The sequence below is a fragment of the Pteropus medius genome, unplaced genomic scaffold, assembly GCF_902729225.1.
Source record: "Pteropus medius unplaced genomic scaffold, Ma_sr-lr_union100, whole genome shotgun sequence".
NCBI lineage: Eukaryota > Metazoa > Chordata > Mammalia > Chiroptera > Pteropodidae > Pteropus > Pteropus medius.
In genome coordinates, this window is record NW_024353517.1 from 12,273,471 (window position 1) to 12,417,212 (window position 143,742).

At 42.9% G+C, this 143,742-nt stretch overlaps 4 protein-coding genes, 2 non-coding genes and 3 pseudogenes across 14 annotated transcripts in view; 5 read left to right on the forward strand and 4 right to left on the reverse strand.

Annotated features, from left to right (window-relative positions):
* Positions 1-10,789: 10,789 nt before the first annotated feature.
* Positions 10,790-62,362, forward strand: MUC4 (mucin 4, cell surface associated). 2 transcript variants are annotated; one of them, XM_039850798.1, is made up of 24 exons: positions 10,790-10,961; positions 38,649-38,795; positions 39,866-39,999; positions 40,887-41,051; positions 41,825-41,986; positions 43,034-43,164; positions 44,820-44,908; positions 46,702-46,881; positions 47,066-47,191; positions 48,023-48,142; positions 48,541-48,749; positions 49,253-49,343; positions 49,777-49,944; positions 50,548-50,649; positions 51,055-51,288; positions 52,407-52,544; positions 53,916-54,097; positions 55,683-55,842; positions 56,735-56,914; positions 57,348-57,421; positions 58,540-58,604; positions 58,689-58,930; positions 60,604-60,766; positions 61,860-62,362. In XM_039850798.1, the coding sequence occupies exons 1-24, from the start codon at positions 10,880-10,882 to the stop codon at positions 62,050-62,052; spliced, it is 3,537 nt and encodes a 1,178-aa protein (XP_039706732.1). In that variant the 5' UTR covers positions 10,790-10,879; the 3' UTR covers positions 62,053-62,362. The 2 variants fall into 2 exon arrangements, with proteins under 2 accessions (XP_039706732.1, XP_039706731.1); XM_039850797.1 differs by lacking the exon at positions 10,790-10,961 and adding an exon at positions 36,943-38,313.
* Positions 20,256-20,374, forward strand: LOC120593081 (5S ribosomal RNA). Its single transcript, XR_005650298.1, has one exon. It is a non-coding gene; the product is annotated as a 5S ribosomal RNA (ribosomal RNA).
* On the reverse strand, positions 27,505-27,623 carry LOC120593084 (uncharacterized; annotated as a pseudogene).
* On the forward strand, positions 30,097-34,921 carry LOC120592870 (mucin-5AC-like). Its single transcript, XM_039850561.1, has 4 exons — positions 30,097-30,172; positions 30,326-31,744; positions 33,814-34,041; positions 34,842-34,921. Exons 1-4 carry the CDS (start codon positions 30,097-30,099, stop codon positions 34,919-34,921), a joined length of 1,803 nt encoding a protein of 600 aa, XP_039706495.1.
* LOC120593095 (uncharacterized) lies at positions 60,996-61,104 on the forward strand (annotated as a pseudogene).
* Positions 62,363-72,934: 10,572 nt separating the features above from the next.
* On the reverse strand, positions 72,935-82,252 carry MUC20 (mucin 20, cell surface associated). The gene is made up of 4 exons (XM_039850832.1): positions 81,961-82,252; positions 77,301-78,635; positions 74,920-75,011; positions 72,935-73,354 (listed from the first exon to the last, which is right to left on the reverse strand). Exons 1-4 carry the CDS (start codon positions 82,211-82,213, stop codon positions 73,286-73,288), a joined length of 1,749 nt encoding a protein of 582 aa, XP_039706766.1. The 5' UTR covers positions 82,214-82,252; the 3' UTR covers positions 72,935-73,285.
* A 3,650-nt stretch (positions 82,253-85,902) lies between these two features.
* On the forward strand, positions 85,903-86,021 carry LOC120593171 (uncharacterized; annotated as a pseudogene).
* A 778-nt stretch (positions 86,022-86,799) lies between these two features.
* On the reverse strand, positions 86,800-86,918 carry LOC120593052 (5S ribosomal RNA). Its single transcript, XR_005650295.1, has one exon. It is a non-coding gene; the product is annotated as a 5S ribosomal RNA (ribosomal RNA).
* Positions 86,919-104,460: 17,542 nt separating this feature from the next.
* The window catches only part of RUBCN (rubicon autophagy regulator), a 56,720-nt gene continuing 17,438 nt past the window's right edge, over positions 104,461-143,742 (reverse strand). For 3 of the 8 annotated variants that reach the window (XM_039850815.1, XM_039850816.1, XM_039850810.1), the window contains exons 2-22: positions 142,107-142,260; positions 132,067-132,150; positions 130,430-130,589; positions 129,710-129,816; positions 128,349-128,505; positions 127,185-127,718; positions 125,767-125,811; positions 123,582-123,677; positions 122,773-122,888; positions 121,833-122,043; positions 121,228-121,329; positions 118,686-118,760; positions 112,883-112,940; positions 112,027-112,159; positions 111,245-111,390; positions 110,598-110,662; positions 109,892-110,130; positions 109,281-109,342; positions 108,681-108,834; positions 107,517-107,610; positions 104,461-107,289 (exon numbers count right to left, since the gene is read on the reverse strand). In XM_039850815.1, coding sequence (XP_039706749.1) covers positions 107,111-107,289; positions 107,517-107,610; positions 108,681-108,834; positions 109,281-109,342; positions 109,892-110,130; positions 110,598-110,662; positions 111,245-111,390; positions 112,027-112,159; positions 112,883-112,940; positions 118,686-118,760; positions 121,228-121,329; positions 121,833-122,043; positions 122,773-122,888; positions 123,582-123,677; positions 125,767-125,811; positions 127,185-127,718; positions 128,349-128,505; positions 129,710-129,816; positions 130,430-130,589; positions 132,067-132,150; positions 142,107-142,145 — 2,856 coding nt within the window. In that variant the 5' untranslated portion in view covers positions 142,146-142,260 and the 3' untranslated portion in view covers positions 104,461-107,110. The remainder of the gene's footprint in view (positions 107,290-107,516; positions 107,611-108,680; positions 108,835-109,280; positions 109,343-109,891; positions 110,131-110,597; positions 110,663-111,244; positions 111,391-112,026; positions 112,160-112,882; positions 112,941-118,685; positions 118,761-121,227; positions 121,330-121,832; positions 122,044-122,772; positions 122,889-123,581; positions 123,678-125,766; positions 125,812-127,184; positions 127,719-128,348; positions 128,506-129,709; positions 129,817-130,429; positions 130,590-132,066; positions 132,151-142,106; positions 142,261-143,742) is intronic. The other 5 variants (XM_039850811.1, XM_039850812.1, XM_039850814.1 and 2 more) reach the window with 5 other exon arrangements.

The window sequence follows — 143,742 nt, forward strand, 5'->3', positions numbered from 1 at the left end:
GATGGAGCTGGATTCAAATGTGCACCTGCCAGCCTGCTACATGGTCTTGGTCTCAACAGCTTCCTCTCCTCTTAGGAAAAGTCCTAGATCCTTTAAATGGCCAATAAGCCCTACATCGGTATTCCTTAAAGTGTCTCCTGCCAGCCACCTGCCTCAGCATCACTTGGGGAAATAGGTAAAAGTGCAATTCTCTGGCTGAGGCTTGGTGGAGGGCGGACTCCAGAGCTGACATTGAAATCAGCTCCCCCAGGAGATTCTTATGCCCATGGAGTTTGAAAACCTGAAGGATCTGACTCCTACCCAGCTCTCTAGCCTCATTTCTCTCATCCCTCCCTCTCAGCTCCAACCTCTCTGGCCTTCTTCAGATCCTTGATTAGGCAAAGTTTCTATCCACCTCAGGGCCTTAGCACATGCCATTCTTCTGCTCACAGCTGTCTTGCCCCAGCTCTACCTGGCTAACTAGTATTCCTCCTTTAGTCGGCTTAGGCAGCCTTTTGTCTACTCTCTTCCCCCAACTCAAGTAAATGCCTTGCTGTATGTTTCTAGAATGCTCTCTACTTTTCCTTCAGAACACTTAACACATTATAATTACTTGCTTGCCTTTTTGTTTAATACCTGTTTCCGGATCAAACCAATGATGTCAGAGACTGCCATTATCTCTGCTTCTAGCCCAATACCTGGCACAGATAGGTGCTCAGTAAACATTATTTGTACACCAAAACAAGCTCTGTGTTTAACTTTCTCATCTGTAAAACAGAATAACATCTACTTCAAAAATTCCAATGAAAGATTAGAGGTAATACATCAAAGTGCCAACATGGTAGGTACTTAATACTCGGTGGCTTAAAAAAACAAAAACAGCAAGTGAAACGAGATAAACAGCATAAAAGAGCCAGCATATGGCTTTACTGTTAGTAGCATATTAACTCTCCCATATGGATAGTTTGCTCTATTTTCTCACCTGCGCGTTTAGTGGCACAGATTACCAGCCTTTGGTCAGGGTGAGTAAAGGGCAGAGGTTTGTGTAGCACACTTTAACGGACCAGAGGGCTGGGGAGAGGATGACTTCAGAAGAGGCCTGGAAACCTGGAAGTGGAGGGTGGTAAAAGATCTGAGTAGAGAAGCGGGGAGGTAGTCCCGGACTTGGGAGTGCCATGGCGTCTGCCTCAAACTTCTGAAGTGCTGCCTGGGGAAAAGGATGTTGGAGGTGACTGGGCATGATGAGAGACCAGAGCTTGTTAAACAAAAGAAAAATGTCTAACAGTTCGTTCTGTCAAAAAACAGCACAAAATGTAGTGAGTTTCCCGTCACTAGAAGGACTCAACCAGGGCTAGGCAGCGCTTGGTGGGGCCACTATGGACCAGTATGTCTCGAACTTTGTTTTCTAAAACTGCAACCTGCATAAAAATACATTTCATGTTGCAGTGCTTTGTGCATGCACACACAGCTAGCCTCTCTGTCCTGGAGAGGCCTTACTACTGGGCACTCAGCACAAGCCTGGAGAAAGCATCACACTCTTTGGCCCGAAGTCCCTGTCAAGCCTGGGGTTCTGAGACTGTCATCTCACAGAATTCAAACTTCCATTAATACTCACCTGAGAAAAACTCATTTAGGAAGATAAATCTTCATTTTAAAAACTCACAAAATGTTTTCTCTTTTATTATAAAATAATATTTATTGCTAGAAATCTCAACAAGCAAAAAGAATAAAAGTCATCCACCACTCAGAGAATGCCAATGTTAGCATTTAGATAAATCTCATTCCAGGCATTTTTTTCATTGTGTATAGCTCTTTTAAAAATTCGGGATCACATTGCATAAACCATTTTATCAACATTTTACTTCACAGTGTTTTATTAACTTTCCCTTCATTGTTATATATTCTTCCACAAGATCATTTTTAATAAATGCATTATATTCCATTCCATTAATGCATTATAAGAATTTAACCAAATTCCAATAGTTCTCCATTAGGTAGTTTCCATTTTTTTTTTGAAATGTACATATGTCTTCGTCTACCTGGCTTATGATTTCTTTTGGATAAATTCCTAGAAGTGAATTTTGAAGAGTAGAAGTAAAATATTCAGACTTTTGCTATATGTTAACAAATTACTTTCCAGAAATGTATCAATTTTTAGTCTCTAAGAGCAATTATGAATGTCCATTTTTCCATTTGCTCATTAGTTCCGGGTATTATCATTTATTTCAAATTTTTACAAAATTTGTTTAAAAATGCTATCTTGTTTTAATTTGCATTTCTTTAAATACTAGTGAGATTGAAAACTTCTGTGTATTTCTTTGTTTATTCATGCCCTTTGCTGCCATTTTATTTCATTTAAAAATATTATTACTTTGTAAGAACTCTTTACATATTAAGAACCTCATTTCTTTCAAACATGTTGCAAGTATTTTTCTTTATTTAAAATTGACTTTAAAGTTAACACGCCTTTTGTTTTTACATATAGGGTCAACTTTCTTTTTTAAATGTTGCCAAAGGCATTCAAAAGCCAAAAATGATAACGTTTGAATTTTGCATATTATTCTTTGCTCTTCTTCACTGCCCCCTCTGCCTTCTCCCTCCTCATGATGCACACTCTAGAGCAGATAAGAATTTCTTGTGACTAGCCAGGCTTATTTCATTTCCAATCTCTTATTTTCTCTGCTGCTCTCTAGGTCATAGTCTGATTATGAGCATGTAGTTACACAGAAGGGTCATGAAAGAAAAGCAAACCGTGGATAGTCTATATCCTAGATTACCCAACCAGATAACCCAAAACTGCAGCAAAGCTGCTGGTTCTGGCCCCACTCTCCTCCGGGGGCCATGAAGCCTGACAGAGAGGGGTTGGCCTGTACTTCTGGTACCCCCACCCCCACCCCGGGGGCTTCTCAGGAAGATCCCATGGAGAAAGATGGAGAAAGACGTTTGAAGCTTTGCCTCTTGGGCCAGGCACAGCCATTCCTCATCTCGAATTACTCCTCTCACAAGGCCCCACCCCTACATGCCTTCCCTGCCTCGACCTCTCCACCAGCACATCCTCTTTTACTCTGTGAAGAAACTACAGGCTTTTTCAGCTTTGGGGGAAATTGAGTAGCAAGAGTGAAAAAGCTGTAGAGGGAGACGGACTTGCCTTCTAACTCTGGCTCAGGCCTCTATAGCTGCATGACCCTGGACAAGTTACTTAACCTCTGAGCTACTCGGAAACACTTCAAACATCTGGAGTGCTGCCCAGAGAGGAGGTAGTTGGGGTTGATGGGCCATGGCTGTTCCTGTAGAAAGCTCCTTTTCCCTGAAATGGTAATTTTCGCATTCTGTTTCCCACCCACCGTCTCTCTCTCACTTTCCTCTATGAATCCAAAGTCTTCTATTCCAGGTAGAAAAAACAGACACCCACTCCCGAGAAACTCCAAAACACAAGCACCCTCTGCACAGAGCCCCCTTCCCTGGCCCCCGGCACAGCAAAATAGAAGATGTTGCCCCTCACAAAGCAGGCCTGTCATTGGCCTCTTCTCTTCAGTACTTCCCTTTTCTGAGGCTCCCCAATCCTAGGCAGGCATTCTGGATTCCAACCAGGTGCCCAAAGGGTTTCACCCACATTCAAGGGAATTTGGATGAGTCGACTGCCAGTACTTTTCATATTTCTCTCGGTGCTGTGCAAGTTGGCAGCAGTAAACCACTAGCGCCCTGACGAAGGGGATCTTTTCACAGAGTCGTTGATTCAAGTTAACATTCTCTGCACCCCCACGTCTGGGCCGCATCCACGGGGGCTGGGTCCCCATTCCACTGCAGTCAAAATAGCTGTCCTCCTGCGTCCCGGAGACTCGGTCCACAGCAACACTTACCTGTCATTCAGTAGTTCAAGGTCAGGCCTGAATGCCTGAATGAACCCATAAATATGCTCAGCACTCCCTCCTGGCCTCTCCATTTTCTCCTTGCCTTCCCCACCCTCTGTATTCTTTCATCTGATAAAAGGCCATGCTTTAGGTCCTGGGATGAGGTCATTGGGGTTATTGGTTATTTTTTTTTTTAATGCATTGGTCATTTACATGGAAACACAGACTCACAGATCCAGATAAAAGCACAAGTGAATTTTAATTTTGCCTCTTATTTCTGTCCATGGCTGATGGCAAGTGAAGGAGAGGCTCTAACAAAAGGACGAGAGTTTGGCTTTCATGTTTTTAATACTTCAGTTAAAGTACAGTGACCTTTACTCTGATGGCATGGGGTGGGAATGGGGTAGGCTTCCCACAGCCAGGTCCTTGCATGTGTGGGCCTGCCTCTTGGCAGAGGGGCAAACTAACCACGGACTCATGGCCTAATTGTATCAGAGCGACCAGGGGTTTGGATGCTCAGGCATGTTAAAGGGAATCAGACATTCAGGAGTTCCCCAGGCAATAACAGTCATAAAATCTTTTAAAGCATTTTTAAAAAAACCAATCTCACATTTAAATTAGGCTAACATAATAATTATATGTAATATATACTATTACAACACGTTTCCATATATTATTTCACAATATATACTAATTATTATGATGAGATATTGAAACCTACATTTGAATGAACTCCTGACGTACAATCAGGTTCCATCTAGGGTCTGCAGGCTTTCACTACTCTGTGAGATAGTCTAAGGTTGGAATTTTTAAAAAGCCCTCCAATCAAAAATATCCTTCCACTACCCACACTGTCCTTGCCCTTGCATATTATACTTTTTAGTAGGTTGATTCAATACTATTGCTTCTGATTCTCAAAACTGTTTCCCTGTCTCCCAGCCTCTAAACCATATTTCTTGAAGAACTTACCGACTTGCATAATCATGCATAAAATGAGTTATATGCCTGATTAACATGTGACCATCTCCGAGTTTACTGGACCCTGGTGGGGACAGTAGCCTCCTGAGCCTTATAGCAGCCACCCCCTCACCATCTCTCTTCCAGAGTTATTCATTCAGCAAGACTCATACTGTAACTCTGTCTCTTCCATGAATGGGCCCCTCCACCCAAAATGACCCCAGACTCTCTTACCAAAGCACCTTTTTGACTCTCTTTCCATGTCCACTTTCTATGTGCACCTCCCCCACCCCGGGAGGGCAGCGGGGTCAGTTTGCGATGTGGGGAATTAGAGACATGCCCAGCTGTAGAATGCCAGAGAACAGTGTGGGGTTGGTTTATTTTTAAATATTCTGGCCTCTCCCTTGACCGTTCTCTGTGTCAAGAAAGAAACCAGGAAGTATGGTATTTTCACTCAGCCGTAGCAAGTCTACCCTTGAGAGAGCATGGCTGAAATCAGGGGTGCTGGTGTGGTGTTTTCCCCACTTCTCGTCAGCCCTCCCAGGCAGTGGAGGGGTGGTCTCAACACACACAGTAATGAGGTGGGGTTGGGAGCTCCAAGGTCTCCTGCCTGCCTAGTTGCCCACCCTAGGAAGTTTGATCAAGGGATTAGTCCAGTCATTTTCCTTTGTCACTCAGCTTGGCTTGAGACATAATGGTGACAAGGGCAGGAATTTGGCGATATCCAGGGTCAGCCCAGGGTGAAGTGGGTTCACCTGCTGGGCTCCCCTACAGAGGTCATTATTATAATAACCCATACACTTACCCCTCCCAAACTTTCTTCAGAAAGGTTGTACTGCATTGGATAAGAGTCCTAACACAATTCATGTCACCAAGAACTTCAAAATGTGACCTCATTAGGAGTAGAGTCTTTGCAGATGTATCAGTTATGTAAACTGAGGTTGTAATGGATTAATGTGGGTACCACTCCAATGATCTGTGTCCTCAAAAGAAGAAAAAACAGACACAGACACACAGGAGAGAAGACAGCTATGTCATGATGGAGGCAGAGACTAGAGTGATGCAGCTGTAAGCCAAGGATGCCAGCAACCACCAGATGCTGAAGAGGCAGGAAGGATTCTTCTTTAGAGGCTTCAGAGGGTACATGTTTCTAACAACATCTTGATTTTAGACTTCTGGCCTTCAGAACTGTGAGAGAGAAAATAAATTTCTGTTGTTTTAAGCCAGCGAGTTTCTGGTACTTTGTTCCAACAGCCCTGGGAAACTTCTACAGAGACCCCTCTCGGATTGCCCTCAATGAGTTTCCTCCATTGCCCAGCACACATTCAGACCCAGGGCCACAGACCACGAGGGCCTGTCATTAAATGTCTAGAGCCCCATGTCTAGAGCCCTCTACACTGTGACCCTATGAAGGCAGGGGCTGTGTCGAGCTCATCTCAGCATCTCCTGTGCCAGCCATACGTTCATGGAATAAGTTGACTATTGGAGTGCCAGGCTGACCCTTCATCTGAGTTCTGGTGCCTCCTCTGTTGCTAGGGAATTGGGGCTCACTGGGAGGCCCTGGCTCTGCTCCCCTTCCCTTCACTCCCTTCCCTCGGGCCTTCGCTTCTAGCTTCAGCTGATTTCTCTCCCTGGGGAGCAGGGGAAAGGCTGGGGCCTCACACCCCACCTAGCTTTTGCTCCAGGACTGTTTACATTTACATCTCCTGCTCTAATCTTCAGGCTAAGTGTCTCCCCCCAACCCCTATTCTCTTTCAAATTCCTTCTGGATCATTTTCTTTAGAATATTCACTTGGACTATGTTTCAAGCCTCAGGCCTGGTAGTTAGTGGTCATGGATCACAGCTGGGAGCCCACTCAGAAAGGTGTTTTTGAGGGACTCCACCTGTTTCCCAACCTACCTGCAGAGTCCTTAATCTACCCATCATTTTCATCTCACCTGAGTAATTATCTCATTTTGCTGTTGGTTTTTCCTCTACCATTAGACTGTCAGCATTAGAGATTGAATGGGCCTGATTCTAGCTTCAGGAAATAAGCCTAAATACACAAAGAGCTTCAGGCACAAAAACTCTCATCTCTGTGTTACTTGTAATAGGGACAACTGTAAATAATCCAAGTGTCTAACAAAATTAAATAAGTTATGGTTGCCAGTCCACTCGATGGAATGTTATGCAGTCTGTAAAAGTATATGAATGAAGTATTTGTAGTAACAGGTTTAAAGTTACTGATAAAGTAGGAATTCAAATTTTATTTATGATATGATAGATTAAAACTATGTATATTTGTTATTCATGGGGAAGAGACTAGAAATCTATCAATGTACTGAGAGGGGTTTTTCTTGGGTGGTGAAACACCAGCGATGTTTTTCTTATCTCTACTTTTAAGTATTTTCCATATCTGCTATAATGACTGTATTACTTTTATAATGGGAAAAACAACAACCAGTAAATTTAATTTTAAAAGACTAATTTAGGCCTGGGCTGGGCTCTCTGTCAGAACTCTGCATTGGAGATCTCCGCCGGCCACCCTGTCTGAGAGGACAGCCCATCATCGTTTAGTACCCATGACAACATTTCTGGGTGTTGCTGTAGACAGAGGTTTAGACTAGTGGCAGTGGTTCTGACTGGGGTGCTAGGAGTATGCAAAGACAACCTAACAAACATGGGTGGCAGCACGGCACAGCAGAAAAAGCACTGGAGACATGGGTTCGAGGCCACTTACCAACCGTGTAAACTTGGACACTGCACCTACTACTTACCAACTATGTGAACTTGGACACTCCCCTTTCTCTGAGCCTACACCTCTGCCTTGGTCAAATGAAGAGTGTGGGCTACATGATTGCCAAGGTCTCTTCCAGTTCTAAAATTACGTTGGTATATATATTTTTTCTTTCATAATTTAAAGAGGGAAGCCTAAACATAGAACACAGCAAATGTGGGCACACGGATTCTGGGTTTTTGACTTAGCTCTGTTGTTAACTTCCTGGCCTTAGTTTTTTCTTCTCCTTAAAGTTGACTGAATGGATAAATTTAGATTTCTGGGCCTCAAGTCAGTACTGCCTTTTAACCCCTGCCTGTGCACTCAGGATGGCCCCTCCTTCGTAGGGACCCCATGCCTAGAAGAAGTTGCTTGAGTAGGCATTATGCTCCCATCAGCCTCAGAGGCAAAATGAGAAGGGAAATGAGCTAATCAATGGGACAATGCTCAGCACTGTTAGAGAAAAAGGCTGAGAAATCCAGTCCTGAGAGGATGGAGGCCTTCGTGTAGCCCAAACTCCAGAGCCCCTGTTTCACCAAGGCCTGGGAGCCAGGGCACAGGAGTGGGTTTCCTCTTCACCACCTTCGCTTCCTCCTCTACAGTGGCGCCAACACTAACGCACGACACTCTCCTGATGAGGGGTTCGGTCGCTGGGCCCCGGCATCAATCCCATTGGTCTTTATCTTTTGCAGTGTGACAATCTTGTCTTGTCAGCAAATCACATACTTCTCGTGGACAGGGACTGCAAGTAGCAGGGTGTGAGGCCCACAAGGCCCACACGCACCTTTGCTGAACTGTTGAGTAAGAAAGAGAAGTTGGAATTGTGCAGATCTGGGTTTGAATCTCAGCTCAGAGGGGCAGTTTCTGTATCAGTAAAATGGTCATCCTTTTTAAGTGAGCGTTTCAGGTTGTGTTTTAACATTTGTAAAGCACTTTAATGTTTATGAGTTCTTTCCAGTCTCACAACCTTTTGTGTAAGTGTTATTTGACTAGGAGTCTTTGCTGACCAAACTTTAGTCAGGCTTCTGAAACTTCTAGGCCCATCCGTGCATTTCCTTGTAAAATGCAGTTATAGCAAGAATCCTGCTAAGTCAGTTTAGCAAGAGTACCCCCTCCTCAATATTGATCTCCCCCAATGTCTGATCAGGGTCCTCATCCTCCATCATTTTCCTGTTGCTGTCTGATCACCCTGGCCTGTCTTTGGCAAAAAAAAAAAAAAAAAAAAAAAAAAAAATCCTGTTAGGTTGGTTTAGCCAGAACCCTCCTTACTCTTGATGTTTTCTCTTAGTAATTTCCTATCCACTGACCCCTCACCCTGCTCCTTGGCTATAAATTCCCATTTACCCGTGCTATATTTGGAGTTGAGCCTGGTACTATACTGAGGTCCCTTTCCTCCTACTATAATAGTCTTGAATAAAATAGTCCTGAATAAAATTCCCCTATGATAATAGTCCTAAACACTTTTTACCACTTTAACCACTGTCCAGCTCTGGCTTTTTTTTTTTTTTTTTTTTTTTTTTGACATGTTATCTCTATTTTATAGATAAGGAAAGCAAGGCTCAAAGAGGCTGTGACTTGCCTTGGGTGGCAGAGCCCAAGCATCCTGATGTCCAGTTGGAGTCTTGGCCACTACAGCAGCCTCTGGAGAATGTTCTGTGCCTCTGGCCTCCCTTGCATTGAAAAAGGGAAAGTTATCTGTGTTAGGTCAACAAGATATCCAACTTTTACTTGGTCTAACCTGAAATGCTTTCCACGCCCCCTCCTCTGTAGATGGGAAACTGTAGTCCAGAGAATGTCACCAAATAAAACACACAGCAAATTAATAGGGAGAACTCATGAGCTAGAACTGACACAGAAAAATGATGAAAAAGGCCAAGTCTATGGTGTCTACGTAAGTTCTCTTCAGTGATATCCTCCTCCTATCCTGTCCAGGTGCTCTATGCCTAAAATCCCTCTTTACCTTTGTGAGTTTACTGCTCCCAGGAAAGAGTGGGATCAACTTGTACATGCAGATGTAGAGAGACCATGCTACTTCTCTGTAATATTTGAGTTATAATTGGAAGGTCAAACCTGGCTATAAGTGGACTTTTAGCTTCAGAAAGCAAGTAGCCAACAGGGTTGGTGTACCGTGGGGGGTTGGTGGGGGCGGGGCTTATGGTCCTCAGGCATCTATTCCTTGCTGGACAAGGCTGGTTCTTTCTGGGTATGTGGAAATGCTGACTTATCCTGGGCTGCGCAGTATCTGAGAGACTTAGCTCCCTGCTCTGGGAACAATCATTCCATAGACCACACTCATGTAATCAGGTCTCAAGGAACCAGAAACAGGGGTTCTCATTGCAGCAAAGGGTGGGGGAAGATCTCTATTGTTTTCCTTTTCAGAGCTACACAAACGACCTCCTCTCATCTTCAGAACTCTGGCCTGTCTGGAGTCCTATTCCTCACTGGTGCCTGTGAGTCTCAAAGGTCAAAATGAGGTGACCTGAGCTTGAAGGTCTCCAGAAGCACCTCCCTTTCCTCATGGGGGTCACAATTACTTCTCCCCGGGTTCTACCCTCAACTCCGCTACCCATTCCAGACCTCTCAAGCTACTTTCTCAGGTTGCTTCCAGCTCTCCAGACCCTGGCTCTGTGCTCCCTCTCCTGGAAAGAAGATATCCACTATCTGGTGAGAGTCTACCGTGTGCCTGGCATGCATATGTTCTAAGCCCAATATTCCTTCCCAAAAGTCCCATACAGGGTATTTCTGATTTCAACCTCTCACCCGACATTGTTCCCCCTACTCCCCATGTTTCTTAGGTCTTCTTAAATCTCACTTTTTCTCCTGTTCATACAGCCTCAAACTCATTCCCTATTGCCCCCTTTCTTCCCTATGCTCCGCTGCACTTCTGGAATGACTCAGCTACCTCCCACCATAGCAGTCCAAAGCTCCAGTAGGACAGGGACTGTCCTTGGGGAGGCAGGAGAGGGCCTACGATCCCAGGCAGGAGGGTGGCCCTCTCATTTGCAGTGCATCACAGTTTCTATTCTCTCATATTCCCTCCCATCCCTCCTCCTACTTGGCTCAGGTTGACTAGCTGCAGAACAGTGAGTGTATAAGGTTTTTATTTTTCCTGGTTGGGGAAGGAGGTGGAGATTGAAGAAAGAAAAGACGGGGCAAGGATGATTGGCATGAGGCCCCACCTTCTTTTGTCCTCCTCCCCTGGTACTCTGGCCCCTCAAGGAAAAACACCTGTTTCAGGCCAGCAGCTGGTGGGGACAGGTTCACTTCTGCTCCTCACACCTCTGCTCCTACGCTGAGGAACTTCCCAGGGGAGCCTGAGAGACTCTTTCTGGAGCCATGAGGGGGACCCGCTGGAGGAGGGTCCCCTGGGTATTCCTGATCTGCTTATGTTCCTGCCTCCTTTGGCCAGTGGTTCTGGGTAAGTGATGCACCTGGGGCAGCATTCTAGGGGCAAGATGGCTGATCCAGAGAGCCCATTAGGGGAGCTGGGGCCTATCGAGAGGATGCGGGGTGGGGAAGAGAGAGAGACAGAGAGAGAAGTGAATGAACAGAGATTAGACAAGACAGGGAAAGAGAGGGAGAAGAATGCTAGAGAGAAGGGAAAAAAGATAGAGACAGAGAGAAGCAGAGACCCATCTGGAGACAGCAGTGCCCTGGTTTGGGGAAACCCAATGGGGGAATCGGCACTTATTTTGGAGAGAGAAAAGGGCAGGTAGGCAGAACTGTAGAATGAGAGACAGAGAGTTGAGGAGAGACTGACGGAGAAAAACAGAACAGCTGGGTAACAGAACCAGAAGAAAAACTTATATAAAGATGTAGAGACAGAGGAAAAGAGAGATGAGAAGCAGATGAATCAAAGCAAAATAGATACAGAGAGAGGAGAAAAATCAGAGGAAACAGGCAGAACTGAAAGGAAGGGATAGAACGGAAAGAAAGAGGCAGACTAGCTGGGAGAAACGAGGTGGGAACGAGAGGGCAGCTGAGATGTGGGCAGTCAACTTCATGCCTCTGATCTTGGGTTGAAAAGCCTCCTTTTGGGGGTAAGGTCCACAGGGCATGGCTCTTAGCCCTGGTGCTGGCCTTGGCCTCCCACACATCCCCACTTCTCCTTCACTTCTCCTTCGCATGTGGAGCTGGGGATAGGGTGGAAGCAAAGCCTTTCGAAGTCCCCTCTGCGTCCCCCACTCCTCTCCTCGCCACCTTCCAAGCTGCCTCTCTGGCTTTAGGATGAGGTTTCATTCTGTATTTCTGAACGGCTGAGTCTTTTGAGAGGTTCTGGGGCCCAGGAGAGAGTGAGGGGTCAGAAACCCAAACCAAAGACATACTCACAGTTTCTTCCCCTGCTCAACAGGCCTAGGGGAGCTTCCACCCAAGAAATCATTTCTCGGGGAGTGGGTCAGAAGAAACAGGCTCTCTTACAGATAATAACAGACACAATGCTGGTGAAGGGGAATATTTCACCTTCTTTGAAATGTTTAAGGACTTGACTCAGAGCAAATGAAACAACCACTAACTCCTGAACTTTCCAACCACCCCCTGCCAACAACTCATCACACAGTCAGAAAACTGAGTCCAGAAGGAACCTTCAGAGCCTAGCCACTCAGAGTCTTGTCCTGGGGGTAAAATAGAGGGATGTAGAAGAAGGCATTTCCATGGGAGTCATGACCATGGGCAATGGGGAGAGAGTGGCTTGGAGTTAGGGACTCTGAGGCCTAGTCTTGGCATTGCCACTAACTGATCTGATTCCTGGAACCAGGTCCTATTATATCTCTCTCCAGGCTTTGGTTCCCCTATGTAAAAAGTGGAGAGGTGAATAGCATGACCTATGTGCTGAAGCTTTGATTTTCTGTGATTAGAAGTCAACACAAACAGTTTTGGTGCCAGCTCCGCAGAGGATCCTATGTTAGAGTTGTCAAGCTCAAGAGGAGCCAGGAAGAGGAGCTTGGCGGAGAGGAGCTCGAAGGGGCAAGAACTGGGGTAGGAGTGAGCAGGGAAAGCCGAGGTGGGAGTGATGGGGTATGAGGGAGAGGAGGAGCAAAGGAGCATGAAGGTAGAAAGGAGTCCCCAGAATGATCCTGGAGAAGTGCAGGGATGCCCTGGACCACTGAATCCTCTGCGTTTTTGAAGGGTTTAAAATGGAGCGGGGCCAGGAAAGGAGGTGGGGGAGCCCAAGCATCTGATCGAGTACCAGAGGACCTTGGAAGGAAAAGTAGTCTCCATGAGACAGGGAGTTAGTCCCCCACATCTATTCAGGAAACTTCTGGGCAAGTGCAAACTGGTCAGTCTCATTCCCTTGGATCCCTGAGGGGAGCCTATGGGTGACCTGCCTATGTTTGAATCTAGGGTCTGTTTCCACACTCGCCGCCAGCACTCTCACCCAGGCACCACTGGAGCAGGTTCAGAGCCTCTGCCCACAAAGAGGGAGAAACCCCCGTGGGAAGGGCTTCCCGGGGGGGAAAGCCCTGGCTCTCAAATGTGAAAGCTGTAAAGGAGGGTGAACACCAGCAGGCTGGATAGGGAGCCAGCGGAAACTCTGCAGCTACCAGTGGTTCCTGGCAGGAATGACTCAGAAGGAAGCCTAGAAACCCTGATTCCATGCCCTACAGTAAGGAAACTGGGTCAAAACATGCTTCAGTCTCCAATACTATCAGTGGCCCAGTAACCGAGTAACCACCGCCCTATTGGGCCACTGGGAGGTAATGAGACTGTAGCAAGTACAGGACAGGGGAGACCCACAGTCACAGAAGGCCCCGGAGGGAAGAGTCTCCTCTCTCTCTCTCAGAGAACCTCAAATCTGTCTGTCGGTCTGAGAGAGGCCTACCTAACTTGCCAGCAAGGACATCAAAACTCTCTGCAGGCTATCTGCCCCCAACCTCCCACCCCTAGGAAACCCTCGCTGTGCTTGGGGATACCCAAAAGGAGAGAATCCCTGAACAAGAGATTCTGACAAGAAAAGCAATCAAATTTAGGCCAATGGTTAAGCAAAATGTATAGTAAAGAGTGGGAATTTCATATCTGAAGATCCGTGTCAGCATTGCCATTTACCAGCCCAGGGGACATGAGAAAAGTCCCTTTAATTCAGTGTCTTCATCAGCAAGATGGTTCAAATGGGAAGAGGCTATTTCATAGGGTTGTGGAGAGGGTAAAATGAAGTAGCATCTGGTATAATGTATAAGAGCCATGAAATCTTGTTTGAGAGATGGACCACTCCATTTTAGACCTAGGAGATTGAAGGGTGATAAGGGTGATGAAGCCAGGAATGACATGGGCACCTCTGTTGTCTCAGAGGCATTTTCATTCATCCAAGATCCTCTAATCTCTAAAAAACCTCTCCGTCTTTCCTGTAGGTTTGTAATGGCCAGCTTAATTTATTCAGAATTTGGCTTATTTTACTAACCGACTAAAATAAATACCAGCTCTGCCATCAGTCAGAGGCCCTGCTTGAGCTGACACCACTGCTTCATGGTTCAGTGGCATGGTTCATGGCAATCTCCTCCACACCTTTGGTTTCTGGGCTCAGCTCCGAAGGCAGAAGCTGTCCTGGCAGTGCCTGACATGCGAGTGATTTATGTCTTCATTGCCAGGAGAGGCCAAGAAGCGGTTAGCCTTTTATGTACATGAACAAGTGGGTTTGCTACTGTGTCTGTTCTCTGGGTTCTCAAGACCACTAAAGGCTTCAGGTGGGCACATAATGTAGCTCTCAGAGCCACTTCTCCAAAGACCAAGACTGAAGATGTGATAGGCTAACTCTCTTCTTACTTCCAGCCTGTTGTCTCGATTGTTCATCTTTCTTTCTACTAAGCTGAATTTGTGGCAAGCAGATACTTAATCATTATTGTATCCCCACCACTGAGGAGTTGATTTGAAATGCATTCAATGTGTTGGCACTTAGAGGTTTAAGTACTCAATGTTTTCCTTTAGACTAAACAGGCCTCAGGAACTGGGCATCTGTGTTTGTACATGTGGCCTCCACAACCATGGCTTTGCGTATATGGAGGGCACTGGCTTGTGCTGCAGGCAGTTTAGTTCTCCACGTGTGCATTTACAGACATCTACTCTACACAGATACCCCCAATTAAATTTGCTGTTTGAGTTCTAAAAGTCTTGTTGATGGTGGGTGTGGGGGAATTCGGAATAGGAAAGAGTTCACTTGCTGAATTTCTACTTGTGCCAAGTGCTCTGGACACAAAGATCTCATGGTTCCTGCCTCCAAAGGTTGTTTAAGGCCACACAGCCCATAAGCAGGGCAGTTGGGACTAGAATCCAGTATCCCGACTCCTCATTCACTGAGTTTGCATTGCAACTCACAACCTTCCACAAACCTTCAAACCAGCCCAGCCCATTAATGGAGGAAGAACGGAAGCATTCACAACCCCTGCTGAGATATCCATTTATTCATTTGTCCATACATTTGTCACTTAAACTACTATCTAAGCAGTGCCTACCACGTACCCGAAATTGTTTTAGGGCAGCACTGTACGTACAGTGAAGGATGGAGCAAACAGGGCCCAGCCTCTTAGAGCTAAGATCTAGCATACTGAGAGACATGAAAGAATTACAGAAAAATTCCCAACTACACATGTAGTGTTATGTTGAATAAATATTGTGATGAGAGTAAAATAGGGAGACTTTATTTAGATTAGTAAGTCCAGGAAGGACTCTGAGGAAGTGCTGTACCTACAAGCTGAGTCTCGAAGGCCGAGTAGTAAACCAGGTGGAAGAAGGTGGCGGACCGATAGGAAAGCATGAGCTAGGCAGGGGGAAATGTGCAGACAAGAAAGAGTTTGACCCTTTGGAGGACTTGAAAAAGGTAGGCAGGTGCTAGATCATGAAGGGCCTTGTAAGCCATGTAATGGGCTGTGGATTTTAAGAAACTAAAATGGGCAGAGAGTGAAGAGGTTTAGATAAAGGAGTGACATGATCAGATTTGAACCCTGGAATGATCGCTCTGGATGCTATAGAAGAAAATGGATTGGAAGTGGGAAAGGGTGAAATAGGAGACCAGGTAGGAACTGGCTGCAGGATTTTAGGCAGAAGATGTTGTGGCTTGGCCTGGTGGTAGCAGTGGAGATATGGAAAGGGAGTGGACAAGTGTAAAAATGGTAGCATGCGGAGGTTCTGCCCTAATAAGGACACAATCACAGAGCTTCCTGCCTTTGCCAGGATCTCAGAAATCTGTACAGACCAAGATAAGAGGCAGCACAGAGTGCCGTCTATTGACCTTATGTTCTGAGCTAAGCACTTTACATATTGGTTTACCATTATCTACCATCATCCCACCTTAATAGATAAGGACCCCAAGCCTCAGAGAGGTCAAGTAACTAGCCCATCACATAGTGAATGTTGGTCAATTTGACTGTAGAACCTATGCTCTTAATCCCTCCTTGTCCTTGTCAGATTTTGCTGTTATTCGTCCATCTCAGGCTCAGAAAAGACTTTGTTAGGGGGTGTCAGAAACACCATGTCTGTCAGGAATCACCAAATCACAATGGTTATGACAATATTGCTTTCCCACTTTATTCCCTTCTCCCCCAAATCAAAGACCAGCTGACCTGTGTGCTGAGGAAACTAGAGTATCAAAAAAGTCACTAACATCATTGCAGCTTTCTCAAGCATCCCTTTCCTTATCCTTACTAGTAAACGAAACCACCCCCTTTGAGCTGACCTCAAAATTTTACGTCAATAATATTAAAGAAAGTGATTTAGAATCCATCCTTCACAGTCAGCTCCAAGGCAAGAAACTTGTCTTTGAACTTATCACCTAAGTCACACCTCAAACAATCCGCCTATCAACCAGGCATTTCTTCACCTTGGATATCACCACAGGTCATTTGACCGGGTTTCTCCCATTGTCTGGTGTGACAGAATGAAGTTTACTCTGGTGATAAGCTCAGAAGCTCCAGAACCAAGTCAAGAAGTGTCAATACCCAGCGTTGACCCTATGCTCAGCAGCACAGCTTCAACTTTCTTTTTCCCCATGCCTTCCTCTCCTCAGAAGTTCAATCTCTAGCCTCCACCATCTTGATTTTGGAGGTCTTCTCTTCTTGGCACCCACGAGAGACAGGCACACCCATCTAGCCTAGGGTTGCCCTCAGGAGTTTGGCTACCTTTTGCCTCAGTGCTAGCCACAACCGGCAGGCTGCAACCATCATGTCGGCCTCCTCTTGGCCCCAGGACCAATGTTATAGTCAAAGGAGAAACAGGTGCAACCTCATTCTCTCTCCAACCTCAGCTAAAGGAACCAAAGACCAGGGGATGGGGACACATGACTTCTTTTGTTCAACAGATGTCTATGAAATAATTCCTGTGTGCCAGGTACTACAGACATCATGAGATCAGTGATCCTGAGGGCATTTTGAGGTAGCATCTTTCCTCACCTTGCATTCTAGGAACAATAGAGAAAATATATCCAGCGATCACAATTGCAGTTCCTGTTTCCTGCAAGATAACAGCAGGAACACAAACCATTGTCGCTTGTCATAGTCCCTACAGCATCAGCTCCAACACCCATCATATCCATCGTCCTTGAGGGGCAGCTCTGGGAACTTCCCAGCTCCTAAACCCTGACCACAGAGATGCAGAAGCCTGAAATCACCCGCTGCCCAGGAAACACTCAGAAATTTCAGTCTTTAGTCACCAAGAATTTCTGAGGGCATGACAGAGTCTTCATCTTGTCCTGGGAAGTGCAGACTTGTGTGTGAGCATCTGTGAGAGGGGCTGAGGCTGCATCCCTATGTGATGAGAATGGGGGCTATGCTGATTCTGAAGCTGAGACAAGTATAAACGGCCCTTGGCTCCCTACATAGGGTAGTTCTGCCTCCCTCCAACTTCTCTATACCTTTCAGAGCGCCTGCTGCCCATCTGGGAGTCATTTTTTTCTTCAAAGCTATTCTTACAATTAGGTGCTTGGCTCTATACTGCCCTAGGCACAACCTGGCCAAGAGCTCCACGAATCAGGAAATAAGAGCAGAAAAGTGAAACTTTGTGGGCGACATGGCTAATGGGTTCCTCACCTCCAGTTCCAGGAATAACTCAGAACAAACAAACCATGCATCAAAAATAAGTCTCTGCCCACAGTAAATAAATCTTCACGTAAGACACAGGCTTTGTTTTCTCTTCAGGGAGTGGCTTCACCACTCTGTGGAAACGCTATCTCCCACCATCATCACCACTTCTGCCACCACTCCTTTACCCGAGTCAACAACACACCCATCACCTCCTCATACCTGTGGAGTCACTAGAAGGCCACACAAGAGAAATGATGCATATTAACATCACCAACCTTGCAGCCTGGAAAGGACTAAGGGAAAGGACTAAGACAACTGCTGGACATCTCCCACCAGACACAGTTCAAAGGGAGAAAAACAACACCTTACTGAGTGCTCTCTGACTCCAGCGGTAGCAGAGAAACCTATGGGGGTTTCCAGGGATCAGAGGGAGGAACACCTCCCCCTCAGTGCCAGCTCCAGTGCTCTCCCTGTCCCTGGATGCAGGCTCCTCCTTTGAGAGAACTTCTTAAAAACTATCCATTTTAAGCAATATCGCACATATCTTTTGACAGCAGTCTTGTCACCCCAAGGAGTCAAGAGCCATCACAACTCACTCTGACATCATCATAGAAAGGGAGACACCAGGAAAATTGGCAGAAATATCCTGCTGTCACATCATTTGCCCCTGAAAATGTGCCAGACTTGTTCTCAGGCTCAGACCACTGAGCATGTGGCAGACCAAGAACTCAGGGAAGGTCAGTCACTATTTCTCCATCACTTGCTTCAGCTCTCCTGAGATAGGCTTAGAAGAGCTCAACTGTGGAGAGGCCATGCACACAATGACTGTCCCATAGCTGAGCACCAGCTCACACCTTCTAAGTCTTTACTCTTACCTTCGGGCCCCAGTCCTGTCACTTACAAAATATGTAATGTTGGGTAGTCACATAGCCTTTCCAAATCTCAGTTTCCTCATCTGTTAAACTATAACTAAGAGAAACTCTAAAGAACTATACAAATATGCGGCATCGACATTTTTATCATGTATAGAGTCAAAATGTGCCTAGTGAGAGAAGTACAAAAGAAATCCCTATTTTCAACTGCCTAGGTTAATTAATCACAAGTCAGTTGACACTCAAGAACTCAAAGTGAAGACGATGTCTTCCAAAGAAACCGCCTTGGTAATGGGCATTTTTTATTACAGAAATCATTCTGCAGTGCAGATAGACCCATTGACAAAATTCTTGAACACTCTTCTCAGCCACAACCAGAGGAAGGTCAGCCAGTACCAAATCACCTCTCTCTGAGGACACATGCTTCAGGATCCTTGTTTCCCTATCACAGTTGTGAGAGGATGACAGGAACCTATATCTACATCCTTGGCTTCAATAAAACAATGAGACCGGTGCCCTTAGGATCCAAGCAACTGCCTTCCAGGGCAGGCAATACAGGCAATTTCTTTTTTCTTTTCTTTTTTTAACACCTAAGGGAATTTTAAAGATTATATATGTATTATTGGGAAACAAAATCACAAGGCAAAAAAAGTTGGGGAGCTTTGATTTAGAAAACTGTTTTTTAGTTACTTTTTCCTCCCTTGCTATAACAACATTCTTTGTGATCCGGTAAATTGTTTTGTTTTGTTTTGTTTTTTTAAAGCCTCAACAAAGTCAATATTGATCACATGAATTGATCTGTTCAAAGACATTTGTTAGTCATAAATTATTATTCCTCCTGCCTTTCTACCATGTACTTAATAACATACAATTTTCACGAGTTTGCCAGGTAATTGCCGCTTGGGCAATCCACCCATCCTCTGGCACAGCGCTCTTGTTTCATATTCAGCTATTTTATCAAATGGAATGGTTAGTGCTATTCTATTTTGATTTGTCCATTAGATCAAGAGAATCCTGTACATTTACGGCTATTTACTTTATTCCAAGGCTTAAGGCTATATCCCTAATCCCACAGGGCAAATATATGCCAGTTATATAAGAAATAGGAAGTGTGGGTGACTTATATAGCACTTCAAAATATATATAGTACACTGTAGTGGGTCAGTTACATCCATTATTGCGGTATATTTAGATATCTTTGACCTGATTGCATTAAAAGACTGTTTTAAAGTGGGAAACTTCCTCAAAATAGTGAAGATGAAACAAGGAAGTGAGCACTTTTACTGTACTTTATCCTTTCTGAGCAGTTTGTCTGAGGTAATAATCAAATGAGCTCATTGATTTTCCATATTTATTTTATGAATGAAGTTTACTCTGTTAATACATTTCATATAATTTATTGTTTATACATTTCATATAATTTATAATTGATTTTAAAGAGTCATACTCTTAAAGTTTTTTTTTTTTGGGTGGGGAGCTCATCTAACATCTTAGTTGTTAACCTAACTTTACATACTTTGTGAAGTTTCTTATGCATACTTAAATATCTTTCTACCTGTAAAAATGTAAATGTTGGATCACTCACTATTATGCACCAATATCTCTAATAGAAAAAATTAATTCAAACAGATTTAGACTAAACCGAAACAAATATAACTGGTCTTCCTATCTCCAGTTCCCACGAGTCTGTTACACCCTGCCTCTAACTGTCTACCTTATATCTACTACACTCCTGAAAGCCCTCCAAACGTTTCTAGATCTTAGCAGTTACACAAATCCTATTCCATGAGACTCAACATAAGTATGCCTATCACAATTCGAATTACATTCAAAGTCTACGGCCATGCCATCCTGAACGTGCCCGATCTCATCTGATCTCAGAAGCTAAGCAGGGTCGGGCCTGGTTAGTGCTTGGATGGGAGACCACCTAGGAATACCAGGTGCTGTAGGCGTTTAAAAAAAAAAATTACGTTCAAAACTGTAAAATGATCAATTAAAAAAAAATGGCTCCTGCCCACTTCCTCTTTTATTCAATGTCGGTTCTCATCTATTTCAACAATAAGTACATTGTATTCAAAAAGATGAGGAAGATGGTGAAGTTTGTGAAGAGAGGACCTATTTTTTCTTAAGGATACAAAGAGTGGAGTTCTTTCAGATTCATGCCAGTGAAATAATAGGGGCAAGAATAGAATCAGAGAGAATAAGAAAATAGAATTTGGAAAGGGAAAAATAAGTAATTAAGCAGACAATGAGGTAAGAGAGACAGTACAGCCACGGGATACATTCGAGGACCCATCCAGTCCACAAAGAAAGAGGTGACCTCTGACCGCAGTGCACCGGAAGCCTGCTCATCAGTCACCGGCCATGTGTAATCTGTTCAGCATGAGGAGGCTTTATGGAGAAGTGCACAAGCTGGTGCTGATCTCCCAACATGAGTTTCTTCTGATGAAAAGGATCAAGTATCTCTCGAATAGTGTATGGTGGCACAGCTTGGCTCGAGCTTTGTAGGTGCTCTATGGGAGAAACAATGAGACCAGAACAAATGGCATCTGCTTGGGGCAGTTGCACGTATCTTGCTGGGTGGTAAGTGACTGTGTCTCAGCCTAGGCTCTCTTCCACCCAGTCAGCCCTGACTTCACTCCTCCGCCTCCAGCTCTGGCGCCCCGCCGGAACTCGGCTCTCCCCACTCAGGATGCAGCTCAGAGTCAGCTCCCCACCTCACTGCACCCCATTTCCAGCTCTGCCTCACTTGCTCACCGGATTCTGGCTCCCTGGGCACAGGCATTTTGTAAAGCCATTCCTGTAAGGAGGCAATATAAGAAACTCGCCTTCCTGGTTCCCCTAGTCAAAGATCAATCCAGCCATGGTGAAAGCTAAGAGTCAAGGTGGGGAATGGAGGAATCAGAAGAAGCAGTTAAGAGGCTGCTGCCATAGTTAGAGTAATGAGAGTAACGTAGCAAAGTGAACAGGGGACCGTGATGGGAGAAACATTTTAGATTAATCGTAGATGGTGCCAAACTATGATGTTTGGGATAAGAAAGGGAGAGGAATCCAAGATGACTCAGGGGTTTCTGGCCTGCATATCTGGGGGACTGATGCTACAATTAACATAAGGAAGGAAAATAGAAGAAATAGTTCAAGAAAAAATTCACCTTCGATATGGTGCATTTGACAGGCCAGCCAGGAAATTGCTGGAAAGGTGAGTCTAGAAAATGGATGTGAAGTTAGGGTAGAATTATAGATTTGTAAGGCATGAAAGATGCAATTTAGCCAGAGAGAAAGTGTAAGAGTGGGAGAGGGCTGGAAATGATACCCATAAGGCTGACTTCTTCTGGGAGCTGAGAAGAGAAGCGGCAGAGGGAACAGAAAGAACAGAGAAAGTTGTGCGGAGAAGACTCATTCAGCTTCAAGGAGAGCAATGCCATGCAGATGTCAAGGGACACTGTTCAAGGACAGACTATTGAAGTAGTTGCTCAATAAATATTTGTTAATGAATGAATAGATGGATGGTACCAACTTTCACAGAGACTAATGGGGCCTGAGAAGGAAATTGTTTGTGGTGATTAGGAAGGAGTTTTTTGGTTTTAGTGAGAAAAGCGGTTTTAGTGAGATGATTCAGGTGTGAGGAGTAGATGAAAAAGAGGTGAAAAGTATAGACCCCTCTTTCAGGATGCTCATGGGTGAAACAAAAGATGGGAATAAGGAGGACACAGAAGATGAAAGACTTTTATTTTAAATTAAGAGAGACCTAAACGTGATTGTCAGCAGAAGAGAAGGCGTGAGTAAAGAGACTCTTGGACAGAAAAGTAATGGACTGAGCCATCTGAGGGAGGATGGGAACAAACACAGCAGTGTGTGTGTGTGTGTGTGTGTGTGTGTGTGTGTGTGCGCGCGCACGCGCGTGCCTACAGCCTTTGAGGGGAGATTTAGCCTCTCTTCTGATGTAGGATAAGGGACATTTCCTGGTTCTGGGACATCAAAGGAAATCATGTTAAATGGCTTTAGTCTTTCTAGTGAAGTAAAAAATGAAGTGTCATAAAGAAAGGAAGGAGAGGAGGGAAGAAAAAAGGAGAGGAGAGACCTGTTTCTCTCAAATATCAACTCTTTACAGTCAAATCCCTAGCTCTCTGCTCTGCAAGTATGTATTTGGCCAGAACAACAGACGTTGGTTGTGTAACAATCTGTTGGAAACCCAAGAGCCTGACTTACACTCTGGTAAAAGACAAGGTCAGTGCATTCCAGCAAAGCTTGAGCAGCAAGAATAAGGCCGATAATATTCTTTAAAACAAAGTTTGATCAAGACCCCAGATTTCTGTGCCTTACAACTTCAATAAGGTGGTTTTAGCTGACACAAAATTTTAAGAGCAGATATTATTATTTTATTTTAAGATGTTTCTTAAAATGTGGTCCATAGACCACCTGAATCAGAATCACCCGAGGTATGTGTTAAAATGCAGATTCCTGGACCCCACCTCCATACATAGAGACTCTGGTCATGGGCCTCAGAGTACATTTTTATATGCTCCCTCAGGGATTCGAATGCACCCTATCTTTTAAGAATAACTTTCTTACCAAAAAGAACTTCTCTGTAGCCCTCCCCCGCTCACCAGGATTTCTTGCTGAAGAATAACCTACTCAAGTTTAGTAGGCTAGGTTACCTGCAAACTCTTTTTTCCTTAATAGCTAAATAATCCGTTAAAGGAGTGGCTTAAGCTATGCTGTTTTAACGATGGTGAAAGACAAACACAATACTGTAGTTTTGATGTAACTACTGCTAATCTTTTCCTTCTAGCAACAAGCCCAACAGATTTAGAGACTTATTAAGACTGCACCTGCTCTCTTCCCTACACAACATTATGACACGACGGGGCTTACCTTTCTGTTCGATGGAGCAGGAGACTCTAATCAGCTTGGCCCACGATTAGCCAGTTCTTTACATAAAGATTCAAAAGGAGGATACAGTCCTGTTTGACAAGATTTAAAATTGGTACTATGGAGCAAATATTTTTTCAAAGGGAAAGGGTATTGGGAAACAGGTACACTCTCATATATTGCTAATGAGACTGTAAATTGGCACTACTTTGCTGCAAAGAAATTTAGCAGTCTGTATTAATGACTTAAAAATTTTTATAAAGCATTAACCAGTAATTTTACTTAGAGAAATTTATGTTAAGGAAATGAGCTGAAATAATGAAAATAAAACAAAATATTATACGCAAAGATAATCATCAAACTTTATTTTTAATAACAACAAATTAAAAACTGCCTGTGTCCAACAGTAAGTTAATTATGAGTTATCTTTATGATGAAACAGTATTTAATGTGTAAGGTGATGTCCAGTGTTCTATTAGTGACATGGACACATATACACACACACTGTCAAACATACATACCAGCAACACATGGAACAAGCATAAAGTAAGATTTATTCAGGAAAAACTTCCAAGCAAAGAAGCAGTAGAGTGCATGATCCCTAAGCTCTCTTTATGTCACAGAGAGGTGGTGGTTTCAGCTGGACACATTGAGGGAAATGCTCCAGGAGAAAGATCCAGCTCTGTACTGCTGCTGTGATATGGGAATGGTAACAATGAACGTTTTCAGGCTGAGAGAATGCCTCGTTGGGTCCTCCAGAGTTTAGCAAGGGGAGTTTGCATACAACACCCAAGGTCTTTTTGTTGGGATTAGCTAGCCTGGTCCCCCTGAACCAGCTCTTCCATGCTTCCAAAAGGGGAAAAAGAAAGAACTATCAATCTAAAACATAAGATTTGTCTATCTTCAGGCTATATTTACAAAGAATTAAAACACAAAGAAATGCTTATGATATGAGGTAAAGTTTAAAAAATGGGATACAAAATTAAATATACTAGGTAAGCTAAACTACATTTTTTTAAAGCATAGAAGAGATTCCTTAGAAAACACAACAATGTGGTTGTCTGTATAGTGAGATTATGGGGTTCTGGTCTTTTAATTATATTTTGCAATTTTCATTTAATGAACATGTCTCCCTTGGTATAGTTCATGGTGTATAATCCTTTTAATATGCTGCTGAATTTGGTTTGCTGCTATTTTGTTGAGAATTTTTGCATTAATATTCATTAGAAATATTGGTCATAATGGATATAGTTTTCTTTTCTTGTAGCGTCTTTGTCTGGGTTTGGTATCAGGGTAATGCTCGCCTAAAAAAAGTTAGGAAGTGTTATTTCCTCTTCAATTTATTGGAAAAGTTTGAGAAAGATTAGCATTAGTTCCTCAAATGTTTGGTAGAATTCTCCAGTGAAGCCATCAGGTCCAGGGTTTTTCTTTGTTAGGAGATTTTTGATTGCTGATTCAGTCTCCTTACAAGATATAGCAGTGGTCCCCAATCTTTTTGGCACCAGGGACCAGTGCTCCTATGAGAATCTAATGCCTGATGATCTGAGGTGAAGCTGAGGTGGTAATGCTAGCGCTGGGGAGCGGCTACAAAAACAGATGAAGCTTTGTTGGCTCACCTGCCACTCACCTCTACTGTACGGCCCAGTTCCTAAGAGGCCACGGACCGGCATTGTCCACTGTCCGGGAGTTAGGGACCCCTGAGTTACAATTCTATTCAGATTTTTTATTTCTTCATGATTTAGTCTTGGTAGGTTCATGATTCTAGGAAACACATTGACTTCCTCATCTTGTTTACTCAATTTGTTGGTGTAGGATTATTCATAGTATTCTCTTATAATTCTTTTTATTTGTGTAGAATTGGTAATACTGTCTCCACCTTCACTTCTGATTTTAGTAATTTGAGTCTTTCTTTTTTTCTTAGTCCATCTAACTAAAAGTTTGTCAATTATACTGATCTTTTCAAAGAATCAAGTTTTGGTTTCACTGATTTTTCTCTATTGTTTTTCTATTCTCTATTTCAGTTATCTCTGCTCTAATCTTTTTTTAAAAAATTTTTCACAGCTTTATGGATATATAATAGACAATTAGTTGCTCATATTTACATTGTACAATTCAATGAGTTTTTCGATTTTAGTTGACACAAAATAATATACCAGTTTCAGTTGTACAACCTAGTAATCAGAGATCCACATAACTTGCAAAGTGGCCACTCCACTAAATCTAGTACCCTTCTTTCCCCTTACATATTTATTACATGTCTGTTTCTATGTACTAAGCAAAGCTCCTTAGTCTTCTGGTCTTATTAGCATAGCTTTGTTTAGTAGGTGTCCAGGAGCACAATCCTGAGAGGGGTTCAGCTACAGGCCAAGTTTAGCCCCAGCCTGTGCCCCTCTCGAGCCACCTGTTAAGATTCAGCAAGCAATCCACAGATGCCGTGCTTATCGTTGCCTCAAGAAACCATGCCAGAAACCACAGTCAGCTGCCACTAGTGTGACATAACATAATTAACATTATGTTATGATGTGACCAGGGCTAGAGTATATGCGCTTATTTAGGTATCTGCTAGATTGGAAGAAATGTTAAAAATAAAATATAAAAGCTAGAAATTCAATTTGCTTTTTAAAAAATGCTATAATTCAATTTGAAAGAGTTAACCCTCCCTCTCACCACCGAGTTTTAAATGGTCTGGTCACCTTGTAGTTTAATCTTGCCTTTTTCATTATAAGCAAGACAGCCGTGAGTTGTTATATTCCTGATAAAGCAACCCTGATCAGGCACCTCACTCTATGCAAAATCCTGCACCTACCTTCCAGAGCTGTCATAAGGGAAGGAATATTTGGCAACTTTAGCAAGAAAGACTGGCCACTTCAAATCAAGTAAGCAATATTAAAATTTAATTTTATTCTAAATTCCTTGAAAAAATAGATGATGCCTTTTTAATTTGAAAAGGACATTATAAGATTTTTAAAAATTTGTGTATGTAGTTAAAAATGTTTACTTTTGAAGTCCTGATTGGATCTGTCAGAGCCCTCAACCACCTAAGAAGTACTTTCTTCTAAATATTAACCTTATTAATACTCTGAGTCTTTTGAATTTGGCTAATCATGAAAAACCTCCTTCTGCTTAAGTATTTTGAAATAGCTATTGTCCCCTTTTAGAAAAGAGCTTTCTTCAAAAAAGCAGCACTGTCTTAGCTTTGATGTTCAAATTAAGAGAACATCTCTTGATAAATGGAAAATGGTTTTCAATAAAGAACCAAATACTACAAATTTATTAAAATTGGATTTATCATTGTATCCCAATAACTTCATGGAAAAAAATAGCATCAGCATAAGGGTTGAGTCAAAAAGAAGTTAGCTCTGTGGGGTTTTTTTTGAGGGGGAAAGGAGGAAGGTAAAGATAGTTGTGGGGGAATCAATACAAGGTACATAAACTAATGTAAACATAAAATAAAATTAGATTGTCATTGGTGAACTATAATTATGCCTATCTCTTTTTTTCTTAATTTATATAACTGACATATAATATTACTTTATATTAGTTTCAGGTGTACAATGTAATGATTTGATGTTTGTATACCTATCTCTTTATTAATGTGTCTAGATTTTTGTTGAGGCCATCTAGCAAAATGGCCATACAATGACTTTAATGGATCCTAGGCACTGTTGCCTTCCTAGGCCACTTCCTTTGATAAAAAAAAAATAAAATAAAATAAAAACTGTATTTTACAACTATGTTGGACTAAAGACCAATCAATGCTGGTATCATTATTACATATTCATTATTATTACATTGAGTTCTTTTTCTGATTGTAAAAGAAATTAACATGAAAACAGTTTTGTGAGATCCTAAAAGTAGCTTGGGCCATGGGTCCTTGGGCTCTGTGCCTTAATTACTGGCAATTGCAAGGTGATGGTGCCTTGAGAAGCAGCTTGCTGAAGTTTGTAAAAAAGGAATTGTGCTGAGCTCAGGACCTCACATGCTTGAAAAGTGACCAAAATTCACTCTACTCCCAGTTAAAAGAAAAACTGAAGTAGAAAGGGAAAGTTCTGGATTGTAGGTAGAAGGACCACTCACAAAGATCTTGGGAGAGAGTAAAACGAAATAAAAATAACTACATATTTTTTTTAGGCAAGGCAACACTTGGTTGACCTCAGAGATTGCAAAGACCTTGTCAGCTTACAATCCCTTAGTTTTTTTTTATTTTTTATGTTTACAGCACCTGGCCTTCCTACGTAGTCTCCCATCCAAGTACTAACCAGGCCCGAACTTGCTTAGCTTCCGAGATCAGATGGGATCAGGCTTGTTCAGGGTAGCATGGGCACAGACAATAACTATGTATTTTAATATGAGACAGGATATCCTAGGGGGAAAAAACCCCACATATTTCCAGAGAAGCTGGAGTCACTTTAAACTTGAATTCTCATAAATACTCTTGTATTGTTGAGTATACTCCCAAATGCTTCATACTGAAACAAAGTTGTTTAAGACAGTACAAGTTATTGACATGAACTATCAACAGCACATGAATTTAGGCATGTTTAAAATTCAGTTAGACAATTCACAATATTTTCCCTCTCTCTCCAGAATAAGTCCTCATAAGCTACCAAGTTTCTTGGGCATTTATGATGAGGAAATAGAGAGAAATGAAAAAGAAAATAAGATCGAAACTATCACTAGGGGTAAAAACTGGAAGATTATATGGGATGGGATTTGGAGACAAACTGAGAAGAAAACTGGCAGGGATGAGGACTAAATTAAAATGAAGAAAAAGTAGCTCTGTGAAAAAAAAAAGGCTACTCATCTCTATTGTAGAGATGGAGAAAAGTGTATATAGAATAGGCAGTGACTTAGAAATTTCAGATTGCATGATTTTGATGTGTATTTTAATTTAAACACAGTTCTCAGACTAAAGCACATGGATCTTGGCTTTAATGCCTTATATGGGGAGAGTAGGAGGTACACTACACAGGTTACCTTTACTGTCCTTTTGAAAACTCAATGGAGACAAAATGTTAACACAAAGGCATTAATTGCAGTATTTTTTATGACTACATGCTGCCTGTGTTGGTAGAAATATTAGTCATGGCTAAATACCTAAATCCATACAGCCATACATACTGGAGAACTGTAAAAATTATGGAACTTGTACAAAATTGTTGAGATAAAACTGCCAAGATTCATATAATAATTTATCTTCTTTCATGAAAATTTCTGTCTTATATTTATAGGTGGTGAGGAAACTAAAACAAGAGTTCTTCAACAATCATCCACAACCAGACAAACTCTGGCAATAAATATTTCTCCTGAGATACCACCTACTATTAAGAACAAAACAATTTACAAAAAGGCAAATTCGTGCAAAAGTACAAACTCAACAGACACCACCATAACAAAAAAGAAAATGTCACTCTCTATAAATATAACTTCAAAGCCAGTAAAATCAACAGCTTCATTGAAAATGGAGATAAATAAACGAAAAAAAAGGCAAAGTTCAAACCACACAGAGGCTGATGTTACTCAAATAACATCAGCATCTTCTCAAATAACATCAGCATCTTCTCAGGACCACCACACCGAGAGTACTAAGAACACTGGAAGATCACAAAACAGCATCATCACAGAAGCAAGCACATCAATGCCCTATTCTGCGCCTAGTACACAAAGTTCATCCACGAGTATTCTGGAGAAGACTTCTGCCTCCGGTAAAACAAGCACTTCATTTTCTTCTAGTATAGGAAACACGCCTCTGACCACAGCACGAATATCAACAGCACCAACCGCAGCAGACACCACTGTGAGACAAAAGGTTGACATATCACTCTCTGTAACTACATCATCTACTCCAGTCACCTCAGCGGTCTTGATGACAAGTGCTGTAGACGAAAAGACAACTAATGTGGAGAAACAGACAAAGGCACCTTCGTCTAGCACTTCTACTCAGGAAACATCAGCATCTTCTCAGGACCAGCACACCGAGAGTACTAAGACCACTGGAAGATCACCAACCAGCATCATGGCTGAACAGAGCACATCGATGCCCTCCGCTGCATCAAGTACATCACGTGTTCCTCAGGAGACATCCTCATCAGGTAATAAACCCACTTTCACTCCGTCCAGTGTCAGCCACACAATTCTGACAACGCCAGAAACATTAACAGCACCAACGTCAAAAGACACCTCCGCAGAACAAAGAGTTGACACATCACCCTCTGTTACTACAACTCCTGTTCCGGTCACCTCAGCAGTCTTGATAACTAATGCTGTAAACGAAAAGACGACGAAGGTAGAGAAAGAGACAAAGGCACCTTCATCCAGCACCATTACTCAAGAAACATCAGCATCTTCTCAGGACCACCACACAGAGAGTACTAAGGCCACTGGAGGATCACAAACAACCATCTTCACAGATGCGAGCACATCAATGCCCTCTTCTGCACCTAGTACACACAGTTCTTCCGCAAGTATTTCCGAGAAGACTTCTCCCTCACGTAAAACACCCACTTCATCTTCTCCTGGTGTGGGAAACACGCCGCTGACCACAACACAAATATCAACAGCACCAACCTCAGCAGACACCACTGTGGGCCAAGGAGTTGACATACCATCCTCTGTACCTACATCTTCTACTCCAGTCACCTCAGCGGTCTTGATGACAAGTGCTGTAGACGAAAAGACAACTAATGTGGAGAAACAGACAAAGGCACCTTCGTCTAGCACTTCTACTCAGGAAACATCAGCATCTTCTCAGGACCAGCACACCGAGAGTACTAAGACCACTGGAAGATCACCAACCAGCATCATGGCTGAAGAGAGCACATCGATGCCCTCCGCTGCATCAAGCACATCACGTGTTCCTCAGGAGACATCCTCATCAGGTAATAAACCCACTTTCACTCCGTCCAGTGTCAGCCACACAATTCTGACAACGCCAGAAACATTAACAGCACCAACGTCAAAAGCCACCTCTGCAGAACAAAGAGTTGACACATCACCCTCTGTTACTACAACTCCTGTTCCGGTCACCTCAGCAGTCTTGATAACTAATGCTGTAAACGAAAAGACGACGAAGGTAGAGAAAAAGACAAAGGCACCTTCATCCAGCACCATTACTCAAGAAACATCAGCATCTTCTCAGGACCACCACACAGAGAGTACTAAGGCCACTGGAAGATCACAAACAACCATCTTCACAGATGCGAGCACATCAATGCCCTCTTCTGCACCTAGTACACACAGTTCTTCCGCAAGTATTTCCGAGAAGACTTCTCCCTCACGTAAAACACCCACTTCATCTTCTTCTGGTGTGGGAAACACGCCGCTGACCACAACACAAATATCAACAGCACCAACCTCAGCAGACACCACTGTGGGACAAGGAGTTGACATACCATCCTCTGTACCTACATCTTCTACTCCAGTCACCTCAGCGGTCTTGATGACAAGTGCTGTAGACGAAAAGACAACTAATGTGGAGAAACAGACAAAGGCACCTTCGTCTAGCACTTCTACTCAGGAAACATCAGCATCTTCTCAGGACCAGCACACCGAGAGTACTAAGACCACTGGAAGATCACCAACCAGCATCATGGCTGAAGAGAGCACATCGATGCCCTCCGCTGCATCAAGTACATCAAGTGTTCCTCAGGAGACATCCTCATCAGGTAATAAACCCACTTTCACTCCGTCCAGTGTCAGCCACACAATTCTGACAACGCCAGAAACATTAACAGCACCAACGTCAAAAGACACCTCCGCAGAACAAAGAGTTGACACATCACCCTCTGTTACTACAACTCCTGTTCCGGTCACCTCAGCAGTCTTGATAACTAATGCTGTAAACGAAAAGACGACGAAGGTAGAGAAAGAGACAAAGGCACCTTCATCCAGCACCATTACTCAAGAAACATCAGCATCTTCTCAGGACCACCACACAGAGAGTACTAAGGCCACTGGAGGATCACAAACAACCATCTTCACAGATGCGAGCACATCAATGCCCTCTTCTGCACCTAGTACACACAGTTCTTCCGCAAGTATTTCCGAGAAGACTTCTCCCTCACGTAAAACACCCACTTCATCTTCTCCTGGTGTGGGAAACACGCCGCTGACCACAACACAAATATCAACAGCACCAACCTCAGCAGACACCACTGTGGGCCAAGGAGTTGACATACCATCCTCTGTACCTACATCTTCTACTCCAGTCACCTCAGCGGTCTTGATGACAAGTGCTGTAGACGAAAAGACAACTAATGTGGAGAAACAGACAAAGGCACCTTCGTCTAGCACTTCTACTCAGGAAACATCAGCATCTTCTCAGGACCAGCACACCGAGAGTACTAAGACCACTGGAAGATCACCAACCAGCATCATGGCTGAAGAGAGCACATCGATGCCCTCCGCTGCATCAAGCACATCACGTGTTCCTCAGGAGACATCCTTATCAGGTAATAAACCCACTTTCACTCCGTCCAGTGTCAGCCACACAATTCTGACAACGCCAGAAACATTAACAGCACCAACGTCAAAAGACACCTCCGCAGAACAAAGAGTTGACACATCACCCTCTGTTACAACCCCTGTTCCGTCACCTTCAGCAGTCTTGATAACTAATGCTAAACAAAGACGGTATTTAAGGCAGGAAAGAGACAAAGGCACCCTTCATCCAGCACCATTACTCAAGAAACATCAAAGTATCTTTTCTCAGACCACCACACAGAGAGTACTAAGGCCACTGGAGGATCACAAACAACCATCTTCACAGATGCGAGCACATCAATGCCCTCTTCTGCACCTAGTACACACAGTTCTTCCGCAAGTATTTCCGAGAACACTTCTCCCTCACGTAAAACACCCACTTCATCTTCTTCTGGTGTGGGAAACACGCCGCTGACCACAACACAAATATCAACAGCACCAACCTCAGCAGACACCACTGTGGGCCATGAGTTGACATAACATCCTCTGTACCAAGTACATTTCTACTCCAGTCACCTCAGAAGGGTCTTGAGCGACAAGTGCTGTGACGAAAAGACAACTAATGGAGAACAGACAAAAGGCACCTTCGTTCAGCACTTCTACCAGGAAACATCAGCATCTTCCTCAGACCAGCACACCTGAGAGTACTAAGACCACTGGAAGATCAACAACCAGCAGATCATGGCTGAAGAGCACACGATGCCCTCCGGCTGCACGGGCACATCACGTGTTCCTTCAGAGACATCCTCATCAGGTACAAACCCACTTTTCACTCCGGCCCCAGTGTCAGCCACACAATTCTTGACAACGCCAGAAACATTAACAGCACCAACGTCAAAAGACACCTCCGCAGAACAAAGAGTTGAGACATCACCCTACACACAACTCCTGTTCAACACCAAAGCAGTCTTGATAACTAATGTCAAACTAAAGACGACTTAAGGTAGAGAAAGAGACAAAAGGCACCTTTCATCCAGCACCATTACTCAAGAAACATCAGCATCTTCTCAGGACCACCACACAGAGAGTACTAAGGCCACTGGAGGATCACAAACAACCATCTTCACAGATGCGAGCACATCAATGCCCTCTTCTGCACCTAGTACACACAGTTCTTCCGCAAGTATTTCCGAGAAGACTTCTCCCTCACGTAAAACACCCACTTCATCTTCTTCTGGTGTGGGAAACACGCCGCTGACCACAACACAAATATCAACAGCACCAACCTCAGCAGACACCACTGTGGGCCAAGGAGTTGACATACCATCCTCTGTACCTACATCTTCTACTCCAGTCACCTCAGCGGTCTTGATGACAAGTGCTGTAGATGAAAAGACAACTAATGTGGAGAAACAGACAAAGGCACCTTCGTCTAGCACTTCTACTCAGGAAACATCAGCATCTTCTCAGGACCAGCACACCGAGAGTACTAAGACCACTGGAAGATCACCAACCAGCATCATGGCTGAAGAGAGCACATCGATGCCCTCCGCTGCATCAAGTACATCACGTGTTCCTCAGGAGACATCCTCATCAGGTAATAAACCCACTTTCACTCCGTCCAGTGTCAGCCACACAATTCTGACACCAGAAACATAACAGCACCAACGTCAAAAAAGACACCTTCTGCAGGAACAAAGAGTTGACACATCACCCTGTTACTACAACCTGTTCCGTCACCTCAGCAGTCTTGATAATCTAATGCTGTAAACTAAAGACGACGGCAGAAAGAGACAAAGGCACCTTCATCTAAAGCACCATTACTCAAGAAACATCAGCATCTTCTCAGACCACCACAGAGAAAATTTAAGGCCACTGAGGATCACAAACAACCATCTTCACAGATGCGCAGCACATCAATGTCTCTTTCTTACCTAGAATTGGCCAGCTCTTCCCAGTATCGAGAAGACTTCTCCTCACGAAACAATTCATCATCTTCTCCTGGTGGGAAAACACGCTGCTGACCAACAAATATCAGCACCAACCTCAGACTATCAGGCCAAGGAGTTGACATACCTCTGTACTCACATCTTCACAGTCACCAGCCGTCTTGATGGACAAGTGCTGCAGACGCAGCACAACCAATGTGGAACAGACAAAGGCACCTTCGTTCAGCACTTCTACTCAGGAAACATCAGCATCTTCTTTGTGACCAGCACACCGAGTACTAAGACCACTGGAAGATCAACCAGCATCATGGCTGAAGAGGCACATCGAGCCCGCTGCATCAGTACATCACGTGTTCCTCAGGAGACATCCTCATCAGGTAATAAACCCACTACCCGTCCAGTGTCAGCTACACGGCCTGACAACGCCAGAAACATAACAGCACTTAACGTCAAAAGACACTTTCAGAAATAAAGAGTTGACATCACCTCTGTTACTACAACTCCTGTTCCGCCACCAGCAGTCTTGATAACTAATGCTGTAAACTAAAAGACGATGAAGGTAGAGAAAGACAAAGGCACCTTCGTCTAGCACTTCTACTCAGGAAACATCAGCATCTTCTCAGGACCACCACACAGAGAGTACTAAGGCCACTGGAGGATCACAAACAACCATCTTCACAGATGCGAGCACATCAATGCCCTCTTCTGCACCTAGTACACAGTTCTTCAGTATTTCCGAAGATTCTCCTCACGTAAAACACCCACTTCATCTTCTTCTGGTGTGGGAAACACGCTGCTGACCACAACACAAATATCAACAAAGACCAATCCCCAGCAGACACCACACTGTGGGACAAGGAGTTGACATACCATCCCTTCTGCACTACATCTTCTACTCCAGTCACCTCAGCGTCTTGATGACAAGTGTTGCAGACGAAAAGACAACAACTAATGTGGAGAAACAGACAGTTAGCACCTTGTTCAGTTAAACTTCTACCAGGAAACATCAGCATCTCAGACCAGCACACCGAGGAGTACTAAGACCACTGAAGATCACCAACCAGCATCATGGCTTGAAGAGAGCACACATCGATGCCCTCCTCGGCATCAAGTACATCGCAGTTCCTCAGGAGACACATCCTCATCAGGTGGCTTAAACCCACCTTTACCCGTCCAGTACTGGGCCACAATTCTGACAACGCCAGAAACATTAACAGCACCAACGTCAAAAGACACCTCTGCAGAACAAAGAGTTGACACATCACCATCTGTTACTACAACTCCTGTTCCGGTCACCTCAGCAGTCTTGATAACTAATGCTGTAAACGAAAAGACGACGAAGGTAGAGAAGACAAAGGCACCCCTCATCCAGCAATTACTCAAGAAACATCAGCATCTTCAGACCACCACAATAGAGAGCGCCTATGCCACTGAGGATCACAACAACCATTTTCACAGGATGCGAAAGCACATCAATGCCTCTTCTGCACCTAGTACACACAGTTCTTCCGCAAGTATTTCCGAGAAGACTTCTCCCTCACGTAAAACACCCACTTCATCTTCTTCTGGTGTGGGAAACACGCCGCTGACCACAACACAAATATCAACAGCACCAACCTCAGCAGACACCACTGTGGGCCAAGGAGTTGACATACCATCCTCTGTACCTACATCTTCTACTCCAGTCACCTCAGCGGTCTTGATGACAAGTGCTGTAGACGAAAAGACAACTAATGTGGAGAAACAGACAAAGGCACCTTCGTCTAGCACTTCTACTCAGGAAACATCAGCATCTTCTCAGGACCAGCACACCGAGAGTACTAAGACCACTGGAAGATCACCAACCAGCATCATGGCTGAAGAGAGCACATCGATGCCCTCCGCTGCATCAAGTACATCACGTGTTCCTCAGGAGACATCCTCATCAGGTAATAAACCCACTTTCACTCCGTCCAGTGTCAGCCACACAATTCTGACAACGCCAGAAACATTAACAGCACCAACGTCAAAAGACACCTCTGCAGAACAAAGAGTTGACACATCACCCTCTGTTACTACAACTCCTGTTCCGGTCACCTCAGCAGTCTTGATAACTAATGCTGTAAACGAAAAGACGACGAAGGTAGAGAAAGAGACAAAGGCACCTTCATCCAGCACCATTACTCAAGAAACATCAGCATCTTCTCAGGACCACCACACAGAGAGTACTAAGACCACTGGAAGATCACTAACTGGCATCCTCAGAGAAGCGAGAACATCAATGCCCTCATCTGCCTCAAACACACACACTGCTACGGCATTTGTTCCTCAGGAGACATTATCATTGGATAAAAAGGCCACTTCATCCTCTCCCACTTTTGGTCACTCATCTCTGACTAAATCACAAATGTTGATAGCACCAACCTCTACTCATACCACTGTAGTGAATACAATGGATACATTGTTACCCTCCAGTAGAAGTATTACTTCACTCACCTCAACAACGTCAATGCCAACTGGACTACTGGAACAATCAGAAGCATTCTACCCCAGTACCTCTACTCAGGAGACATCAGCATCTTCTCAGAACTACCAGACTCAGATCATCAAGATCACAGGAGAATCTGAATTAAACAAAATCACCTTAGCAACCACATCTACTTCTGTCTTTTCACCACTTGAACATAATCAATCAGGGAGCATTTCTCTGGAGACATCCTCTTCAAATGAAAAAATGACTTCCTCCTCTTTCAGTGTCACCAACATACCTTTGACAACATCAGAAATGTTGACAGCACCAACTTCAAGAGACACCTCTATAGAAAACACCTGGGAGACATCACTATCTGTAACTAGCTTTCCTGCATTCACCTCTAAGGTTTCTACAGCACTCTCTACCAGCACCTTTCCTCAAGAATCATCAGCTATTCCCCAGATAGGTTACACTCAGAGCACACAGAGCACACAAGGATCCCAAACCCTAAGTTTAGGCTCCCCCATAACAGACACAATCAAGAGAGTCACATCTGCAACTTCTTCATTCAAACCAAGTGGACACTCGCTCTCAGAAAGTGTTCCTCGGGATACCTCCACCATAAGCGAAATGACAACATTCACCCCAGCACCCCCCATAGACAGTCACACTACTCAGGTCATTGCCACTACCACAGAAATATGGACAGCACCAACCAGTTCTGACACTACCCGGGGAACCTCAGGAGGCACATCATTTTCCATAACAAGCACTATTCCTCAGACCACCTCTGTAGTCTCAACACTGGGAGGCTCAGAAAGACAATCAACATCCCCTGTTACCAGCATCTCACCTGACGTGGTATCAGCCATTTCCCAATCCCACCAAACTCAAGGCACAGAGACTGCTGGAGAACTGCATACCAGCACAGCAACCTCTCTGGCTGTGGCCACCACCTTAGTGGGCACAGTAACAGCTTCTTCATCCATAGCAAACAGCCAAACAACTTCAGAAAGTTCTTCTCCAGAAAAGTTTACCTCAGATAAGACCAAGAATTTCTCAACAAATCCCTCCAGGGAAAGCCACATAACTCAGTCCACAACTGAATTGTTGTCCACTGCAACCAGTCATGACACTACTCCAGGAACCATGGGAATCATGTCTGTTACTATCTCCAGCAATGTTTCAATCATCACCTCTGAGGTCTTAACAACAGGGAGACCAACAAGACAGTCAATCTCAACTTCTCCCAGCACCTCTCCTCAGGAAACATCAGCTATTTCCCAGATGGCTCAGACTCAAAGTACAGGAACCACCAGAGGATCTGAAACTGTCAGTTTAGTCTCCCAGGTGACTAACACCTTCTCAAGAGTCACATCTCCCTTCACACCAAATGTGCACACAGCTCCACAAACTGTCACCCACACTCTGTCACCTTCAAGTACCAGCACAACATTAATCTCAAACCCAGTCAGAGACAGCCACAGGACCCAAACAGCAATGCCGGCCTTGTCACTGGGGGCAACTGACGGGCCAACTACTGTCAGTTCTATCAACCTGAGTGGTACAGCCTCTTGTACTCCTTCCACAATTTTGTCCCCAAGTGGAGAAGTTCTGACAACAACCTCAAGCTCAATTATTCATAAAAACATGACTGCAGAGGTCATTCCCACTATAGGTTCTAGAAGTAACTTCTTGACAAAAACCATGCAAGACTCAGCTTCTTCAGTGGGCAAGTCAAACACACAAACCCCTGAGCATCCTGTAACTGTTCAAATGGTAGCCTCCAATACCAACCCTATTACAAGGCACACATATATGAGTTCTACAAGTAATTATAACAGTATAGCTGGATCCATACCAACTTTGTCATTTCCACTTACAACCTACCCTTTGATCAAAACCACTCCTGCTACTTCTTCAGCATCTAAGTATTCTAAGAGTCCTACACTACAGCCATCCACAGACTATGCTTTCTCTGACTCTACTTCCTCTGGTAATGTGGGCAAAGCTCAGACCATATCGAGTTTCTATACTTCAACCAGTAATTCTTCATTCTCTCAATCAGCCCCTGGCCCTGCAGTCACCTGGAACTCCAACACACTATTTTCAGGTCATTCCATGCCTCTGTCTGGAACCAGCACTTATCCACCATCCACAGCATCCCCAAGCTCCACCATGAAGACTGAGACATCAGGTGGGTAGAGACTCCAGCATCTTGGTCTCTTACCGTGGCCCCATTGGCTCAATTTGGCCTAGAGGAATGCTTAAGAGAGGACGGTGAGTTAATATTACCAGGCTAAGGTTGAGGTCAGGTCCACAAGAGGATGAAGTAATGGTATGGTGGGTGACAGGGTCACCACCCCCTCTGACCCAGCAGACAACTGCTTATCTGCAGAGAGTAGCTTGAATGTGAGCAGAAGACAGACGAAAGATTTTCTAGCTGTCTCTTCCAGCTCTTAAAGTCTATGACTCTCTTTGACTCTGTTACTCTCTAACAGTATCACCCAGTCTTCTCTCCCTGCATGCCAGGAACAATCACAGTCTCACAGAAGACAGATGTCAAGAGAAGCACAGCAATACCCTCAACAACATCCCAGATCCTTACAACCTCCAATCCCAGCACATCCACAGGCACCAGCTCAACAGCTGTCCCAATCCCTACTAAGCCTGAGAAAGGTAAGTGATGCCATAAAGCTGGGTCTGCCGAACCCTGAGATGGAGAAAATTGAGCTAGATGTGGAGCTAGGAGTTGTGGCAGCTGGATTGGATTTACCAAAGAAGGCCCTTGTGGGTAGTTGGGGACCCAGTACTGTGGGTATTTCCACCACCTCTTCTGGATCATGGGAAATCAAGTTACTCCCCATATCCCCCTTATAAGGGTGATGTAACTGAATGCTCAGTCTCAGCCTGCTTGCTCACAGACGCTGCTCTCTCAGGTCAGAAGGGCCTCACAGGGGACAATGAAACAATCAAAGTTGGGTGCTGAGGATTGGCTTTGTGCGTGGCACTAGGCTCAGAGTTGGAAGATAGAGAAATGATCAAGGTGCTGTCCAGCAAGAGACAGATCTACTGCCTCAGTAGGTGTAATTAGAGGAATAAGCTCAGGGTATTAGGCATGCATGATGGAAGACCCCTAGGGGCTGTAGGGATGGGTTCAATGTAAAGAGGAGGATTCCTGGAAAGAGTGAATACAAACTGGGGGAGGGGAAGCACCCCAAGTAGGCAGGAGGGCCTGAATAGCTGGAATAAAGATTTGGAAGTAAAAAAGGAGTCCCAGTGTTACATGAGGGAGGAAATCCTCAAAGCATTTGGGGTTGCTGGAAGTAAGATAAAGAGTAGGAAGAATTGAGGCTTTCATGCGAGGGAGTCTTGTGAATAATGAGAACCAGAGAGGACGTGGTTAGATTTGCCTTTATGAACAGTGCTGTGGTGGCTGGAGTGAAGGATAAATTTGCAGGAGGCCAGGAGAGCAGTGTAGAGACCGTTTGCTTCCAAGCAAGACCAGGTAAGTGCTGCCATAATGGAAAAGAGGAAAGCCATTTGAGAAATGTTTAGGATAAGGTTGCCCAAACTGCCCAAGGAATTCTAGGGAGTCCTAGGACAAGAGAAGAGTCCCTGATGGTTCCCAGTTAGGGAAACAGAGGACAGGGTGGAGGAGCAGCTGGGAAAGCTCTCTGGGGATCTCTGTCAGTCTGAATGAAGTCAGGGCCCATGAGAACTTCCTATTCTTCTTTGTACTGGCCCAGGAGTTTCCCTCTTCCCCTATGGGTCAAGTGTTGGAGACCGGGAGTTTGTCAGGAGGAGTGTGGACTTCACCTCGCCGCTCTTCGAGCCCCAGATTGGCTTCCCTTTCGGCTCCTCTCTCCGAAATTTTCTCTACGTGAGTCCCCTGCTGCAGCCCAAAGGGCAGAACCTGTGACCTCTCGAGGGCTTCTCGATGGCCCTGTGCCTGTGACAGTGATCCCGATGGAGAGGAAGGGATAATGAAAGCAACGCCTGTTAATCACCTACTGCGTCCCTGCCTCTGACACAGTTTGCATTAAGTCTTTAATGTCAGGGCATCAGCTGAGGAAGACACAGAGCAAGGCAATGCCCACTTGGACAAAAGAGTCTTTATTTCAGTGAAGAGATCTCAGGGCCCAGTAAGCTCTCCACTGTTTTCATGGGCCCTTTTTACGAGCGGGGAGCTCTGTTTGGGAAACTTAACTGTTCGATGTCATTTACATTTTCTGTAATCATTTCCTGGTTCCCTGGTCCAGGTACCCATGTCTCCTGGGGGAGAGTTGGAACAACAGTTGTGGCTCCTGTGGCTCTCAGTGAAGGAGGTTGAGTCAGGATGCACTATGAAAGGGTGACACAGTTATGGGGTGAGGGTATCAATCCTTTTAGCCCCATCTAATGTGGCACCAGCTTTAGGACGAGGCTGAGGGGATTTACCCAGAGGGGTCTGCTCTGTGATAGGCTGGTCTTACAGATGGGGTCTGCCACTGAAGCCGGACAAAACCTACCACCTTAGGAAGGACTTAGAACAATAGAAACGTCTGGAGGTTGAAGTATTTGTGTGAGAACTATGTAAACAGGGTTTCTCCAGCAGGCAGGGAGATAGTTGACATGACCTTACAGAGCTTGTTGACATCTCTGAAGTTCTACACTGACAGGGCCTTGGGGGCAGGGGGTGGTGGTGGTGGTGGTGGTGGTGTCACACTGCTGAGGAGCTGGCCCAAGCCTGCTCTGCCTCCCTCCTAACCAGAAGAACCTTGTGCTCAGTTCACAGATAATGGCCAGATTATCTTCCCAGAGTCAAGGTACCAGATTTTCTCCTACCCCAACCCTCTTCTTAGAGGCTTCACAGGCGGGGACCGTGTGGCCTTGGTGGCTCCATTCTGGGATGATGCTGATTTCTCCAGCCGCTGGGGAACCACATTTTACCAGGTAGGCCTTTCAAAGCCCGACATTTAGGATCCCCCAGTAGCCAGCCAGGAGAGACAAAGGAGGGCAGTGCATGTGTTACTGCTGTCGAGCCTGGGGTCAGTGTGGGCAGGACTGGTGTTTAAATATGAGGGCAGTGAGGAAGTAGATTAGGGCTGTTACACAGATTCAGAAATACCCTGACACGTCATGAGAAGAACTGCAGGTGACAGAGGGATGGGGGTTAGCAAACAGGATTTAAGTTTAGAATAAGGTTATAGGGGGTCTCTCCTAAAAAGCCTGAGTCAAGCAGGGTTTCTCTGTGTGCTCCTGGATTGGGTTAATGGTTCCAATTGATGGGAGTGTGTAACAAAAGTTCCGGCAGAAGAATGTGGCTTATGCCCCTGCCATGGATAAGGCACTGTAGAAGATACAAAGATGGAGAAACCCATGCCTGTCCTCAAGGAGCCTCTGGTTGGACATGGGGGTTGAAATGGGCACAGATGGTTATGCTATCCAAGCCAGTCTGTGCTAAGAGATGCATGAGTTCAAGTCCAGAAGACTTGGGTTTCTGGGCCTTGACTCTTTACTCCACACACCCCAGGCTTCCCTGAAGCCAAATTTGAATGGATTTCAAGGTCCAAGGAGCTAACTGAAAATGTAGGCCTGGGAGAGGAAAGGATGTGAGATGTGGGTAGACTCAAGTGAGCAGGATCACCATGTAGAAAGTGAGGGTCCCTTGGGGGTGTTGAGCTGGGACTCTCATTTCCTCGTCCTTATCTGTCCTCCTTTCCTAGGAATATGAGACACTATATGATGATGACTACAGGCCACGTGTAGTCCAGCAGGTGGAGTCTTGGATTAAAAGGTTCACAAACACCTGGAATTACAAAGCCAGGTGGACCCTAAAGGTCACATGGGTCAATGCCTCCGCATATCCTGCCCAGTGGACCTTCGGGGTGAGTGGACCAATGGACAGCTCCCTGTGAACCATCTGGAAGTCAGACATCCTAGAATCCTAGGCAGGAACCAATCTTCCAAAACCCTCTCTGACTCAAGGACAAATTGCTGATTATAGCACTCTCCCTATCCCCCACCTCAATGCTGAATACTCACTGTGTACCAGGCTGCCCCAACCCTTTACTTATATGGCCTCACAGCAGCCCAGAGCACTGGGTATTAGGTGGTTGAAATTTAGGAAATAGAATTTTTATATGTCAAAAATGTCTGGCTATTGGCAATTTTATTCGGCTCAACCTGTTATTATCCACATTGTAGAGATGAGGAAGATGATGATTAGAGAGCTTAAGCAACTTGCCCAAGGTCACCCAGCCAGCAAATGACAAAGCCAAGCCTGGACACAAGTTTTTCTGACTTCAGACACTGGCTTTCCACCTCAATGCCATCCAATAGAAATGGGAACACCACACAGTCTTCCCTCTGGGGACTCACAGCTGTTACAGTCACAGAATTCTTCCTTGTGTCTGGTCTAAAGTCACTTATTTCTTCATTGGTTCAACCAGTTCATTGATTACCTACTTTATACAAGCACAGTGCTTTGCATTCACCTTCAGAGACCTCCCAGTCTCAACTGCTATGGTCCTCTCCTATTCAGGTTGAGACATTCGGACAATGTCCTTAAATATCCCTGAGGAAGCTACATAGGCCTCTCCTAGCTCTCTGGTGTCTTAGTTCATCTCCCAGGTTCCTGAAGTTTTCTCATACAAACTGTCTTCCCACTGGTTTCTAACCCAGAGCCCTTTATCACCCCTCCCTGGAAACAAGTCACAAAGAAGGCAAATTCACCATGCTAGGTGCTTTGACACCCAGGGTGAAAGGTGCTCTACACACTCCCAAGCTTATCAGTATCTTAAGCCCATGCCTTTGCTCTGGGTAGGCCAGGAAAAGATGTGTGTGTCAGGGCAGGGGTGTGGGATGGGTGATGGGACATCAGGGAAGAGACTCTAGATTTTTCACAAGCATCTCTGTCTCCAACCAACTCCCAGACTAACACCTACCAGGCCATCCTCACCACAGATGGGAGCAGATCCTTCACCTTGTTTCTCTACCAAAGCGGTGGAATGCAGTGGGACGTGACCCAGCTCCCAGGCAGCAGGGTCCTCATGGGCTTCTCCAGGTAGGACGAGGAGGGGCTATCAGCACTGGGCAGACAATAGGAAGTGGTGCAGAGAAGTGTTTTCGCTGCACATACATTCCCATCCCCCAGGATCAGGCATGAATCCTCCTTGCCGATGCTTCCGACTCACACTGGCTCCAGGTCTCACTTCTTGCTGTTTCACATTAAAAGATCCCTATTTACCCTGCCATTCTCTTTTCTCTCCCAGAACCCATGCAGTGTAATAATCCCACGAGCTTTGATTTCTCTAATTTCCACTGACATTAGTTGACCTCTCTTGACTTCTCAAATATCATAATAATAACAGCTGAGATTTATTAAACAAAGTACTTAATATGCATTATTTCATATTATTATCACAACATCATAAAGGAGATACTATTTATTACTCATTCTACATATAAGGAAACTGAGGTACGAATCGATAAGTAATTGCCCAAAGTCACAGAGCTGGGAAGTGGCAAAGCAGAAATTTGAACCCAGACATCTGAGTCTGAAATCTGCCTTCCTGGCTTCTGGTGCCCCTGGCCTCTGACAATTAATCCTTTACTCAGGGGTATCTTGTGTGGTGTCAGTGGGAAAGACGGAGGGCGGAGAGATGGGGCAGTGGATGGGATGTGGGTTCCTGTGTGTGGAAGTGGCTCAGTCTCTGACACAACAGTTCTCAGCCACAGTATTTCCAGGTACTGGTGTGTGTAATCGGTTGTGAAGGTCACATGTAATTTGTTACTGGTAATTGCTGCAAATGGTTTTCTCTTAGAGAGTGTTCAGGATTGCCCTATAATTACATTGCTTTCACTTGCTTTTTGATGTGCTGTGAAGAAGAAAGGAGTGGAATTACCCAACTAGTTAGGAATTTCACACCATTCTGAGTGCACCTGCCCACAGAAAGTGCCACACCTGTGTGTGTCATCTATCCTGTGTCAGAGGGGAGAAAAGATCAGGAGTCACCGCTCTGGGGCATGCACTCAGAGTGAAGCTGTAGGCTTCTGCCTAGGATTCCTTCCTTCAGGGAGCAGCCTTTGAATGCCACCACTGAGGGGGAGGGGACACACCCATTGCATCGAATCCTCACTCAGTTCTGAGGCATTTAAAAATGTTACTGCATTTCATCCTCACAATAGTGTGAGGTAGGCACTACCATAATCTCTTTTACACACATGTGACAACTAAGAATCAAAGAGGTTAAGTAACTTGCCTGTGGTTACCAAGCTACTAAGTGTGAGAATCAAAAGTTGAATCTACAACTGCCTAACTCCAGAGATTAGCTCTTAATAACCCCAATATACTGTCCTCACCAATCCCTACTGGAAGAAAAACTAACTGGAAAGAGGCCTGGATTCTGTTGTTTTCACACCCCTGTCTCATGATCAGTTTCTGGCCATTAGCAATCATGTGGAATAAATTAGAGCCTCCCCACCCCTGCCCAATCCATCTCTCCTGATTAGTGGTAAAAGTCAGTGATTCTGGCTGGCTGACTGACCGACTGACTGAGTAATTTAATTGACTGACCAGCTGATAACGAATGACTAGCTGGACTGAGTGAGGGACTGAGTGAGGGACTGGCTGACTGATTGGCTGAATGAGAAACTTGCCAACTGAGCAAGAAGATCCTGCATGTGACAGAAGTCTATGATTCTTTCCTTTGCCTGCAGTGGAGATGGGTATTATGAAAACAGCCCACTGACATTCCAGCCAGTGTGGGAGAGGTATCGTCCAGATCAATTCCTGGATTCCAACTCAGGTAAAAGTACCCCCTCATCACACTTAAGCTGGATTGAACTCTTCTTTCCTTCACTTGGTGGGCCACGACAGTCCTAGAGGGGCAGTTCCCTAGCATCTCCACCATCCCAAAGGGCGTCCGCAGCACTGACCTCCCACAGGTGCAATCGGGAATTGGCACTTCCCAGGGAGCTGCTGGTATCTTCTCTACCTTCATGCAATACAGCCTCAGTTGGGGCTGTCTCCTCTCTAGAATGAGCCAAACCCAGGAGGTCTCTCAGTGGGGCCTGGATTCTGGAAGAGAGGGGTGTGGCAGGAGATGAGGGTATGAATGGGCAGTTAATGTCCTATCTAAGCTGGAATGAAAGCCCAGATGAGATCCCTTAAGAGAATCTACCAAGAGGAGTTCCAGAGGTCTAGCATTCATTCAGCCATCGTGTGTGTGTGTGTGTGTGTGTGTGTGTGTGTGTAGGTATGTAAGCTGCATATTGCTGGACACTGTACTAAGAAAAAAAAAAAGACCGACTACATTTGCTCTCAAAGAGCTCTCACTCTAGTAAGAAGGCCGGTACTTTAGTATCAGGAGGAAGCCTGTGAGGCCTCCACCATGACTCAGTGTCCTGTCCAGAAGTCCCAAAGAGAAAGAAATTATGGTTTCCAAATGTGATAGAACAAAGGATATTTTAACGTTAGAAACCAGCCAAGTAAATTGTGAATCATAAATCCAGTTCTATTCGTTCCGTGGCGAGAACTTTTAATAAACAGAAGCTAGGTCAAATCATGGGTGCCATTTTGTGGAGAGAGCTGCCCAGTGAAATTAAGGCCCTTCTACCAAGATACATCTGTTTGTGACCCAGGAGGTGCAATACGATTGTGTGTATATGTGTTGGGGGAGTGTATCTGATGTGTTTTCCCTGATACCAGGCTATTGTAGAGAAGACACATAAACAGATAGTCATAAAAAAGGATTATTGTTTTCAAACCCTTAACGAATTGTAGCTATCTTGACAATTTCTTCTTTTGTGTAGGAACCGAGTCAAAATCTAATACCTATGTCCTACTGTATCTTGTGGAACTCTGGAGCCTTTTCTCACTCGTGGCAGCTGGGGTGGGCAGAGTGTAACTTACAATTAATTTAAGGTCTATTTAAAGTTCAAACCCCCATCAGAGTTCATTCTCCTGCTTACTTCTCCCTTACAAGAATGGTGTCTGGGCACAGAGGATGCTTCCTCAGTCCTGTGGTGTTAGAGCAAACCCCTGCTTCACATGCCAACTCCTCTGTGGCTGGCTCCCCAGATGGCCTCTGAACACTGGCCTCTTGTCTTGCTGCTTTGACCACTGACATGTCTGTGCTGGGTAGGGTGGTCAAAAATGAAAGCCAAGTGTCTAAATGGATGGCTAGTGGCTGGCAGCATCATCCATTGAGATATAAGGTGCATGAGGAGGAATTGGTTTGAGGGGATGGAAGGTGCTGGAGCTTAGAGTGACAGACAAGAGGGTAGAGGATGGGGTGAACTGAAGATCAGGGCCAGGGCTTGACTCTCAGTTTGGTGCAGGTGAGGCCTCCCCACCCAGCACTTGTCCCTAAGGTTTCACCCTAAGAGCTAAGTTTTGAGGGCTTTGGGGGTTCACATCAAAGGGATCTTTGAGGAGGAATTGCTGCCAATCTGAATGGGGTCCCATCCCTGGAAGAGCTGTCCAGAGAGGGAAAGTGACATACAGAAGGTGCATTTCTGAGTTTTGATTGTACCTAAAGCTAGAGCAGAGCCTGTGTCCCTAGGCCCTGATATAACCCTTCTTCCTTTACTCTCTAAGGCCTCAGGGGCCTACAGGTCTATAAGCTGCACAGGGAAGAAAGACCCAACTACCGTCTCAGGTGCCTGCAGTGGTTGAAGAGACAGCCTCAGTGGCCTGGCTGGGACTGGAACCAGATCTCCTGCCCTTGCTCCTGGCAGCAGGGACTATGGGACTTACGATTCTTGCCCGTCCACACAGGTGACATCTCCTTCCTGTCTCTTGGGGTATATCCATTGTCCCCCATAAGCCCACCCACCATCCCTCTGGTCACATCTAACCTGTCCCTTTTGAGGCACCCTCAACCTCTCCCCAGGAGCACCTCACCCTGATCCTGCCCCCACCACAGGCGTCCTGGGCCTGAGTGTGTCTGGACTTGTTGCAGGCTGGTGGGGCCTCAGAAGCAGGCAGCTGTGCAGCTTCTCCTCCTGGCGTGGAGGAGCGTGCTGCAGCTATGGGCCATGGGGAGAGCTTCTCGAAGGCTGGAGAGTGCAGAGTCCTTGGCAGTTCGGTATGTGCGTCCACAGAGATCTCAATCCTACCTTCTCTGGAGCTCTGTGCTCTTCCTCATCAAGCACCAGCTCTGGGCTGAATGCCAAGCAGTGGGACCCACAGAATGAAGCCTTTTGTCCCCATTCCCTCCCAGTTCCTTCCCTTCCCTGGGAAGGGAAGGAACTGGGAGGGAATGGGGACAAAAGGGATCAATTTCCTGATCTTGTGATGTTAGGACACGCTCAACATTCCTTCCAGCTGACATCCTAGGGGTTTATGATTGAGTGCCTCTTGCCCCATCTCCACTTGCCCCCATAGCCCTGGCCCAGAACAAGGGCATCTTCCTAGGGAAGGGGAGTCTGACCCTAGCCTCTGGACCCAGATTAGCAGGCTATCTTGGGGAAAATATGGAGTCATCTCCGTCAGAGACCCTCCAAAGGAGCTAGAGGGCACAGGGGTAGGGGAGCAAGTAATGTATGTCCTCTACCCTCCTCCCTGTAATCCAAGCAGCATCCATAGTCCCCAGATCATCAGCCATGCCCTTCCACTCCCAGCACTTTCAGAGCAGTGGGACTCAGCACCCCACTCTTCAAGAAAGGGAGATTTTTAGCTCCAACCATGTTCTGACCCACCTGAGGGCTTGGCTATATGTGGCTCCAACAAACCTTCAAGGGAGACAGTAATTGGTCAATAGCCTAAGGCCACTGAGTAGGGCAGGATCTGAACTGAAGTGTGCCAATTTCTCAAACCATGCTCTTGCCACTCATCTTATACTGCCCCACCGAACCTTCTCGCTGAGTTCTGCAGGTCCTCCATGTCCCACCCCGCAACATGCTGCTATTCTCCACAGACCAAGAACTAGAGCCTCAACAGTGGTGCTGTCACTGGAATGACCAGCCCTCCTTATGTGCCCTGTACCAGCAAAGGTGGCCCCGCATCAGCTGTGCTGGGTACCAGCCCCCCAGGCCTGGTGAGGCTGCTGGGGCCCACTCTGGAGTAGGGTCAAGACAGAGGATCTGGGGAGGGATAGCCTCTCGGGGCCTGGACCAGGGCAACACTAGCTTCTGGACCAGGGGCAGGGTTGTGGCCACAAGAGAAGACGGAGATGGTTCTGCTCTGCGTCCAACGGCAAAAGGGGCTTTGGACCTGGCATTAGGGAGGGGGGAGGAATGGGGGAGTAAAAGATAATGAGCAGACATGGATGCGGTGGGGGCACAAAAGTGCAAGAGGGCTTCCAGGGTAGATTCTATAAGCCATGAACACCTCCCCGGCTTGAGTCTATCTGGGCAAATGCCCTGCCTAGGGGTATCATCGTATCTTAGACCCTTCCCTCGTCTACCATGCCAATGTGGTATCTCCTTTTTCCAGCCTGGATGTTTGGGGACCCACACATCACCACCTTGGATCATGCCAATTACACCTTCAATGGGCTGGGGGACTTCCTGCTGGTCCAGGCCCAGGATGGAAACTCCTCCTTCCTGCTGCAGGGCCGCACTGCCCAGACTGGCTCGGCCCAGGCCTCCAACTTCATTGCCTTTGCCGCTCAGTACAACTCCAGCAGCCTGGACTCCATCACAGTAAGTGAGACAGGGAACACTAGACATCCCTGCTCCCCTCGCAGAGAGTGTTCAGGTGTGCCTCAGCTGGAAATCAAGACCCAGGAGGAGGAAGAAAGAGGAAGGGAAAGGGGCAGAAGGGAGGGAGGATGCATCTTGCCAGTGTAGTGGTTTGAGAGTCACCCGAGAGACACAGGGAGGGTCCTGGTTCCACCAGCTACATGACTAAAGAAATGACTTAACTTCTAGTGCCTCAGTTTTCTTATAGTAAAATGGGGATAATAACATTACCTACCTCACAGGGCCGTTGTGAGATTTTAATGAGATAATCTAAGAAATGGGTCCCACTCAGAGGCTGGTCTATGCTAAGCACTCCAAGATGTTAGCTTGCAAAACCTCATTGTCACATCCACCATCACCTTCATCTTTGTCCAGAGCTCAGGTTCTAAGCTCTTTGCAGCCTCCTTTCTCAGCTCTGGGCCCACCTACAGGTCAGGCTTAGGCCTCCTCCAATTCCCTTCCAGGTTCAATGGTTTCTTGAGCCCGATGACACAATTCAAGTGCGGCTCAATAACCAGACTGTGACATTTGATACTAACCGTGAAGATGCAGAAGGTAGGCTGGGGACGGCCGCGAGGGTTCAGTGGGTGCCCCACACCTGGGAGCAGCGTGCTGGGGCGCGGAGACAGCAGCATGAGGGTAGAAGAGACTGGTCGCCACCCCTGCTGTTTCTTGAGCAGCTGTGCCTGAGCAGCTTCTTTACTCAGGAGCAAGACTTAAACTTTCCTTCCTCAGTTCTCTCCTTCCTCCAGTGCTGTGACAACCTCCCTGTGGTAGCCTTCTTCTTCAGTCCCAAGCTAGAAGCGGGTGGTGCAGGACTTGAGGGTATTCTGTGTGTTTGGTTTTGGGCCACTAGAGAAGGCGCCTCAGGATACCCCAGAGCTGCTCTCAGTCTCCTCTCTGCATTTTGAACCTTCGGTCCTGCCAAGTCTTGGGCCTGCAGGATCCCAATGCTGGTTTCTTCCTCATCTGTCTCCCAACATTCTAGGCCAGGAGATATTCAACACCACTGGAGTCGTATTGAGCCGCAATGGCTCGATGGTATCAGCCAGCTTAGATGGAACAGTGACCATCTCAGTGATTGCTCTCTCCAACATCCTCCATGCCTCCTGCAGCCTCCCTGAGGAGTACCGAAACCGCACTGAGGGCCTCCTGGGTAAGAAGCTGACAGGACCCTGCCTCTGAGTCAGCGGCCACCACAGGAGCCTGGACTCCCAGACCCCAGGTGGTTCCCCCTCCCATCGGCCTGTGGACATCCCAGGCTGAGTTTCTCTTTCTCAGACTCCTCGGAGCAGAACCCTGCAGGCGCAGAGCAGCAGGGAGGGACAGGGACCTCTTCAGCTACCTTTGAGGCTCGCGTCCTGTCCTCCTAAATTTCTACTTTTGGACAGCAAAGGGAGCATCAAAGAGCACTGGAAAGGGGGCAGCCAACAACGGCCTGTGCCTCACACCTCTCACACCTTCCCACTCCTCCCCACATTGCCTCCATCCCCTCCCTCTTTTTCCAACCCCTTCCTCTTCCTTCATCCCCTCCTTCCCTCTCTCTTCTTCCCACCTTAAAGCAGAGGGGTGGGACTCTGAGGTTATGGTCCGTCTTCTCCCCTCCTCTTGGAGGACTGAATCAAGAACAGATACAACATAAAGAGGCTTCCTGGGCTCCCTGCTCCTCCTCACATTTTGAGCATGAACTGCTGGATGCTCCCCAGGGAAGGGAAGAACTGTAATCCCAGGATGGCCGACATCCTACTCTGTCCCTCAGGAGTATGGAATGACAATCCAGATGATGACTTCAAGATGCCCAATGACACCATCATTCCCAAAGAGAGCAACGAAGAGACACTTTTCCACTACGGAATGACCTGTAAGTCTGAGCCTCGTGTGCTCTGGGTCAGTGGGGCAGGGCCGGGGTGAAGGAAGCTGCTCACGTGTTCTCCCTCAGGTCTGTGGAAACCAGATCTCTGTCCTTTATGAAGGAGGGGTGGAAAGCCAGAAGGCGACACTGAGGGTTCTGGTGTCACCCCAGATCTGTCCCCTCCACTCCCACCATACCTGCATCTCTCTTCCTGGAAGAGAGAACGAAGGAGGTGGGTGGCCCTCACTCACTAGAGCATGTATTTCCAGACTCAGACGCCGAATGTCAGCCTGTCCTTCCATGTCTTCCTCCCCATCCTAAACTACATAAAGTGAGAGTAAGGGGCAGGCACTGCAGAAATATAGCTGAAGTCCCATCCCTGGTATTGCTGCCTTTGTACTTCATGTGTTATAGGGAAAATCGACGGAACGAGCCTCCTTGGCAAGAGGGACAACAATCTGCCTTCCAACTTCACTCCTGTCTTCATTTCCCAACTTTTGAAAAACAATTCTTCGAGTGAGAATTTGACCTCTGAGTGTCATGGAAATAAACAATGCATTTATGACATCCTGGCCACGGGAAACACAAGCACTGGACTGCACACTAAAATGCTCTTTGCAAGCTACCAACAGATGAACGCCACCCTCAGTAAGTGGCGTGAGGCCCAGGGGGGCGTTTGCAAAGATAGGGAGAAGATGAGGAGCTCCCTTCTATGACACTCCTGTAAGAGACACAGTTTTTTAAATTTATCAGATTCTTTGACTCATTATTCCTCTGATGAAACCCTTCCATAACTCCCCAGTTCTCTCTGTCCTTGTGACGACCTTCAGAGTCCTATCCAGTTTACCTCTCCAAACTCTTCTTCTGGTGCTCCCACCTTGCTTCCTCTACTCTAGTCCCATTGGCTTCTTTATGTCCTTCAAACACACCAGGCTCACTCTAAACTCTGAGATGCCACACACGCTGCCGTCTTTGCCTGGAACACCCTTCTCCCAGACAACCACAGACTTACCCCTCGCCTCCTTCAAGTCTCTATTTAAATGTCACCTTTCTTGGCTAGCCTGTCTAAAACTTTACATTCACCTACACTCCCTATTCATCTTCCCTGCTTTATTTTTTCTCTTAGCATTTATAACTCCGGAATATATTTTCTAATTTTCATAGATATCTCTTTTATTATTTGTTTATTGCTGTGTTCTCGTTATCTAAAATATGCCAGACATATGGTAGGTGCTCAGTAAATACTTGTTAAGTGACTGACTGATTGAATGAATAAATGAATGAATGAATGAACAAATGAATGAACAAAAATGAAATGGAGATAGCAGGGCTCCAAAAAACAGAGACCAGTGAAAAAGGTTTGCTTCCTCTCTATTTCCTAATGAATGCAATGCCCATCTAGATATTACCCTCATGGTTTTTGGCCCTCTTCCAAAGGTAAAACGGTGCTGCTCTGAACAACCCTGTTCTCTGATTCATTTCATACCATGCCCAGCACAGCACTCTGAACAGGAAAAAACTTAAAATGAATCCTGCTCGGGGAGAAGATAGAGAGAGAATAATAAAGGTTTGGCCAAGCGGGCCATACAGCCCCAATCTGCTATGCATGGGTCTGATAGCAGGTACGCAGAATAATTCCTGCTTCCAAAGGCGGGTCACAGCCCTGGGCATGCTTCCCACAAGCAACAGGACCAGAGAAAGAGAGAGGTGGCATAAGGCGAGAGGGTGCCCTACCTCAGGCCCTGAATCCCCTCTCTGTGTTGCAGACCAGTACCCGCCCTCTATCAATGGCCGTCGTTTGGTGAAAGCCTACATGGGGCAGACCACACTGATTCAGTACAACAGCAGCTCTACGAATGTCACATTCACGCTCAGAAACAACTACGCTGACTTCGAGCTTTTTGGTAAGGGCGCTTGGGGGCTGAGGGGATGAGATCAGAGTCAAGCCGTGGGTAATCTTGCATTATTATACCCTGTGCAACTTCTTGTCACTATTTCATTGGAATATCTGGGACCAGCATTTCCTAGGAATGATTTCTTCAGTTCAAATAGGTGTCCCCACTTCCCCGTGAATAGTACTGATGGGCTTATGGAGATTCGGCCAGCTGGCTAGACTGACTCTGGACAATCACCAAGTTATTAGAATAAAGTATAACAACTAAAAAATACTAATCTAAGACATTTTCATATCTATTTTTTAAAAAGATATAATGTAAAACAAGATATAAAGAAATACAAATACCATTGTTTGGAATGTTTATTACTATTTTTATGTGTGTCAACCATATTTACCTACCTTTAGCACTCCTTGTCTGCTTTTCTGTGCTGGGACCAAACAAAGCTTTATTTTCTCCTCTCAGTAATGATGTGCAGACCTCCCAGGCCTGTAACCATGATCTAGGTCAAAGAGCCAAAGCCCATGGAATGCAGCTTGCCTTCTGTGGCCAGCACTAACTGTGCTCATGACTATTCTTTGCTAAACCAAAGCCCTTAGCGACCTTATTCTGAGCTCTGAACACCTCTTTGCCTCATTTTCTTTCTTTGTGCATAAGAAGCAAGTGCTCTGTCTGCTCCATTTTGCTCCATGTGGTGACCTCCCAGGGGCTAGGCAATGGCATCAGGAGATTTTGTCCTCCACTGGGCTTCTCTCCTGAAGAGTGACAGCCTGGAAGTTACTCTCATCTGTTCCCTAGAGTCAGCTCCCCTTAACCTGCTATTTCAAGGAGATTTTTCTATTTTCTTGAAAACCAAAAGACGGATTTGATCAGAAGAGTCCTTACTAAAATGTAGCAGTGTTTCACTGTAGTTTGGTGTCTAAAGGGGTGGCTGGTCAAAGGTTCAGGAAGCAAAAGGGGTGGGCGAGAACTCGAAGCAAGGGATGGGGCTGCTGTGAAGGCGAAGCCAGTTTGGCCTGCAGTGTAGCCTGGGGAAGTAGCAGAAGGATCCTGGCCTTTATCGTTCATCCCCGCTGGATGTTCCATCCTGGTGCAGACCCAAGCAGATTGCCATTTGGGGTCTCTTCAGGAGGCAACTGCCTTCCCTCTGTGAAGCTCCACCCTACAATCAGTTAGTTGGGCTGGTGTGGCCTCCAGCTTGGAGTGTGACCAGAATCAGCCCAGGAAACCAGCCTCGCTCAAGGAAATGCCCGATGAGATTTGAGGGGCGGTCTGAGGGGAGTCCAGCATTGACTCTCAGGGTGTTAGATGCCAAGATATGTTGGACAGTAGAGCAGACAAGGCTCCCAGCTCTCATTGATTTTGTCTTCCCTGGGACAGAGAATGGGACATTGCTATGGACACCAAAGTCTCTGGAACCATTCACTCTGGAGATCTTAGCAAGAAATATCAAGAACAACTTATCTTCTGTACTCCAGCCAAAGACCGTGGTCTGTGCTTGCAAGAGACAGAAACAGTGTTTATACAACCAGACCAGCGGGATGAGCAATTCCTCCATGGAGGTGAGTGCTGGAAGGAGGATGGGAAGGAGGTTTCTGTATTGAGGGGAGAGAAAGTGAGAATTGAAGGGATGTGATAATTCAGCCCCTCTGTAGTATTGTATGTGTTGGGAGGTGGGTAGAACTATGGTGGACAAGTAGAGCAGATACTAGTCTCAGGCTGCAAACTTACACATATAAGAAATAGAACCTTCTTTACTGCTTATAGCTCAATTGAATTTTTATCTCCAAGCTCCCATTCTGCCAGGCTGGTGAGAAACTTCCATTTCAGCCTTTTAGAGTTTCCACAGTGGTTCCCAGCTCCGTGGTTCTGGAAAAAGATGTGGGTTAGGAAAGTGCCTGTGTGGTCCCTGGGCACACGTCTACATGGATCACAAGCTCCATGCTCCCTCTTCTTCAGACCTAGGGAGGTGCTGTGCAGTTGGGTGCCTTGCTCAGGGAGCTTTTTATGAGGTGGCTTAAGATCCAGTCTGCCTAGAAGCACCACACAGCCATTTCTCTCTGGGATCTTATTATCATGTTGTTGAGCAGAGAGGTACAGGTCCCCTCTGATCTTGGCACACCTCAATCCCCTTTGTTTTCTCTTTTACTCTTTTGCTCTAGCCAAGATACTTGGTCTAAGTCCATGCATCTTACCCTATCTGCTTTATTTTTGTTTTTATTTATTTATTTATTTTGGTTTTAAAAGTGGACCCAGAAAAGGAAAGTGTTTGGCTGGCAATATCCTATGACCTCCTTTACCCCCTATACACACACACACACACACACACACACACACACACACACCTCTCCTGAAGCACAAGCAGAGAATTCCTACTTGAAAGGGGTGGGGGGGTGGGGAACAGCGGCTGGAAAAGGAAAAAATATGGAGGGGGTAAAAACAGAGATTAAAATCAGTATATTATTCTAGATATTCCAAAATGTCCAGTCTTGGGGCAGAAATGTTGGAGGGTTCCATTTCTGGGAGATTTCCAGAGTCATCTCAGTAGGGAGGTCAGAAAAGAGAGACTAGTGAGCTTGCTGAAGTTTCTAGAACCATAACTTTCCCTGTGCCATTGTTCTGGTTACGTGTGCTCTCCCTGTGGTGAGCAATGGGGCTCTAAATTCTTGGTTTGGGAGTCAGCAAGGGAAGAATGAGCAGGAGACAGTTTTCAAGGGATAGTAGAATATTTATTTATTTATTTATTTATTTATTTATTTATTTATTTATTTATTTATTTATTTACGTACGTATGTATGTATTTATTGCCTCTCCCAACTCCCCACCATCGTACTCTAAAAAGGATTTCGGGCAAAGAGATATGGTGTGAGAGGGAAGAGGCTGAGAACCTGGGGCAGGGGCCAGGCAGAGAGGTCAGGAGAAAGAATGGCCCAGGGTGCCAAATGAGTTGGAGAATAGCGTGCCTTTGGGCAGGGACATACAGGCCCAGGGCCTGGTCACGAAGGTGCTCAGTAGATGCCGACAGAACTAAAACAAGGACTCAGAGTCCATGGGTTCTCATACCCGAGGAGTCAGTACTGAAACACCCAGATGCCTGTAGTGGTTCAGCCTCCTCCTGGCTGCTCAGTGATCAGCAACCCATTTCAGGTGGCTGGCTGTGCGTGTGATGGGAACACCTTTGGCCAATACTGTGAACACACCAAGGACCCCTGTGCAGAGCAGTGCTTCCCGAATGTGAAGTGCATTCCTGGGCAGGGCTGCGAGGCATGCCCCCTGCACCTGACTGGAGATGGGCGTCACTGTGCACGTAAGCTAAAAACAGGGCCCTAGCCAGAGGAGGTTCTGGGGACAGGTGACATCTGGAAGGCCTAGGATAGCCATGAGTGAACCATTTCTCTCCCTTTGCTAGCAAGTATTGGGAGTGATCAACACATGTGGGTGTGGTAAGGAGGTAGGGTAGGCATGGTAGTATGCAAGGCTGAAGGAGAAGAGATTATACAAGCACTGGAGAAAGGCCAGAACAGAGTATCCCTGAGGCACCAATGGGGAAAGCCGAGGGCGAAAGACCGAAGGTGGCTTGGAGAAGAGAGGAGAGTTTCAGCACAGCCAGGGAACCAGAGGTAAGCTGGGCCCTCAGGCTCCTTGGGGCCTTCTGAGATATAAGGCTCAGGGTCTCCCTATCTCCCTAATCCGAACATTTGGAGGGGCTGCCATGGGAATCTGGTGGCAGGGGTGCCTCATTTTCCCTTTGAGTCTTCCTCCCAACTGTTCCTTGACCCCACATTCACTGGAGTCAGACAAGGGAGATCACAGTGAGGCCTCCACTAAGTCCCCTACAGCACCCAAATGAAATCTGAGCAAAGGCCAGAGCAGTAGAACCAGTCTTATAAAGGCAGAAAAGGGCATGGAGGTGGAGAAAGTCTTCTGGGTCCTTTCCTGATGAAAAGTGTCTGATAAACACTCCATTCTCTCAGAAGTGAAAGAATACAGACCTGGCAGGGGAACAAGGGTTGCTGGTAGAAAAATGTCTGGCAAAGGGAGAAGGATAGTTTGAGGTTCAAGGTGGCCCACAAGCAGAATGCAAATTGAGGGGGCTTTGGAGGAAAGAAACCAAGCCTGTCCTGGGAGCAGCTTTCCATGGACTGGGGGCTTCCCTGCACTGCCCAGTGTGGTGTTCCTGACCTCTGCTCTCTCTGCAGCTCTGGAAGACTCTGAACTCTGTCAGAACACGTCCTGCCCTGTGAATTACTGCTACAATGACGGCCATTGCTACATCTCCCAGACTCTAAACTGCCACCCTGCCTGCATCTGCCCCCAAGCCTTCACAGACACCCAATGCTTCCTGGCTGGCAATAATTTTACTCCGGCCATTGAACCAGGTACCGTCAGATGCCCCTACTATCCCCACCTCCACACTTCTCTCACTTGGGAGAAAATGGGGGGCTGTGGGGATCAGGGCTAAGTTCCTCAAACTCACAGGACAGAACTCCAAATTTCCCTCGGGTGGTGGTAAGTTGCAGGCTATGGGATCCAGTGGAGGCAGCTGTCATAGCATAAACTGTGAACCTGAGTGGTCTCATGAGGAAAGACTGAAGGCGACCTCATAGCTCAGTGAGCAGAGAGTCAGGGGAGCCCCAACCATAGTCAAACAAGCACTAAGGTGGGGATCAGCAGACTCAGTCATCTCTCCTGATTCTTCTGGTGACCTATCAATGCAGAATAGGGGGTGTCTCTGGACCGGCCCAGCAGTCTTTTTGGGTAAGTCTGGGTGAACCCATGTGGTGATTATGAATCTGCTTCTCCCATCCCCAGGTCTTCCCTTAAGAATCATCCAGCTCTCACTCAGTGAAGGAAAAAATGCCTCCAAATCAGAGGTCAACTCCTCGGTCAGTGCTGCAGGTGGCTCTGGGTGGGGAAGCAGGTTCAGGGTGGGATCTTAGCTATTACTTGTACATTCTGCATCTCATCATCCATCTAGATTCAATTACCCAAGAAGATGGGAGCTTCCTGCCTCAGGGAAGGCCTAGGGTGAGGAAGACAGGAAGCCCCAGGACAGAGAGCTCTGAGAGGATCTAGGGTAGCCAAATCGCCTCAGCCTCTCCTTCTGAGAGTCCCTAGAGACCTGCGCTTGGGTGTTATATGGGTGCAACACAAGGCATTGCACTTCCAGGAAGCTTTCTCTGACTTCCCAGAGGGAACTGGGGATTCCCTCTTTTGGGCTCCCTCCACTTTTCCATTCCTCAATCACAGGCAAAGTAGCACAGTGGTTGAGTTATTAAGGCTCCAGAACCCTACATACCCCGGGTTCAAATCCTGGCTCTACCACTCACTAGAGCAGGTGTAATAATTAGACAAATTAATTGTTGCCTCATATATAAAAATGGAAATAATAATAGTACCTGTGTCAATGGGTTGTATCAAGGTTTAAATTATAATGTATGTTAAGTACGGAGCCTGCTGTCTAAAACTCAATAAGTGTCAAAAGATTAGAATAATAATTATTACTACTGTTGCTGTGGTATTCCACACTCCAATAAAATCTGTTGACATCTGTCTGCTGCACCAGACTATGGACCTTTGAATATGGACTTTTCCTAAGTCACATTGACATCCCCAGCCCCTGACTATACCCTAGGTCTGGCTAAACATAATCGATGGTCAATATACATGTGGGAGAGAATGAATGTGTGAGTCAGGAATCAGAGGCAAGGTGGGAGCCATTCCTTTCAAATTCTCCCTTTATAATAGGAGGCTGGGGGTGGAGGGAGATATGTAAAGTCCTTTACTCATCGACAAACTTTTACTAAGCAGCAACCCATGCTAGTCACCAGGCTAGGCTGGGATGTGGGGATGAAGAAATGGATGAGAAATGTCATGAGGGTCCTGGGACTCACATTCAAAGACGGAAACAGACGGAGATGAGTAAATTGCATTAAAGTTGGTGGGGGTCTCCACTCTGGACTGGGTCTCACATCTACCCCCCAATGCCCATCCTCTGCCCTAGGTGGCCTACATACTGGGGAACCTGGACGTGCGGGCCTTTCTCTGGAACAGCAGAGTGGAAAAAATGTAAGTGGGACTGTCCCTGCCCGGCCCCGGCTCCTCCCTCTTACCCCTCATCCCTTAGCCCCTCATTGTGCCCCACCCATACAGTGATCCCCCAGCTGCACTGGCCTCAGGAAGCATCCTTCAATACTGGAGGGTCATCTCGGAATTCCAGTACCGCCCCCAGGGGCCTGTCATCGATTTCCTGAACAACCAGCTGCTGGACGCAGTGGTGGAGGCATTTCTACTGCAAGCCCTACGAAGGAGGTGGAAGAGAAGTGAGGGCCCCAGTAATGACGACGTGGTCTTCCACCCCATCTCCAGGAAAGATATAAGCAGTCTGAATGCTCGTGAGTCATTATCTTGGGGACAGTCACAGGGATAACTGACAGAGGAGGTAAACAGTGGGAGCTTGGCACGGATCTTCAGTCCACGCAAACCTATGGCGGAAAAATATTTTACAGTTTTCCACAGACACACAAAAAGCCAGTTAATTTAATTTTTGGTTTATAATTGTTGAGAGAAGTTGTAAACATTTTAGCCACCAGCCTTCTGGTTTCAAGAGCAGAAGCACAAAATACTGCTTAACGAGTCCCCATGTGCAGTTCCACAGAGCAGTTACTCCAACTGCTGCCTTCCTGACAACCGCTACCAATGGCTTTCTTTCTTTTAATAAAATTGTTAGTGATTTTGTTAAAATACCATTGCACTTCATAAACATAAACGAGGACATCCTTTTGCCTTTGCCCTCCAGCCGGAAGTTATTAAGTTGAAGGCTGGAGACCCCACGCAGGGAGAGAGATATCCCCTCCCCAAAAGGGTATAACCCTCTGCAAAAGCCATCCCCAGTCCAGGTTTAACACCCCCATCTAGAAAATGAGATGAGATTTCTGAGGTCCCTTTCAGCTTTGGCAGTCCCCGACTATCCCAGAATGGAAATGAGGTAAGTTGGCAAGCTTGTTAGAAAGGGAAAGGAATAGCCCGTCCTATTTTGGGAGCAAGGCAGAGAACAGGGCAGTGACCATGCCAAACCCAACAGAAGCTGCTGTGTTACTTGGGTCCAGGACCAAGCAAGAGCTTCTAGAATCCAGACTAAGCTTCCTCCCTGGGGCCAATAATGTGAAATCCTCCCACTACTATGTGCATGTGTGGTTGGGGGTTTGGGATGAGGATAAGGGAACAACTACCTCAGACCAGACTAAGCCTTTTGTTAAAGAAAATAAACAAAACCCTACAATTTTTATTATACAAGTACAATCGTTTATTGTGGAAATTTAGGAAACACAAGTTAACCAAATGAAGAAAAAAATCAATCCCCAGAGACAAATCCTTTTTGCACACATCCTTCTGAATTTTCTTTTATGTATAGGCACCTTCACACATATCAATACTGTTTTATAATAAAGGGATCAGATCAGATCAGATCAGATAACCTCCTCATTACTTAAACAATTGTGAACATATTACCTTGCATACTGTGTACCTATTCCCATTTGATAAATTATTTTATAATATAATTTAATATAGTGTTTTAATATATTTTAAATAGAATGTTATATTAGCAGTGACCATTTATTGAGTGCTTACTATGTCAGGCACCATACTGAATACCCTGCATATATTATTTTATTTAAACTTCAAAGCAAGGTAGGTGCTGTTATTATCATTTCCATTTAAAGATAAGGAAACAGAAACTGAAAGAATTATGAAATTTCTCCCAAATCACACAACTAGTCAGGAGCAGAGTTTGAATTTCAGTTAAGGTCTAGCTGACTTCAAAGCGTATGCTCTTAACCATTTCGTGGTGCTTACTGGTTGCACAATATTTTTTGTTTAACGAAACTTCTGTTAAACATTGTTGCTATTGTAAACCATACTGCTCTGAACTTCTGTGAACATGTGTATTTGTGCACTTTTCCAATTATTTCTAAGGATAAATGCCTGATAGGGAATTCTTGGTTAAAAAAGGTATAGGTTTGGTGTTAATTTTGCTTTCCGTGTTTATCTGTGCCCTACTTGACAGTGAACGTGAGCACACTGGAGGCTTACTTCAAATGCAAGGGCTACAAGAAATACCGCCTGGTCTACAGCCCATACAGTGGCTTCACTTGCATGTCCCCATGCAGTGAGGACTACTGTGAGCATGGAGGCCAGTGCCAGCATCTGCCAGACGGGCCCCACTGCAGGCAAGTGGGGCATGGGGTGGAGGGTAGGAGGAAGAGGGCAGGGCTGGGGAATCCAGGTTGGACAAAAATACTGCAGTAAGTCCAGAAAGGCCATGGTACCTCAGGATGTCTGAAAATTATGGTGGTTACCTTTGTAATCGACAGAACAGGGATCAGAAAAATGGGGACAATGGAAAAAACAATGTGTGAGTGAGTGCCTACTCTGTATGGAAAATAAAGGTGCTATATCGTCTATGGCCATGCTACCCTGAACGTGCCAGATCTCGGAAGCTAAGCAGGGTCAGGCCTGGTTAGTACTTGGATGGGAGACCACCTAGGAAGATCAGGTGCTGTGGGGGGTTGAGGGGAGGAAGGTGCTATATTACCTCTGAAATGCAAACTAGCTACTAGATGGGTATTATGACCATTTTAAAGATGAGAAAACAGCAGGCAGCTCAGGAATGATAAGGACTCCATCCAAGGTACCCAGTAAGTTAAGTAGCAGAATATGGGTCCCAGAGCCAAACTCTTCCACCTGATTTTGCTTCTTGGGCGGAAACCCTGCTATCTCGTTGTGGAAAAAGAACCCGATGTCTTGTGTCTAGGTCAGGCCTTGCCCCTTCTTAAAAGTACCAGGCAAGGTCCCTCTCAAACTGTCATCCCGTGTCCCCTTGGTTCATCAATAATCTGAGGGGCTCCTGGGAGGGGAGTGCACTAAGTCTGCAGGCCTGCTAAGGAGGAGAAGGGCAGAGCCGCCTGAGCCCTCTTGTCACATCAGTGTCCTCCTTCCACCTCGACCCCATTGTGAGTCCAGGCCCTTCCAGCCCTCTTCCCTCCGAGGGCCAAGGAGAGGATGGGTAGAGCCGAGGGTGGGGTCTTGTGACAGCGCAAGCTCACCTGTGGCCAGCCCCACTCCGCCCCACTGTCCTGATAGAGCTGACACCAGGTGAATTCACATCAGCTTGCCTTGCTTCAGCTCTGCCTCAGGGCTGACTCTGCCTCTTTCCCTAAAGGGAGGCCTGTGGAAATCTTCCTTTGGCTCCCGGAGGAGGGAGTGGTGAGGCTAAGGGCCCTCCTCCCCCTTACTGATTGTGATCTCTCTCTCTGTTCCCAGCTGTGTGCCCTTCTCCATCTACACGCCCTGGGGAGATCGCTGCGAACATCTGAGCATGAAACTCAGCGCTGTCTTTGGGATCCTCTTTGGGACCCTGGGTGTCCTCTTGCTGCTGGGGACTGCGGTGTTTGTGGTCCTGCGCTTCTGGAGCTACAGGACCCAGTGCTCCTACCCCCTGGACTCAGAAAGCTGAGGCTTTATCCCAAGGGGGCAATTGTTATCTAAGATACCTCAAGATCCACCCCAGCCTCCCCCGCCCACTTCCAGGCACCTTTTTGCTTTGGAAAGACTGGAAAAAGGAAAGTGACTGAAGGCTACACGATTCTTCAAAGAGAATGAATAATGAGAATTAATAATAATAAAGACAAGAGCACACCTTATCAGTAAACACAGAAGCATACAGGAAGAGGCCATAAAGACCTACTACATAAATGGATGGATTTTCACAGAGACATACCCACAAGGAGGACACTGACCTACACACACACACATACACACACACACACACACACAATGGGGTGATGGCTCTTGGTTAAAAACCAAAATTCATTTGCACATAAAACTCTCCAGTTTACTTCTAGTTAAAATCTATTTAAATAAAATCTTCGCCTTTTTGTGTTTGCAAAGCCATGTATTCCATTCATGATTTTCCTCTGGTAGCTGAAGGGCTGGGCAGTGGGATGAGGAGCAGAGGCAGGGGGGACCCAATCCTGCTTCGACCTTCAGTACTCCATGTTGGGAAGCTGGTTGCTCTGGCCCAGACTTGGATCCTTGCTTCCGCCCTCACATCACCTTCCTCCCCTCACCCCTACACAATCCAAGGCCTGGTCCTCTGAAGAGGATAGTAGTGATACCCCCACGCTTTCCCTGTCCTTTCCTGGGGCTCCAGGCAGAGTCTTCTGAGCATCTCCACCCCACGGCCCCTCAACCCCACTCTGTGTGCTTGGTCCCAGCAACTTGATCAGTTTCCACCTCACCTTTCTCCCTTAGCAGGCAGAATTTTACACCTCTCTTGTGTAACAACTCCAAAAAGAGTTGGTCCATAATTCCTGTGTCCGAGGTACTTCAATTTCAACTCTATGCAAAAACTGGGTGACTGCTTCTTGTTCCTAAATATCGAATCCCTGAAGAAATAATCTGATTGGTCCAAATTACAGTCAGTTGTTCATCTCTGACCCAATCAATTACAGCCACAGGATAGGGACGGGAGTCACATGATATGAACCTAGTGCTCAGGCTCACTCTTGTAGTGAGTGAGTAGTGGTCTTGGAGGAAGTTCCCACAGAAACATATTCTTTGATCTGAGCAGGGAGCCGAAACTGCCTGCCTTACATAGAGAATGACTTCTCTCAGAAGGTGAAGCCCGTCTCATATGTAGGAGACTGTGGCTTTACCCTCAAAGGCCCCCAAATGTAATCTTGTCTCCATATTAAACCACAGTCATTTAATCCCAGTATTCATTTATCAAGAATTAAGTACATAACCCAAATGGGTTCACTAGTGAATTCCACCAAACATCTCAGGAAGAAATTCTACCAATTCTCTATAATCTCTTTTAAAAGATTGAAGCAGAGAGGATACTTCCTAACTTCTTTTATAAGACCATCATTACCCTACTACCAAAACCAAAATAAGACATCATAAGAAAAGAAAACTATACATGATCTCTCTCATGAAATTAGATGCAAAAATCTTAAAAAAAAAGTTAGCAAATCAGAAACAATGACAAATAAAAAGAATTATATACCACAACAATGTGGTATTTATCCCACGTGATCATATCAATGCAAAAAAAAAAGCATTAACAAAATTAAACACCCATTTATGATAAAAACTCAGGAATCGAGGGAATCTTCCTCAGATTTTTTTTAAAAGATCTGTATGGTGTCAGATGGGTACCAGACTTATTGGGGTGATGACTTCCTCAGTGTCTAATCACCATGTAGTACACCTGAAACTAATATGTTGCATGTCAAGTATAATTTAAAATTTTTTTAAAATTTTAACTTATAAAAACCTACAGCTGGGGGGCGGCTCCATAGTGTAGTGGTTAGCATGCTTGCTTTGCATGCAGAAGGACCTGGGTTAGCACCCCAGGTGGAGCCACAGACCATACCCTGGGTGCGCCAGGCCCCAGGTGTGCCAGGCCCCCCAAGTGCGCTGGGGTGCCAGGCCCCAGGTGCGCCAGGCCCCGGTGCACACCACAAGCGTGTGGTAGAGGACACCCCGCCTTCAGAGATCCAGTTCTTAAGGGGAAATGGCAACATCCATGGGTCAGGGGTGGAACTGGGGGGTAGGGGGGGAATTAGAGAGGGGAAAAAAAAACCCTACAACTATCATCATACTTAACCGTGAGAAACTCAAAGCTTTCCAGCTAAAATTGGAACAAGGCAAAAATGTCCCCTCTCAGCACTGCTTTTCAACATCATATTGGGAGTCCTAACTAATTCAATAAGACAAAAAAAAGAAATAAAAGATATTCAGATTGGGAAGGAAGAAATAAAACTATCATTGTTCACAAATGATATGATCATCTATGTAGCAAATCTAAATTGATTTAAAAAAAGCTGGAACAAATAGTAATTTTAGCAAGATTGCAGAATACAAAGTTAATGAATAAAAGTCAATTGCTCTCCTATATGCCATCAATGAACAAATGGAATTTGAAATTAAAAACACATTACCATTTATATTACCAACCCCTAGAATTAAATACTTAGGTATAACTCTAAGAAAACATGTACAATAACTGTATAAGGAAAACTAAAAAACTCTGACGAAAGATATCAAAGAACTAAATAAATGGAGAGCTATCCCATGTTCATGGGTAGGAAGACTCAATATTGTCAAGATGTTAGTTCTTCCCAACTTGATCTATATATTCAATGCAATCCCAACCAAAATCCCAGTAAGATTTTTTGTAGATATTGACAAACTGATTTTAAAGTTTACTTAGAGGGCTGAAAAACCCAGAATAGTCAACTCAATATTGAAGAACAAAGTCATAGAACCTACACTACCCAATGTCAAGACTTATTTAAGTACTTTATAAGCTACAGTGATCAAGACGGTATGGTGTTGGTAAAATAATAGATAAATAGATCAGTGGAACAGAATAGAGTCCAGAAATGCATTCACATAAACATAGCCAACTTATCTTTGACAAAGAAGCAATGACAACACAGTGAAACAAAGATAGCCTTTTCAATAATTGGTATCAGAATAACCAAACATCCTCATGCAAGAAAATGAATCTAGACACAGTCTTTCCAACTTTCGCAAACATTAACTCAAGATGGACCATAGACCTAAATGTAAAACTCCTCGAAGATAACAAAGGAGAAACCCTCAATGGCCTTGGGTATGGCGATGACTTTTCATATACAACTCCAAGTTATGATCCATGAAAGAAAGAACTGATAAGCTAGACTTCATTAAAATTACAAAATTCTGCTCTGTGGCAGACTGTATCAAGAGAATGAGGAAACGAGCCACAGACTGGGAGAAAATATTTGCAAAAGGCACATCTGATAAAGAACTGTTATTCAAAATAAACAGAGGACTCTTAAAACTTAACAATAAGAAAATGAACAACCTAATTACAAAATTAGCAAAAGACCTGAGCATAGACTTCACCAGGTAAGATGTATAGATGGCAAGTAAACATATGAAAAGATGTCAAAATGCTATGTCATCGGAGAACTGCAAATTAAAAGAACAATGAGATACCATTACATAGCTATTAAAATGGCCAACATCTGGAACACCGACAACACTAAATGCTGGTGGGGACATGGAGCAAAAGAAATTCATTTATTACTGCTCAGAATGCAAAGTGGTGCAGCCACCTTGGAACACAGTCAGCTATTTCTTACAAAATTAAACATTTGACAATATGATCCAGCAATCGCACCCCTTCATATTTACCTCAAAGAGTAGAAAACTTATGTTCACACAAAAACCTGTACATGTATGTTTATAGTAGCTTTATTTGTAATTGCCAAAACTTGGAAGTATCCAAGGTATTTTTCAGTAGACGAATAGATAAATAATGGTACATCAGACAATAAAATATTTTTCAGCACTAAAAAGATATGAACTTTGAATCAAGCCATGAAGAGACATGAAGGAAAGGCTGTGTATCTTATAATTCCAAATATGACATTCTGGAAAAGGCAAAACTATGGAGATAGTAAAACAAAGATCAGTAGTTGCCAGGGATTGGGGGGAGGTAATGATGAATAGAAAGAGCACAGAGGATTTTTAGGGCAAAGGTGGATGCATGTCATTATACATTTGTCCATACCCATAGAATGTACAACACCACTGCTGGAAATGTTGGTAGGCAGGAAGGTTGTGAGTGGGGCAGGGGAGGAGATATTTAGAAACTCTCTGTGCTTTTGGCTCAGTTTTGCTGTGAGCATAAAATTATTCCAAAAAATGAAGCATATTAATTTAAAAATAATAAAATTTTAAATAAAAAGAATTAAAGATTAAAGAAGTACAAATTAGTAGTTGATAGCTGGGCACGAGGATCGGAAGCACGGCACAGGGAATGCAGTTAGCATTAATACGATGGCTAAGTGGAGAGCCAAGGAAGGGAGGGAGCAATTGGGGGGATCGTTTTATGAACAATATAGATGTTTAACCAGTGTATTGTATACTTGAAACTAATTTAAATAAATAAATTTATTTTAAGAAAAGAATTAAGCACAGATGCCACTGGAGAGAGATGGGGTGGGGGCGCATTTTTCAGCAGTTAGAAAGAAGAGGATGTAAAGCAAGGAGGGAGGGACGGTGCAAACAAGCACAGTGGACTGATGAGACTGCCTTGGCCCTGACCATTGCAATCCCAAGACAAGTTAGGTGATGAGGACTTTGTAATGTGACTCAAAGTCAGGGAGGGGAAGGCTTTCTTTTAGCTTAAGGTCCAATAGTTACATCTTATCCTAAAACCAGTGAGGACTCTTGGCGAGGGATTGACTCATGCTATGCAAGACATGATGATTATAGGGAGGTGGATAAGGATAAAAGGAATCAAATATTTGGTGACAGAAATGTAACTTTGGGGGGTGAACATGCAATGCAATATATATATGACATACTGTTGAATTGTACCTTGAAACATATTTGATTTTATGAATATCGCCCCAATAATTTTTTTAAAAAACATGATTGTTATAGATCCTTTGTTTCACCACGCGTGGAAAAGGAAAACCCAAGAGAACAAAAGCAGGGTGGAAAACAGGGAGCAAGTCCACCCCAAATCCAAAGTCCTTCCTCTCTTCATCCACCTTCAGACACTAAGCTTCTTCTCCTCCAATGGAGCGATGGAAGGGGAGCAGGAAAGCAGAATATGTGTAACGGGCAATCCTGCCAGAAGCAGCGAGATGTCTAAAGCCTAAGAGAAGGTTGTAGGTTTGCTACAGCAGAAGGAAACCTATGGATCGGGAAAAGAGAGGAAGTGCGGACGCTGGTGGGAGAGGAGGCATTAAAAGTAGGGTTGTCAAAAAAGCCAAAAACATACAGTGGAGAAAGGAAAACCTCTTCGATAAAAGGTGCTGGGAAAACTGAAAGGCCACCTGCAAAAGAATGAAACTAGACTGTTGTCTATCACCACACACCAAAATGAACCAAAATCGATTAAGGACCTGAATATAAGACCTGAAAAAATAAAATGCATAGAAGAAAACATAGGAACTAAACTCAAGGACCTTGGACTTAAAGAGGATTTTATGAATTTGACCTCAAAGGCAAGGGAAGTAAAAGCAAAAATAAATGAATGAGACTACGTCAAACTAAAAAGCTTCTGCTCAGCAAAAGAAACCGTCAATAAGATAAAGAGAAAACCATCCAAATGGGAAAATATATTTACAAGCAACACCTCCGATAAGTGCCTAATATCCAAAATATACAAAGAACTCATACAACTCAATAACAACAAAAAAACGATCCAATCAAAAAATGGGCAGAGGACCTGAACAGACACTTCTCCCTAGAAGACATACAAATGGCCAACAAATATATGAAAAGACGTTCAACATCGCTAGCTATTAGGGAAATGCAAATCAAAACCACAATGAGATACCATCTCACACCTGTTAGAATAGCTATCATCAACAGGACAAGTAATAACAAATGCTGGAGAGGGTATGGAGAAATAGGAACCCTCATACACTGCTGGTGGGACTGCAAATTGGTACAGCTACTATGGAAAACAGTATGGAGATTCCTAAAACAACTAAGAATTGATCTACCATATGATCCGGCAATCCCTCTACTGGGTATTTACCCCAAAGACTTGAAAACTCATATCAGAAAAGATATTTGCACACCGATGTTTAGAGCAGCATTATTCACGGTGGCCAAGACATAGAAGCAACCGAAGTGTCCTACGATAGATGATTGGTTAAAGAAGTTGTGGTACATATATACAATGGAATATTACTCAGCCATAAGAAGAAATGAAATACTGCCATTTGCAACAACATGGATGGACCTCGAGATAATCATGCTAAGCAAAATAAGCCAGACAGAAAAAGTTGAAAATCACATGATATCACTTATATGTAGGATATAAACCTAAAAGCAACAAATGAACAGGACAAACAAATAGAGACTCATGGACATGGACTATAGACTAGTGGTTACCAGAGGGCAAGGGGTAGTGGAGGAGGAGGGAGGTAGACGGGGTAAAGGGGGTCAAATATAGAGAGGGGGGTAGTGGGAGGGTGAAGTGATGGGTAAAGGGATCCAATATATGGTAGCTGAGAAACTGGATTTTGGGTGGTAAATGCATAACAGAATATACAGATGTCAAATTATAATGGCATCTGAAATTATATATAATTATATTAACAGAAAATGTTACCCAATAAACTTAATAAAAAAATTAAATTAAAATCAACGGCGGGCGGCAACCGGCGACCGGCGGCGATCAGGCGCCGCCACCCACCGCTGCCCAGGTCAGCACTCAGTTAAATTTGAATTTCAGATAAACCATGAATAATTTTTTAGTATGAAGATGTCTCGTGACATCTCTGGAGCCGCAAGACCTAGCACAGAACGCTGCACATAGAGGGTCACTCAAATGTTTGCTAAATGACTGAGATGTTGGGCCATGGGCAACGGGCTCTGAAAGTTAAAAAAATGGCATTCAACGTTGAAGTCAAACAAAGCAAATTTAATGATATAATTATTATTAAGCTACACTAAAATTAAGCACGAACGGAGAGCAGTTTGCATATGTCACTACGACATTTTCACCTGATATGCACACACTTTGAATCTTAAATAACTGGAGAATTTTCTCCAGGCACTTCTGGTTCTTGTTGGTTTTGTAGCATTTCTTCCACTAACTTTGGTCATCTCCAGTAACTAACGCTCTCTCTCTCTCTCTCTCTCTCTGCTTGTCTCTCTCTCTCTCTCTCTCTCTCACACACACACACACACACACACACCTCAAAACACACACACATACCCAAACACATACATGAACACATACACAAACACACACATAAGCACACACATAATTTTAACTCCCAAATGCTTCTAATTGGTGTCCCCCATATTTTATAATTCTTTTGGCTTTCAATAATAACAGTAATCAGCATTGTCTGTACATGTGTCTTTATATGTATGCAATTAAGATTAAATTACCCACTTTATTAGGTATCACTGATTTGAATAAGCACAAAGCAACAAAAGAAAAACTTTTTAAGAATTGGATTTATATAACAGCGATGTCGTAGTGACTTATGCAAACTGCTCTCCGTTCGTGCCTAATTATAGTGTAGCTTAATAATAATTATATCATTAAATTTGCTTTGTTTGACTTCAACGTCGAATGCCATTTTTTTAACTTTCAGAGCCCAATGCCCATATTAATGATTTTCTGCTCACACGGCCCAACATCTCAGTCATTTAGCAAACATTTGAGTGGCCCTCCATGTGCAGGGTTCTGTGCTAGGTCTTGCGGCTCCAGAGATGAATACTATATGGTATTTGTCCTGAAGCACGTATGATTTAACAAACTTGTAATCATGATATAGCATGTTAAGTGCTATAACAGAAATATAAGGAGACTAAGAAACTAACTCCTCCTTAGGGAATTTGAGCAAAGCCATCATGAGGAGGTGCTGAATGAACTGAGCTTTTAAGCATAAATAGGAGTTTTCCAGATGAAGGGACTAGGAGTGGGGGTGACATTCCAGGGACAGGAATCATGATGTGCAAACACTCTGGATGAAAGCAGGTGTGACTGGGAAGTAGTGAGAAGCTTCCTGTGTAAGGAACATAGGATACAGGAGATGGGGCCTTAGGACATGGAGCTGAGAAAGTTGGCCAAGGCTGTATGTCACAAAGACCCTTGTATTCAAAGTTGCAGGTATAGTCCTGCAGGTAGGAACAAGACTAGCTTTGACTTTAGAGAGGAAGCTCAGAATATAGTGTGAAGGATATCTTGGAGTTAAAAAAAAAAAAAAAGATGGTTCCATCTTAAGTAAATAAAAGAGAACAGAATAATATTTCATGAACTTCTTTCCACGTTAATAAATATACATCTCATTAACATGTATATAGATTATATATAATAACACTATTATTACACAAATGGCTACACTGAGATATCTCATTTGTGTTTTATTTTGTCTTTTTCTTTTATTGGCTATTTAAATAGTTCTATAATGAGCATTTTTAAAAATTAATTTATTTTCTAATTGCAGTTAACATACCATATTATATTAGTTTCGAGTATATTAATAGTGATTAGACATGTATATGCCTTACGAAATGATCACCCCATTAAGTCTAGTACCCATCTGACACCATACATATATTTATTTATTGATCTCTGAATATACTTATTTATCGATCTTTGCACAGATTCCTAATTATTTTCTTAAGATAAACTCGTAGGAATAAAATTGATGGGTTAAAGGAATGTATATGTTTAAGGCTTTAGATAGTCAAATAGTCCTCCAGAAAAGTTGTACCAATTTTACTCACACTGGCAGTGTGAGTAAAATTGGTACAACTTTTCTGGAGGACATTCTGGTTTTGTCATATACGGTATAAGTGAGTTCTTTTGGTTTGTTATTTCTGTATGTGTCTAACTTTTTTTCATATTCTCATTAATATGAATGTTATAATTTTTATAAATCTTTACCTATTGACACACAATAAGCAATATCATACTGTATTAATTTACCTTTTTTTGCTAATGTAGTTAAGGTTGGGTTTTTTTTTTCCATGCAAAAGAGACACTGATATTCCTTCTTTTGTGAATTGCCTGTCCTTGCCATTTGTTCACCTTTCTACTAGCATATTTGCCTTTTTATTGCTTTGTAAAAGCTCTTTGTATATTAAGGACATTCTGGTTTTGTCATATACGGTATAAGTGAGTTCTTTTGGTTTGTTATTTCTGTATGTGTCTAACTTCCCCTGCTAACTTTAATCCCTGTGGGAAGAAACATCTTTGAGTCCCCCACAACATAATGTAGGCTCTCTTCTATCATAGGCACTCAATAAATATGCTGGAATGAAAGTTTAAATTGTTTTTGTCTAATCTCTTTATAAAACTCATTCTGCCCCACTCTGCAAGAGGAGGGGTCAATTGAATTCACATACTCCCTTTATTCAAGGCAATATCCAAATTATTTTGTTGTTTCCTTCATTCATTTAACAAATATTTTATGTGCCAGGCACTGTCCTAGACACTGGGGATACTTCAGAGAACAAACTTTTTCATTCTAGTTGAGGAACACAGATAATAGCAAGACAAATAAAATGTATATTATATTAGGTTGTGATCAGTGTTATGAAGAAAATTGAAGCAGAGGAGGGTGGTTAGTTAGACCCACTGAGAAGATAAGGAGGTGGAGGAATTAGCCAAGTGGGTATCTGGAGGAGAAGCAATCTAAGCAGACTGAGCAACACATGCAAAAGTCCCAAGGCAAGAGCATGTATTCGAGGCCTGATGCAGTCACGGAACAGCCAAGAAGTCAGTGTGGCTGCAGTGCAGTGACATTAAGGAGGCTAGCAGAGGGGTGCAGGTCATGTACAGCTTTGCAGGTCATTTTAAAAACTTTGCTTTTTCTCTGAATGGAATAGGAGAGTTTGGAGCAAAGGAGTAGAATGATCTGCCTTACATTATGAAAAGACAGCCCTGACTGATGTACTGGGACTAGACTAGGGGTGAGAGACAAAGGAAGAAACAGGGAGACCTGTTGGAAGGTATTAGTAATCCAGGTGAGAGATGATGGCAGCTTGGACCAGAGTGAGAACAATTGAGATGGTGAGGAGGGGTCAGATTCTGGGCATATTTTGATGACAGTAAAGCCAACAGAATTTCCTGTTGAATCGAATTGCCAAATGTGAAAGAAATAGAGGAATAAAGGATAGTTCCTAGCATTTTGGCTCGACTAACTGAAAGATTCAATTGATATTAACTGAGATAAGGAAGATGCAGGCATACATAGCAGCTTTAGGAGAAAAGATTAGGACTTTGATTTTAGAAATGTTGAATGCAAAGTATCTCAGACCAAGCGGGGACATTGAGTATATACATTAATGACAGTTGTACAGAAAAGGTGAGCTTTTACAAAAATTTTTTTATTTCTCTTCCCCTCCTCTTTCTATTTCTTCTTTTTTCCTTGGTCTTTTTGACTTTTTCAGTTTTTTAAATTCATAAGGAAGTTTTACAATTAAAAAAGCTACATTGAATTTAAAAATAATAATAAAGTGATTTATGAGCTATGGGGAAGAAATAATTGAGTATTGCAGACTTTCTTTCAAATCTGCTTGTGTCTGGAACTTGAAATTCAAGTCAATTCAACAAACATTCTCTGTGATCCTACTATAGGCCAGGCGCTCTACTCAGTTCAAGGGATACAGAGATAAACAAATATGGTCTGTGCTCTGAAGGAGTTCATGGTTGAACAGGCTCCGGTGCCACCCTCAGTGAGTGCTGTTATCAAGGTCCAAACCGAGAACCAAGGAAGCATGAAGGAGGAAGGTGGCAGCAATGATGCACAAAATCTCTGTATCATAAAAATGTCAGAAACACACAAGTCAAATAGATAACCTCTGGGCCACACTGAGTGTGTTTTTAATGTATTATGGAAGCACACAGTGGATGACAGATGGGTGAGTGGGTGATTCTTTACGGAAACACAACACATGTGCCAAGGGAAGTCTAAGAACATCTCTGGAACAGAAGCCCTCTTTCCCACACATGCATACACTCAGGCATGTGTGAGCCAGGGTCTCACTGCCATGTCTGGGGTAAGGGATCAAGCCAGCTGACCTCTGTGGGAAACTTCTAGGCACATCTTGGTGTAGTAACGTGCCTCCAGTCTGTGGTGGGTTCCAGACTGTAGGCGTACTGCCCCCCTTCGGCACATGGTCCTGCCTGCAGCTGATGTTCTTTAATCCCTCTTGACACGCAGCAGGGAGACTTGGATGAGAGGCATAAGGGTGTGCAGCTCATGGCGTAGCTGGAAGGCAAAAGGAACAAATGAGTATTTCCAGCCCATCTGGTCCATGAGTTCACCACAGACCAAGGACAGGAAGAGACAGTGGGAGAGAATATATGAGGAGGCCAGCAAGACTTCCTGAGCCTCCTGTGGGTTGGACATGGGCGAGATACTTTATGCACATTAAGTCTTTTAATCCTCACAGTAACCTTGTAAAAAAAAAAAAGTAGTAGTAGCCTCGTTTTATAAGAAAGGAAAGTAATATGGAGTAACTTACCACAGGTCACATATATAGTAACTGGAATTCATACCCAGATCTGTCTGGCTCCAAAGTTTGTTGTTTTTTTGACCCCTGAGCCCTATGCTGGTGGTCAGCCCCCAACAAAAACTGATATCCAACACCCGCACAGCCTGATTCCGGTACCTCAGCACCCGGCCTGCTCTTTTCTCCCTGGCTTCTTTCTGATACCTGACATACTTTCCAGTGTCAAGGACTCAGAACTGATTCGACCCTGGCTTCCCTCTTCAACTAGGACTCATGCTTGCTTCTTTGAGTATCACATGCAGGGGCATTTGTCATTTATTTGGCTGTCCTGCTTCAAAATCCCCATGCCACATTCAGGAAACTCCTTATTATGGGAGTCATGATGGGTCCCCCTCCCCCTGAGAGAACTTCAAGGGCCCAAATATTCCCTCTTCCCATTCCTTGGCAGCAAGAAGTGGGTACAAGAACTAGGCTGAACTGACCCATTCTAACCTGCCAGTGATTCACACCATCCCCAAAAGCTCTAACCCCAGAATTCTACCACTATAAGCTTTTTCCAGTGATCTGGGTTTTGGGAAAATTTTCCCAACTCGTACAAATATATTTGAATCTTGGTCCCCATATAGAGCATACCTTTATTTATTTATTTATTTTTGTTTTCGTTTTTTGCTTAGCATCCCTATGCCTTTTGGGGCTTAACCTTCCCATTCCATGTGGTTCAGATTGAGGTGTCAGTCATGGCGGCCCTGGTAGGCCAATAAGATCAGTTCTTCCCTAGTATGACATGAAGATTGCAGAAGACGGAAGTGCTTTGTGAATCTAGGGCTGCCACAACCATCTTTCCTTACATCTAGAGAGACTCTGAAGAATGAAAGGAGCAGAGCTGAGAGAAAAACAGAAAGAGAAAACCCTGATGATCATGTTTGAGCTGCTGGATCCAGCCACTTCTAGGTTTCTCAGCCAATACCTTGGTTTTCTATATAAGCTATGGTGAATTGGGTTTCTGCCACTTGCAACCAAAAGTCCTGCCTATCTGCCCACTAATATCATTGACCTTCTCCCAGAGCCAAAAGACGTGACCTTCCAAGGAAATTGGGGATGAAAGAAAGAATTTTTACATAGCAGAGAAGGAGAATTCAGAACTCAGGAAAAATGGGCAGAAGCAAAGCCAGGCGGGGATCTTTAGATTTAGCTCCTAATACTCCATACGAAAACTATTCTCCTCGCAATGTAACATATTCTGTATTCTGCAGATCTTCCTGGAGTTCCCAAGAACCTTTTACTCTCTTTTTCTGCTCTGGCCCAGAGAGTACCCACTCACGTGGCGCATCAGCTTCTCTGCCACTCTGGGGTCAGTGAGGTCTTCTGGGGAGGCCACACTCAGCCGCAGGAGGAGGAAGCCTCCATCCCCACCTGCAAGTTGAGAATAGAAGGAAGATGAAAATATGAGAAAATCAGTTGAGGAATCAAGACGTGAACTATGCTACCCAGTCTCTGTCACTCCTCCACATATAAGTGCTCACTTTTACGTATAAACATGTCTGTATTCTCATAGGATCTTACATTTACTCACTGCAAAGAGAAAAAAGATTCTCTTTCTCTGATAACTGGGCCCATTAGAGTGTCTTCCCAACAAGAGTGAAGGAAATGATAGCTGAAGGCCCCATCCACATTTGGAGAAGTTAGAAGAGTAGTGTCAGGAAGGAGAAATAAAAGTGAATCTAGAATATTCTCGAAGCTTGGAGGTTCTTGACTAAGTCGTTAGGAAAGATTCCGGCTGGGAAGAATGCCGGAGAGAGGCTAGCTCTCTAAGGGGATGACCTCCGCCTGTTCTTCCCGCTCTAAATTGGTGAAGGCCTTTTAATCCAGCCTTTCTGATTTAGCAACTCTGTAGGCAAGTTCTGTCTTTTGTTGAGGCCTAATCTGCTTGCCTCTACCTACCATCTTTTCTTTCTATCATTTCTTTCTATCAGAATACTATTAGAATCGATCCAGTAATTGCACTTCTATAAAATTATTCTACAGAAAATAACACACGTGTAAAAAATATACTATTTACTGCAGCATCATTTGTCATAAGAAAATACTGGAAACAACCTAAATGTCCTTGCACAGAGGACTGGTTGAATAAATTATGGTAAAACAAAATGGAATATTGAGCAGCCATAAAAAAAAAGTTTTATCTCAGAGATCCGTTTTTATCATATACTTCCTTTGAATCAAAAGAAAGATGTAAGATATCTATCTACATCTTTATTGGTTTATGTCGATAGATAGATAGATAGATAGATAGATAGATAGATAGATAGATAGATAGATAGATAAATAGATAGATAGATATTGTTCATCCTTTTTTTTTTTGCTTCCAAATATATATTTCATGTCCATAAGAAGATTCACAAGGAAGTGATACCATCAGTTATGTGTGTAAGGAAAACTGGGTAGCTGGGGGCAGCATGGGAGAGAGACAGTTTATGGTGTACCCTTTTGTATCTACTGAATTTTAAATTATGTGAATGTATCATCTAATCAACAAGTAATAAAGAAAGCATTTTCAAATAAAAATATAGTAATAAATTGAGCTTATAAGAATAAAAGCACAATAGGAGATTATGAGTTTTGGTATCAGATAGTTTCATTCGGAATCTCACTGCTCTCTTTCTGCCACCTTTAAATGTTTTTTCCTCATCTGTCAGATGGGGCAATAATAGCCACCTCATGAGGTGGTTTGGAAGGTTTAATTAGAGGAGATAATGTATGCAAAGCTCATAGTACACTGCCTGGCATCAGAGAGAACATTCAGCTGGTATCAATGTTTACTGGTTGTGAAATACTTTTATATCACCTCTGCCTGGGATATAAAAGAAATTCAATAAAGTCGTCATGATTAATATTTTGATTTCACCTCCCCAGGAAGGCAGGGCAAGATGAGGATACCTCAGAGATGAGGCACAAGGACAGAGGGATGGGAAATGGAGGTAGAAGGCATAAGCTGACCAGGACCTGGGCTGACCAAGCAGCCTCTGACAAGGGACTTCTTCCCTGAGAAGTATCTGTTGTCTCAGAGATGTCACTTTAAACTTCCAAACTTTCATCCAATTTCTTTATTTATTTTAAGTCACCATCTATGGCACCAGCCCCAGCAAGTGCATTCAGCGAGCCCCACACTTTCACGAGATCCCAGCTGCTCAGAGGGCAGCAACTTGGGACAGATGCCCACATGGTGTTCATCTATGTGGCCCTGGCTGAACCCAAGGCTTCCAGAGCATGAGGGCTGTGTCTTTTAAATAAAATTTGTGGCCTCACCTGGTGCACAGTAGTTACTTAACAGTTAACTTCATAGAAAGGCAGAGTTGAAAAGGACTTCATTGTTCATTCCTTGCAATCCTCTCCAGCTCCTGGCAGGGAAACTGAGGCCCAGAGAGGGAGAGGAAACTGTCCAAGGTCACTCAGGTTGTTAAGGGCAGAGCCAAGATCTCAAACCATTTTTCCAGACTTCTGACTCCTCGCTCTTTCCATACACCACCGTAACTCTGCTTATTAGTGATTTTAGCAAGAGCCACCAGAAGATCATAAAGAGGCGACATCAGCCTCAAAATAGGTTCCCAGATCCTTCCTTTGTCTGCATACCTTAACCATGTAGACATTTTGGAGACTCTAAACTCCAAATTCCCAAAGATCACATATGGGGAAGCCGCTTACCTGCAGTAGTTTCTGTGGCCCACGTTGTCCCAGCAGTGGTAAGTATGGTTGTTGGGGGCTTTCCTCCAGCTGTGCTGGCTGTCTTTGGGGTCTTTGCTGAGGCTGTCATCTTGGCTAAGATGACCTCTGTTTCTTGGCTGTTGTTGGCCACAGTCAGATGGATAGATGAAAGAGCGCTCCTGCTAGTGAGGACAGTCCCACTGGTTGTGCTGTCTGTGGTAGAAATCTCTAAGGAGGTGGAGTTCTTGGTGTTGGCTACTTCAGAGAGGCTGTAGACTGTAGCTGAGGAACCAGCAGGGGAAGTTGCTTGGCCCACTGTTGACCCAGCCTCTATGGAGATTGTAACTGCTCCTGAGACTTCGGTGTGCCTTGTTATCTCAACAGAGAGGGCTGAAGTTTCTTCCAAAGGATTCATGTTGATTGTCACCAAAGTTCCACTGGAGGTGGTGGCCTTGGCTGCTGATGTTTCTCTTTCTGTGGTGCTGTTGCTGGAGAGTAAGGTCTCAACTATGGTATCAGGTGTGGCTAATTCTGTGGTGCCGGCTGTTGACAAGGTCTCAGAAGAGGTTGTGGTCCCAGCGAGGTATGATTTTGCTTCAGTGAAGTCAGGCAAAGCTGACATATCAGGGGTGGACAAAGTTTTTCCTCCAGTGGGGCTGTGATCTATGTCTGAGGCCCCAGGGTTGATGGCAATTGTTTCAATTTCTGTAACACCACAACTGATAACCTCAATGTCGGTGCCGGCATTGGCAACCAAGACTTTAGATGGAGAAGTGATGTCAGGTGACAGGGTTTGTGAAATGATGATGGCTGGAACTGAGTTACTCTCCAAGGCCAGGGCCCTGGCTTCTGCAGAGGTGTGAGCCAATGTCAAGGTGTCTATTGTGATCCTCTTTGTCTTTTCAGAGCCGTCGTCAGTACAAAGGGTGTCAAAGAAGGCTTCTGAGAGATCACTACGTATAATAGTTTCAACTGTGGTCATTCCAGTTCCTGAGGGGCTGCCACTTGTGGCTGATGTCTCCATAAAAGAGGTGATCACAACCATGAACTTGGAAGGTGTTATTTTTGTGAGAGCCCTGGTCTCTGTTGCAGGAAATATGGTTTTCGTTTCCCTGGTCACTGCTTCTGAGATGGTGCTGGCTGGGATTAAGTTCCTATCAGAGGTTTGGGTGCCCAGGGTTTGAGTTTCCAAAGGGATATGGCTTGGCACAGAGGTCTCAGCAAGGTCAGGGATCTGGGAGGTTCCCTCTGAGCTTATGTCGACCCTCAGAGTCACAGTAGGCACTTCTGTGTGGCTCACTGTCACCAAAGGGCCTCGTCCAGGGGTGGTGGGGCCTGTGTTGGGTAAGACAAGTTTGTGAGCCATGAGTCCATGACTCATGTGTTTATGCCCTGAGGGACTGCTGAAGAAGGTGAGGGGGTGCAGGGCAGGGGAGTTGCCTTTACTCCATTTTTCATCTATATTTACAAGGAAGAAGGAAGTAGTATCAGGAAGACGATTCCCACGTGACAACCACGAAACTGGTATTGCCCTGACTGATGTCTTCTAACAGCCCACTGAAAGCAAGAAAGCCCCAGAATCCAGTGGATTATTGGTCCAAAGGCATCAGAGGGAATGTGTGGGGCCAGGATCCAGCCTCAAGGAGGAGCAATGAAGGCAAAAGTCCATGTAAACCAAGAACTGCAGAGCAGGGACCACGATTCTCAGAACTTTTTGAAAGAATCCTTGTCACTTCCCCATCGATACTTTTCTCATCCAGCAAATGTTTCCCCCACGGAATTAAAAATACTTTAAACACAAGAAATATCTGTGCTTTTGTGTTTAGAGGTAGCTGGGAGGATTAGGGGAGAGGAACCTCCAGGGACAGTAGGGAGGGTGACTGCTGCAAAGGGGGAAGGAGCAAGCAAAATTGGGGGGGCTCTAGCAGGAGAAGAGGGGGGAGCGTCCCATCTCTGCTCAAGTCTCTCCTGAACACTGGCCTGAGAAGACAGGGATGGAACCCCAGAACTCCAGAAACAATGTACCAGGCATTTTCCATGGGTAACAGGGAGCCAGACGAGAGGCAAAACACCACTTTTTAGAGAGATGCTGCTAGTATTTCTCCATAGGGCAGAACATTTCTGTTCACTTGACCTGCCCTTTGAGGTTGTGTGTGTGTGGAGGACCAGCAGGGGTTCTTAAACCCTGGTGGAGTCTACAGCAGGATCTTTTAGACACTGACAAGGGTGCCTTTCCTCTCCACCCAGGAGGGGCTCTCTCTGTAAGTGGACTAAAGAGCCTCCTGGGGAAGGTTGCCAGATTTAGCAAATAAAAATACAGGGTGCCCAGTTAAATTTGAATCAGAAAAACAAGGAATAATTGTAACAACACATGATTTTTTTAGTAGGCGCATTTTCTCATGAAGTATTTGAAATACACTTATACTAAAAAAAAAAAAATGTATTACCAGAAATTTAAATGTAAGTAGATACTCTGCATTTTATTTAGTAACTCTACTCTTAAAGGAAAACGATAAAAATATAAGCCCCATATTTTTGGGTTCTGATGGTTTGAGATGGTCTTTATTGAGAGCTACTGGCCCAAAAGTAGCCAAGGACCCAAAGGAGATTCTGAACCATGTGGCCGCCTCTACCCAGGGCATCAGGACGGGGCTCCAGGTCCCCAGCTTGTCCTCCTGTGTCTCCCACTGAATTTGATAAAAGGACCAGGAAGCTAGAGACTGGGTTTCATCCCCAGGTCTATTACTAGCTCTAGAGTCTGATGATTTACTGGTTCAAATCCTGACTCTGCCTGCTACCAGCGAGGCCAGTCAATAGACCTCTTTAAGCCTCCATTTCCTTCCCTGTGAAAAGGGGTCCCAATCTCTGACTTTCTATGGGGTAAGGACCAGAAGAGAAGAAGAACGAGAAAGCTTGCAAAGGTTATTAAGCATCCCTCCCTGACCATGTCCTTTCAAGGAGTCACTTGAGAGCACATAACCTATTTTAATACAGTGAGAATTTGAGGCTGTACCCACATGCATATTGAGTAGGTCATGGCATTCGCTCTCATTACTCGTTCAATGTAGTCTAACTACACACACCAATCACACTTTTACAAGAATATACTTTCTTCCCCCCACTTCAAAGTCTGAGATATTTCTCTGAGCTTCCTTAGTCCTCACATGGTGGAAGCAGAGCCTGTCTGGGTCAGCCCACAGAGACCGAAGCCCAAACAGTGGTTTGAGTTCCTGGGATCTGACCACTGACCTCCCCTGACACATTTTCATCCTTTTCCAGGAGCCCTATGGTGTCATCCTGCTGTGAAACCTTTTCATACTTCCCAAACTCATAGTCTCTTCATCTCCAGGGCTCTCATACCCCCCCCCTCATATCTCTTACCCGCCAGGGGTCTTCTCAAACAGAAGACCTCAAAACAGGGGTCTTCTCAAAGCCCACAGCCTGGTCTCTAAAGGTCCAGAATGTTGCAGCTCTCTTGCTTTATTCCTCAAATCAAACTGGGGGAGAGGAAATCGTGTAGACTTCAGACCCTGAGTCTGAGTCCCGTCTCCGCTGCTTGCTCTGCCGCTTACCAACCGTGTGACCCTGGCCAAGTCTTCCAGCTCCAAGCCTGCACTTTTCATCTGTATGATGGAACTAGGGGTCCCTATTTCACTGTGAAGATTAAATTAAATTAAATGTAAAGTGTGCAGCACAAGCCTGGTAGATCAGAGTGTACACAGCGGGTGGTATTTCCTGTGGTTAGGCCTGTGTGGCGTCAAATCCTGCCTCTGCAGATCCATTACCTAATCCTGGTAAACTTCCATCTCTTCACCTTTGAGGCAGGGAGAGAGTAAGAATTTTACCTCTCTCATAGAGTTATTGTGAGGATTCGAAAGAGTCTACAGGAGTATATGGGATATCTCTGTACCTTCCTCTCAATTTTACTGTGAACTAAAACTGCTCTTAAAAAATAAAGTCTTTAAAAAAGAAAAAAAAAGGTAACACACGATAATGATGGTTCATTGATCATACACATGTACCATTCTAGTGCAAGATGTTGATAGTGGGGGAGGTTGTGTGTGGAGGGGAGGGCAGGGGTACGTAGGAATCTCTGTACCTTCCACTTAATTTTTCCGAGAGCCTAAAACTGCTGCTAAAAATAAAGTCCATTAAAAAAATAATAATAATGCATGTGACAAGCTTGGCACAATTCCTATTATAGATTGATGTCAGTTTTCTTCTTTCATAAAAGCCCTGCCTCTCAGAATCCACCCTCCCAGGCAGTCTGTGACAGTCAGACTTTTCACACAAAAACTGCATTTTAAAGGATAAACTTGGAGGAGTTAGAATCTTGCCAAGCCACATTCTTTGGCTTTAGTCAGATTTATCACCAGCCTGCACCCTCACTTGCTCACACTCCCTCAGTCATAAAGAAAAGGACAGCGACCTCTCAATGACATTGCTCATTTTTATGTTCCACAGCGGCACACATGCTTAAGAGGACACTCTGCCATTTTCATACTCTTTATCAATAATAGAAATACTTTGCATACAGTTTTATGGTTAATTATAATTAGCCCAAGAGAGCTACACTCACCCACAAAGGGCTGCCAGGACACAAACTCACAACCAGAGCCCTGCCAAGACAGAAGCCCGCAGAGCCCTCTCGCCCCCTTACCTGCAGAGCTCTCCGGGGCTGCAGCCTGCCAGTAGCAGAAGTAAAGGGTCAGAGTCAGGCCCCAGAGAGAGCCCATCCTAGCTGGGGCTCCAGCCACTGCTGCCCAGCACACTTGCCCACTGCCTGTCACTGCCACCTGTTCCTGCTTCCTCAACCCAGGGAGGAGAGGCGGGCCACCTGTGTGGACAGGTAGTTTCCAGATCACAGCCAGCTGATCACAGATGCACAGGCTGAGAGCTGGCAGGTTGTGCATCAAGGGCTGTCAGCGAGCTAACCCTCCTGTTCCACTTGCCCAGTGACCTCTCCTCTCTGAAGTTTGATTTAAAGATATGGGATCATTTACAGTGATTCTCACCCCTGGGTCCTGTGGCCAGGGAGGCCAAGGAAGTTGGTGCTCATACGTATTTTCTTCCTTCCCACCACCTTTCCCTCTCCCCACCACCTTATGCCTGGGATTTGGGCTTTTAGTTAGATGTGGGTCCCTTTCCTAATCCTAGACTCATTAGTATGACCTAGGGCAAACTTCCTAAACTGTTAAATGGGCATAATTCTTACCTTGCTGGACTGTTTTGTAAGGATTACATAAGGGAGAGTAAACTCTTACACAGTGCCTGCTACATACTGGGTGCTCACAGAAAACATGCATCTTTGGTGCTCAATAAATGAGCAAGAGCCCTGATACTCACTCCAATCCTCAAGCAATAGAGAGAAAGGACAGCCCCCCGGGGCCTGGAAGAGACAGCTCTGGTCCTAACATTCTTCCATCTTCACATCCTGTGATTCTGGACCCCAGTTGAAGGCAGGACATGTCCCTCCACCAGAGGTATTGGGTAGAGAAGGCACTAGCTGGGAGAAAAGAAAGGGTAAGTGTGCTGGTTTCAATCATAGGGCCTAAGAGAAGGGAAGTGTGAGGGTGATGACTTAGGGAAGCTTAGGGGATTTGGCCAAAAAGAGGGGAATGAAGCTGCTGAATAGATATCCAAATGCCTTAGAGAAGAATCTTATCCCCACAAGGAACCAAGAACACGAGCTGTTATGGCCAGACAAGGTACCCTGGGGATCTTAGGGCAAGGGTTTTACGATGAAAGCAGCTCTAGGATAGAGAAAAAGCTGGCTGGACTGGCATCGAGAAATCACAAAATCTTTAGGCTTGAAGGAACTTTAAAGTGGGATCAGAGAGTCTAGGTTCTCTTTCCTGCTTCTTCCCTCATGGTGGCCCAGGAGCTGAGTGATCTTGGACAAGTTATTTGCCTTCTCTGGGCTTCCGTCAACAAGAGCTTTGAAATCTTCTTGACCGTATGGTCTGAGGTTCTGCACTGGGTCTGTGTCTGTCTTCTAGAACTTAACCCTGCATTGGATAGAGGGCTCTGTTGCCTGGAAGGAACAGAGAGTCATTCCAGGGTGTGTGGTAGGAAGGAGAGTTTATCAGAAGAGGCTGAGGGGTGTCTACATGGGACACCATCCAGCACTTGGGGTCAGGGATCATGAACTCCAGTTCCAACTACACTGTTAATCTGTAGAGTACTACAGACAGGCGGAGCCTTTCCACCCTTCCATTCACCCTCAGTTCTTCACTCTATAAAATGGGAGGATGGATTTCCCCTTGGGGGATTTCTGGTGGGGAGAAGAGGCCTGGGACCACAGCAAGGATCTGAATTCTGTTCAACATTGTTTCTAGTGTGTGATCTAGCCTGAAGCTTCCTCCTAGAGAAGAGGAGGAGAAATCTAGCAAGAATGCAGCAAGAATGCAGCTCCTTCGGCCACCTCCCTTTCCCCCTGGGCTACCTCTCTGTCCCACCCTGGCTGGGAGAGGGACTTCCTCATTCCAACAGCCAGTGGCTTAATCTACAAACAGAGGTATTCCAAGTGCCTTTTCCACCCCCACCACAAACTCCCCCGTCCATTTCCTTTTTGTTGTTTTGTTCATCATATAAATGACCAACAGCTCAACTCCAGCCATGGCAGATGAGGAGATGAAGAACCTACTGGGAAGGACGCTGAATGCTTCCCTGGGTTTGCTGAATTTTGTCTGATCCATCTTTCTGTGTATCTGGGGTAATTTCCAAGCTTGGGCACATGACTGTTAGCTTTAGGGCCGTAATAATCTATTCAGATCCCAGACCTTTTTTTTTTTTTCAGCCAAACTCAGCTCTCACCCTGAATGAGCATAGGAGGCTAGTTTCATTATTTTAACAAACATATTTGGAGCACCTACTATATGTCAGATACTGTTCTAGGTGCCTGGAGTAAAACAGATTCCTACCTCATGGAACCAACTTCCTAGTGAAGAGAGATGGCAAACAATAAACATAAGTAAGTGAATTATATAGGGATAAATACTATGGAAAAAAAGAAAAAAGAAAAAAAACTGGTGTCCAGTGGTCGGAGGCCTGCAAATTAACTGAGAAAAGACAGATTAACAGGAGTTTATTTACACATGCACCAGGAAGTTGCTCAGTAGCGACTCACTGAATAATCAGAAATAAAGGTGTATATACCAAACTGAACAAGGGAATGAGAGTGGGGGAGGGGGCTTCAGGGCTTCCATGGGCAAGTTTGGAATGTTTTATTGGGCAGCCTGTCTCCATGAGAACCGAACTGGCTGGAAATCCCTCTGAGGGAGAATAATGGCATTTTCGGAAAGCTTAGCTTCAGTCAAATAAGAAAAGTTTTAGTAACATTTCTTTCTGTATCTTTGGTAGCTCAGATATTTCCACTTTAAAATAATTTTTATACCAACTCTTGGAGTCCGAGTGGGTCCCCACAGGTTCAAAATGTTGAGAGCACACTGATTGTGTAGATGAGCCCACAAGAGGTGGTGAGAATCATCTAAGTGTACAAGGCCCTGAGAGTACTCTCCCCACCCTAACCCCTGTTTCTTTGGGTTATAGCATAGGAAACTCCAGGGAGCCTTCTGTTCATTTGTTCATTCATTTCTTTTATTCAGGTATAACCCGCATGCAGTAAACTACACCAATCTTCAGCAGTATACAGCATTTTTACATATGTATACACTCAGGATGTATTTGCCCCTCAAATTGCAATTTAGGACATTATCAGCACCTCAGCAGGCTCCCTTGTGTTCTCTTCCAGTCAATATCCCTCCAAAACCACCATTCTTACCTGTATCACCATAGTTTAGTTCTGCCTATTTTTGAACTTCATGTAAATGAAATCATGCATTTAAACCCTTTTGTGCCAGGCTTCTTTTTCTTAACATTATGCCTGCAAGACTCACCCATGTGGTTGTGTGTAACAGTACTTTGTTCTTTTTTGTAGTGGGTAGTATTCCATTGTGTAAATATACCACAATTTATTTATGCATTTTTTCACTGAAAGACATTTAGACTGCTTCCAGTTTTTCACTATTCTGAATAAAACTGCTATGAACATTCTTGTCTACGTCTTGGCTATATATATATATATATATATATATACATACATATATATATGTATGTATATATATCCAGGAGTGGAATTGCTGGACTTTTGGGTGTACGTGTGTTTACATTAGTATATAACATCAGTTTTCCAAATTGACCGCGTCTGCTTACACCATACCAGCAATGTATGAAAGCTCCAGTTGCTCCATATTTTCATCAAAAATTAGTATCATCGGTCCTTTTAATTTTAGATGTTCTTGTGGATGTGGGTTTCTCATTGTGATTTAACTTGGATTACAGGAAGTCATCTGCCTTTCTAGAGCTTTATCCAGGTGGGAAAGAGACAGTTTATGGTGTACCCTTTTGTATCTACTGAATTTTAAATTATGTGAATGTATCATCTAGTCAACAAGTAATAAAGAAAGCATTTTAAAATAAAAATATAGTAATAAATTGAGCTTTTAAAAATAAAAGCACAATAGGAGATTATGAGTTTTGACATCAAATAGTTTCATTTGGGATCTCACTGCTCTCTTTTTACCACCTTTAAATGTTTTTCCACTACAGCCATGCCACTCTGAACACACCTGATCCCGTCTGATCTCGGAAGCTAAGCAGGGTCAGGCCTGGTTAATACTTGCATGGGAGACCATCTAAGAAGATCAGGTGCTGTAGGTGTAAAAAAAAAAAAAAAAATTCTAATAGTTTTCCTTATCTGTCAAATGGTGTAATAATATATACCTCATAAGGTGGTTTGGAAGGCTTAATTAGAGGAGATAACATATGCAAAGCTCATAGTACACAGCCTGGCATCAGAGAGAACATTCAGCTGCTGCCAATGGAAGACATAGGGAAGGAGGATGGAGGGCCAGGTAGAAATAAAATATTCATGCACATGTGCACGCACATGCACACACATGCATACACAACTTGAGAGGAACCTATGTCAGTATTCTAACATCACAGAAACTGTCTCTTCAATTTGGTTAAACTAATTATGGGGACCCAGGCTGGGGTAGGGGGATGATGCAGGAGAGACAGAGGAAGGAGGAGTTTCTGGGCATTTGGAAGGAAGATGAGCACTGAGCCAAGATCAGGCAAAGAGCCCACAAATCAGCATCTTTGGGTTCTCAGTGAGGCTCACAGGATGATCCAACCAGAAAGCCTGCATCTCACAGAGCCCCACCACTTCCTGGCAAGCAAGGGAGATCTCCGGATCTGAAAGTATGAGCAGGGCTCACCCAAGGAGGGCCCAGGGCTGTCTCTCTCCCAGGCTCCTTCGTTGCTAGACAGGAGAAGAAATCTGCAGCTGGAAGAGCTGAAGGGAAAAAACGTGTTTCTTTCTTTCTTTTTTTTCTTTTTTTTATTATTATTCTTTTAAGCTAGGAAACCCTCGGTTGACCTCACAGATTGCAAGGACCTTGTCAGCTTACAATCCCTTATTTTTTATTTTTTACACCTACAGCACCTGGTCTTCCTAGGTGGTCTCCCATCCAGGTACTAACCAGGCCCAACCCTGCTTAGCTTCTGAGATCAGATGGGATCGGGCGTGTTCAGGGTGGTATGGCCGTAGAGAAACATGTTTCTGAAAGCCTGCGGGTGGGACACCTCAAGTCCCCTTGGCCTTGCTTCATACTCCAGCAGAGACCTGCTGCAGATATCAGTTTCCCAGAAGTGACCAGGCAGTGCTTTGCCATGTGCCATTCACTCTCCGCTCCAGGGTTTCCCTGACACTGAGACTTGGGATGGTTCCGGGAGCTGCTCAGCTCTCGCACACCAGCAACAAAGAACTGAGAGAGTTATCTGCCTGTGGAACAACCTATAAACCAAGGGAATGGGAGCTGATGAACAGATGCTTCCCATTTCACCCCAGCATAGATGGTTCTCAGACACAGTTCATAAAGCTTCTTAGAAGGTCCCACAGGATCAAGCCACCAGTCAGTCATAGCAGGAGCCAACTGGATAACACATCTTTGTACTGGCTGTCCCTTCTTCCTTGCTTCATTTCCCTTTCCCTCACTCCTGCTCCTTGGAATTGTGTTTCTAAATAAATTATTCAGGTTCTGCTTTTGGAGAAACTACATTAAAACAGACCCATTAGCCAATGACATGGCCTCCTATGCTATAATCATTTACTTAGGAACCACTGTTCAGATTAGCAAAGGTATAGAGCAAGGCTTGGATGGGGATAATGGGTCATTCCATTCAGTTGGAACATAGCAGTGGGGAAGGGGTCTAGCAGGAGATAAGGCCAAAATGTGCCTTCAGAGGATGTCGCATGCCATGCGTGGAAGGTTAGCCTTTATTCTGGAGAAGATAGGAAGCTAGCGATGGCTTTTGAGTAGAGAACTGGCGATGCCAGAGCTCAACTTTGGGCAGTATAATGTGGGCAGAGACCAATTAGAGGAAAGTCCAGGACAAAAGGTCCAGTTAGGAGGCTATGACTTGGGACTTCAGCAGTGGGACTGTAAAGAGAGCAGATGTGAACCATGTTTTGAAGTAGAACTAGAAATACTTGGCACCTTGCAGATGAAGGCCAGGGACAGCGAAAAGTAAAAAATGACCTTGATGTCTGGAGTCCAGGAAGCTGGAGGGCAAGGAACCATTCACAGAACAGGAAGAAAAGCAGGTCTGGGAGGGAAGATGATGGGCTCAGCAGACCACAAAGCCCACTAGCCTGACCCTTTTATAATTTCGAAGTCTTCATAGGAGGATACCCATCAGGAAACTAGTCCCCGCCTACAAGAAGAAGGTACCCTGAATCTCCTTCCACCCTGGGGAGAGAAGTGTGTGGCATGAGATTGCAGGACTCAGACCAACCTATTGCAAGACTGACAGGCAGTAATATGGCATCTGGGAAAGAATATTATAGAAAGAGGCATGAATTACTTAGCAAAGGGGTGTTAGGTTCTTGCTTTCTACTTTCAAGAAATATTTGCTAGATTCACTGTACCATCACAAAACGATAAATACCATGTGCCAAATTTATGTTTTATAATTTTTATGGCTGATTCTATGCACATTTGAATGTGTTTACAACAATCATAGATTTGTTTTCTTCTGGATGAACCAATGTAGAAGCACATAGGATGGCAGCTGAGAGACAAGCACCACTGGGCCCAGCAGGCCCAGGTGGGCATGGTGAGCTCTGCTCCAAGGGCCTGGGGAGGAGCTTCAGGGAAATATCAGGCTGTCTTCTTGATTTCCTTCACAGAGATGGAGAGGGATATTCTTGGGAGCCTAGTTTGAAGAAGCTGCTGGACCTAAGTGAGCAGTAAGCAAAGGCCTATTCCCTCTCCAGCTTATTTGCATGTCCCCAAGTAAAAGTTATCTCTTGTTATACATCCACCAAGAATCAGGCCCTTCCACAACTGCTCTAGAAGGGAAGCTCTAGGACACAGGTAAAGAAAGAGAGGCTCAGAAAAGCTGAAGGAATTACATGACATCACCCAGGTAATAAGAGATGGAGCCAGGATATGAACTCAGGTCTATCTTGCTCTGAGTCCGTGCTCTTTCTGTTGTATAATGCTGCCTTTCTTTCTGCCCAGAACCATCATATGCTAGGATGGGGGCCAAGGCCTCTCCTCCACTGCGGGGCAGAGAACTCTGGACAGATCAAGACACAGAAGTAAAGGACAGACGTTGATTTAGGGCGGAAAGTGACAAACCACAGTCTGTGAGCCAAATATGTCTTCCTGCCTGTATTTTGTACAGATCACAAATTAAGAATGGTTTTTACTTTTTTAAGTGATTGAAAAAGGTCAAAAGAAAAATAATATTTCATGACACATGAAAATTATATGAAATTCAAGAGTCAGTGTCCACAGGCAGGAACCCTGGCTCCAAGTCCTAAAACCATGGCTGCAATGGAGCTCTGCCTGCCCCAGCTTAGGCCTCTTTTCCCCCTTTGAAAATTGCTCCCTGACTTTGGGGCCACCACCTTTTGAGAGAGAACCTTCAGGACACTCACCATGCTCTGCATCCAGTCTAAATTGCTTCTGGCAGGGCTTAGTGGGTCCTCTGTCCTCAGCACCATCTGCAGCACCATCTTGGTATTCCAAGAAGCTGAGAAACACAGAGTGAAAGCTCCTGTCCTCCTCCCTGCCTTTCATCCCCTTGCTATACTGCCCAACATCCTCAACACCTCTCTGCAGACTCCTGTCTGCCCTCAAAAGTCTACATGGGACAGATCAAGAGGCAGCTACACTACAAGAGAAGGTGGGGCAGTAAGGTGGAATCCAACCACCCCATTTCCCATCTTGATCTTCAACCAGCAGCAGCTTAACCTCTTCTTGTGGGACCTGGAAAAATGACTCAGAGGGAACATCAGGTGGTAAGTTGTAGTGCGGAAATAAAGCTGGGAGGAACATGTAAGCACCTTTTACATAAAAAAGACAAAATACGAGAATCTCAGGATTGTTAGGGACCCTCAGGAGCCATCCAGTCCACATCCTGGCCTTGGCCTGAAGTATATACAAGGGGCTTGCCTCTGTCAATCACAGCATCCAGATCTTCCAGGGGTGGAAAAGAACCTGCATGTGAGTTTTCACGGTTGCAGAGGGCACGGTGGTCTGGGCAGCAGTCTGGTACCACATGGCAGAATTCATCACAGTAGCAGCTTCCTCTCTTGCAATGGTGATCTCTTCCAAGGCAGCAGAGGAGCTGGGGCTGGGAACAGATGCCTGCAGAAAAAGGTACATTAAAAATAGATATATTTAAAAAATACTGCTGAAATACTATATATCCATATGCAAAAAAAATGAATTTAGATCTCTACCTCACATCATATACAAAAATTAACAACAAAATGGATCACAGATATAAATGTAAGAGTTAAAACTATAAAACTCTTTGACAAAAATATAAATGTAAATCATCATGACTTTGGATTAAGCAATGGTTTCTCAGATTGACACCAAAAGCATTTTTTTCTTTTGACATCAAAAGAAAAAAATTGATAAGCTAGACTTGATCAAAATTTAAAAGTTTTGTGCCTCTAAGGACACTGTCAAGAAAGTGAAAGACAACCCATGGAATGGGAGAAACTATCTACAAATCATATGTTTGATAAGAGAATTTTATCTAGAACATGGGAAGAACTCCCATAACTCAACAACAAAAAAAGACAGATAACCCAATTTTTAAATGGGCAAAGGATATATTCAAACGTATACAAACAGCCAATAAGCACATGAAAGGATGCTCAACATCATTAGTCATCAAGGAAATGCAAATCAAAGCCACAATGAGATACCACTTCGCACCAACTAGGATGGATAAAATTTAAAAAGGCAGAACTTAACAAGTGTTGGTGAGAATGTGGAGAAATCAGAACCCCATTCATTGCTGGCGGAACTGAAAAATTCCAGCCACTTTGAAAAACAGTTTGACAGTTCCTCAGAAAGTTTAACACAGAGTTTACCATGTGACTTAGAAATTTCGCTTCTGGGTATATACTTAAGAGAACTGAAAATGTATGCTAATATAAAAACCTACACATGAATATTCTTAGCAGCATTATTCATAATAGCCAAAAAGTGGAAACAATTAAAATGCCCATCAACTGATGAAAAGATAAAGCAAATGTGACATATCTATACAATGGAATATTATTTAGCCAAAAAAAGAATGAAGTATTCATATATGCTACAACATGGATGAACCTTGGAAACATTATGCTACGTGAAAGAAGTCAGTCACAAAAGGTCACATAATGTATGATTCTATTTATATAAAAGGTCTAGAGCAGGCAAATCTTAGAGACAGAGAGTAGATTAACGGTTGCCAGAAACTAGTAAGTGTGGGGATTAGGGGGCAACTGCTAATGGTGTTAAGGGTGGAAAATTTTCAAGTGAGCCAACTAGCTAAGTCAACTATAGGGAAGAAATATCTTTAGATTCCAGAAGTTGTCCTACTTGCTTGTGTGTGGTTTAGGAAGTGTATTGTATAAGATATGAAGATGGCCAATGTCTACTTCTGTAATCCATTTACTTGTTAATTAAGGGTGTTGTTCCGGACAAAAATATGCTAACAGCCAACTTCCACTTCTGTAATCTGCTGGCTTGTTCAGGAGACCACCAGGATATGGTCTTGAGCTTTATCAGCTGCCTCCTCTGAAAGCTCGGGGCTGATCTCCTCTAGCCCTGCGTGGTAGAGAGTTAGTCGCCGGCCGGCTAATAAAGGCTCATAATTAATCTCAATTGGCTCCGTGGGTCTCAGAATCGTTCACGCCATAACAATGGGTACAGGGTTTCTTTTAGGGGTGACGAAAAGTTCTAAAATTAGATTATGGTGGTGGTTGCACAACTCTGTGAATATACTAAAAGTCACTGAATTGTACACTTTAAAGGGATGAATTTTACATTACATGAATTATATCTCAATAAAGCTATCATTAAAAAGAGAGGCACGAGAATGAGACAAAGCTGAGAAAGAGTGAGAGAGAAGAGAAGGACAAGAAGAGTGTGACGTGGGTGTGACAACAAGGAATAGAGAAAACAACAGACAAGAGAGCGTGTGACAAGAGGGACAGAGAGAAACCCCACAAAGTTAGAACAAGGTCTCCACAGTTCCTATTCACAAAACAGTTTCACCAAACCCAGTTCTTACCATTTTCTAGAGTTGCTCAACTCAGTTATTATCGGATTGTTGCCTATCTACTACAAGATGAGGGGGTTTATCTTCTTTAAGAGATGGAGATAGTAAGGCAGGTAGGGACCACAGCCCAGGTTACCTGGTAAGTCTTTGGCTCAGGTGAAAATAAGCCCCAGGTATTTTCATGCCCAGGACTCTCAATGCTATTTTCTATTTTACCTTGACCTTCCTGATTGCCTCCTGTCAAGTTAGCACCTGCCTAGGGCTTTATTTAGGGATAAACTTGAGGACCTTCCAAAGTTGACAAAATCAACAGGGAGTAGGCAGCTGAGAGAATGTGAGGCTGGGTGCGGTCAGTCCAGTCTGTTGTGGAAACAGGGGCCAGCAGGTGTCTGGTGCAAGAGGCTAAGTGGCCTGGGAGTTCAGACCTCTCAAGGTGATGCTAAGCTGGGCTGGGCTGGGGTGGTGGCCCCTGAGTTTGGCCTGTTTTCTGCCTCATGCTCAGCTCAGAAGCCTCCTGCAAATGATTTGTTTCTCTTCTCATATCATCCCTCTTCCCAAGAGCCTTGTCCAGCATCAGGTTGTCACCAATACCAGGGATGCGCCAAAGAGGACTGGAGCTGAAAAAGAGTCCCAGGACTATCCAAACAAGGGTTGTAGCCCATTTGTGAGAGAGAGATTAATTTAGAGTTCATGACCAGTATTTATTTTAATAGGATGAAAGGAGTGGAGTGGAGTTAAGTGAATGGAATGGAATGGAATGGAATGGGATGGGATGGAATGGAAGAGAATAGAAAATATTCGCATACATTGTGTATATAAGTGCAAGTTGAGGTTCTTTTTGAAATTTTTGTTTTTATGTACATGTATGTATGTACTGAGTCACCATGTAAAACACATGTATTAATGTGGATTATGGCCATAAATGTTTGAAAGCTACTGATTTAGAAATGGAAAGCCACTTTCCCAAGGTCATGCTTGAGTGGGTGACAGAGTTGGGAGCAGAGCCAGTAATCCTGACTTCTTCCCTGCTTTTCCCACCTGGGCGTGCTCAGGGTTCTCACTCGGAAAGCCTCTGGTTGCTCTTGCCACCAGTCTCTGCCATTCTCTGAACACCCTGTGTACTCCTGCTTTTGAGACGTTGCTCAAGCTATTTCCTCTGCCTGGAAGACCCTTTCTTCCCACAGCCACCAGAAGAAGACAGTCTTATCCTTCAAGGTCATGTTTAAATTCAACCTCCCCAGAGTTGCTAAGAAACTAGCTTATGAATTTAAAAATGATAAATAAAAAATCAAACATTTATCCAGTCTTTCCATGCAAACCGAAGAGAAAGATCTTTATGGAAGAACTCGGCTAATAAATGTAGAAGGAATGATAGAATTAGAAAACCACCATTTGGCAACCCTTAATGAAAAGAATGAATCTAAGCAACAATCATCACAAAGGCTAAAACCATTAGAGAAAGGTTGAGGAGGAGCTATTATACTAGACCTACAATGGATGCATCCAGCTGATCAAGTTTAAGACCAGTGAAAGTAGGACAATCTGACATTGTGTGTTTCCTTTGAACCATTACATGTCTCCTTTGAGACATTGTATGTCTCCTTCGAGATGCGATAGGAAGTATACAGACTCACCTATGGAATATTCTCCCAAAGAAGTGAACCTTAACTACCAGATTTCAGGAAAAGTATGGGACAAAAAGACGGCCATAAGGATTCAATTAGACAAATCCAGAATGTAGGACATTCTACAGAACAAATGACCTGGTTTCTTCAACAGATAAACAGAAAAAAAAAAAAAAAAAGGAGGCTGATAAAAATTTAAAGAGACTTTAGAAATACAAAAGGCCTTTTTAACAGTAGGAGAAACATGCACACTAATAGATATTAAATGATAGTAATTATTTTAATTATTTCTGATACAGTATAGTGGTTATATTTTTTTAATATGGTGAATAAGAACTTGGGCAAAATGATAATTTTGAGTCTAGCTAATAGGTACATTGGGTTCATTACACTATTCTCTCTACTTTTGTGTCTGTTTGAAATTTTCCATAATAAAATGTCTTTAAAAATAAATTCAGTTTATTCTGAAAGGGCTTCCTACACTCCATCAGCTGGTATTAATCTTTTCATCTTATTCTTAAAACCTATTGATTTTAACTTCTAACATAACATTAATCCTCTTCTCCCTTATTGTTGTTAAGGGTAGAAAATTTTCAAGTGAGCCAACTAGCTAAGTCAGCTATAGGGAAGAAATATCTTTAGATTCCAGAAGTTGTCCTACTTGCTTGTGTGTGGTTTAGGAAGTGTATTGTATAAGATATGAAGATGGCCAATGTCTACTTCTGTAATCCATTTACTTGTTAATTAAGGGTGTTGTTCCGGACAAAAATATGCTAACAGCCAACTTCCACTTCTGTAATCTGCTGGCTTGTTCAGGAGACCACCAGGATATGGTCTTGAGCTTTATCAGCTGCCTCCTCTGAAAGCTCAGGGCTGATCTCCTCTAGCCCTGCGTGGTAGAGAGTCAGTCGCCGGCCGGCTAATAAAGGCTCATAATTAATCTCGATTGGCTCCGTGGGTCTCAGAATCGTTCGCGCCATAACATTGTTACAACCTTCTTTCTACAGGTGTGTATCTATCTTTCCTACCAGCAACTTGAGGGCAGGAAATGCATCTTCTAATGCCAAATAATTTTTATTTAATTTAATTTAAAAGCTCTGAATTGAATTTGGGCTCATACTTGAGATTTCACTGTGTCCATGGTCCAAGAGAGAGTCATAGCTCCTAACAGTCTAACACCATCAGAAAAATTATAGTACAATAAAAAAAAGAAGTCTCTCCTATGATGATCAAGCACCCATTCACTGATTCATTCATTTTTTCTATTGAGTGCCATGGAGGATCATGGAGATACATTCCACTGCCCCGCTTCACCCTCCACTCCCTAAAAAAACCTTCCAGGAGTTCATTCTAGTGAACAGAGCATCATCATACTACACATAACTGGAATGTTATTGTACTCTATGCTAAGTGTCTCAGGTAAGAGGAGATAGCCATGGGTTTTGGTGAAGGGGCAGTGAGCCCACCAGGAGGCGGCTTCCTGGTAAGGAGTCATGCCTCAAGTGGCTCCTCTGTGACCATCTCATTGGCTTCAGATCAAGAGGGTAGTGAAGGGACAAGCTGTGGAGCCAGGAACAGGCCTAAACAGGGCTGCGTGAGGATCCCAAAGCTAATAGTTTGCATCCCTCCAGAGCAATATTTTTAAAACATGTTTGACAATTTTATAGAGAAGAGGGTGAGCACTTCTGGGAAGGGTAAGGAAGTGGGGACACTGGGCAGCCTTCTCCTCCCCTCTATGGTTCCCAAAGATCCTGCTTCAGCCCCAAACTTACAAACCCCACTCAGCAAAACTGAAGCCCTGCCTTTCCCCATAAGTCCTTTTCACAAAGCAATTTAGTAACCTGTCTGTTATTATTTAAGCATGTCCCTTTAGGCTCCCACCCTCAGTGTATTCCTACCAACGACATCCAGCTTTCTCCTCAAAGAAGTTCTAGTAAATACAACCTTATCCATCCTATTGCATTTCCAGGGGTGTTAGAGCAACCTAATGAGTTGGTGCCTGGCAGTTGCCCAGTGAGTCTGCCCATTAATCGGGATCTGGGCTTGTCATACCACCTTCCCTCCTGCTTCAACGGTGCACATTCCAGAGCCCAGTGCTGCTTCTACTCACAGGAACCTCTCTGGACACTCCTCTGGACTCCCCGACCAAAACAGACCTTCCTAAGCTAATCACATCTAAAGGACATCTTATAAAGATGAATACAGAGAAACCACTTTAAGTACTAGTAGGTGCTTAGTAAATGTCTGAATAAATTAATTACTTAATTAATAAATTAGTAAACATTAGCCCCCAGGAAATGGATCATGCCAGAGATAAAAAATAAATGAATGATTGGATGAATGAATGAATAAATGAATGAAAGAGACTAGAGGCCAGGGTCCCTTTGACCTGCTAGCCTAGTTCCTCACCTTTCTCCCGATTTGAGACCGCAAGGCTGAGGTACAGCAGCAGGAGAAGAACCAGCCACATGGCTGCAGGCATCGAGCAGAGACAGTGTTCCAGGGACCAAGGCCAGGGCTTTTAATACCCACCCATCCCAGCAAGGTCATTTGGTAGCTGCATCCCTGGGGAGGAGCCAGCTGACACCTGCGTAGCCCCTGGCAGAGGGAAGAGGTGTGGCACCAAGACAGTGGCACAGGTTTCTCAGCTTCTTGGAATAGCCTGTCCAAGCAGACGCAATGCAAGCAAAAACTATTTTCCCATCTCTTGTTGTCTCCAGTTCTGTGGGAGGAGCAGAATCAGAGAAACCAGAGTGATACTGCTATCAAGGATTTTGGAGATCATCTAATCTGACCCTCCCATTTTATAGATAAAGATATTGAGGCCCAGAGAAGACAAGGGGCACTCCAGTTTCACACAGCTCAAATATTGTAAAGCGGAGGTGAGAACTCCAATATTTTTGCTCCCACTCCAGTATTCTTTCAATCAAAATGCAGTGGAGGTATTCAGAGATAATCTTTGGGAGGTTCCATTGGCCAGGAAAATCAGCCAGGCAGCACTATTCCCCCTCACAGTTGGTATAAGTCGTCTACACCACATGGTTATTAGACTGCTGACAGAACCGGAGGGGAGGGGTAGAGGTTTGAGGGGAGTATCTATGATAGGAAAATGTGAAAAGTCAGGTGACTCCATTGGCCACTTGGGAAATGCCTGTGATCTGGTACTGGTTATACCCTTGGCACAACCAGGCTTGTTTAATCCCTGCATGTGGCAGGGGGTCTGCTTTGAAAGAGATAGTGACTGCCTAAGAGCATTCCAAACCATACCATATCACCTTCTACTACAGATGTCAAAAAAATTAAATCTTACTTTTCCAATCTCCCTTCACTATGATTAATAATATAGTTCTGGTCAGTAAAACATAGATGAAAATAAGCTGAAGAACTTCTGGAGTTTTGTTTTCTTATAAAAGGGATAAGCAGAAGAGGAGAGTTTGCTGGTACTGCCTCTTTCCCTTCTTCCTATCCATAATGGGATGTGATGCCTGGAGCAGTGGCAGCCATTTTATAATCATGAAGCAACACTTACCCAAGGTTGAAAAGACAATACGTTGAGGCTGGGGGAGCACAAGATGAAAAGAGCCTGGGCCCCAAAGACATCAGGGGCTTCTTGGTATGTGAGAGAAAAAACCTTCCATTTGTTTGTCACTTAGTTGGGGTTTCTGTAACATGCAACTGAAAGCATAACTATATAATGATAATCCTCAGGGAGACTGCATTCTGTGGGAGGTTGACTAAAATGACCCACAGAGGTCCCTTCCAGGCTGTTGTGTGTATCAATAGTTTATTCCTTTGTGTTCTGAGTAATATTCTAAGGTATGACTGGACTGTCGTTTGATTTACTATTCATCTGTAGAAAGATATCTGAGTTGTTTCCAATTTTTGACTAATAAAGCTGTTATTAGCATTCATGTACAAGTTTTTTGTGTGAATATGTATTCATTTCTATGAGAGAAATGTGCAAGGGAGAAATTGGTGAGTCTTGTGTTTGGTCTTATGAGAAACTGCCAAACTGTTTTCCAGAGTGGCTGAAGCATTGTTCATCCCTACCATCAAAGGATGAGTGATATAGTTTCTTTGCATCCTTGCCAACATTTAGTATTGTTCTTATTTTTTTTTTTCAAAGATTCTGATAAGATTAGTGATATCTTGGAGTTTAAATTTGCATTTTGCTAATGGCTAACGATATTGAACATCATTTCATGTGCTTATTTGCCATGTGTATATCTTTTTCAGTGAAATGTCTCTTCATATCTTGTACTCATATTCTGATTGGATTGTTGATTTCATTAGTTGAGTTTCGAAAGTTCTTTATGCATTCTAGATACTAGCTTTTGTTGGATGTGTGGTTTGCAAATAGTTTCTCCCAGTTAGCAACTTGTCCTTTTATCCTTTTAACAGGGTCTTTTTTAGAGCAAAAGTTTTTATTTTGATCAGGTCTAAATTTATCAATTTGTCTTTTTATAAATCATGTTTTCGGTGTCAAGTCTAAGAACTCTTTGCCTAGTCATAGATCTGGAGATTTGCTCCTTTTTTTCCTAAATGTTTTATGATTTTATATTTTACATTTCAGTCTATGATCCATTTGAGTTAATTTTTGTATAGGTGTGAGACTTAGGTCAAGGTTCATTTTTTGCCTATGGATATCCAATTGCTCCAGTACCATTTGTTGTAAAGCCTATATTCCAATAAATTGTTTTTGCATCTTTGTCAAAAATCAGATGGGTATATTTCTGAGTTCTCTTGTGAGTTCTAGTGTGAGTCTATTTCTGGGTTCTCTATTCTGTTCCACTGATCTATGTGTCTATACTTCCACCAATACTACAGCGTCTTTGATTACTGTAGCTGTATAATAAGTCTTGAAATTGGGTAGATTGAGTCTTCCTACTTTATTCTTCTTATTCAAAATTGTTTTAGTTAGTCTTGTTTCTTTTCATAAAAATTTTAGAATAGTCTTGTCCATATAGACAAAAAATCTTGCTGGGATTTTGATAGGGTTTGCATTAAATATGCATATAAATTTGGAGAGAATTGACGTCTTTACTGTGTTGAGTCTTCTAATCCATGAACGTAATATTTCTTTTCATTTATTTATATCTTCTTTTTCTTTCATCAGCAATTTGTACTTGCAACATACAAATCCTGTACATATTTTGTTCGATTTAACCTATTTTTCTTTTGCCCTTAAGTGATTTTAAATGATATTGTATTTTTAATTTTTGGTGTCTACATGTTCATTGCTAGTATATGAATATACAGCTGATTAGTATGTTTATCTTATATCTTACAAACTTATTTATTAGTTCTAGAAGGGTTTTTAAAATAAATTCTTTGGGATTTCTCCATATACTGAAATATGTACAGTCGAAATAATACGATGACTGAGATTTGCTTGAAAATAATCTTGAGATGGGTAGAGGTTGGGGATATAGATGAAACAATTGCTGAACCTGGATAATGAGTACTAGGGGGTTCATTATACTACTCTCAATATGTTTGTATATGTTTGCAATTTTCTATTTTAAAAAAAGTTCCCAACTGTTATTTCTTGTAAGAGCTGCAAGGGCTCTCATTATAGGATAAAGTCAAAGTATATGACCTGTCATTCAAGGCCCTTTGTGGTCTGACTTCTCCCTAACCATCCAATTGTTTCTTGAACACTTTCCAAAGGACGCCCCCCCATATGTTTCATAGTTGTCTAAACACCATTTTCAGTTCCAGGTCTGTTTTTGCTCCTGCTGCACTGCCCCCTCTTTTGTGTCCCAGGAAGCACTTCTTCCTCAGCAGATCAAATCCCCCCCAGCTTCTGGGAGCCAGCTACAGAAACAAGAGGCTCTAGAGGCCTCCCCTGATCACTCTGGCCACAATGATCTCCCCCTTTTCTGACTTTCCAAAACTCTGTCTTTATCATTGATAACATAGTGGTTAAAAGTGGGTTTTTTGGAGCAGACTGCCTGGGTTTGGATCCAGGCTCCATTGTTTACTTGCTGTGTCACTTTGGGCAAGTTACTTATACTATCTGTGCCTTAATTGCTTCTTCTATAGAATGGAAATTATAATGGTATCTACTTCATATGGTAGTTGGGAGAATTAAATGAGTCATACATATAAAGAATTTAGAATAGTGCCTGAAACAAACATTCCATAGCTAATGAGTTCATTTGTGTCATCTTATAACTAAATTGTAAATTCCTATAACTCAGTGTTTGGATGCAAGAACACTTGGTAGATGAAAAGAATCACACACCCATGATTTGGATCAGTTTAAGTCAGACAAGTAAAGTCAATATTTGATTGCATAATTTGTGGATTATTCCAGTCACTGCCTCTCTTTACTCTTTCATCGTTCATAGTATGGTTCTTTGCCAGCCACAGAAACTGACTCCTGCTAACTTAAGAAGAAAAAGGAAAGTATTAAAAAATTTGAAAAGAAGTCTAAAGCCACTGATTCGAAGGGAAGGCTGAACAACTAGACTCCGAACAGAATAGGAAACTGGCAGCTGCAGGCTCCAGAAGGCAGGAATGACACAGTCTCATCACCATGCTGGAACAAGTAAGCACCAGCTCACTTTTTTGGGCATTGCTTTATTTGTCCAAGATTTAAAGTCCAGGGAAAGAGCTCAGGCAATCCAGCTTGGTCCGTGTGCCCACCTCTTGGTCAGGGGTTTGTAAAAAACAAACATTTCTGGTAAAGTTTTTGTGGGGAAAGATATTAACTGAGGACTAACGAGAAGGCTTGCTCTCTTTTCTCTGGGACTCTTGAGTTGAGTGGCACATTGTGGAAAGAATGCAGGCTGGATAAGTATTTCTGTTTGGCTAATAAACTCTTTGCCTTTAGTTTTAAGACTTCTATTTGGGTCCAAACATTAAGGGCAAGTAAGAGCGAATAGAGTAGTTTCTGCTTACAGGTGCTTATGATGGGAGCTCCATGCTAGCATCAAAAAGTGCTGTTTGTAGTCTTTGGAGTAGCTGGAGTCCGAGAAGCCTCCAGAAAAGTGCTCAGATGGTCACTTTCTGGACCTTCCACTCTAAAACGTAGCAGTCCCAGTAGCCTTGTCTCTGCCCCCACCTCATCCTGCCCCAACCTTTCCAGGGAACCTACTCCAGCAGCCTAAGTACTTCCAGGACCATGGTAATGGTGGAGACCCTAAAAACTATCAAGGATGGATCACAGGTTTCTAAGCCTGAATATGCAGGTGTCCTCTTTTGCGTGCTCTGAGGACAGAAGGGCTGGACAGAAACACCAGTTCTCAGAAGGACTTGGTGTGAGGCTAGGAAGATAATGAAGGGAGGAGCCCTGGATGTTTTTTGGGTCAAGTTGGGTCAGTTTATCTTGTGCAGAAGATTGTTTTGGGGGTATTTTAAAGCAATAGCTGTCCTGACTGCCCTTCAGTATCTATAAACTTTTATACATTCCCTCTGCATTTCAAGGGAAAAAAATTTTTCCCTAAAAAAAAAAACTCTTTAAATTATGAAAAATAATATGACTGCTTTACAGATATTTCAATAAGCAGATAAAAAGGGAAAAGATCACTTCATAATCCTAGCATTTCAACAGAAACACACTTATTTTTATGTATTGCCTTCCCTTCCTTTAGGTATGTCTTCTTCCCAGGGATATTTTCCCATAATTGTAATAATGATGTGTGTGTGTGTGTGTGTGTGATTTTAGAATAATTTTACATTTACAAAAAAGTGACAAAAGTAGCTTGAGTTCTTGTATATCTTTCACCCAATTTCAGTTTTCCCAAATGTTACCATCTTACATTTTTCAAAACTAGGAAACCAACATTGGTACATTACTTTTAAGTAAACTTCAGATTTTACCAGTTTTGCCTCTAATGTCCTTTTTCTGTTCCAGGATCCAATCCAAAATAGCACATTGCATTTAGTTGTCATGTTCCTAAGATTTCCTGGTCTGTGAGAGTTGCTCAGTCTTTCCTTGTTTTTCATGACCTTGAGAGTTTTGAGGAGTACTAGTCAGGCATTTTGTAGGAATTCCCTCAGATTGGGTTTGTCTTACGTGATCTCATGATTAGACTTGGGGTTATGGGTTTTTGGAAAGAATACCACAAAGATGATGTACCCATCTCATCATATCAGAGTGCATAACATCCACATGACACCCCTGATGTTAACCTTGATCACATGGTTAAGGTAGTATTGGCTGGGATTCTCCATTGTAAAGTTACTATTTCTCTCTTTCACACTTTTTTTTTCTTACATGAATCACTAATTCCAGTCCATCTTTGAGAGGAGAGGGGATTAAGCGCCATCTCCTGGAGGAATAGAATTTACATATTTTGTTTGAAATTCTATAAGAAAGATTTGTCTCTTCTTCTCCATTTATTTATTCAATCATTTATATCAGTATGGACTCATGTACACTTGACACATACTTTTTCCTCCCTTTTTTCACAGTAATTCTTATAAGATTTTTTCCCCCATGTTATTATGGTCTTAATAACCATCATTTAATGCTTGCATCTATTTTTGGATACTTTTCATTATTAACTTTGTATTCTTATAAATTATGCTGTGGTAAACATCTTTTGAAACAATGTTCTATGATTCTTTGTATTCCAGCTCTGGCATGGTGTCTGGAACACAGAAACATAGTAAGAGTTCAATAGATGTTTTTTGGGATAGATGGATGGATGGATGGATGGAGGGATGGATGGATGGATGGATGGACGACTGGATGGATGGATGGATGGATGGATGGATGGATGGATGCATGTTGGGCTGGCAATGTAACCTGTAGTCCTTTTTTCCTGTTGAACAGTCTTCTTACTCTTGGACTATTAAGATCTCAAGTCTAAGTTAAATGTGGGTAAGAGAAACCTGAGGGCTTGCTGGAAATCAAGGTCTGGCTTCCTGTGAACCACACCTAGTTTATAATAAAACAACGGTCCTTAGAACAAAGTAAAGATTTTGTACTGTAAGCTATTTTCCCATTTCTAGTTGGAACACATTTGGATATTTTATAAGCTTTGGCAGTTTTTCACTTGGCTTTAACGTTCTTCTCTCAGCTTACCTTGTAGACATAAAGATTTTAAAATACCTAGGATGTTTTTCGGACATGTAAATAGCATCGTATCTCCTGGTTTAATCCCTGGCAAGAAAAAAGCTGATGGTGAAGGTCATTTGGAATGTTATCTACTCTGATAATGACTGTTGGAGAAAACAAAACAGAAACAGTTGCAGAAAAAGTAGCTGAAGGAGGAGAAAGGAGATGAGGACATTTTCAGTACTTTGAGATTTGGGAAAGTAATCACTGCAGAGATATGGTGATAAGAGATAAGACAGCTAAGAGAGGAGGTAGTCAGAGGCAGGGTCAGAACTCTCTGTCCCTTGTCCCAGAGAGTACTTCTGGTCATTCTTTTTCCCACTGAGAGACAGGGAGGGAAAAGTATCAATCGAGAACAGAATGTTTCCCAAGTGGTTCTCACGCTCCAGTCATGTCTATTTGTACAGAAACTGATGAATAGCTGATCCTACATAAACTCTGAGGAGATAGGCACCCATAAAATTTGTCTGTATTAGAGTCCCCTGTGGATCCCTGATCTGGGGAAACACAGCAGGGGCACCTTAAAGACATATCATGCAAATAGACTAGAGAGCCCCAAGGTCAGCTGGCTTCATATTCATTTGATTTGGGTATTCTATCGAGGCTCTTTCGGTTGGAAGAAACTAGACCCGCTCATGCTGGTAGTAATACGGTGGAAAACTTTTATAACAAAGATCCATGTCACAAAGAAGAAAACTGACTAAATTTACCTGACTACAGGACCCCAGTGACTAAACAGGAAAGGGAGGCAGCCAGGAAAAGCATAGGTGGGCTGACCCTGTCAGGGACTCCTTTCTGCCTAAGAATAGGGGCTGAGTTCTTCCGGCTTAATTTGGAAGGGTTTGTGCTGAGTCATTGGGGTGATCACTGAGTTTTTGCAGAGGGAGGGCTGCTGGACACGTGTTTGACAGCGGTGACTCAGGGCCACTGCTGCAGCAAAGGTAATCCTTGTCAGGAATAACCCTCAAAGGATCATTCCTCCATGTAGAACATTTGCCTCCATGTAGAACAGTCAGTTCATACATTCGAATGGCCACCTGGCAGTTCATTCATTCATCCCATTCATTCATTTGTTGTTCTAGTAGGAAAAATACTAATAAAGTAACAAGATTGCGTGAGAGTGATCTAACAAGTTTACAGTGTCAAAGGCTCACAGAGGGCAAATAGAATAGAATGTAGTTAGGGAAAGCTGTGAGGTAGCCGAGTTAGCTCTTTAAAGGATATTAGGCTAAAAAGCTAATATCCTTTATTGAAGATCATGTATTGAAGACCTTTTATGTGCCAAGGAAGGAACCAATTTTATTATATGGGGAGAAAAATGCTGGTGAGCTTTAGGCAGGGGAGTGTGACCTCACAGTAATGCTTTCTGTCCTCCCCACTGCTCAAATCTCCTTATCTCCACTAGATTATATGGCTACTTGGCGATATTTATCCAAATTAAAAATGCACATACGTTTTGTGCCAGCCATTCCACTTTGGAAGTTTATCCTACAGATATACTATGCTTGTACCTATATGAAATGATGTATGAACAGGTTTTTCATTGCAGCATTGTTTATATTAGTAAAAGACTGAAAACAAATATTCATCAATATGTAACTGGTTGAATAAATTATATTCCACCCATTCAACAGAAAATGTGCAGCTATAAAAAAAGAGTAAGGAAACTCTTCATGGCTGATATAGAAAGTTCTCTTAAGATACTCTGTCAGAAAAAAAAGCAAGGTACAGAAGTGTGTATATAGTATGCTAATTTCTAAAGAAGAATAAAGACTAAGAAAAAACAAATATGAATGTATATACATAAAGGCAAATAAAGGCAGAATTTCATTTCTTTAGTTTATTAAAGATGACAACAAGCTGTTAGGCTGTGTATGAATTACAGCAAGTAGAAATCCAGTTCAGAACATGAGCTGTGTACACACAGAACATCTCTGTTTAGATTCTTGCTTCATTTGTTAATTCAACAAAAGCTCTAAAATGTTGGCAGAGAAAGTCAATAACAGCCTCACGTAAGTAGAAATTATTTGCTTTCCACTCTTCTGCTATGTCTTGAATCTTGTCTCCACCTTGTAAGCAAACTTGATTTTCCCTTTATTTATAGAAAAGAACACTTCTTCCGTCCCATGTCATTCAGAAGGAACTCTCTTCAGTGCATTCAAAGCTTCTCCCCACAACAGCAGGAGATTTTCAGATACTGGTAAGTTGCAAAGTGCTTTCAAATATCCCACCCTCTTTCCTCTCTCTCGCTACTTTCAAATAAATAAATATTTGGACAGTGATGACAGCAGAGTGTCATGGTCACTAAAAACAGATAAGCAACCTAGAGAGATAGGGTGGGGAAGGTAGAGAAAACTAAGTGAAAAAACCGGAGCATGTAATATTGATCTCAGCTTTAGAAACTGTGTCATTATTTTCCACCCTTTGATCCTATGCTAAAACGAAACAGGTGACACAATAATGAGAGGAGGTCTCTCCTCCAGTGTAGTGACTTGGAATAAGAAACTGGATTTGTAATTCAAACCAAAACCAGACGTAGAGCTCACCATTTTAACAAACTCCTGAATCTGAATCTGAAGCATAACCCTTAGTGAGACTTGAGTTTTGTGGGATCATTCTCAAAGCTCCCTGAAGGACAAGGGAGCTGCTAGTCAACCTAGTCAACCCTTCAAAACGAAGCTGGGCTAGAGGCCTAGGCTTTCAAAGCCTCTGCCAGGAACTGAAGGGAGAATAGCCTCGGGGTCTTCCGGCCTTCAGATCCCAAGTTTGAGGCAGAGGGGCCAATGCCACAGGTCAATTCCTCCCTGCTCCTTCTTGCCCACATGGAGCCCCAGCTCTGGCCATTACCTTGCTGCGCCCTCTACTTCCTGTGAGACTCCTAGTTGCCTCTAGTTCAGGCACTTAACAGCTTCCACCAACCATGTGCAACTTTCTATTAAGCTTCCTGGGGCAGCACACCAACTTGGCAAAACACCAAGTTTTTTCTACTAGCAAGCAACTATGGAAAGACAGGTACACAGGAAGAAGTCAGTCCCCAAACAAAAATGCTATGGGTTTTAGTTCATAGAGCTGCCAGCCCTCAGAGCAGTAATACTAACCAGTGTTTTACATATAAGTCAGGAGCTACAGCAACTTAAAGAACATTACACACATACATGGTCCCATCAAAAACATTTCCAATAAAAACATACATTTAAAAAAGGGGTATGTTTGTTACAATTAGTGATATGAAAAGGATGACTGAACATATGGATATCACCAGGCTAAAGAGTTAAGTGCATAATTGGCATAAAGGCTTTTGTTATACCAAGAACAAAATGAGCAACATTCACACTCATATCCACAAACCATCAAGTTGTCTAATACCACTAATAGCAGGAAGCTTTCCCCCCAACTTTGACAAAAAAAACTAAGGCAAGAGATCAGCCACCAGGGAGGGTCCCAGCTCTGTTACAGGAAGGGAGGAGAGAGAATGGAGTTGGGCCATTCTTCTACTCAGAACCATCATGACCAACTAACAGAGGACACAGTGGCAAGAGGACACAAATAAGATGGCGGATGGGGTTTCTGTCCTTAGTTTAGGATGGCATCAGGGACTTGCCTGAGCTTGGAAGATCATACCTATACCAGAAGAAGGGAGGGACCTTACCACCTAAGAGGAGGCCAACAGCTCCTCTGACTAAATAAATTCTCTGTAAGCAACAGAGTTATAGCCTCGTTTATGCTTGGCTATGAATGTAGCCTCACTTATTGAAGGCTATGAATGGCCTTGGCCTAAGTATCATTCTGTTCTTTGCTTCAAGCCCACTAGGGTAGGTAAAGTTGGCTGTCATGTCTTCTATGCCTAGAATACTTCAAACAAGGAAGTCATGACTGACTTTTTGAGGTCTCTGTGGATTCCAAGGTAGTAAGAATGCTGTTTTTATGGCCTCAAAAATACCTAAATAAGCTGGGCAGAATGTCCACAATGTAGTCCCAGTCTCTCAGAGCACGGTATGACCCTACTCCAGGACTGGGAGAGAGAAAACTCAGCCTCTTGTTTCAGCAGCAAAGGAGAAGTGAGTTGGTTGAGAAAGGCCTGGCTCAGAAGCGCCAGAACTAAAACAAAATAAAACTGGAAATGATAATCTGAGATGCAGCTGAAACCAGATCTGGTCCAAGTCGAGAAGGCCATGGATGTCAGAAGAATTGGGTCTCATTGTCCATGCCTTTGACAGAGGCACAGGAAGCTTCCCTTAAGGACCCATGTGTCAGTTCTCAAGGAAATATCTGGTATCTATAAAATGTCACAACAGACTGGACCCCACCAACCTCACAAAGGTTGGCTATATATGGACATTAAACAAGTCATAAAAAAATAATAATGATAACAAAAATAAAAAAAAAAACCTAAGTAGGGAAAGTCCTTAAAAGGGTGGCTCAGTTCTGCATTGTGTGTGACCTGGCCCCTAGAAAAAGGGTTTAACGTGCTTCCTTCAGGTGGTCTCCAGGACAGCAGCCTCTAGAGCCAAGGCTTCGGTGGGTTCCTCCTCGTAGTCTGACATGAAGGACTCCAGGCTCTGCTTGGCCAGCAACTCCCGCCGGGCCTGCAGGCGCTCACACCGGGGACAGCTTCCAGACTTGAAACAAGCTTTATGGTAACACGCTTTACACTCTATTCAAGTAGGGAAGGTGAGAGAGAAGAAAACAATCTGTATTATCTCCAGCTGGAAGTAAGTTGCTGCCACAGCCCCTCTTCACCACATGGCTCAGTGCGCCTGTGGTGAAACACAGAGTTTCTGAATCGAGCCAAACTCTTACTAATAGAGGTGGCTGAAGGGAAATAAATTAGCTTTGTGTTCAGTCTTATTTGCCCCGTCCACATGTGGCACCAACACTCACCTTCACAAGTCCGGCACTTATGGAGCTCAAAAGGGAAGATAATGTCATCTTCATTCTGACAGAACTCACAGATGAAGCCCTTGGCTTGGCAGAGCTGGGGAGGAAAGGGACAGGCAGCAAAATGAGGGACAGCATACCAGGAATGGGCACAAGAAGGTGAACACAAGCAAAGGGAGGGGCAAAATCTAAATGAGACTTGAGTGGGCTCTAAAGTGTTCCTCAGTCTTCAAAAAGAGACCTAGGCTGGACTTGGAAGCATGACAGCCAAACTAGGGCCAGGGATGGACAGTGTTGGACAAAGCTTTAAGATGGAGACAAGCCTGAGAAACTCCAGCCATGAGAGTGGCTCTCAATGAAGAGATGAAAAGAAGGAAGGCACAAAAGGCTTCCTAAAGCCAAAATTCCAGTCTGGACAATGATTTTATTTTGAAATAGGAACCACAGCTAATTAAGACAAAATTGTGAAGGCAAGAATATTTCTCCTCAATAACACCCAGCTTTGAGTCATATTATAGCTACATCTTTTCAATTGCCCTTGCTACACAGGATCTCTGTATATGCCCCATTTTAAGCTCTAATTCTGGGACTATCACAGGAACAGAAAGTAGGCATATTTGTAAATGAGAAATCCTGAAAATGGAGCTTCTGGCATGTTGGGTAAGAACAATAATAATTTGAATCTACAGAATACTTAAAGCTTACAAAATGCTTTCACATAATTTATTTCACCAATCCTCAAAAATATTGAAAGAAAAGGACAGTGTATATTAATTATCCACATTTTAGAGACAAGAAAATTGAGGCTTACCCCAGAGAAGGCAAAATATTTCCTTTGGTCACAGTGACTGAAAATGATAAAGCCAAGACCCTCTCCAGATACAGGTTCTTTTCCCATGTCACGACAATTTAGTGAAGATCTGCTTAGAACTGCCTAGTTACCCAGGGGTAATACCAACATCAAATCCTCTTCTAATTCTAGGTTCTTTAGATCTGTATGATTAGCTGTTCCTCAACCCAGGGAATAGCAATCCTATCCAATTTCTCTTACAGTGTTGACACAGGCCCTTTCAACTTCCTGGAGCTAAATGGCAAGAACCCCGGGTCCACCCAACAACCCATATCTAAACAAGGGTCCGGTCACATGCTAAAGCAAGACTTTCTTACCATGCATCGCTCCACGTGGGCAGCCCCTGCCCTGGTGAGCTCAGCCAGCCGGGGCCCCAGCTCCCCTTTCCTGGTTGCAGTCAGGTCATTCAGCGAGTACAGGTGGAGATCCTCTGTTAGGTGGCCTGGAACTGTGTCAAAAGAATCCAGAAGGCTACGGGAGATGAGGGGAAGTGGATGGAAGCAGAAAATGATTACTTTGTGTGGTACAGAGTAAAAGAATCTCTATCCAGAAGCAGGACAGGGAAGAAAAGGGTCCTGGGCAGAGGTAATGAGGGTGGGCAACACCCAGCCAACCCAGTGTTCCAGGCCACCCCAACTCTCCCACACTATCAGGTGTCTGGATGGGAGAAGTGACTTTTATACCCTTTTGCAGAGTGATTCGTGCCAGCTGGCAAAGAGTGGTAGGCCTGACCAGATTTCCCCTTCCAGATAGAAGAATACAGATACGGTTACTGCTGTAGCCTTCTCATTTACCATTTCTGGAATTTTCTGCAAGATCCCCCTACTCTCTTCACATAACAAGGGCAACTGCTGGGACATGTTTCTTTCAAAGACATTAGTTCAGCCAGAGGCCTCTGGCCTCCATTCAAGACTTACTCTTTGGCCAATCGGCATGTCTTGAACATGTTCTTCATGTGGTACAGTTGGATCCGCAGCAGCTGAGGAGATAGACATTGCAGTGGGGAGTGGGGGTAAGATGCGGTATGAAAGGGAGAGAAACAACCGTAAGACCAGTACCTTTAAACCTTGAGGGTCTGGAAGGCTTGCATGCAGCAGCCAGAGCCAGACTGTTCTCTACATCTGTAACTCAATAACTTGCTTCAAAGTGATTTTCGGTCAGGGAAGTCCCCCTGCTAGGTCAGTCTGTCCAAATCACATACACAGCTAAGAGCCATTGAGATATCCAGAATTTGAATTTTCCACCTGATACCCTACTCTCCATTTATAACATTTTCAGTGAAGAAAGAAATCCTGCTTTTACCATTGAGTGCTATAGCTTCAGAGCTGCCTTGGCAGGTTTCGGACTCTAACTAGACAGATACCTGGGAAATAGCAAGAGAAAGTACATAGAGAAAATGTGGATGATGAAATGGTTATGGCTCTGACATGGTAACAGAAAGAAGTGTGGTGATCTTGGAAAAGCCTATAGGAACACAGAGAAGGGATGAGAAGGGTAATCTGTGATGTGATCTTTTCAAGGGTCTTACCCTGACTTGATTGAGCAGCTTGACCTTCCTATAGAGGGCGCTGTTGATGTCCTGGACATTGAAGAGTGGATCATTCCAGATCTTAATGAGCAGGTCCTTAGAGAAATTGCTGACATAGTACTTGCTGAAGTCCCACTTGCGCAGAACCCGGCTGGGGATAACCACCTGGGCGTTCTCATGGCAGCACTGACAGAAGTACTTGCCCAAATACTCACAGTACCGCATCCGCTTGATATAATCTGGAAAAACCAGGCAGTCAAAAGGTCAGCTGTGGCTTCCCCATCTATAAACTGGTGAGGCACTCTGCTGTTCCTTTTGAAAGAGTGGGAAGGGATGGCCAGTGGGCTCTAGAAAATTCTGTTTGAGCTCCCAAAGCAAGCAGAAATCCATATAGCAGGGACTATGGCTTGTGTGTGCCACCCTGATGACCACTCAGGGAACGAACACTGCCAGAGTTGGCAAAATTCAGCTTCCAAGGACCTAGCCAAAAGTACCCAATTTTCTCTAGTATACAATCCTAGTAATGTGCTCCCAGAAATAATTTCCCTCTGATTGCCAGTGTTCTTGCCTAGTCCTATGTCTTGCCTAGCCCCTTCCTTCCTTTTCCCTAATTCTGCCCTGTCACTTCCTCTGACTACCTCTCTGACCAAATGTGTGAGCAGGTAAAGCCCTTGGAGGCAGTACTAGGATCAGAGAAGATACTCACCAGGGTCCGTCCTGATGCCACATCCTGCACAGCGGTAATTCTGCTTGGCCACAGCAATTTTCCTTCTGAGGAAAGGGGAAGTAAAGGGGATTGGCAGGTATCAGCTATATGAGGCCTCTGAGATGTAAAGGATGAAGATACAAACATAGGGCTCTTGTTAAGGATGGAAAGAGAGGGAAATTCACTAATTTTTTAAAGTTGGACAAACTGGACCTATTGGGAGAACCAATTCAAACCAAGGATTATGTGGTTAGAATTCAGGTCTAGGCAGTGACTCTCCTCAATAATGAATCATACTTTCTGTACAAATCTAAGAGATGAGAAATAGTAAAAAGGAGAGACAATAGGAGAGAAAATCATTCACTCATCTGTAAAAAAGAAAAACCAGTAAGCTCACAAAACTGTTAAAAGGAAGGTAACAGGTTGGCAAGGCCAACGATGAAAGACCTCATTTCTGGGTAGCTCTAAGGAAGAATAGGAGGATTAAGAGTAAGACTTACAGACAAGATGAATAATCCTCTCCCTCTACCTCTTAGAATTCTGTGGGATATACAGCTGGAGGCAGAGACAAGAGGGTGAGAAGACAGCCCTGACAATCCAAAGAGAATATATCTGTTTTTCAAAAGGCATAGCCTCTAGTTACTCACGTTGGGGCTGGATGAACATTAAAAATTATTTGAGGCCGGGGTGGGGCCCACTCCAGGTTGCCACGAACACGAATACGCAGTTTGTAGATGTCAGCATGCTGCCCATCATCTGGTGAGATGGGCAGTGAGTTGGGGATGGGCAGGAGCTGTAGGAGAAAAGCGCAGGGTGATCTAACATGGGCAGTCCAGGGAAACACATGTTTGACCCTTCTGGCCATGACAGGAGCATAGTCAATGAAAGATATGTCAGGAACATCATAGGTAAGGGCTTCAGGGAACTTGGCTCTGAAACCATAAGGTACCAGGCTACTATAAGTGAGAGCCTTGGGTTCCAAGAAGCAAAAGAAACAGAAACATCATCCCAGTAGTAGCACCCACTGCTGATGCTGTAACTGAACCTTCCCCAGGACCCTTGGTATTCCAGGGTGTTTCATGCCCTACTCAACTGCAGAGCAAAGAAGAATCTGAATGATTCGCTTTTCACCATGTCTCAAAGGTGGTCACAACATAGGAGGAGTTCCACCTCTGGTCTAGTGAGCAGTCATATGGAAAAAGGACAGTGAAGGAGCCATTATCTCCTGTTTTGACAATTGCTAGGGAAAACCTAGGCAAGCATTCACATTCATTCATTCAACAAATTTGTAATGAATGGCTTTTGTAAGGAAGGAAACACATAGGCTCATTCTAGCCTGGGGACATGTGACAAAGGATAACAATATCAGAAAAGCTCACAACCTCCAGGGGCTGGACAGTGGGTAGAGAAAAAGAGCTGAAGAATTTACCTTCTGGGGGGCATCATGCTCTGGAACTAGCCACTCTAGCTCCGAGGCGGCTGGGAGCTGCATCCCCTCAAACTGCTTCAGGAGCCCCATGGCCACTGCCTCAGCGGATGTGGAGTGTAGGAAGCAATGGGAGCTGGAAAGGAGAGATTCAAGGAAGGCTGAGCATAGAGAAAAGGCAGGAACCTTTCCTTCAGGACTTGATACCACTTGATACCAGGACTTCTGGGCTGAGAGAACACTCGTAGCACCCCCAGTCTGCTAAGCTTCTCTTCTCATCATCTTTAGACACATGTGTATAGTGGAAAATATACTGGTCTTATAGTCCTAAGACTTACTAATTCCACTTACTAGCATTGCATGGCAGTGCTAGTTAAGAATTCTGCATCATTTCCTTTCTCTAAACTTCAGTTTCTTTACTGCAAAATGAGGATTATAACGCCTGAGGAAACTTGTTTTGTGGACTATAAAGGGCTATTGTTGCTCCCAAATGAGCTACTATTTCCCCTAGTTGAGCTTACAATATGGAAGCTGTTCGATTTGATTTCATGGTCAGAAATCATGATCACTGTTTTCTCTCTTTTAAGACCTAATCTTCTGGGGGCCTCTAGTATAATCAGTCAAGAGAGAAAGAACTATCCACACTGTGAGCTTTGCCTCCACTAGAGCCCATTCTGTTTAAACCAATGATTTTCTGTTTTCTTCCCTTAAGTGTGCCACCATCAGGCAGGCCCAACACTTTAACCTTGCCTCTGTGTGAATGTGGACGGCTTCATTCACAGCTTTCCCATCCATATGCCAAGAACTCAGTCTGTTTTTCCACATACTCGAAGGTTTTGTTTTTTTTTTAAGTACTTACTAGGACTGGGAGGAATTCAGGGATTTGTTTGAGGTTGTGCTCCTTCTGATGTCAGCATCTAAATGGAACCAGAGATAAAGAGAGTAGGAAATGGAAATGGAGGCAGTAGGGGATAATAATGGAAACCATGCCAAGCTATTACCACCTAACATTCAAGGTAGCAGCTAGGTGCTACATTCTATGCAGGATAAAGAGGAGAGTCCAGGTGAAGCTCTACAAACAATTTACAGTTTGGCTCTGTTCAAGTCACAATCAGGCTGAATTAGTGACATTAAGCATAGCACTTAGAAGGTCAAAGTGGCTACAAATCCAGGTAGAATAACAAACTCAGACATGGTACAAAACAGTGAACAAGAAAAGGAAGCACCCTAAGCCACACAAGGTCATACCCTACACCAAGCAGAAACACAAAATAAATTACTTTAACCTCTCCCTCATTCTCTAAATCTCAAGCCCTCTTAAATAATAAACTTCCAGAGGCAAGAACTCTACCTAGCACTTTTTCATATCAGAATCAGTACCTAAAACAGAACTTGAATCACAGTGGTTACTCATTAAATGTCTGTGGAATTGGAACTTTGCTTCTAACATCTGATCATTATTGCTATTACTCGTGAATGTGAGAAGTCTTCCATATCCTTTAAAAAGCTTCCTGGAAAGATTTCCTTCCTGTCTGGTGGCACAAGGAAGAAAAGAACTTCTCTACGGCTTGGTGGCTCCCTGGAGATGCTTGGTAACTAACAAATTTTCATGGAGCTATTCAACATGATCTTTACTATAAAATTCACAGGCATAATTACAGAAAACTATGGCAGACTTTCCAAAGCATATTTCTGATAAATGATTTTGAAGAGGATTTCTAATAATGATATGCCTGAACCTCCAGAGACCTCATCACCCAAATACTTTTGATGGGGGGAATGTGAAGTATAGCAGTCATGTTTAAGAAAGGCAGAAAGAATCGACTCAAGTCAGGAGAACAAGACTTCTAATAAGTTTCATCCTTCATTTCCTTTGATGCCCAGTGAAAAGACCTTTCCCTAATGAAACCTACACAAACAATCAATCTACTGCATTTAGCCCCTCAATAGAGCACTAAGATTACATGACATCATTCTGCACTTGGCCATGAGTAGCTCAATTGTTCTTCACATTTCCTATCTCTATATTCTTGTATGTACCATTAGATTATAAAATCTCTTTGTGAGGAAATGAGGTTGTGTCTAATTCTTCTGTTTAACCCCAAAATACTTAACGCAGGGGTCTGTATGCAAGCATATATTCAAATAATAGTCCTGACAAATCAATGTATTCAAAGCTATATATAAGAACAGAATTGAAATCTGTCAATTTTTGTACACTCTCTAAGCATAGAAAAACTTAAGAAAGCAACAAATTTTTTAACTATTGGGATCTGGATTTTGGTGGTGCAAATTCAGACAGATAATTATGATATATATATATTCCTATTCATATATATTCATATTCACATATATATCATAATTATGTCTGAATTTGCACCACCAAAATCCAGATCCCAATATACTGATAGTTGTCTATTCCATTCTAAAAAGTGGTAGTGGAGAAAAAAAAAAAATTGTAGGCAATAGTAGACCTTCATTGACCATTGGGTTTGTAACATTTATTTGAATAACACACTGCCTTGGATTGTACTTAAGTCTTGCCTTGTCCTTATAACCCTCAGAGTGATTTCTATATAATGTTTTTATATTTTCTAAATGAATGATTAATTGGCTAAAAGCAAAAAGCAAATTTGAGCCTGTTTCAGAGTGACCAAAAAGGAAAACTAAGAGAAAATCTGAGATACCTTCAATAAAGAGCTAACTAACGCTGTTACTTTACGGTCAGGCTATTAAAGAAAACACTTCACACCAGAGAGGAGAGGTGGCAGATGGTTGCTAAGGAAACCATCGTCTTCATAAAAACTATTTAGTGATTCTTCATCCTCACAAAGTCTTTTTTTTCTTTGAGAGGAAAAAACGGTCTCTCCCCTTTGGAAAATATAGTTGTCATATTTATCACGTTTCTTCTTTTTCACTAGATTTCCTATCTAATCATGAATACTTCCCAAGAGTGCAGAAGACCACATGGGTTTAGATGTAAGGCTCTTGCTCCAGGAGTAGAGAGGCTGCACCTGATATCAAAAGGGACTTAACACCTGTCACTGGTAAAGCATCATGAAGGCCTTGTGGGTACGGGGCCTCTGCCGCATTCTGTTGACTCTCAAGTCAGTTCAAGCAGATAATTTAGTGTGACTGCAACACCAGTCGAGGATCTGGATAAAAGCAGCCCAGGGCCTAAGGCAATTAAGGAATAAAAAGAGAGGAAGAACCTATTCATCTCAATGGATCAAATGTACCCCAAATGAAAGCATTTTAGAAAGAAGCCTAAGAAGCTCGCCTTCCAAATGGAAGTTAACATACCTACGAAACCTTTTATTGACTCATTGACAAAAACTCATTTCAAACGCTTCTGATGTGTTAATAGGATAAGGCTACTACTACTGATTGAAAAAGTTCAAAAATATAAAAACAAATAACAACAAAAATAATGACGTTATAAAAAGAATTTTTGCACATCCAGACACTGGTATTAGGATGATCAGGGAAGATCTGGTTAAAAACTCATACTCTAGCAAATTCTACAAATTTTTAAAATAAGTGAGGCATGAGAATAGAGTCAACTTCAGAATTTACTGTCCAGTTTGATGTTGGTTTCCATCTTGCTTTCCTTCTAGCAGATAAGGTGACAGCCAACACATCTAGAAATCCGACTCCAGTGAATTTTCTGTAACTGCTGACTTAAGAGGAAACATTTCAAAATGGAGAACCAAAATACTATTTTAAAGGAAAAATTACTAAAAAAAAAAAGGATGGTGGGGAGCAGCAACTGATTACCATGAATTGGATACAATTTAAAAACTTGTCAGAAAATACAGTCCATGAACTTCTCTCTTTATATATGTTGCCAGTTATAAATGTATTGCTGTTCAGCTTCAAACCTGCCCTTCTTTTGTCTGCTCTGTGATAATGAAGCCGGACTTGTAAACTTGTAAACAATCTTTTGCCAGCTGGTGTGATGTTAAGCTTTGTCAGTAGAGGGCACTGGAGGGACACTGGAGAAAGGAGAGGTTTCTCTTGCTGGTTCTGGTGTGCTCCTCTAGGCCAATTCCTGTAGTGCATGAGACTTTCTCCTGGCTAGGCAAGCCTTAGGGCAGCTTTGCGGCAGAGTGCCACTAGTGGTACTTCTCATAAATGGCTTCCCATGGCACTTCCTGAGAAAGCTTCACGGCAAGTGCCACGTGCCATGAACCACTTCCTCCAGCACCCTTGAGTTCTGAGGCATGGCACATCCCCGGGGGAGACCTCCTCCAGCACTCCAGAGAATGATTTCCTGGTGAGGGCTATTGGCATGGCACCCATTGTGGACAGCACCCCCTGACACTCAGGGCAGCTCTGCAGTAGAGAAGTTCTCTACCATCCACTGAGCCAGGTCTGAATTGCTGCTTTGGGGACGTGGCCCTCTCTTCTATATTTGTTCCTATCTCAGCCCTATGGGTAGTGACTGCTCCCTATATCTGCTCTTCCTGTATGTTTTACCATTCTCTTTACTCCTAATAGCTGGTTTCTCATTACCTCAATCCCCCCATTAAAATTAATAATTCTTTATATTAAACTTTCCCTATTCAGATTACTGAGTGGTTTCTGTCTAGATACATATGTACAGAAGACTAAAATTCTGTAAGAATCTATCAAGAAAGATAAAGAAGAATTTATGCAGGCGTTAATAGAAGAGGACAAGGGGGGATAAAAATAACAAAACTCTAAAACTAAAAAAAATTGAAAAGACTATCTGGAATTGGGATCTTATAAAAGATATCATACCAACTGGCAGACACCATTAGAAGAAACAGATGAGGTGAAAGAAGTCAGACACAAAAGATCATATGTTGTATGATTCTATTTATATGAAATGTCCGGAGAAAGTAAATCTATAGAGACAGAAAGTAGATTAACAGTGAACTGGGGCTTGGGGTGGGAACGAGAATAACTAAATGGACACAAGGGATCTTACTGGGGTGATCAAAATGTTCTAAAACTAGATCGCAGTGATGGTTGCACAACTTTGTAAATTTACTAAAAAGTATTATACACTTAAAGAGAGTAAATTTTTATATGCAATTACACCTCAGTAAAATTGTTTTTAAAAAGAAATGTTGATGAACACAAAGCTTTCTATGAATAAGCTTTCTATGACCACAAGGTTTATATCTACTTTATTGCTGGGAGGAAGTAACTTTCAAATCTATTTCCTTCAGAAATACTTCTGCTCCATATTATCTACTCAATGAATCAGGCTCTAAGAAATGTGATTACATTAAGCAGAGCATTACAATATGCAAAGTATTTATCACAATGTCTACAATATGATACTTAAGTAATTTTTCCAAGGATGCTATGGATTCTGACGATTTTCCTATGATAGTATCCCAAGAAACTCTTCAATAGCATAAATCACTTAAGATGATCAAAAAGAAACACGTTTGTAAACCTCTAGACATGATCAAAAAGATTGCTAATGAAAAGTATGACACTTTTTAGAAAGAATCTGGTACTAGTAATAAACTTGAGTAAAGACCAGAAACATGAAAAGAGAACAGAAAGCAATAAAGAAATCTAGAGAAAAATGAATTGTATATTCTACTTTGATAATTGGGACTCTGCATGTATAAAGAAGATAAAACAAGTCACTACTTTTGAGAGAGGCTTGATCTGACAGCTTTCCCCCAAGACTCCATAATGTGTTGGTCACAAGAAAAAGTAGTTTTTTTATTGAAAAAATGGTTCACATTCTTGATGTATTAAAAAAGCTTTAAAGTTCCCAAACGGGGGAAGAAAGGATGCTAAGACTAAATAAAGGTATGCTTTATGGTTAAAGTGGGTGGAGTCAATTAATGCAACAGCAAAGGGCTGTGGTTATAAACACATTAGAAACCAGTTAAAAAGTGGCTTAAGTTAAGTACTTCTCAAGTAAGGGAAGAATAAATTTATTCTATGTTAGAATAAATTATAACAGTTCAGGAGTAGAGAAAAAGGTAACTAATTACTTTTATTTCTCTAAATCTTGATCTAATCTTATATAATTATTTCAAATTCTAGTAGCTGACAATATTAACAGTAAAAATTAACTGTTTAATAGAAAGTCCTGAGTTTTGTTGTTCGTGTGTAAAGCCATTTTGAGCAGAAAACTGCCAGTTTCTTTCAGTTAACCTCCCCCTCGCCCCTCTACAGAAAGCCAACAGCACTAAATTCTAATTGTATACAAAGTACCTAGAGGAGAGAACTTTCTGAGAGCTGGCTCTGAGAATTCAAAACTCTTAAAGAGACACTAAGTTTCATATAATTCTGACTTTTGCTGTCTGGATGTGTGGCCATAGCTTAACTATGGGTTCGAACTGAAATTTCTTCACTTAACCATTCCTTTTTAAACTGTCTACTACTTCCGTCAGCCATAATGACCACTTAGTTTATAAGTATCACCGTAGGGAAAGATCAACAAGGACAATCTCAGTGAGGAGGACTGTTGGTTATATGAGGAAAAAGAAAATGAGTACCTGAAATGTTCCTGGATAGCTTAAGCCCAGTTTTTCCCAGCTAGTTCTCTAAATACTATAATCCTTGTAACCTCGACAGGTATCACATGATAAACTACATACAAAGGCTAGTGCAAACATTCACACACATGCATGTATGAGCCCACCCACGCTTCCAACACAGGCTACCTGAAAACATCGAAGCCATTGACACTGAGAGTCCATTCTTTGACATGTGAGTCAGGTTAGATCCTTCGCTACCATCTGTGTAATAATTATAAAAGTGGGCCCTTTAGTATTTAGACAGGAAGTAAATCAACGAGAATGACAGTTCTAGACATGTTCCTGGAATCAGGACTTGACTTAAGCTCCAAAAGACAAACTATTTTTAGGAACCTATACCTACAGTTTTACTACTCACTATAGCTTTCGTTCTTAACCACGGGGGGATTTTGCCAGATTTGCTATCTGGCAATGTCTGCAGACATTTTTGATTGTCATGGTTGTGGGAGAGTGTGGTGTGCTATTGGCATCTAGTGGGTAGAGGCCAGGATGATGCTAAACATTCTACTATGCACAGGATAGTCTACCATAGCTAAGATTTATCTGGGCTAGAGTTTGAGAAACTCTGCCCTAAGGTCTTTTTCTTCAAGGATTTCTGTTCTGATGAGTTAGCTGATTGCAATTATCTCTTCTGGGCCCACTGCAGCAAGAGTTTCCAACAGAGGGTGCATTTCATGCTACCCCCAGGCAGACTATTTCAAATTTGGCTCCTTCCAGATTAAACAGATTCTCCTGTTTCCTTGCTTTGCTGCAAGGAACAAACTTATCCAAACCCAGTGAAGCAGCAAGTTTTGAACTTACCTAGATATTACCCTCATAAAATTCAGACTGTTGATCCTGAGAGAGAAGGTAGAACCCTTTTTATTTTCTAATTTGAAGATCAAATCAATCAAATGGTAATATAATATAAAATATATTGGTTTTTGCCCCAATTCCTGGCACAGAGAGCTCCTTAAGCCCTTGGAATTTCCTAAGTGATAGGAATGTCTTTTGTTATCCATAATGAGCCACTTTTCATTATATCTGAGTTTATGCTAACAGGGAGACTTTCAGGGCATCTAGATAGCTTCAGGACAGAGCTTGTTGCCAGAACTTTTAGCCCCATGTCTGATCTCCTGGGAGGGGAGAGGGGCTGGAGACTGAGTTTAATCACCAATGGCCAGTGATTTAATCACGGATGCCTACATAATGGAACTTTGATAAAAACTCACAATGATGAGGCTTGGGGTAGCTTCCTGGTTGGTGAACAGACTGATGTACTGGGAGAGCAGTGCACTGGCTCCATGAGAACAGAGGTTTCTGGGCTTGGGACACTTTGGGACCTTGCCCTACATACCTTTTCAGGTACAGCTATTCATTTGTATCCTTTATAATAACCTGTGATTGTAAATATAGTGCTTTTCTGAGTTCTGCGAGTCATTCTAGCAAATTATTGACTCTTGGTGGGGAGTCATGGGAACTCCTGAATTGGCTGGGGAGAAGTGCAGGGAGCCTGGTGACCCCATTTGTGGCTGGCATCTGAAGTGGGGGTAGTTTTATGGGACTGAAAACTTAAGCTGTGGAGTTTGTGCTAACTCCTAGAGTTAGTGTAAGAACTGAATTATAGAATACTTAGTTGGTCTCAGAAAATTAGAGAACCATTGTTGGAAAACCACATACGAACAAAAAAAAATGGAGTTTTAAGTGACTATTATTGTCATAAATAGATATCAGATACTGTTAAGGAGAACACAGAAGAAAGACTTCCTAGCAACCTAGAAAAAAGTGTAAAAATCGTATTTCTGCATGGGGAAGAAACCCAGCTACCACACCTGGAGGTCTGTGCAGGTGAATGGGTTCTCTAGACTAATGTAAATAGGAAATCAGAGCCTCATGCAATAAAATATTCATCATCATCTTACAATGGAGAATTACAAATATAATTCACCTCTATAATAAAATTACTCTGGGTTTCAATCATGAGGGAAAGCTTATGTCCCTGAACTGTTTGTTGTTGTTGTTATTGTTGTTGTACTGATGGGAACTTGAAGAAATCTATGATTTGCAGGAATGGATTAACCCATTAACTATGGGTTAGCCTAATTAAACACAACTGCTTTCTCAAATTAGAACCCTCCTCTTCTCTATGAAGATCCTTACGACAAGCACAAGAGTTTGTAAGCAATTTACCTAGCACTGGCAGGACAGAAAATAAAGCTCTACTTTGTAAACGTTTTTTCATTTTTTGCTTTTATTCCTCCAATGACTTTTTCTCTTTTTCTCTTAGGATTGTAATAAAGCTCCTTTTAAACACCTTGAAACAATTTTAGTTGTGCTATGGAATACAAGAGAATAGGATTCTAATTTCACATAGGCATGGGCCAGCCCTATGCCCTTAGCAGGAGGAATCAGGGTAAGAATCCAAGTGAATGGTGCAATGAGGAAGAAACATCAGGGCGACTTCAACAGCCAACTCACTCCACCGGAACACTTTCTTTCAGTGTTAGTTTCGGCTTAAATTTTAAAGGAGTGTTATTTTTAGCAAGTGGGGCTAACCCTTACAATAACTAACATTCCATAATGGGCCATATTGAAGGTCCCCTACTTAAGGAAAGCTTCTCAGCCTATGATTCCAAATCGAAAGAAAAGGGTAATGAAAACTCCTTTGAAATAAACTGTCACTTCTTACCTTGTATTTCAACTTCATCAACCTCATCAGCAGAGCCAGAATCAGAGAACTGTGCCGAATCACGTGAACTGAACTGGGAGCTGCTGGAAGTGACCCGAAAGCCTGTTCCATTAAAAAAATAAAATAAAAAAGGTGGGAGAGGCAATAAACAGGACAGAAAGACATCTCCTACTCCTTCTAGGGTCACAATGAAAGAGACCTGCACAACTTCAATAGAACCTTGGCTGGGAGTGATGCTGGGCTGGGAAATTGGAAACTAGTTCTTCTTACTGGTTGATACCCATTTTATTCATGAAATTTAGAAAGTTTCACGTAAATACAAAGTACAACTGTGAAATGAATCTAGGACCAATGGTCTTAGCACTCATATTAGAAACATATGTTTTGGAAGATATTTCTGAAGTGGGAAATGGATGAACTCTAGGTCTCTGGTCTGGTAGGAAAACAAATATAGAACAACATAGAAAATCTTTGACAGAGGAATAACCCTTGGCTTGGTTATCACATTTCAAATTAAGGGGGACAAAAAGAAAGCCTATGAGGCACCAACTCTTATCCTGAAGCCTGGAAGAAGCGGGAACAGAGGTGTTCACAGCCTCACTCACTTCCATGCTCAGTCTCCTGGTACGCAGGGAGCATATTCTTGGTGCGGATCTGCTGGCGACGAAGGCGGATCTTCTGCTTCAGTTCTTGGATCTCTGTATCGCTGTCTTCCCCCTCTTCTTCCTCCTCTTCTAGGCACTGGCTCATCATGTTGCACTTCATTAGTTCAATGGCAGCAATTAAGGATTCTGAGATGCTGAAGTGGGCATTCTCCTGGGGGAAGGAAAGCACCACAGAAGTTGCTTAGCAAAGGGCTAGAGATATTGAAATGCCTCACTGATTATAATGTTGGAAAACAGGGGTTCCAAGGCATGCACTGCTTTTATTCAAAAATGCCCAGGGAAAACGTACACTTCTACTGTAAGGAAAGCTGACGGTCAAAAAAACCTGTCCTATATTCTTTTTGCTCTCAGATCTGTCCATGCCTGGCCTTCCTGCCCTACTTTCTACATAAAAATATAACAGAGAAGAAGTCCAGAATTTCATATCAGGGTCTTTTCTAAACCTATGCACTTATACATAAAGTATTAAGGTAAATGTGATGTCTCAAGATAAAGTGCTTTGTAAGTTATAAAATGATACAGGGACATTATTTATTACATATCTAAGCCTTAGAACAAAATATAGAAGCTGATTCTGGAAATATATAGTTTTTCCCTAAGGTTCCAGGGGTCACAGAAACAATAACGTGGCTGAAATTCAATGCTTCTCTACCCAAGGCAGCTTCTAAGACAAAAATCAGTAACATTCTTGGACTTGATAAAGAGCATTTACTCCCTGAAGAGGTCTCCAGAGATAGAATTTGTTGAGCTTATCTTTCCTGTAGTCTATACTCATGTTACTGCTGTGTACCCAAGAGCTCTTTAGAACAAATGGCACCACAGCCCCTCAGGCCAGATTTCCTAACTCACAGGCTCTTTGGTAGTCCCTTAGATTCCTCACCTTTTCCAGGTCAGCACAGCTGCCAAAGTCTTGCTCAGACAGGTAGCTGATAAGGGACTGTCCTTCTGAAGGTCTTCGGAACATGCCTTCCCCTGAGCACAGGTACTGACCACCCTCTGTGGGAAAATGGAATGTGGATGTGAAAAGCTCTGATTTAAAAAACAAATCTGTAACAGTCAAGCTTCTTTGAGAAGTCTGATGATTTTACCACTAAAGATGCTCCCAAGTTTTCCTAGGTAAAGGTTGGAAAGAAGATATCTACCTTCTAAAGGAATGTCTCTGAATCTCAGGATCGCAGAGCACTAAGCCTTTTGGTTAAAGAATGGTGGCATGAATAGAGAGAGCCTGGAAACAATTCTTTTAACACCTTTATTTAAGACGACATATTTGCCCTCCTACCCCACAAAAAAGAAAACAAAAAACCTGTGCCAAGAGTCACACAAGAAAACAAATGGCTTCCTCCTATGGATGATTTCCATATGGAACTTGTCTTTTGCTAATTAAGCCCAGACACTCAAAGGCCTCTTTTCAAGGTCCCTCTCACCCACTCAGAGAGCCATTCTATGTGGCTCAACATTCATGGTGATAACACCCACAGCATAAGAGAGGGTGGGACCTCTAAGTCAGAGAGAAGAAAAATGGCAGGGCAATATGATTTCTAGCACAGGCGTTGAAAATGATGGGAGAGTGAGGCTGTACGGTATGTACCCTCCACATAGCTGAGATGAGCCACACAGCTCAGAGCTTAGCAGGCACAAGGGGAGAGCAAAGACACAACTGCAGCCCTAGCCTTCCTAGTACTCACTTACCATACTCCATGTACAGAGAGCTGGGTGTGCTGACTTCACTGCTTGGGCCAGAGTAGGGCAAGTGGCCTCTCAACTTCGACTTATCATTGCAGGATTCTAGTGTCAGTGACCACCAGGGAGTAAAAACATACCAGGTGAGCAACAGATACATTCCCAACTTTGGATTTTCAACATTTAAGTGCTCCCATTCCCAATGCCCTCCCAAACAGGAGAGAGGCGGCACACCAACAGGGAACAGTCCAAGAATGCAGGAACACATGGGGAAGAAAGGAGATGGGAAGTCAGTATATTCTAAGGGAAAAAGAAAAAACATGACCCAGAATGCAACACAAAGGTGAAAAAGAATCAAATGAAAGTGAATTCATGAATTTAGTTCTCTTTTCTTCCATCCTCTTACCAAATGTTCCAGGTATATTAGCCAACTTCTACCCTCTTGACAAACCAATATGCAAAACAGTTCTCACATGGTAAAACAAAGATAAGCACATTGAAACTTTTCTGACAGCTTGACACTAGGTTTTAAAACAATATAGAAGGGTTAAACTCACTAAGGAAACACTAGGATATAGCTTCTCCTGGACCTGAAATGTAAATGTGTCATACCTCCAAATTTAACTCACTTCTGAACTGGCAGAAGTGCAAAATAAAATCCAGCAATGTCTTTCAAAGAAGCATAAGACAATGCTAGAGAAGTCAAGGATGATGGCCTTGTAACCAAAGGACTATAGGCCCAGCCTTACTGGAGAAGGAAGGAGATTGCAAGAGAAGGCTGGCAAAGTAGGCAATGCGTGGGTAGAAGTTTTCAAGAACACTAAAAGTTGGGAGTGGAGAAACAGCAGCAGGCAGGGCTCACAGGAAACGAGAAGCTGATATTCTTCAAAGGAAAATACAAAATTCTAGTGTCACAGAAGGAAGAGCAGGCGGAAATGCAGGTGGGTGCCTGAAAAATAAGCAGGATGCTCAGGAAGAAAGAATGATTGAGCTGCATCCAACCCATTTCCCTGACAGATGATGCCAACTTGTCAGCTTCTTCTCTCACAAAATATGTTACTATGTGGTGAGAGATAACTCTGTGTCCTCCTTGGGCCTCAAAGGTTTTTGGTGGTCCTGAGTGGGCTCTGCTCCTCACAACTGAACCGTAGGCAAACCGGTAGTCACCATGATGCCCTGGTAAGAAACCATGACTTAGAAGGGACCCCTGAGGTCCCCAGTCAAACTCAGTGCACAACACAAACTCCAACAACAGCACCCTATTCCTTTAAAACATCTAAAGGCCATCCGGCCTTTGCTTACTGAGCTCACTACCTCCTGATGCTGCCCATTTAAATGAACAGCTCTAATTCTTAGAATTTCCTCATATTCACTTGAAATCTGTCTTCTTACAATTTCTCATCTCCTTGAGAACAACAACGCTCTTCTAAATGGTGGTCTCACAGACTTGTTCCTCTTTAACCTTCTCTGTTCCAAGCTAACATACCTAGTGGCTTCACCCATTACCAGGAGACCACAGTTTTCAGTTCTCCCTCACCACGCTGCTGTCTTGCAGACACATTCAAGTGTTAATACCTCCATGCATTATAGTATGCAGAGTGGAACACAATATTCAGTCTGAATACCATTGTGAAAACCAAAGAAACAGACTAAGTCACTAGAAAAATCCTATGCAATGACTGGAATGAGGGGTGGGGAGAAACTTAGAGGGGAAGGAAGATGGGTGAAAGTAAAAGGAAACAAGGGACTCTAGCAAAGGCAAAAGACATGCACCCACATCCAAGACCACAGAAAGGGAAGAAAATACATTCTGGTGTTAATTCAAGGAAAACAAAGTAATCCATAACAAGTACTCAGTCTTATGAAAAATTCTGCCTTGATTCATCACGATGCCTTAGACAAATAGCAGACCTCACTTTCATCTTTGGGCAAACAGAACTGGCAAGTCTTAACACTGCCTCCCAGAAGCAGTTGGGAGACTGAATGAAGCATATGGAAGTCATGGGCAGAAAACACATTTATGCAAAATATTGGTGCCATTTTACAGATAGGTCCAAACATCTTAGCAGGACCAAAATAGCCAGACTTGATTTGACACCAGAATGGAAAAGGAGGGTCTGAACTGAGCAAGTTGGTCACAGAGGGGCAGAAGGAAGAGGAGGTGGCACACAGAAAGGAGGACTGGCTCCCAAACCTGCAATGGGATCTTCAACTATAATGGTGATATTCCTGGGGCCTCCTGTATGTAGAGAGACAAGTGTAGAGTCCAGACAGAAGAAATGAGAATAGAGAGAGTGAGAAAAAGAGTGTCCTCTGATCTAGCAGATGTGGGGATTTAACTTTCGGGAGGGAACCCTGTGCTGATGAAGGGATGACTCATATAAGAAGCTGCACATGACCCACACCCCCTCACACTCTTGTTGCTTAGGTTTTCTCTGGCTCCCTTTTCCAATGCAGGTTGCTGTGGTTTCTGATATCCAGGTGGATTCAAGAATGAGGGCAGGGAATTATTACATGCTCAAAGACCAGTGGCCCGGAGTACAGTAGATATCAGGCTTGCAGCAGATGTGAAGTGAGGATCTAACCCTAGCACTCGTCACATCTAAGAAAGCTTGTGGGAAGACAGGCTTTGATTTGAAAAATTTTTTTTTTCTAAAGAGTTCCAATAAACCAAACCACATTCTTGACATAAAAACAGAGATAAAAGTTTGCCATTCAGAAATTTCAGATGAGGGCATTGGCTCTCACCTTTCTAGGAATTACAAAGAGAAATCAATGGCAGCTCTGGTTGCTCAAGGAAATTTCCTTTTATGTTCTTAATTTTTAAAATTTATTTGTATGTTTTATTTCTGGGGCTTTCCCACACAGAAGTTGCTTTGGGCACAAAGGTCCATGTTATACTGGATGTTATGGAGGTTCTCTTACAAATGAAACCCAATCAAAGCCTGCCAGACACCAACAACCCAGGAAAGGTGGCAGGAAGATAGCAAAAGCAATGAGACCCACCTTCCCTGTGCCTAGAGTGCTCTCTGCTACTAGCAGCTGGTGTTTGTGTGAGGGAGGTCTCAGTGGCCAGGGCATCCTTACCTGCCTCTCAACCTGAATTAGCCATACCTAGTCAGCTCCACCTACTTGCTTAGTAGGTCTCATCACCCCACAGTCACTATATCTCTAGTTTTAAAGAGGAAACCCTAATATCATTTTGCCTTTCTCATACTGGTAACACACTCTGACCAAACGTCTCAGGAATCACAGGAAAGGGAGGAATTTAACAGGGTTATTTTAAAAACTTATTAGTACTTCCTGTGTCTGAAAGGTACATTTAAAACTTGAACTCTGATGAGTCGCACTATGCTCTAATGCTAAAGAACTAGTAAAAGAATACAGGAAAGCTTTTACTATTTAGCAATGCATAAAAGAACAAACAAATATTCTCAGAGAGATTCTTTGGGTATCCATATTATATTACTAACTTCTCTCTTTTGTTGTAAGCAGGATGCCATCATGTCATCCAAAACATAACTTCTCTGTCATTTGAAGACCCTTAATAATATACTGTCCCTAAATTCAGGAGGCCACATTACTAACTAGAGGCTGGTGATTATCATTTACCTGGGGCTCCTCTGGAGACAATGTTGGTATCTGAGTGGGAGCGAGTATGGTTTTTCTTTGTTCCACTGGTGACAGTGAGTATCTGCCCCTCTGAGAAGCTGGATCTGCGAAGGACACTGGAGAGCTGGCTCTGCCCACCGCCCTCTTGGTCTACTAGGGAAGAAGCAGCAGAATCTGCTTTCTGGGAACTGCTGGAGGAGAATAAATTGGAGCTGCTGCTCTCAGCATTGCTGCTGTGACTTTGACAGCTGGCAGCGCGGCTTCGGGAGTCCAGATTGCCGATGGCCAAGTACTCAGGCCCCTCACTGGCATCACTTGGGGAATCATTCTGGCTGCTAACCCAGGATGATTCTACGGGGCTGGTCAGAGTGCTGGAGCTCATCTCATTTGGGGTTGAGGGGGAATCCCTGGCTAACACAGAGATTGGAAGCAGAGGGGCTTGGATGGTTTGATCCTCTGCTGAAGAGACATGCGCTCTGCTTTCTTGAGGTTTCCGGGGCGGGCCAGAGAGTGAAAAGGAAGTAGATCTTCTTTCTAGGACATAAACAGAAAGGGGAGGGAAAGGTGAACTGGAAGCCTCTGGTATATAAAGGGCTTTTCCACAACTAAGGATCAAACTCCCTATATCATTACTGGGTGCCCAGGATTCATGGTATCACCTCAGAAAAGGCAAGTCATTGAAGTAAGTAAAAAATTACTTAGAAGCAGCTAAGCTAAGAGCATAAGTTCTTGATACAGTGGCTTCATGGCTTATTAGTATGCATTCCTCATCTGTAAAACAAGCAGATAATAACACCTACCCTATAGGACTATCTTGAGGATTAAATGAGATGATACATATAAATTGATTACAACAAAGCCTGGGACATGGTAGGCACTCAATAAATGTTAGCTATTATTGCTAGAATGTCTCTTTGGCAATGTGGATTAGAAATCCAGGAGAATCTAAAAACATCTCTTTCCTCTGTTTCTTTAATGATTCCACTGAATTATCTTAGGTTAGTTGCTATATACCTTTTTAAGATGTCCATTATTAAGACATGAAGTTTGACAGACTGCACCAACCCAAGGGTCTATCTATATCCAGCCTGTGGGCACCCACAAAGTCCTCAGCTTTCCAGGGCTGAAGATATATGTCACGACTACCCTTTCCTATCCCCATACCTGGTCCGTGGTTGGATACGGATTGCTGGAGGCTAGAGAAGGATCCAAAGTAGGAATGCTGAGCATGGCTGGTTGGAGGGGTGTACGTGGAACCAGGCAGAGCTGTCAGGCTCTGGCTCTTTGTAACCAGCAGTGGACTCTCATGCTTTCTGGCAAACTATTAAAAAAAACATGTCACAGTTAGGGAGGCCCTCAGAGGAGGGGCACTCAGCACTACAGAAACACTGGTAGAAACCAGCCTTTGGCAGCCAGCTTGGACTACAGCCAGAGCCTAAAGACACAACATAGCTACTCCCAAGTAGATGACACAACTTTGAAACCTCAAAGTCCTGCCATATACCACAGCTTCTGCCACAGGAATCCTAGATGATCAAACCAAAGTGCTTAAGACTATACACATGGAGTCAGAAGTCACACTGGAATTCAAATCCATGCCCTATTATTTAAAAGCTATTTGGTCCAAACTTTGGGCAAGTGACCTATCTACTCTGTCCCTCAGTGGCCTCCTACCTTATGGAGTTGCGAGAATTAAATGACATAATGCATGAATTATGCATAGCACTATGTCTGACACATACAAAGTATTCAATAGATGGTAACTAAGAATAAAAATTTTTAAATCAGGAGAGATAGGGGATCTCCCCCTAAAAGGAGTAGGGACTGTGATTCCATTCTACCTGAATGAAGCATTGATATTAGTAATGAAGTGAGTGAATTGGAGTTAATAAGCAACATCAACCAAAAAAATTCTCTTTACATTTCAAAGATAAAAATGATCCAGCACAACACTAGTCCATACTAGGTCTGATGTTATAAATTCTACTCCTTATCGAAATCATTCCTCTTCTCCCCAGCTCATTTGTCAACCCTGCCCTTACTCAGACTAAGGATTTAAAAAAGAGTTTAAAGCAGGGGTATCCAACTCCCGATCTGTGGACTGGTACAGGTCCATGGCCTGTTAGAAACCAGGCCACAGACCAGAAAGTGAGCGGCGGGGGAGTGAGAGAAGCTTCATCTGAATTTGCAGTCGCTCCCCAGTGCTAGCATCACCACCTCAGCTCCACCTCAGATCATCAGGCTTTAGATTCTCATAGGAACACTGGTCCCTGGTGCCAAAAAGGTTGGGGACTGCTGGTTTAAAGAAGTAGACACTTCCCACCTCAAAAAGACCTAAGCTCAGACTTTTTACTTTAATAGGTACTTAAATGTACTTCCCCTTCTTCTCTAAGTATTTTTTTTTTTGAATTTAAGCCTTTCAGTTCACAACTGCCTAAATGAAGAAGTAGCCGGCTATGGAGGGTTACATCCTGGTGAGGTCTAGGAGGCTGGCGCAGACACAGATAATTTCTTGCCCCCTTTACCATAGATGCATCAATCTGAGCCAGAAGGCGGGGGTTGTTCTGTTCCACTGCTTCTAGGCATTGGAGCATGGCCGTAACGTGGGCATCGCTTAGCAGGAAAGCAGTATCTGGGGAGAGAAAAGCTATCACAATGATGAAGTCCTGTAAAGAGAACTTTAGCTTCCTTGTATGACCCTGGAAGCAGCTCAGGGAAGGACAGAGGGAAAAGGTAAAAATGACTTAAGAATTATGCCACTGTAGAGAGAAGGGGAGCCAGGTACAAATAAAGTATGGAAGAGTCTCAGTCATGTGCAGTATAGCAGAGGCCAGGACAAGAAGTTTCAAAGTCAGAAAGACCCATATTTGAATCCTGGATGTGGGTGACTTTGGCGAAGTTACTAACCTTCTTGAGCTTTGTTTCCCTGATTGGAAAACAGGGATATTAATACCCAACTCTCAGAGCTGTTGTTAAAAGTATATGTATAAAAAGTATACGGCGGTGATTGAAATATAGAAACTCTAATAGTTACTCTTATTGGTTTGTGTATATGGAAGTAGGGGAATAAAGTTCGTGCATTACGTGGAAAGTAAAAGAGAAGATTGGCTATGTGTTTCTGACTGGAACCTCTATGGCATCAAGTAAAAGTATGAGACCCTGTGATAAGAGTGAGTCTATAAAGATTAAAATGGAAAACAATGAGGAAGTATATGAAACAACCTGGCTAAGTGACCTCTACTTACCTGTGTAGAATTTTCTGATATACTGTCTATCCCCGAGCAGAGGTCGGAGCTGGGCTGAGAGACAGTGGCACTGCAAGCTATGCTGCAGCCATAGCTCTGCAATGATACGCTCACTCACACCTTCAGTGCTGCTCTGGCCATTCTCATGCAGGCTGATGAACTAGAGGCAAAAAGGTATGAGTCGAAACATGTATACTGGTAAATATAACGAGACTGAGACCTAATGATATGAGAACTAAATTAAGACAGGTTAAGAGGAAGCAAATCAGAGGTATGTCTCCTCCAGCCAGCATCTAGAGGTTAGGTGAGGAAGGAGAGGGAAGGAAGGGATTAATAGCCTTGTTGCTGAACTGGGCCACTGGAGAGGGACTAAGCAGCTACATCTGTTTCTTTTCGTTCTAACTCCAAAGAGGCATCTATTTTGGGGTATTTAGAGGAAGGGTAAACTTGACCTCTTGCCTTCTCTCTCAGAGTCCTCTATTTCAGGTGGCCTTCATCAAAGAATGCAACAAAAACCTGGAGGAAGGATTTAGGAAAAATGCCACCAAAGATTCTTCACCAAAGAGAAGCCATCTGAGCACCTCTTTCTGGCTCTAGTCACAGCATTCTCTATTTGGAATCTCCTTCTACTTGGCTATTTCTGAAAGCAAGGTCTCAAAATCCCAGGATGAGTGCAACAAACTGCAATTTCAGGCAGCTTCTAAGAGGAAATGACTACAGCAATATATTTTATAAAAGGAAGTTAGAGGAGGGTTTGGTGGGAAAAATAAAATGAGGACAAAAAAATCTACATAAGAAGATCAATGGGCTCACCTTTTCTCACAAAAATGGCTAGCGTGGCACCTTGTTATTTGGTTCCCTGATCATTTATAAACAAATTATTTTTCCCGACATCATCTCAGCAATGAATCTGGCAGTGAGTGGGGTATACATGAAATAAGACTGGCCATGAATCAATAAGTATTGAAGATGGGTGATGGATATTTTGGGGTACATTACACTATTCCCTTTAAGTTTGTTATATATTTAAATTTTTCAACAATAAAAAGTTAAATAAATAGATACATAAATTTGGCAGTGAATGATCTGAAACTAGCTATATAACACTGGCCAAGTCACCTAATCTCCTCAGACTCTGCTTCCCTGACTGGAAATGAGACGTACTATGCTGAGCTGAGAGGACAGAAGAGCAGAGTGCTACAATGGTAGCCAAAGCTGTTAGAAATGTGTTTGGCTCCATTTGACAACAGCCTCCAGAAACCTCATATTTCTTTCTAATTGGTGCATCCTCTTCTCAAAGTTATCAGCATTTCAGTCCCAGTTCCCTAACCACTTCAGAGAACCTCTTGCCATTTGCCCTGGATCTTGAACAGCTTCACTCTGGTCCCATATATGCAGATCTTTTGAAAATAACAAAACCTTTCCCCCTTTCCCCAGATGAATAAAAAGTGGCCTAGAGCAATAGGCTTGCAAGGTTTATTTTGTAAAGCAAATAATTTTCCCCTCCAAATCAGTCCTACATGGATGACTTCCTCTCCTCAGTTAACAGGAAACTTGACACACCATCCTTCTAGCCTAGGAGACTCTTCAGATAGAACATCAAACAACGAAGCCTTGTGGTTACCTTCACTTCTTACCTTCTCCACATGAAGGGCTGAGTGGGGACTGAGCCAGCGGATATCTTTCACGAACTGCCAGTAATTGGCTTGGTGGCAACACACCTGTTGCGGGAACACATATGGTGAACAAATCACTACCATTTTGAACCAGACTTAGTTCTAGTGTTGACATTCAAAGAGAGAGAGAAAAAAAAAAAAGCATAACTTTCCCTTGCCTGAACAAAGGTTCTCAGAAGCAATCAAAGGCATACATATATACATGTTCACCTTTTTAAAGGATAACTGTTTAAAATTATTTTAACTGTTCTTTGGAACAAGGAATACATATATATATAATACAGAAGGTGATACCGTGAAAATAATGTTTTTTACATGTCTCCACCATTCAGTTTCTTAGAAGGTAATTCTTTTTTTTCCCCAGCTTTATTGAAATGAATAGACAGTTAGTTGCTTGTATTTACATTGTACAATTCAATGTTTTTTTTTCAATTATAGTTGGCATACAACAATATACCAGTTTCAGTGGTATAGCATAGTGATCAGAGATCCACATAACTCACAAAGCAATCACCCCACTAAATCTAGTATCCCTCTTTCCCTTTACATATTCATTACATTATTAACCATCTTCCCCATGCTACACTCTACATCTCCATGTCTATTCTGCAACTATCCATTTGTACTTCTTAATCCCTTTGCCTTTTTTTTGCCATCCCCCAACTCCCCTCCCATCTAGTCGCTCTCAAAATATTCTTGTATCTATGAGTTTATTTCTGCTTTTGTTGTTGTTGTTGATTTTGTTCTTTAGATACCACATGTATGTGAAATCACGCGATATTCGTCTTTATCCAACCCATTTCATTCAGTGTAATACTCTCTAGGTCCATCAAGGCAATATCTTTTTCCATCCCCTTCCTTTTAGTCTGTGTGTGTCTTTTAATCTGAAGTGAGTCCCTTGTAGACCATATATGTAGGGGTCTTGTTTTCTTATCCATTCAACCACTTTCTCTTTTGGTTGGAGCACTTAATTCTTTTCCAGTTGAGGTACTTGTGGATAGGGATGTAGTTATTACCATTCTTTATTCATGTTTTTGATATATGTTGTTTCTTCTTAAAGAAGTCCCTGCAACATTTCCTGTAATACTGGTTTGGTGTAGATAAATTCCCTTAGCTTATTTTTGTCTGGGAAGCTCTTTATCTGTCCTTTGACTCTAAATGATAGCTTTGCTGGATAAAGTATTCTTGGTTGTAGATCCTGGGTTTTCATCACTTTGAATATTTTGTGCCAAGCCCTTCTGCCCTGCATAGTAACTTTTGAGAAATCAGCTGCCAGTCTTATGGGTGCTCCCTTGCAGGTAACTGCTTTTCTCTTGCTGCTTTTAAGATTCTCTCTTTGTATTTAACCTTTGGCTTTTTAATTATGATGTGTCTTGGTGTGGGCCTCTTTGGGTTCCTGCTTTGGGGGACTCTCTGAGCTTCCTGGGATTGTATGTCTATTTCCTTCACCAAGTTAAGGAAGATTTCCATCATTATTTCTCAAATAGCTCTTCAAGGTATTGTTTTCCTTCTGGTACCCCTATGACATGGATAGTTTTACATTTAATAGTGTCCCATAGGCTCCTTAAATTATTATCATAGCCTTGACTTCTTTTATCTTGCCATTCTGATTGAGTGTCCTTGGCTTCCCCGGCCTCTATATAGGTCATTTGATCCTCTTCTTTATTCACTGTTTATTCCATTTAATATACTTTTTATCTCAGATAATGTGTTCTTCATTTCTGTGTCTGTTTCTATGTACTAAACAAAGTTCTTAAGTCTCCCGGTCTTATTAGTGTGACTTTGTGAGGTAGGTGTCCAGTGGCAGAGTCCTGAGAGGGGTTCAGCTGCAGGCTAAACTTAGCCCCAGCCTGTGCCCCTCCAGGGCCATCTGTTAAGATTCAGCAAGCAATCCACAGATGCTATGCTTATAGTTGCCTCAAAAGGCCACACCAGAAACCACAGTCAGCTGCCAGCAGTGTGAGTCTAGGCACTGCTCAGCAAGGGGAACCTGACTTGCCAAGGATACACCTGGATGTGGCCTGGGTGGGGCCGCGAGTTGGGGAAGGCAGACTTTCAGGGAATCCTACAGGTAGAATGACCTCTGTTATCTAGTTTGATGATGTCTCAGCTATGGCGGCACTGAGTCTGTACACTGGGAGGGGGAGGGCTCAACAGAGGAACGATAGATACCGCCAGCACTTCTGTACAGAGCGAGTCTTGCCTCTGGCCCTTATTCTGACAACTCAGTGTCCCCCAGTAAGTCTTTGGTGTCTCCTGTTGCAGCCCACCTGGCGCTGGTGCCCAGAGCAAGCAGGTCCGCCACTGTAAAAGTCTGCTCGCGGACACAGCCCCTTTAAGAGGCATCTGCAGCTGCTGGCTGCTGTGCCACTGCTATGGACTCTGTCGCACTCAGCAGCTTGGACTGGGCAGTCTCACATTCTCGCCCTGTCCTACCTCCTTCCATAGCAGGGTGATTTCTTATTTCTCTCCTTAGTTGTAGGGCTTCTTCATCTAGATCCCAAGCAATTTTCCTTTCTGTTCGCTCCTTGTTTCTATCACAATTTTGATTTGGTCACAAGAGGGATGAACAGAGCCTCTATCATCTATGCTATTTTTTTCTCTCTCTCCCTAGAAGGTAATTCTTAAAACTAGTAAATAGTTATTTGTTAAAAGTCAGACAGGTATCTTCAATTCTTACTGCAAAATCAAGTTAAAAAAGACCTTTTTCCCATACTGCCTAAGTCAGGAAAGGGTTATATTTACAGTCAAAGAAATATTCAGTCCTAGATAACATAGTCTCACATAGAAGAGGCCTGAACATAACAAAATGTTTGCATCATGAAAACCTAATATTTTCTTTTGAGAATCCTTTCTGAGACTACTGGGCATGGGTTAAACTCAAATCTAAATAATTAAAAAATATAGAACTAGCACAAGTATTATGAGACAGACCAATCAATGCAACAAAATAGCCTAGAAAGAGATCTTAAAATATATGAGAACTTCATACATGATCCAAGAAGCATCTCAAAAGTCAATGGACCTCTCACCGAGACTGGAAAGGAGGAAGTGAGAATCAAAAATGTTAGATGTACAGACTATTTTGCCAATTACAGTCATGAAGATCTTTAGTATTTTGGCAGCAATTGTGATCTCTGTTCTGTGGCTTAGTGGATATCGAGTGGCCAGGAGTGGGCAGCAGTGAGATATCAACTCCAGTATATCGCCTAGCTATGTCACGTCTAACTAAATAGCATCTAAACTTGGTTTCCTTTCTTCAGAAAAAAATTTAGGCTAACTTAGAAATGAAATAAAGGGGCATCACTATAGATCCCATGGACACTACAGAGGAACACTATAAACAACTCTATGCTCACAAATTTGATAACCTAGGTGAAATGGACCAATTCTTTAAAACACATAATCTGCCAAAACTCATGAAGAAGAGATATCTAAGTAGGCCTATATCTATTAAAGATCAACAATTAATAACCTTCTAAAACAGAAAGCACCAGGCATAGATGGGTTCACTGGTGAATTCTACCAAACATTTAAGGAAGAAATTATACTAATTCTCTACAATCTCTTTCAGAACATAGAAGCAGAAGAAATACTTCCCAAATCATTCTGAGGCCAGAAAACCAGAAAAAGACAAGAAAACTATGGAACAATATCTCTCATGAACATAGATGCAAAAATCCTCAACAAATATTAGCAAACCAAATCTAATAATGTATAAAAAGAATTATATACCACAACCAAATGGGATTTATACCAGGTACACATTCCAAAATCAACTGCTGTAATCCATCACATCAAAGGTTAAAGAAGAAAAACCACGATTATAATAATAGACACACACACACACAAAAGCATTTGACAAAATATAACACTCGTTCATGATAAAAACTCTCAGTAAACTAGGAATAGAGGAGAACTCCCTCAAGTTGATAAACACCTATAGCTATTATCATACTAATGGTGAGAAGCTCAAAGCTTTTCCATTACGATCAAAAACAAGGCAAGGATGTCCCTTCTCACCACTACTTTTTAACATCATACTAAAGTCCTACCAAATGCATAACACACACACACACACACACACACACACACACACACACACACACACACAATTAAGGTATGCAGATTGGAAGGGAATTGCTTTGTCTGCCAGATGACATGATTGTCTAAGTAGAAAATTCAAAAAGAACACACACACACACACACACACATGCACACCCTCCTCTACCTCCTGGAACTAATAAGTGATTATAGCAAGGTCATAGGATACAAGGTCAATATACAAAAGTCAAACACTTCCCTATATATCAGCAATGAACAAATGGAATTTGAAATTAAAAACACATTACCGTTCACATTTGCACACCCAAAAATGAAATAGTCAGGTACAAATCTAAAAAAATATGTACAAGATCTATATGAGGAAAACTATAAAATTCTAATGAAGAATACCAAAGAACTAAATAAATGGAGAGATAATCCATGTTCACAGACAGGAAGACTCAATATTGTCAAGACATCAGTTCTTCCCAATTTGATATATAGATTCAATACAATCCCAAACAAAATTGCTGCAAGTTATTTTGTGGATATCAACAGACTGATTCTAAAGTTTCTGTGAAAATGGAAAACACCTATTAGCTAACACAATATTGAAGAAGAACAAAAGAATGAAGTTTTTCTACAAAAAGGACTGACACTATCTGACTTCAAAACTTACTCTAAAGCTACAGTAATCAAGACAGTGTGGTATTGGCAAAAGAACAAATAGATCAGTGAAACAGAACAGAGAGCCCAGAAATAGACCCACATAAACATAGTCAACTGAATTGTACACCTGAAACTTACTAGATTTCATTAACCAATGTCACTGTAACAAATACACGGGCACACACACACACACACACACACACACAGTCAACTGATCTTTGAAAAAAGGAGAAAAGGGTGTCTTTTCGACAAATGGTGCTAAAACACTGGCCATCCACATGTAAAAAAATGAATCTAGACACAGACCCTGCACCTTTCACAAAAATTAACTCAAAATGAATCACAGACCTAAATGTAAAATACAAAACTAGAAAACTAGAAAATAATATAAGAGAAAATCTAGATGACCTTGGGTATGGTGATGATTTTTCAAATACAAACCAAAGACATGATCCACGAAAGAAAGAATTAATAAGCTAAATTTCGTTAAAATGAACTGATAAGCTGGACTTCATTGTCTGCTCTGTGACAATGTCAGGAGAATGAGAAGACAAGCCACAGACTGGGAGAAAATATCTGTAAAAGACAAATCTGATAAAGGAAAGACTATTATCCAAATATACAAAGGACTCTTAAAATTCAACAATGAGAAAACAAATAATCTGATGTTAAAAATGAGACAAAGACCTTAATAAACACCCTGCCAAAGATGATATATAGATGGCAAATAAACACATGAAAAGATGCATCACATCTTATGTCATCAAAGAAATATAAATTAAAACAACACAATACTACTAGATACCTATTAGAATGGACACAATCCAGAACAATGCCAACATCAAATGCTGGCAAGAATTTGGAGCAAAAGGAACTCTTAGTCACTGCTGGTAGCAATATAAAATGGTACAGCTACTCTAGAAGACATTTTGGCAGTTTCTGACACACTCTTACCATATGGCCAAACAATTACATCCCTTGCTATGTATTCCAAACGTAGGTCCACACAAAAACCAGCACACAATGTTTATAGCAGTTTTATTCATAATTACCAAAACCTGGAAGCAAGAAAGATGTCCCTCAGTAGGTGAATGGATAAACAAACTGTGATATATCCAGACAGTGAAAGATTATTCAGCAGTAAAAAGAAAAGGAAATAAGCTATCATGATGTACAAAACACATGGAAGAAACTTAAAAGCATATTACTAAATGAAAGAAGTCAATCTGAAAAGGTTATATACCTTATGATTCCAACTATATGACATTCTGGAAAAGGCAAAACTATGGAGACAGTAAAAAGATCAGTGGTTGCCAGAGGTTGAGGGTAGGGTATGGTGGGGAGGATTAGTAGGTAGAGCACAGAGGATTTTTAGGGCAGTGAAACTACTGTGTATGCTACTGTAATGGTAGATATATGTCATTACACATTTGTCCAAACCACAGAATGTTTAAGACCACGAATGAAGCCTAACGTAAATTAGAGACTTTGGGTGATAATGATGTGTCAATGTAGATTCAGTTGTAATAAATGTTTCACTCTGGTGAGGAATGCTGATAATGAGAAAGGTTATGCATGAGTGAAGGCAGGGAGTTTATGGGAAATTTCTGTACCTTACACTCAGTTTCCTGAGAGAACCTAAAATTGCTCTAAAAAATAAAGTCTATTAAAAAAAATTTTAGGCTCACTAATGCCCTTTAATAAGCTACTTTTTTATTTTAAAAAAATGAAAAAGAAATAGATTATTCAACCAATACTGTTGGGAAAATTGTACAAATTAGAAATAGATCAATTTAGGCATTCTCCACAAATTATATACCAAAATAAATTCCAGCTAGACTGAAAAGGGGGAGGGAGGGAAAAAGGAGGAGGAGAAGGAGGAGGAAAGGGGGAGGAAGGAAGGGAGAGGGAGGAAGGGGGAGAAAGGGGGAGGGGAGGAGGAGGAGGAGAAATGGAGGAGGGGAGGAGAGGAAGGAGAGAAGGGGGGGAGGGGAGGAGGAGGAAGACAAAGAAACCTATACATCTTGTAAGAGCAAAAATATGTAAGGATATTGAATTTTTGAATAGAAAAAAATTTTTTCAATGTATAAAATCACAAATGTATATCAAAAAGGAACAAATAGAGGCACAGATTTTAAATTTCTCTATGTAAAATTTAAAAAGGCATAAATATTCAGCATTTTTTATAATAGCAAAAAATATGAAAAAATATAAACGACGAACATTTCTCAGTACAATACCAATTAAATAAATGTGTCTCCACATTTCTAAGCAGCAGAAAAGGGGTTATCAAACATGCCTTGCCTTATGAAAGGACTAAAATATAGCTCAGATGCACACTATCAGGGAAAATGAGACCCCTCTAAGAATTTGGTCATGATGTTATAGTTTTCCTAAGGCTCCGATTTAAAAAAAAATACAGTTCACATTCCCTAACACATCCTTATTAAAGCACAGAAGAAAGGACCAGCATGAATCATTGTCTCCCTTCCCCTTCTCCAGGGCACAACACCCAGAATAGCTTCCTGATGACAAAGCAGCAAGACCTTTGAAAGCCTTAATCTTTAGGGAGGAAATGAAAGAAAAAAACAAGTCCTTGACACAGACTTCAATTTTTAGGTCTTTACAAGGCAGAACAGAACAGCAGTGAAATTGATATGAATCTTTTGTTTTCGATTCTTTCCACTAGGGCTTGCAGTTGCTAAACTGTGTGTGTATGTATGTGTGTATGAGAGATCTGCCTGGTTTGCTCTTTCACTATTAATACAACTACTATTTTGCAGGTGACAATATACTTTAATATTTTTCATTCTGATGACCAGGTGTCTTCATAGGCATCATCATTTTAAACAAATATAACAAGTCATGTTAATGTTATTTTGCACTTACCAAGCATCTTTCATTTGACAATTTCATTGACTTTACTATTTCATCATGACATATTTTCTCTTTCTGGCACAGATGGTAACTTGTTTTGTAATATGGTTAAGTACTGTAGATGACAATGTAATACTGGTAATAGAACCCTTTTCCCATTGAGACACAGGTACTTTTAACCACTAGAAGGCAGTGCCACTAATCTGGTAGGTATTTTGGTCATCAGCCTGGGAAACCTGTATTGAGTTTTTGTAAAACATGTTGGCATAATTCTCAAGTTTCTAACTTGGAAGACTGAGTAGCTGGCAATGCCACAAATTAGTATTTAAAAAATCAGGAGGAAGGGCAATGTCATAAGAGAAAATAAGTTTGTTTTGGATCATGTTGTGCTTGGCCTATAGGACAGAGAGTCGGATGATAATGTATAGCAGACAGCTAGTCTTGTGGATCTGGAGTTCTGCAGCTATGTCTGAGCTGGGGTATTAGTAAACAGGTGATAGTTAAAACAATGCAAGTGAATGAAACTGTTTCAGAAAAATGTACAAAGTAAGAAGAGATAAGGACACAGGGCAGAACCTTATTAAAAACTACAATCTAAGAGAAAGAGATTCCAGGGAAAGATACTAAGTAGTGGCCACAGAGGTAGGAGAAGGTATCTATGACATTGGAAGATAATAATGCCATACACGTCGAGGTCTGATGATGATCAACAGTGAAGAGCATAAGACCGTGTTCAAAGGAGAAATGTTATCGGATTTGGTAACATGGATGTCATTTTACTTAAACTTTAGTACTAAGATCACTAGTGGTAAGGGTAGAAAACATTGCTGTGGGTTAACTTATTTGTTCTGTAAATTCCAATGTTTATAATTATTTTTTTTCATAGGACTACACGTAACTTGAAAGTTAAAAAAATAAAAGGAACATTTGTTAATTACTTCCTACTTGCCATGAACTTCAGCGGGCAAATTTGCATGCTATTTCATTTTTTCTTTCCATCAAACATTATAATATAAATAATATTATCCTCATTTTTATAAGTGAGAAAATCAAGGCTTTATAAAGTTAAGTAATGTTATGTAATAGTTAAGACTGATAACTTACTATTTTTTCTAAAGCTTTCATGTACTATCTCATAAATTCTCACAACAATTCTGTGAGGTACATACCAGTGTTATCTCATTTTACAAATAAGGAAACAGAGGCACAAAGAGTTATATAATTTACCCAATACCACATAATGGTAAAGCAGGGATTAAAATATGAGCAGTCTGACTCAAAAGCTATAATTATAAGTATTATGTCATTGTTTTCCCTCAAGGACCTGAGTGATATTATCTAGATTTCAATCTAGGTTCTGACTGATTCTAAAGACTTCTGTCAGTCTACTACACAATGTTGCCTCAAAATTCCGAAAATGGTGTTTTAATAATGGTGAACATTAAGAATTCAACTCTTTAAAATATTAAAAATTTCCCCTTATCTTCAAAACTCTTTGAGAAGGTCTCGCTTTCAGAACTTACTCTAAATAAAGAAACTCTAACCTAAACCAACTTTTCCACTGAATTCTGAAAATATCCAACAGGATTACTGGTTTAAAGATATTGTTAAGAGGTAAAATATATACAGATTTTTATAAGGGGAGGATTAGTACAGTAAATCCTATCAACTATGAATACCTTAATATCAATTAGTTCATCAGATCTTTTCCTATGAGACTGCTAGTTGAGAATAAATTCTGTTAAAAAAAAAAAAAAAGACAAGCCTGGCTCAGGGTAAAGAGTTCCAGGGAAAAATAGTAGGCCTTATCATGGGAAGAGCATGAGTGTTTGGAAACACATGATTATGTACATATTTGTGAGGTCTGATTTTTAAAAATTAGTAGGATACTAGACCCTATAACTCATTTGACAATTTTATCCAGTCCAAACCTTACTTAAAACACTGAAAATGGAGTAATTGCCAAAGATAAAGCAAAACCCATTAAATATTATTAGATTCCACTCATTTTCAATACTCAAAGCTTATTAGAGTGTTTGAGGATATGAAGAAAAAGAAACTCAATATCAATAAAGTTTATAATAAAAAAAATATAAGGTATAACTAAAACTACCATTGATAAGCATCAGCCAGTTGGCTACAAAATGATGCTTACAGGATATTCTAAAAATGACAATACTCTATTATAGAGTATTTCTCAGATGTGTCCTAAGATGCTCCTAAGAGGAAAAATCCCAATGAGTCATCATCATTGTCTTTATCCTCTTCCTCATCATCATTACATTACAGACCTGCCCTCAAGGGCTCATAGATTAGTGGCCATCATCTTCTCCCAGCCAACACCTTAATGCAACTGTCTCTTTTTAACAAGTGATTCGGGCACTCTGGCACAAAAGAATAAGCCTACATACCTGGTCATGGATGAGTCCATGATAGAGGATGTTCTGCATGTCCCTGCAAAGTCGCTCCAGGCCACCATACTTGGACCAGACATTGGGGCTGTTGGCTGACACTAAACCCTCCACAGTAGTCTTCAAATTACCCAGCAACTGCCAGTGCTCCTTCCTACAAGGGCATCAATTATAACAATGGTTAGTTAACTTGGACTTAATCCTGATCATGCCAAAGAAAGTCTAAGGCAAGAAACCTTCTGTCTCACATCCTAACATTCTCTCCCCTAGTAATTTTTTACTTGGGCATAAGACCCAATTCTGAGGATTGAAGTTGTAAAGAACACTAAGATTAAAAATTACCCTCACATTTACATGGCAATGTAAATGTAAGATGATCTTCGTCTATTATCATTCTATCCTCACATAAGTAGCTGATAATCGTGTTTTTAAGAATATGACCCATCCTTTTCTGGACAATGACGTCACATGAGCAATATATAAAGCAATGAGAACATTTGCTCAAAACTGGAAATCTTTTGCCAAACAAAAAAAAAGCCAAAAAACAACTTTCTATTCACAATATTTCCAGCACTAAGTACACAAACTTGTAAACAAATATTATGGATAAAAATACAAATGGCACAGGATTTTTCCTTCATGATTTTTTAAGGTAAAACTGAAAAAATGTTTTAAGTTTGCACTAAGTCACTTTGGGACATGCCCCTAAATCAGTCAACTATTCGCTTATTCTCCTAGACCATCTAAACCATTTTAGTGGAAAAGTTTAAAAACTGCTGCCCTCGATAATTTTCGAGGTTCCTTTTAAATCCCTAGCATTTTCTCAACGCAGCTTCCAACCCAATAAAACCCAAAACCACTGCATTTGAATGAAAAGAGTTGGATGTACTAAATCAAACTGGATAAGGGAAACATAAGGAAATGTGTCAAACTCCTCCTAGGCCCTCAATTGTTATGTTGAACACTTTACTTTACCCCTTAATTTCTTATTAGAATATTATTCTTTTCTCTTTTCAAGGAGAGTAATGAAATGGTAATACTTTCTTCAAGGAACTTTCACTGTAACTATTTTAAATCATTCAAATACCTACAATGATGGGAGGGTCCTGAATTAGAATCCTTTCTATCAGTATTCACAATTAACTTCTCATATATTTTGTACATTTTCTGAGCCATTTTTAACAAGTAGATGAATACAGTAAAAGAAGACAAAATAAAATGAATGAAGCTAGGTCTGGTACAGGAATATCATCTGAAAAGAGAAAGCCAGATGTATCTATCTCATTCTGGTCTGTTCTAAAAGCCCTGAGACCAAGAATTTATTCAAACTGGGAGACACCAGGCTTTCTACACCTTAGATCATTAAATATTTAAGTCACCAAACTCCCCTGTTCTATTTATTTCCTTTTTTCCCATTTTTATTGATATAATTGACATAAAACATTATATTAGTTTCAGGTACACAACATAATGATTTGATATATGTATATGTTGCAAAATGATTACCACAATAAGTTTAGTAACATTCATCAATTCACATTGTTACAAATTTTTTTCTTATGATGAGAAATTTTTAGATCTACTCTCTTAGGAACTTTCCAATAAACAATATAGCATTGTTAACTATAGTCACCAT

Coding starts and splice junctions, on each gene's coding strand:
- LOC120592870 (XM_039850561.1), top strand. CDS start 30,097: ATGGCTGAAGAGAGCACATCGATGCCCTCCGCTGCATCAAGCACATCA. Junction 30,173..30,325: donor TCAGGAGACATCCTCATCAG/GTAATAAACCCA, acceptor CGGTCACCTCAG/CAGTCTTGATAACTAATGCT. Junction 31,745..33,813: donor TCAGGAGACATCCTTATCAG/GTAATAAACCCA, acceptor ACATCTTCACAG/TCACCAGCCGTCTTGATGGA.
- MUC4 (XM_039850797.1), top strand. CDS start 37,266: ATGGGAATCATGTCTGTTACTATCTCCAGCAATGTTTCAATCATCACC. Junction 40,000..40,886: donor CTCTCCGAAATTTTCTCTAC/GTGAGTCCCCTG, acceptor CCTTGTGCTCAG/TTCACAGATAATGGCCAGAT. Junction 52,545..53,915: donor CGCTGACTTCGAGCTTTTTG/GTAAGGGCGCTT, acceptor TCCCTGGGACAG/AGAATGGGACATTGCTATGG.
- MUC20 (XM_039850832.1), bottom strand. CDS start 82,213: ATGCACAACCTGCCAGCTCTCAGCCTGTGCATCTGTGATCAGCTGGCT. Junction 75,012..77,300: donor GGCCACAGAAACTACTGCAG/GTAAGCGGCTTC, acceptor CTCAACTTGCAG/GTGGGGATGGAGGCTTCCTC. Junction 73,355..74,919: donor CAGAGAAGCTGATGCGCCAC/GTGAGTGGGTAC, acceptor TTTGCCTTCCAG/CTACGCCATGAGCTGCACAC.